The sequence below is a fragment of the Saccoglossus kowalevskii genome, chromosome 16 (genome assembly GCF_978046115.1).
Source record: "Saccoglossus kowalevskii chromosome 16, keSacKowa6.1, whole genome shotgun sequence".
In the NCBI taxonomy this organism is placed as follows: Eukaryota; Metazoa; Hemichordata; class Enteropneusta; family Harrimaniidae; genus Saccoglossus; species Saccoglossus kowalevskii.
Window position 1 is genome coordinate 1,281,077 of NC_140656.1, and position 144,179 is coordinate 1,425,255.

General features: G+C 38.0%; 3 protein-coding genes across 6 annotated transcripts; 2 read left to right on the forward strand and 1 right to left on the reverse strand.

The window, feature by feature from the left end:
- The first annotated feature begins 2,202 nt into the window (after positions 1-2,202).
- Positions 2,203-17,670, forward strand: LOC100379056 (large neutral amino acids transporter small subunit 4-like). The gene is made up of 12 exons (XM_002734399.4): positions 2,203-2,408; positions 5,733-5,902; positions 10,174-10,438; positions 11,079-11,205; positions 12,159-12,251; positions 12,500-12,633; positions 12,978-13,106; positions 13,467-13,645; positions 13,926-14,305; positions 14,516-14,589; positions 14,730-14,853; positions 15,723-17,670. The coding sequence occupies exons 2-12, from the start codon at positions 5,743-5,745 to the stop codon at positions 15,918-15,920; spliced, it is 1,863 nt and encodes a 620-aa protein (XP_002734445.1). The 5' UTR covers positions 2,203-2,408; positions 5,733-5,742; the 3' UTR covers positions 15,921-17,670.
- Positions 17,671-22,398: 4,728 nt separating this feature from the next.
- LOC100378908 (metabotropic glutamate receptor 3-like) lies at positions 22,399-30,323 on the reverse strand. The gene is made up of 2 exons (XM_006816017.3): positions 28,145-30,323; positions 22,399-23,757 (listed from the first exon to the last, which is right to left on the reverse strand). Exons 1-2 carry the CDS (start codon positions 30,206-30,208, stop codon positions 23,305-23,307), a joined length of 2,517 nt encoding a protein of 838 aa, XP_006816080.2. The 5' UTR covers positions 30,209-30,323; the 3' UTR covers positions 22,399-23,304.
- Positions 30,324-54,920: 24,597 nt separating this feature from the next.
- LOC100378763 (uncharacterized) lies at positions 54,921-103,385 on the forward strand. 4 transcript variants are annotated; one of them, XM_085491573.1, is made up of 14 exons: positions 54,921-55,043; positions 56,312-56,469; positions 69,179-69,685; positions 81,751-81,891; positions 92,435-92,603; positions 92,898-93,079; positions 93,892-94,212; positions 94,300-95,223; positions 95,605-95,846; positions 95,976-96,202; positions 97,055-97,287; positions 97,564-97,744; positions 99,026-99,121; positions 101,661-103,385. In XM_085491573.1, exons 2-14 carry the CDS (start codon positions 56,347-56,349, stop codon positions 101,711-101,713), a joined length of 3,399 nt encoding a protein of 1,132 aa, XP_085347699.1. In that variant the 5' UTR covers positions 54,921-55,043; positions 56,312-56,346; the 3' UTR covers positions 101,714-103,385. The 4 variants fall into 4 exon arrangements, with proteins under 4 accessions (XP_085347699.1, XP_085347701.1, XP_077865046.2 ...); XM_085491575.1 differs by lacking the exon at positions 69,179-69,685; XM_078008920.2 differs by lacking the exons at positions 54,921-55,043; positions 56,312-56,469 and adding an exon at positions 62,240-62,380.
- The last annotated feature ends 40,794 nt before the right edge of the window (positions 103,386-144,179 follow it).

A 144,179-nucleotide genomic window follows, 5' to 3' on the forward strand; every position in this document is an offset into this window, starting at 1 on the left:
CTGCCACAGGTACCTAAAAGCGTTATAATACTGACAAAATGGCCACTACCTTTGGGAACTAAAATACAACCTTCATTTTTCAATTAGACTGGTAACCCCCAACTTGTCTTAAGTCTTATTGCCCGGGAAACAATTTGTATTTCTGAGTAGCCTTCTACATTAAATCAGATTGTGACTGTCCTGCAATGAAAATGTATTAGGCGGCCCATGGAGCTAAAAAAAAGACGAAAGGCGAAGACTGCTGAATAATCAGTGTGACGGCAGCCGGCAGAAGTCATCGACATGAAAGGCGCGTAAACACAAAGGAATAATCAGCTTAAAACAAAAGACTCGAGTAGGATTAAAACCAGTTCAGTCTCTTTTTTAGCTCCATGGGCGGCCCTACAGCTACTAGATCACGAGTCTAAGTTTATTAAGATCATGTCGTTGCCGTTGTCAATATCTTAACGCGGCTATGTACATGTGAACAGTACAATACTGGAGTGACATCTCCGTCATGTTGTGCAGTAATACTCATGCGACGTCTCAGATGTCTTACAAAAAGAATACCGTCCATTTTTTAGACCATGTTCGGTCTGTTATAACAGCAAGTGCTGTTTTAGATTTACTTCGCCCCGACGTTTTTTAAACTTCTCGCTGTTTAATCGATTATAAATGTTTTGGCTTCTTCAATTGATCGAAATATGTGGTAGTGCATGATGACTGTGGTACAAGATGGTTAAGTATACAATGTTAAGTACATTTCACATTCATGGTAATATTATTATAATTAGTAACAACGACATTAGCATTGAATGGGATTTCCTAATGTATCTCTTGAATATTAGCATAATGAGGACCGTGCTATGAAATCCGCGACGCAAACAACTGGCGATTCCATGTGACCTGACAACTCCCGCCCCTTTACGAGCATCCTAACCATCTCCCCCCCTTCCATGCCCACATTCAGCAGTGTCCACGTAACACATGTACACATTTCAGCGCTTATAAATACTATTAAAAAAACTCCTGATTTTATATTGAATGAAAACGTTGCTACTTTAACTTATTATTTTTGAAATTGACCTTCCCCTATATTCTATATTTGAGTATGCCTCGTATTGACCTACATCTGAGTAAAGCCTCGACTTTGAATGCAGTATGAAATATTTGATGACTAAGGCTTTTCGATTTTTTATTTCCTCATAAAGTATTCGCAACAACTTGGTCCCCAATATTCAGGCGAAACATTGCTGCACGAAACCTCGCCTGCCAGGTAAAACTGACGCTCATGACGTCACATCAGTCATTTGCATATAAGCATTGTGCACGTCGTCAGGGAGTTCCTTTCCAAGGGTCTGAATGTTATATTACGCCGCAGATCAAAGTAAAATTGGCCTTCTACAAGTGCGACCACAATGTGTCGCCTGAAAGTAACCTGGTTTTGAAATAACCGTTGTTACGTGGTTGTTTTCACGTGGGTGCGTTTTTTGTTCAGTTCACAACTCTATTGTAAGTTTGCATGGATATAACGTCAGACTATTCAATAACGCGACCACAATTTGCATCAACAACATATCATTAAACGTGACATGTAATAGTTACGTTTTATAATCGATTAAGTCCCATAAACTCGTTTATGATGGGGTAGTTTGTGTCTTCTTGAATTCGGGGTAGTAAAATAACATCAAACAAAATGCTGTTAAACTGAGCTAACTGAATTACTAGGAATAGTTTTTTTGGGTTTTTTTGTTTGTTTTTTTACAAGGACATCATGCCGAATTTCACAAAAAGTCAAAACTATATTGTATTACATAACAATTGATATGAAGAAAAATACACATTTTCTTTTTAAACAGTATTACACATTAATGATCTTTGTGGTTGTTGCGCTTAGAATGCTCATTGAAATACACAATTTAATTCTAGGCGACGTTCACCAAAACATGTCAATTTCGACACAAAGACAATTGCATTTTAGTGAGATCATCGTCAGAAAATAGCTTCTAACTGAGAAGACACAGTTACATTCTGCCGAAAAATAGTGGTAAACAAGTCGGACGATACCAATATATTGTCGGGGTGAGAGGGGATGGGCGTATCTCGGGGCTTGTGTGGCAGCTACGATGGAAGAAGAAACAAAGCACGTTTACAAAATCCGCCTATGATTGGCTGTTCCAACAACACTCAGTGGCGAACAATGGAGACACGCCCCAATCGTGTCGAATACATGAATAAATCATTACTCAGCTGGGGGATTTCGTCAGCTGATAGAGTCAGCTGTTCGCTCCGTAGTCTATCCACTCGCGGGCTGACGGAGAGCGAGAACGGAACGTTCTGTTGTGAACCATCAAGGACAAGATTCTGCGTTTAGCATAATATTTTAACAGTGATCGCTGATTTTTTCCACAAAAAAAACAACAAAATCGGTGAGTCTATTTTATATATTTTACTAACGGTCCTAGTATATTTTATCTTAAATTTTGGCACTCATTTTTACACGAGAAGGGATCCCAGTCTTTGTTTCATTTGTATCATTTTACTGTCAGGCCAATATGACAGTCGTGTAGAAGTTGGTCACTGGCTATTTTTTATTTAAATTATTTGCCAATCATGGTAATTAAATAATTTCCAGTGTAACTAATAATACATATATAGGAATATATATGAAATTGCCAATTAAGATACAACAAATTACATTCAAGGTAGATGCGGCATATGCAACGTGCTTGTCATATACAATTTAAAATATTATAATTTATTTGTTCTTTGTTTTAACGTATTTTGTCAAAACACGTGGATAGTGACACAAGGGGAATTCCTAATAGGTCTGTGGTCAAACGCGAGCGCTTGAACTGAAGCCAACATGAGTGAAGTTTCCCGATGCGTTAGACGGTCAGAGTGTGTGTATTACATTAATAGTAGTCTCTGTACAAAATGTTAGTCAGTCTGGGTGTGCAAAGGTCTTCGAGCCGACAATGATAAAATCATTGAATTTTACAGTGTGTTTTCATTATTAAGATAAGATAGGATTTAACAACACCATAGTATAACATTACGACTACAGTCTAAATGCAACAACATTGGAATACATCAACAGTAACGCTGAATCATATTGTTGGAAAAAATAAACTTTAAAAATTGCCTATGAGTCATGTTTTTTTGAACAATCAGCTGTTTTCCGCATTGTCTTGTGTGTAACTAGAGGAGCGGTTATTTGAAACGTAGTTGAACACAATCGCGACAAGACATAATACGCTGCATTACAATTATTTAAACCAGCCTTTTAGAATTTTAGAGGGAATTATTTACTAGATGAACGCTACCATGTTTCATTGCGATGATGCAATAAAAATATGCCGAGTTGCGAAATCCAAAAGCGGCCTGAGTATGAATGAATGCGTGGGTGATGTTTCAAGCGAATGAATCCAACTTCATAGTAAGAAATTAATTCTACGTTAATTGTATGTGTTCATTCCAAACCAATATACGGTATGCAGAATTCTGGATTGTTAGCATAACCCTTAAAATTATCATAACCTTGGCCCTTTTATGTCAATGTGAAAGTGGTGGGGTGAAAGTTACATGACGGAAAAGCCAACAGCTTTTCATTCGCTCAATCGTGAGAAACGTTGCATGTTGTTTACGATATATGGTCTGTGTTAAGTCCCAGGTTCAAAGAAAATTAATGCGCCCTTTTAAAATTGACGAATATGTAGATATCATAACACACTTAATCCAAATAGCGGGAAACACTGACAATTATGTCGAGCTATCAAGCTATATAGACCGCCAGTCCTGTCTTTGTTGCGAGCATGATAATTTTTTGATCAGCTGTTGATTAATAATTCACGAGGCTTATAACCGGTTCATGCCTGTTTGTGACACACCCCTCAATGTATCCGTTCCATGGCAACAGCAGCGGTTTCTATTTCATCTAGGGTTGGGAAAAACAACTGCCTGATCAGCCAATCGGCATCGAGTGAATGCGAAAAAAGTCGTACGATGTACTTATAATATCCCCTTCAACGTCATCCATTGTTCCATGAATATTCTTATATATATATATATATATATATATATATATATATATATATATATATATATATATATATATAATATTATTTCTAAAATAGAAAACCTTTTACTTTTATAAAATTGTGTTTTTGTTTTGTTTTTAATTTAATTTTCTATATATAACACATTTTACGGCGTCGACTAAATGGACAAATAACTTGAAAGGAGTGTTAGATTTAACAACCAAGTTTTTATTTCAACAACGATGTTTTCCCTCTGATTCCACAATACAGATTTTTTGCGCGAAAGCTCTTTGTAATAATTTTGTTTTAATTGGCGGAAGTAAATCGCGTCATTGGGAAAAAAATCGACAAACAACCTCTTGAAGCATAACAGTCCACCATGTGACATACGTCCGTGGGTGGAAGATGAGAATTAAGTTCAATGTTCTCTTTGTCATGTGGTCGCGTGAAACCCACCCACACATTCGTCCGGCTTCTGAATCCTAAGAAAGTAAATTTGACTCTTCAGTCGATGGAATAAAAAGACCGGACCGTAGGATTGAATAAACCTAGAAACACGAATACGACCACATCGTGTTTAGCTTTGCTGTCTCGGTTTATAATCCATATTTAGTATTTTAAGTTTAACACAACCATGGATATTGGGACACCATGGTGCTAATGTGAACAAAGATATAAACCTAGGTTTTCATGCCCCTATTTTAACCGAAAATTACCACTGTCCGAATAGAAATACCGTTTATAGGCTGAGCTATAATATGGAGTTATAAAACAACCTGAGTAAGCAAAAACGCCTCTATTAGGTAGTTCGCCGAGTGACCCGCGATTTACAACCCTGTTTGGAAACGAGGTATTTAACACATTCAAACTTATTTTGTATAAATTAAGAGAGAATTTAGGTTGTAACAACGTGATTTCGTTCACCAATTTCGTAATTAACTTTGAGAGGATAAATTAACGTCAATGTCAAGGACACAGGACAAAGCGCTCCAAAAAGGCAAAACAGAAATAAAGATGAGCTTTCCGAAGATTTGTGAGTGCGTAATGTAAGAATAGTTTAACTTTGAATGTGGTATCCGAATCAACCAATTGAATATAAGTAATCTTTGTCCATGTTCAACGACCTTCTGATAAATTCAGTAGTTCCCGTCTGTGACATCATAAAACGTATGTTTTTATCTACTTTAACATTCAAAATAACAGTTGTGATTTACGCGTACAGTGTCCTGTATGGATGCGATTTGTAAATCTGGTCTCTGTAAATGTTTTACTTACTACATATATTATTACTTGAAAACGGAGCTTTTTGGTTTGACTTTCAGGTCGCGTGAATATCGCATGAATATTTAGTTTTGAATTATGTTTTTTTGGTATGCGTTTGTTTGATTTCGAACCTAAGTGGTCCCCATGGAGTAATTCAAACTTCGTAGATTGTGTTAAAGAAGACGCAAATAACACCATTTATACTGACTGGTCGCTGGGCTAAACCATATTTGGGGGATGGCCGTTTCGGAATGTACGTTCTGACACGCAGCCTGTAGACCTAAAGCCTCCCGGAAAGCGAAAAATAATCGTGACTTCAGACAACTCCCTGAAAAAAATCATTCAACTCTTTTACTTCCTGATAAAAACAAAACAATGCAAGTTTAAAGTATAGATGGAAACTACTGTAATAATCAACGGCAACACTGACAATATTATTTTCCATTTCAGTGAATATAAAATGGCACCAACATTGTTTATAGCACAGCAGAGAAGATATTGGTTGCTAATAACTAATGTTATTATAGAGAATCTTTTTTTCTCCGCTGTTCTTCTTGGGTGGAGTTCCCTGCTTCTGATATTGAGAGCTGAAAGATTCTATGCCTATTTGTGTGATGAAGGTAAGACTTATATATTATGTCGGCCCTGTAATAATGAATACTTTGCCAAATTGACTCATCTTGTACAGGACGTCTTGTTGGCCCTGTACTCTGTATTCCATGCAAGCTAATGTATGCTTGCCCCATGATCTGAATACAATGCAAGTTTCATTCATTCAGTGTACATTTTGTAGGTCATAGGCGACAAACTGCCTTCACATTAGTCAATGTCTTACCTGCCAAGCTCTCATTTAATGAAGAGAGACAATAATTGTCATGGTACATGCCTTGTGACTGTAGTGTTGCATTATGGGAAGCATATGTCTGACATTTGACCTTGCAAAATGACTTTGACTCTTTTTCTGATACTAAATAGTGCTGACATTGCAAACTTGACATTGTGGTCAATTATTAGGGTGTGTATGCATAATAAAAAGAATATACAATCTGTAACATCATGTCTGAGCACTTCATCTGTGTTAATGTTAAACAGATCCATTTAGATTAGAAAAGTTACCTATATCTGTATTTTTACAATTGATGTCTCATTGGTGTCGTGTGAATTTTCCGATATGCCGTGTGTACGGGTGCTATCTCCAGGCACTGTCTACATCAATGTATTTACTTAAAACTCTACCAAAAGAACTTTATTATTTGTTCTGACAGTGATAAAGTGATGAAGACTGAGATAACTGAGGATGTGTTGAAATGCACACATTTATCAGAATGCTATTATTTGTACAAATTAAATGATTCATGCAAAAAAACAAAAAAAAAACAGATAAGACTGAGCTGTCACTTTAAACTGACAGTACAATAGGAGAAAACTGACATCAGTGTCACAATGGTTACGAGGTTCTGGATCACTATTTTGAAGTAAATTGTCAAAAGATTTTATGCAGCGTCTAAAAAATGTATTATTATAATCTGAGATGAAGAAATACTATTGTAGTTTACATGCACATTATTGGCATCTTTGAGACAGTGATTATTACAAAATAAATAATTGTAATTATGTAATTTGTGGGAGTAATTGTGTAAATTATATTTCTGAGACAGTGATTATTACAAAATAAATAATTGTAATTATGTAATTTGTGGGAGTAATTGTGTAAATTATATTTCTGAGACAGTGATTATTACAAAATAAATAATTGTAATTATGTAATTTTTGGGAGTAATTGTGTAAATTATATTTCTACACAAATATATATTTGGTGGAACCATTGCCAGACTGCCACTGTAAGCCCCAACCGTTCTTCATTGGCACTATTTAAGAAGATAGTGTACTCCAGAGTCTTCCACTATGTGACCACAGGTGACACAGTTAATTGACCTCATCAATCTGTATGACATCACTCAACCTTATGAGATTACACTGTGGTTTTGTAGACATTGCTCATCCTTCATCCAAGCTACGTGCAACATACATTGATAACATATGTCATGTACTACCATTGATTCAACTTTTGACACTTTACCTGCACACCGATTAGAAGACAATCTTACATTAAAATAAATAATTCATAATTTTAAAAATATATCAATTTTACTTCTCCCTGAATTTCAATGCACATTTCACAAATTTAATAAAACCACATAAGAATTGACAACAGCTTATTTGTCCAGCTTGTTACCAGTCTGCTGATCACAGTAATGTTTTAATAGGTACCATATTAAAATCAGGATTCTAATTTGTCTACAGGGCTATTAGTGGGTGTCTGAGTCTTGTCATCTTGTTTCTTTGGAACAAATATTGCTTGAAATGTCAAAATTCAGTGAAATAAACCCAAACATTTTTTTTTAGATTTATCTGTTCCTTGTTAAAATCAAAGTTAACTTGGTCACTTTTTACAAAATGAAGTTATTTTTCCAAATTTAATTTTTAATATTATGATTGAAACTTGTAGGCAATGGAAAATTATTTGGTTTATATTAACAAAGAAATTATAGAAAAATACATAAGCATAGTGGTATTTGTTAAGAGGATTTGTACTGCAGCAGATGTTCCCTTTCAATTTTTGCTTATTAGGCAATTTTTCAATTTTTTCAACGTTTTAATAGCACATATTATTTCAAACAGAAAATACATATATAAATAAATATGATTTGGTAAAATGATTTTACTTGTAAATGTCAGTTATACCAATGTCATCCACAGAAATGTTGTTACAAAATATTAAATGTTTTGTAAGGTGTAATATGTGTGACCTTTGTTTGACATTGTGTGAGTGTAGTACATACTTCACTCAAGGCTAAAATAAAGGTGATAAAACTAGTGAGTTGCAATAGTACATCTGATGACTCGTGGTTGGTAGACGCACACAAAGTAAGGTCATTGAAAAAATAATATTGCACATCAAACAATTGCAAAAGTTGCAGGGAATTAAATTAGTAAAAAAATAGTAAAATATCATTGGTATGTTTTCTGAACTGTGACCTGTGTTCACACTGTCCATTGTAAAATAGCCATCATAAACTTATCTTATCACTTGTTACTTTATCAAAAGAGTCACCGCCGAGCCTTTATTATATAGGCTGATCATGGGTTGAAAAGTTGAAGACAAAATGTAGCTAATAAAACCTGCAATATGAGTAGAAACGCAAAATAGTGTATGAATTATGTCGGCCGCTACCAGGTACTGTATTTGCATATGCATGAGATCACGCCACATTCTTCATATATAAGCAAGATAAGCAAATGACATTGACAGCTGTGTTTAGTAGATTGCAGTGTTAGTAGGTTTACAAGTTACAGTTGTAATAATTGAAAATAAGTCAAAAAAACTCTTGCATGAAGTAACAAGGTAAACTAAAAACAACTTGTTTCCTTATTCATATAATTAAAGGATTTATGTAAACATAACATGAATGAGGAAAAGTTCAATGGAGGATGTGTTTTACGCTGATGGCAACCAAAAACTATACTTCCCATACTTTGTACTTGAAACAACAAATTTACAGAGAAACGTTAATAAAATATAGCTATACCTTATAAGATTACTATAATCCTAAGATAATATGTCTTGCCAATGTTATCAAACTTGTATAATACAATTGATTACTTTGAGTAGTATGTCCATACAACTTTGGAATGTGAGGCAGTGTTATCAGCATGGATGGGACGGCGGTACAATGAATGTGGTTTATTATCAACAGGTGTTCACTGGAACTAAGATACATATCGATTTACATACATCATCATCTGATGCATTCTCCTTCCCAGAGTTCCTTGCGGTTAGATCACCGAAAGTATCTCTGCCACCACACACCGCCATTTTGTGGTGAAACACCACAAGACTTTTACTACGCGTATCATTTGCGTATTTTTGTTATTAGAGGGCTCTCGTGTTGATTTCTTCATCCTAGTAAACAAGTTTTAAAATATGTTATCGATTGCTGATAATGATTTTTTCGTAAACATACTGAAAACGGTGAATTAGTTATATAATTTACAAAAGAAAATAATTTCATCGCGGAATAACGGTTACTAAGGTGTTACTCGGTTCATCAAAGTGACCGCCTTGTCGATTGCCAGACGAAGAAATATAAAGAAACGATTGCACGTAGGGGTATTAACGAGTAAATCGTCCTACTGTCACACCGTTTGTGTTACGGAAAGTAAAAAAATGAGACTCTCACTTTAAAAACAGCCAGAATCTACAAACAACGCGTACGCTTTCGTTTGGTTCGAAAATCGAACACTTGCGTGGCAATGTTTTGTTGGGCGTCTTTGAAAGTAGTGCCACTGTGACGCATCGATAAATCAACGACAAGCATAAGATCGCGTGGTGGCAGAGATATATTCGTGGAATAGAACTCTGCCTGGGAGATTGCATCTGATGTACACAATCATTTTAAATATCAGGATCTTATTTCACTTTAAACAAAAACAAGATTAAAGGCAAAAGAATATTTGTGTCAGTGAACTTGGTAGATATCTGATTTCTTTAAAACAGAAAAACCTTGACATATATAAAGATTTTTTTTCTCATGATTGGAGTGATTTAATCAGCTCAAAAAGTTATCTATATGTATATACATTTATAGCAAATATCATTTTTTGGGGGGCTTTGTGACATTCTTGGATGAGTATCTTTGTCATTACTAAATATTCAGTTTAAACTAATACATCATACTGTGAACTCTAATGAGACCACCTAGCAATCTGTACCATTGTAAACTTTGAAGACCCCTATCTTAATGATAATACAGCAGACAACCAAATGCACGACAAATACTGGTACTTTAAGTCATATTGCATTTTTTTATTTGTTTGTTTTCTCAAACAGAACTGAACACACAGAATGGTACTTGGTCGGAATTCACATACAACCCCAACGAAACAGACTTTGACAATGTGACCTACAGACTTTATCCCACATCCAATGAAACAGTCCTTAATAGTAATTTGAATGAGATGGGAACATGTTCAGCGCAGGAAACGCAACTCAATCTGGCCTTCACAGTTGGTTCCTTCCTTCTTAGTGGAATGACATTTCCTATAGGAATGGCCATGGACAAGTTTGGTTCTAGAATTCTCCGTATGATTGGCTGGTAGGTGCAGTTTTCAAAATTGTTGGTAACTTTAATTTTTTTCTAAATGAGAACAATATTACAGTATCAGTGTACAGATGCATATAGGCAGAATATCAACAAAAGAAGTCATCATAGCAATAACGTGATATTGAACTAAATGGCATGATTTTTTTTTATTCAGTCCTGCATGTTAATTGTTTGCACTCTTACCTGTCTATATCGTCTTTTCCACTTGCAGTCTGTTGTATGGCTCAGGATGTCTTATCCTAGCTTTCTCCAGTTCATCCACCTCTTGGCTCCTTTTCCCAGCCGTCTCACTACTCGGTATTGGCGGCATTTGCACAATTTTCACCTCTTTCCAGGTATGGGTCTCCAGCATGCACCCATGCACTTATAATGCACTCACATTAATGCACTCACATAATGCACTCACATAATGCACATGCATATAGTGCACTCCCATAAACTTGCCTGACAACGTCTTGCAAAATTTGCATTTATCTTGTGTCTGTAACCTTGACAACCATATGTGGTTTGTAATGCACAACGCATGTTCCATTCCTGAATTCTCCTCTTCATTAACCTTCTCATTTTCATTTCACATCCCCATGGTTACAACTGGTTACATTAAGCATATTCATATTTTTTGTATTTTCAGTTTCTTTTTTTGTGCATCAGCTTTGATATTAGCATTTGCAAATCCTGACACTACATCGGTGCTGCTATTTCCAGCTGTGGCATTGAATGGCATTGGTGGCATAACTTTAGTATTTACATCGTTACAGGTATAATAATGCTGATCATCTTTTTAAATTTTCTTATTAAAACAATGAGATGGAAAATAAATGCATATTAAAGGGACACTCTACATTATCTGTGTGTTTGAGGCTCACCAATGTTCACCTAGTTGAGTGCATTTATAGACAAGCTAGTAAATACCAACAGTTCAATGTGATAATGATGACTACATTGCATATTCAGCACAAATTGATTGCTGTCTAACTCAACCAAGAAAAGACTATATTCCTTTAAAGTGCTTCTTCATACTTCTCCATCATGTCATGCTTGTTTGGTTGCTATGTAACCTTGGTATTTCTTCTTGTGACTTTATCAATATCTGCAAAACAATACAATACAGAGCAGATTATTGTGATAAATATAACTTTCTCAAGCAAATGGTATTTTTTTCATTATTATACACATTATTTTGAAGAAAACCTGTCAAGACCAACATTAAAATTAGGAATAATAGTAAAAATACTGAAAAATTAATTGACAAATGTTTTTTGCTAAATTTGATAAGATGACACAATTGACGGTTTCTAATCACCAAAATGGTGGCATGTCTTCTGTCTTGTGATTGGCTCAGTGAAAATGTGAATGCTGAAACTAATGTTTACTCAATATATGCACTGTAAGATAGAACACCTCAATTTTTTCAGCCAAATTGTTGGTGTAACATTTTGTATATATCGTTTAACTTTGTATGAAATGGAAATAATCTTCCATTGTCTATGAAGCTGTGTTAACAATATATCCCTGGCAAACATTCCAAATTAGATTTACAGCGTCTCTGTCAGTTTGAACACATTTACCCAAGTAACAAAGTCTTGAAGGATAAACGGTTTCAAAACATTTCACATGATAACAATATCTTCAGAAGTAGTTATGATTTTAGCTATGTTGTACTGTTACCACTTGTCATGCGCTAACACACTACTTGATTCCGTATTCTTAGGTTTCCAATTTATTTGGACACAAGAGATCAACTGTCATCAGTCTATGTATTGGCTCATATGCATCATCTGCCATTCTCTTCCCTATCTTGAAGGTATGTATATTGAAAGTATTACAGGGAGAAATGTAGCCAGTTCCCTATAACAAATGCTTTGTTAACACATTGTATTTCTTCACAAAATGTCAGTGAAGACTGCCCTCACTGGTGACAATTTGTTTATGTTGTCGAGTATGGTTATTATTTAGTCAGCATAAAACCAAATAAACAAAGTTTATAATTTTTATTTTTATTATTTAATTTTTCATGACAAGAAGTTTAATTTATTTTTTCTCATTTTTCAGGCTCTTTATGATCTGGGTGTCTCCAGGCAGAATATGTTCGTTGGGCTTGCAATAGGATGCTGTATTGTTTGGTTGAACTGTTTCTTAAATGTACCCAGTGAAGCTATTCCTGATCCTGATGATGAAAGTTTTGGGTAAGAGTCCTAGCCCACAAGCTTTCTGATGTCTCCCAGATTTCTACAATCAACACATTTTCATTGGCATGATTTGATTGGTTAATTGAAACAGTCATTGTAAAAATATGATTGTATGATTATGATATGATTTGAAGTGTATTAATAAAGTGAGCATTTGAGGAGACCAAGGCAATTGATTCTTGGGTATACAAGAATCTACTATGCAGCCATAAGTTAAATTTCAATCCATATCAAAATACATTATTCAAAAAATAATTTTCTTGGATAATCTGTATAATTGAGTGTTAGGTTATAGTGTTGACGATCAAATCTCTTATAATCAATGAATCATTCTCTTTCAGAATTCATTGGAACATCTTAAAGCTGGACAATAAAGTCTCTGGTCAGCATTTCTACCGACGAGTCTCTAACGTTGGTCGTAGGTTAAGTACAGGCGAGGTACTTAAGCAAGGAGACATGTATGGATCAAAGTAAGTTATCATCATGCCACTTGTACTTGCTTGGATAGTAATAAAAAACAGGAAAAAAACTTTGTTCAGAAATCAACATCAAAAATCAAGATATTCATTTGTCTTTGACCATTAGAAAAATTATTGGAGATGGCAGAAACATTATGCAAATTCTTGTTCCCTTCATTTTGAGCTAGACTTATTTTTCAGGGTGATGTTGAACTAAATTTTAGTTTGCAAGTTTCTCTGAAGATTTTGTTTTCTCAAATTTGATGCAGATTCTTTTTTTCTTCAAAATACCAGACCCCTTGGATTTGTAATTGTCTAGAGTGAGAATCTGACAAGAAGATAACATCATGTTATGTTTTTTTTTATTTACAGAATGAACCTTGAACTAAAAATGAAGCGAGGCTCTGACCCAACCTTCTGCCAGTCCATCTTTAGTCCTATATTCCTATGGAGCTTAGTTGTTATGTGTATCACTCAGCTACGTCTTCTCTTTTTTATCGGCTCTTTCAGTCAAATGGTGGAGGGAATGACTGATGATGATCCAAATAGTGGTAGGTCTGCCGAACATTCACATCAACACAATTCCCAAATATTTACATAATCAGTTGGGCAAACCCTCTGCACTTAAGTAAGCAAATTTGGCTTAGTGACCAAAATTTTAGTATATTATTAAACCATCAAACAAAAGTGTGTGATGAGAAGCATAAGCTATTTGTTGCCTTAAAAGAAATAAATTAAGTGAATGGTGGGAAATTATTGGTTGGTCGAAGATTGTGTTCAGAAAAAATGTCTTTGTCAAGTAAAGTGATTGATGTTATTTTCAATTCACAGTTGAACTATATGCGGCCATCTTTGGTTTTCTTCAACTGTTGTGTCTCTGTACTTGCCCACTAATTGGGCTCATTATGGACTGGAAAACAAAGGCAAAACCACAAACTGAAGACGTTGAAGAAGCTAAACCAGCCGAAGAAGATGCCAACTCGGAAAACATCTCATTGTCAGAACGATCTGAAGATTCTGATAAAACTGCACGGTCTTCAAAATCACTGAAGTCTAAAAGTTCTGGCAGCTCCACTGATAGCATTGGAAAGAAGAAACGCACCGATGTGAAGATACAAAAACTACGCAATGGTGTTGTTGCATTTACCATTACTAATACTGCCTGTGTCTTCTTTGGAATCCTGGTGCTTATTCCAATATTAGAACTTCAGGTAAGCATGCACCTACCCACCCCAGTCTATATAATGGTATAGCCCATGAGATGCAGTAAAAAAGTTTTGGCTGTTATTTGCCATTCAGTGAATGTAGAATCTCCCCTGTGAACATAATGGTATAACCAATGAGACACAGAAAAAAGGCTTTGGCTTGGTATAGCCCATGCATCGAAGAGAAATTATTAAAATTTCTATGTTTTCTTTCAGATTTTTACATTTGTGCTGCATACAATTATTAGAGGTTTCATCCATTCAGCCGTCTGTTCATTATATGCCCTGCAGTAAGTACATATTACACAACACATTGTAAGAAACATTTCTTGTAGTTATTGATATCAATTTTGAAAAAATTAAAATTAAATAGAGAAATTAATTGTCTTTGAGCGGAGTTTGATTTTCTCATATTTTTGGTTTGTTCCAGGTACCCAGCTAATCAACAAGGAGGTCTGATTGGTTTGCAGTCATTGATTTCTGCTATGTTTGCACTTTTACAATACCCAGTTTTCGTAGCAATAGAAGGGCCACTCAACCAAGATCCATTTTATGTAAGTTATTTTTCTATAATACTATTATATGTATATGTCATAGGACTACCACTTGAGGGCAGTATACTACACAGTTTCAGCATTCTTACCAAATTTTTAGCTCCACTGTCAACTTTGTCAAGCGGAGCTTATCATATGAGTGATTGTCCGTCGTCGTCCATCATCCGTGTCAACGTTACTTATTCAACTTCTTCTTGAAAACTACAATTCTTAATACTTTGATACTATATGTACCTTGGCAAACCTCTCTAAGATTTGTTCATTTCTAGATGATATCTTTCAATCTCTAATTTTGGTAAATAATTTTTTCATTTTTGGTAAAAAGTGATATTTTCGACTTCTTGTTAAACACTGCAAGTCTGATTGATTTGATATTATACATACAGGTACTGCAAGTGGACCCCTCTCAGATTTGTTCATTTTGTGATGATATCTTCAGTTCTTTAATTGAAATGTGCATTGCTAACAGCAGAGCTATCTCAGTCGAGAGGCTGCTTGTTAACAAATATTTTTGTTAGAGGAATTTAAATTCATATACTGTAACCAGGGTTGATGTATCCACTAGTTTATCATGTTAAGACAGTTGATAGAATTGTAAATAAAGCCGTGGTTATTTGTGTATTTGCGTAAAAACATCAAGCAATACTTAAGTTGGATTGAAAGGTTCCTGAGAATTAGTGAAGAATATAAAATGAAAATTTCTGTTGAAACCATTAAAAACTTGACATCATTAGCACACACCATTTACAGTACAGTAACTATGCATGCACTTAGTATTGCAAAACTGTGCTCTGCTGAAGCAGTGGGCTTATTTTGCCAGGTTGCTTTTTATTATTTTCTTTCAATCAATTTATCTGTTACACTTTCAGGTGAACATTGTGATGTTGGGAGTGTCATTTATCAGCTTTGGTTTACCAATCTACCTATACTGGTACAGTAAAAAAGTGGAAAAAGAATTGAAAGCAAAGCGTGCTCTTCATACAGTTGACTCAGAACCACTTTTTCTTACTAGTCGACCGAGCAGAGTGGCGCTGCTGACCGAGAAAAACCAACCAGTTGCCATATAAAAGACAAAAACAAATCTAACTGTTTAGAGCTGATAAGAACAGTTGACTTGATAGCTGAACAGTCTCTGATGCATGCTGGGTAACAGACAGAGGGTCAAGTAAGGAAGTAAAGAACAATCTGTGAACACGGCGAGCAAAAAGGATAATTAGCTGATAATGGAGCAAAATGCATTTACATGGGGAGGGGGTTATATAAAAGGGGGAGGGGCATGGATTTACAGACATACTGCTAAATATACTATATATATTTATTATTTACAATATTCTAATGTGGAATGTATTGCTGTATTGTTGAAAAGTCTGTTACTGAAACGCTAACGTGCTGATGAAAATGTTAAACTTAAGTATTCAAATACATTATTTATATGCATCAGTATTTGATATAGGGAATGGTACTATCACTGTGTTTCACAGCTGCACTCAGAGATATCAATTTAAACATGCTTTATAAGTAAGATTTCTGCTTGTTGTGATTTAACTTAAAAGTTGAAATATGTTTTAACATTCATAGAGAAGTTGATTGAAATAGAAAATATTTATGAAAGTCAAAATGTCATTGTTTCTAGTTTATTATTACAGCTAGATCTTTGAGAGTCTGATTGTCACTTTTAATAGCATAAATACTGTCCTGAAAGAGATACTTTTGTTTCCGCCACCCCAAATCCTGACACTAACCCTACCTCTACTGTCCAGCACTTCCCAATTTAATTGTATATTCCCTTTCGAAGGACACCTATATTTATCTAGAGGGGCATATAAAATTGAATTGGGGGGGGGTGAGGATTAGAGTTAGGATTAGGGGTGGAGTGGGGTACAAAAAAAATGCTTTCCTATAGTCTTTTGTATTTATTGAACTTGTGATAAAAGACAAATTGGCACAAAATGGTTAACAATCTGCCAGTTGAGAATACCGGCTAGTTGCTGATGTGAAACATTAGAATGTACTCTCCCAATATGACTTGTACAAGAGAGTTATGCATTTAAAGAGACAGGCACTGAAATATATCGACCCGTGAAGTGGTTGCAATATGATTAGTTAAATATTATATTATGTTATGAAATATGTTAATACCATATTATAATGTGTAATACTATGATGTAGCCAATGTATCTGAATGCAGATTCCAGGGACCATAAATGTAAATAAGGACAGTGTAATTAACAATTGTTTTTTTGGAAATGGGTAAATGCAATATATATGTGTATTATGTAGATTAATGAAGAAAACGTTGCCATATGGCATAGAACTGAGTCAGTAGTACGTCATTATCATGACCATGCCGATATAATATCGGGATATGTTACTTCCGCAGTCACTTACTTTGCTATACTTCAATTTAACCGCATTTGTTCTACCATGAATAATTCACACTCACCTTCACTAAAACAGCAGTAATGGCTCAGGGTTAAAGTTCAACATTAAATTTTTGACCTGCTTATTCCATAATTTGTTGTTGTTAGCTATATTAAGCTCATTATGTTTTAAAACTAAGTTTAATATGCTTTGTAGGATTTATGTTTTTAGATTGTTATTTTCAGTCCAGTGACAATTTCTGAAAGATCGCTCTCTCTTAGTAAAAAGGGAATTATTAAAGAGCATCCTCAACACTGATACCTCACTGAAAGCTTAGTTGCCATAGTGACAGTGTTGTTTAATATGTTTCTCTAGCATATATTTTCTTTTTGTCTTTTGTAAAAACAGGCATTTCTATTTTAGTGAACTAAAAAATATTTTGAAAGATACACCTAATGAAGGCTGTCTCGTAGTAGTTTATATATTCACATGTGAGTGTGAGAGTGAGAAGATGAATCTACAAACTATTCACATGTGAGTGTGAGAGTGAGAAGATGAATCTACAAACTATTCACATGTGAGTGTGAGAGTGAGAAGATGAATCTACAAACTATTCACATGTGAGTGTGAGAGTGAGAAGATGAATCTACAAACTATTCACATGTGAGTGTGAGAGTGAGAAGGTGAATCTACAAACTATTCACATGTGAGTGTGAGAGTGAGAAGGTGAATCTACAAACTATTCACATGTGAGTGTGAGAGTGAGAAGATGAATCTACAAACTATTCACGTGTGAGAGTGAGAAGATGAATCTACAAATTATTCACATGTGAGTGTGAGAGTGAGAAGATGAATCTACAAACTATTCACATGTGAGTGTGAGAGTGAGAAGGTGAATCTACAAACTATTCACAGTTGAAAAACACAGACACAAATCAAACAATAATTACATACACTTTTTCAAGTCTTGGCCTTCAAATTTGCATTTCCACTTTATATGTTCTGCAAAAAAGCTTTCGCTGACCCCGACATCCTAAGCACTTTGGGGTTTGAATGATTCATGATAAATTTTATCCAACACAATCCTGAAATCTGATTTAGGAGTGCACCCTAAAATTGGGTGAAGTGGTCTTAAGTGGTTAAAAAAATTAATTAAAAATTAATTCAATGATTGGATAACATGACCTTCATTACTGATATTTTACCCTGTCATTCTGTCTGTGAACTTGATATTCTGAGATAATTTGCATATTAATTAGTCTTCACTTGTCAATGATGTAAACTTGTAAATGGATGCTCTCGGACAATTCACAGACCTGCTCAGTCTTGGTTTGAAATCTACTCTTATTAATTTGCATAATAATTGATAAATAGATAAACTTTATACATAGATTGTAATAATAATAATAATGTTTATTTCCAAAGTACCAAAGGCCGCTGGCCCTAAGTACACTCAAAGATACATCACTAGTATATGTGGTCACAGGTTACACATGGTAAAGATTAAACAAAGATTAAATACAATAGTTAGATATCATTAAGAATTGCTTCCTCTAACAACGTTTCTCTATTAAGAAAAGAATAAAATAAATATTTAGCACAATATCTAACAGTTTGTGGATTTTTGTTGGTCATTAGGTTAATGAACTGGTGTTGTAGGCGGGGCTGCTTAGTGTATATGTTTGGAATATAGCGCTGCCTCAGCTCGTCGTAGGCGGGACAGAGAAGTAAAAAATGAAACTCATCTTCAACCCCACTACGACAAAAGTGGACAGATCCTGTTTGGTCTCAGTATGTTTAGGTGGCGTCCTTTTTCAATCATTAGACTATGTGATGATGTTCTGAATTTTAACATAGCAAGTCGAAAAGCTGTTTTCATTTCAATTACAAGATACGATTCTAGTTCCAGGTTACGTTTATATAGTTTATATGAAGATAATCTACAACACCACACCATTTTTGGAGATCTATGTCAAAACACCGCTGACGAAACAAGCCAAGAAACGCATTTTCATCGCCCGCACCCTGGTTGTACCATGCACAGCTCCCCAAATCCATAACTAAATAGTATTTCTTTTAATGACTTAACCCAGCATGTTTTGTTTGAGTCAGCCAGTGTGCATTGAAAATTGTAACATTGATAAACGTAACGGTTTGGGTTCATTTTAAGTATTTTCAGCCAGTATTTCACCATTCTACCTAAACGAAGAGAATACATTGTGGGACGACCAAGTTCCCCTCTTACTGTTGCGTGAATTAATGGTGTATTACGAATGTGAAGCAAAAATTTACCAAATTTGATGTGTACATTTTCAACAGCTGGAGACTCAAAATGACCCCAAATCTCGCTACCGTATTGCATTATTGGAACAATTTTTGTATCAAATATTTTAAAACATAGAGAAATAGGCACTGGTCCAATTTTACATATAATAACCATTAGTGCATGGAGCGCTTTTGTTGCCTGATCTGCTAGATGTTGTTGGCATAATGACCAAGAACCACGTAGTGAGAATTTTATACCCAAATAAACGTAACACGGCACTACTTCAATTATTTTCCCATCGTATCGCCACTGCTCGTATCTTCGTAACGGTCCTCCATTTCTAAAAACTATCACATTGGTTTTGGTTAAATTAACTCTCAAATGATAATTATCACAATATGATTTCAACTTATTAAGTAATCTTTGCAATCCAATTGCATTATAAGACATCAAAACTAAATCATCCGCAAAAAGAAGATAAATAACTTAATTAAACCCACAGAACAACCAACACTATCACGTAAAAGCTTGTCTGCCTGAAGTCCTACGTGAAGGTCATTTATAATAAAAAGAGAACAGAAAGGGTGACAAAATACAACCTTGACGCACTCCAACCGGACAGTTAAAGAAGCCTGTCAGACCATCACTTGTCAAGACACATGATTTTACTTGCAAATACATAGAGTTAAGAATGGAATACATTTTACTTCTAATACCTGCTTTACCAAGTTTGAAAAATAAAGCTACCCGATTTACTCGGTCGAATGCTTTTTCGAAGTCAATAAAAGCACAATAGAAACGTCCCCGTTTAGTTGCAAGATATTTTTTGTACCAATGTGTGAATAATAAATACGTTATCTATGGTGCTATAGCCTGCCCTGAAACCCGCTTGTTCTTCTCTAGTAAATTCCTAGAACCATTTTTATGTATTGGGAATATAATACCCTCACACCATTTCTTAGGGAAAATGCTTGTATCGAAAATACTGTTAAAGATGCCATGTAATAATTGAATTAATTGAGGAGAGCATAATTTGTAAAATTTAGGCGGTATGCCATCGCTGCCTGGTGATTTACCAAATTTCAACTGTTTGATACTAACCTCAATTTCAAGTTGGGAAATTGGACAATTCATAAAATCAGTAATTTGGTCCTTCTGTGAGTAGTTGAAATTACCATCCTGGACAGCAGATTCAATACTGCTCCACAAATTGTCGTGCTCAGTGTTTCTTTCCACATTAATAACTGGATTAAATAAAGAGTTGAAATAATCAAACCATTCAGTTGGCCTAATTGAGGGTGGTGTGGGCTGGTCTGCATTTCGGAAGAATCCCCACAACTTTTTGCTATCATTGTCACGAGCGGCTTTTTCTAACTCGGATATTTGATTATTTTGATAGACCTTTTTCTTTTTTATAAGCATATCACTGTATTCTTTTTTGCTAGTACGATAATCAGTTAAAGAATCATGTGTTCTTGTACGACGAAATTGTCGTAGTTTTCTTTGTAAATCTAACTTAGCGTTATTACATTCAGTATCAAACAACCTAGCACAGTGAATGTTTACACCCTTGTTATTCTGACGCATGCGTGGTCGAGTATTCATGAATAAATCTGATACATAGATTGTATGTGACATTACACAGACCTGATTAGTTTACATTCAAATCGGCAATATTACTTAATTAATTTGCATAATAATTTTCAGCTTTTTCATTGATACCTCATATAGTAATTGTCTTATTACAATAAATCTTGGTGCTCTATACAGTGTAACAACCTAGTTAGTTTTGAGTATAAATTATTAATAATTATTACCTAATTTGCATAATTTAATTTTCGGCTTTTCCATCGTCTTTTTAAAGGATTAATCATCACATTATAATAAAACTTAATACATAGGTGTCCCAGAACAATGCACAGATATGATTAGTTTTTGAATGAAATCCAAGCATATAACTAGCTCATTTGCATAATAATTAACCAATGTTTCTACCTATATCTCAAAAAACAATTATTACATTACAATGAGACTTCGCATAAAATTGACTGAGGAAGATGCTAAGGACCTGATTAGCCTTGAGTTGAAATATGATTATAATGATTACCTTAGATCAAACAAACCAGGTCAAACGTCATACTTGGATTGTGGGAAAATCAATGTTTGTCAGCACAAATCTCGCAGCATGACAACCACCACCCTTTACTTTTGAAAACCATGCATATGGATTTCTAAAAGCTAATTTCTGATATCTCAAAACATCAGATTTAAATAAACTTGTGGTAGAGATGCCCTGAAATAAATCGGGCCGCCGCTGCAAACAACATGTGTCCAATCTACTTCACTTTCTCTCACTATTATAAACATCAATACTGTGGATTACATTACAGATGTATGTATTAATGTCTTCATTAAATATTTTCTAGTCAATTTATCCAGAGTGTTATTTTTATTATTAATTTCATGCCTTCAAACCTTGTTCTCACAGCCCGCAATATGCTTTTCTCTGATTACTGTTGCGGAATACAGCGCCCTCAACGGAGCCAAAAATTACGATTGGCAGTCGAGCGTGACCATTTTGATTGGACCAAAAGCTCTTTAATCTACACTGAGCACTGTGACCAGAGTTTAAAGGGCGGTGGCCGTCACACCGCGTTCTGTTCGATATGGGACTCATAGCGACGTACACAACGCGTGTAAAACACATAATTTGTTTACATGAAATTAGAACATGTGCTGCGCGACGACTACCGCCCTTTAATATCTATGTGTAAAATATAAATGAAATTAATCTTTCATCGACTGGAACAATTCTAGTTCTGTGCATGTGCTCAATCACTCAGTATTCATGACACAACCAGGATAGATACACAAATACAACAATGCGACACGAAACCAAACTGTAACAAACAAACAAACAAAATAAATTGAATTGTATTTCAAATCTCGTACACTGAGAGATAAAATTATCAGATAGACACACATCAATCAAGAAACTCCAAATAAGCAATGGCAAATGACATTTAAATAAATAAGTTTTTAAATAATTACATAAAGGATGGAATTTTTTTATGAACATTTATAAATATTTATAAAACATTAAGTTTGAAATATTCTCGTGCTTCATTCAAATTTTTCATTTGGTAATGCCCATCACCCACGAGTTTTTGCCCAAATCCACCAAATTTGTTTAAAACGCAGGAAATTACAAAGAGTCACTGAAATACAGAATGCAAGTACAAGTTTGGCCAAGAACTCACGATGCGAAAGTGAGTCAGTGTCAAAGAAAAAATAACCGACTGCAGTGGATTTCAATACGTCGGGAAAGAACCATTCACCGAGGCTTGTGATTGGTCAAGTTATTTTCAATCGTCATTTGAAATAAAACAAAAACAAAAAAACATTTATAAATATTTGATATAAAACAAATTCACGCCTTCGTGAAACCCGGTGTATACTCCACTGAACTCTATGTAAAATACACACTGCACTAATAACATTAACACTATTCAAATACAATTGAAACAGTTGAAAGTAAGGATTTTTGTTGCTTTCTGAGTTAAATATAAGAAAATTGTAAAGTAAAAAGTGATTCGTGACAAACTGAATGAAGTCGGTACTATCATGATGCAAAGTGTATAAAAGATCATAATTGAGCGGTGATATGCGTGTAAATTTTGATGGGTATTGATGTCTACTTGTTTTATTATCATAAAATATGTACATACGTGGAAAACATTTACCAACATTTCAAGGTTTTAATCAGTTCTAATATTTCAAAAAATGATTGTAAAAGCGTTCCTTGGATCAGTAATATATCCTCATCAGCCGCTTCCCGAGACCATGGCTGACGTTGGTGGCGCTGTCGCGTTGGATGGAGCTGCTGTAGTCGTCCGTGTTACGGTAAGAATTTTCGGTAAGAACATAAACAGTAGGTTGTCCCAAGCGTTGATAATAATAGCCATGGACAATATAACCACTTTTAAAATGGCATCCTTAATGGCAAAATATGTGGGAATAAACGCCAACCAAATTACCAAAACTGTGTAGACAGTCCACCCTATGTGACGGGTCTCGTTGTAATTGTCAGGAACATTACGAGTTTTAAAAGCATAAAAACAACACATAATGAGAAGAAGAAGATTATAACAAACAGATGAAATCATTTCACCCTCTGTTATATTACAGCTTAGTTCCACTCTCTTCTGTGTCCTCACTGGCACCATTTCAACTGGTCCTGGGGGCCTCAACATTACCCAGATCAAGGTAATCACTAACTGAAAAACAGAAATAAAATGGAGAATTAGTGTTATTTTCCAGCAGCTTTATTTATTTTCATTTTTTACACTGCTGACGACAATTGTAAAATACCCGAGTAGCCAGAGAAGTCAATCAATCGAAATTATACATGCAATTTTTAATAACACATATTTGTATTTTCTAAACAGCGTGTCCAATATATTTGCACAATGAGTGGCAAATGTCTAGCCTGACATGTATGCGTGAGTAGGCTCTCGTCGGCCAAATGGCATCAGACCCTAAAGCACCATTGGATTAATCAAACGGTTGAGTTATTTCTCTAGAATTCAATGGCACTAGGAGGTGATATATCTATCATCTTGGGTGTTCCTTCAATATATAACTGTTCAAACAGCCACAATAATTAAAGGACAGTGGCCGTCGCACAGCGTGTGTTCGAATTTCATGTAAATAAACAATGTATGAGTCCCATATCGAACAGGGCGCGCCGTTACGACCACCGCCTTTTAAGGTGACTAGTTATTTAATTCGACCGCGAAAAACAATAACTTGTAACCGGATATAGAACAAAAATTATGAATTGCATTGACTAAACTGAGCCTCGTATGTCACGTGACGCCTCGCTACTCACATCCACAGGTGTCACGTGACGCTTTGCTACTCACATCCACAAGTGTCACGTGACGCCTTACAACTCACCCCCACATGTGTCACGTGACGCCTTGCTTCTCACATCCACATGTGTCACGTGACGCCTTGCTACTCACATCAACAGGTGTCACGTGACGCCTTGCCACACACCTACATGTGTCATGTGACGCCTTGCAACTCACATCCGCATGTGTCACGTGGCGCCTTGCTACTCACACCCAGAGGTGTCACGTGACGCCTTGCCACTCACGTCCACATGTGTCACGTGACGCCTTGCTACTCACATCCACATGTGTCACGTGATGCCTTGCTTCTCCCATCCACAGGTGTCACGTGACGCCTTGCTACTCACATCCACATGTGTCACGACATGCAAATAGAATTAGGGAAACATACTTGTACAGTGTTACAAAGCAGGATGTTGAACCAGACAACCATTCACCCACAGTTCATTTACACACAAATGATAAAGAAATTGAATGGAAGGATTTATTTAAGTATGAATGTAATCCAGTGTTCACGGGTAATTTATGTATGTTCATTTAAAACCAATATATAGGTAGATTAACCATAATGAAGTATTTAATTAAGGACACTAACATGTTTTGAATATTATCATAGTATAGCTTGTGTGTTTATGGCTGTAAACGCTACAGCTGTTGTCAGCATTTGTAGACGCCGGCATGATAGCGTCCTGCGATTATCGGCTTATATCACGACAAAAACGATAAAATATACAGATTCAGTTAGTAATTGCATTGTTCAATACATAGGTATGGAGGTAATTTACAAAAAAAAAATAATATACAATGGGTATTTACGAATTTGCCAAAAATCTCCAACTGTGTCTACATTGGCCCGGGTGTTATGTTTTAAAGATCCTTTAATATAGTGAAGCAGTTTACTAATTTGCATATACAACATACCGCTAGTGGGAAACATATTTTCATAGGCTGATATACCAATGACGCAAATAGCATTGGTTGAAATTTACTAAATATGATTGGTTAATACATAGCATTGTCATATTCACAAAATCCTGGCAAACCGTTAGCAACATTAAACAGACAAGCGTGGATTTAAAGAAATTATTGAATAGCTTGAGCACTGATGTACAGCATGTGTATGGTGTGCTAAAAAATAAAATAGATTTCACACAAAAATGTATTTAAAAAGTTAATTTACAGCTTTGTGTGATTATTTTACCAACTAATCGGTTGGAGCACAATATGTGTGTATTATTCACCGGAGTCGACTGGTTGTTGCATATTAGCATATCAGTCCGGTATAATAGAGGTCGTTGGTTCAAATCCCGCAATCGACGACTTGCAATTTTTCACTTGTCATTTATTTAATTACCACTGCTTTTACACCAATACCAGTTTCATTTCCAATATAGTAATAACCAAAGATGTAATAGGTAAGCACATATCTGAATGTAATTAGTCCAGGTCTAAAAAAAATACACAACTTGTGTACACAAAAGACGGATATAATTAGAAAGCGACAATGATGGAATATGATGGAGAACCGATGTTTTTTACGACGAATGGATTATGCTTTAGTGTAATGTAACGACATGGCGTTCTTTATGAAATGTAACCACCCAAATAAAGCGCTGTTTTTATGAAATGAATTAATCGCAATTTATAACTATGGAAACAAACAAAAGCAACACTATATAAATAGAGATATTATGCAAACATTTATATTGGTATTACATAAATCATTGTATTACAAATAGTTTTATAGCACATGCATGCAAAAACTATATGCTATGCCACAAAATAGAACTATCATTAATATAATTACATGTTATATCTCAGAAGCCCAACAAGAATGATTGAAATTACGATATTTCAAGCTTTCGGAATGCATTTAGAGTATAATTCGTATATGGTAGTATGAATCGTTTTACTATGATGTAAAATAATAGTTTAACTCATTTTTGCGGCAGTGTTTGATAATGTCGAATGAAATCAGTACTGCACCTCAGTTCTCTCTCTATTGCATTATGGGTAAAACATTACAGTAAACAGGCATTATTGTGAGGTACTATGATGATTCCACGTGTTTAACATTCAAGAAATGAGGACAACAAATATTCAGGCTGTAACAAGCAAATTTGGTATTTTAAATGCACTGATTTCAAACAACAACTAATCAAGTGGGATATACAAAACGAGAACTATCTTCTTAAATGTTATTTTGGGGGGTGGGGTCTGTTATACGGTGACAGAAATAATACCATTTTTGATACACAATGTAGCTGTATTTTAGTGATATTAATATCAGGAAACTCTAGATACATTATAATAAAAGGAATATAATTTGATTGTGTATATCAGCCAAAACTGAAAATTGGCTATTTACGCTAAAAACTGAAAATTAGCTATTTATGCCAAAAACTATAATTAGGTAAATATGAATTGATTCAACTCAAAGCACGTATGTACAATTTTTATTGAAATACAATGATTCTTGAGATACAACAGCTAAAATTTGCATAATTAATGAACAAAATAGATAATTAACATACAAATAAGGTCGGATGAGGCTAACCATAGATATAGATCATCTATGTATCAATTTTCATGATATTTGTTGAGTGGTTCTTGAGGTTCAGAGATAACAGTTGAAAATTCAACAAGGTAAGGGCTTTTATATGCACGGATTTCAACTAAACACTAACCAGGTCCACGATTAGCGTAGATCGTCGGTGCCAAGTGTCATTGAAAGCACTGAGACAAACACATACATACACACATGGTAACCACATTGTCTCCTATAAGTCAATATCAGTCAAATAACACAAGAAAGTGAATGTATAATAAATGGGATATGAAATATAAAAATTAACAAAAACGAAACACAACAGTATCATCTTGTCTTATCACTGGTGCATGACGGGAAAATTCACTGGGTATGCACGACATCATGTCAATATCTGGCTATTGCATAATTCGTCTATTCCTTACATCCCCAAAATGCAAACTCTTCTATTCCTTAAACAACATTCATCCTAACCAAATCTATTCCTCAAACAACGTTCTTATTTTTTTGAACAAATGTTTCTATTTTTTGAAAGCAACATTCACCATTTCTTTAACTATATCATTCAGCAAGAATATTCACCCATTCCTTCAACACAGTGTTTTTTTTCCTTAAACAACACTCGCACATTTTATAGCAACAAACAATTACGCTAATGCACACACCACAACTATAAAGATGAAAATGACAAAAAAAAAACAAAAAACAACGAGTCGCGGTCGTCTAGTCTACTGCTTTAGGAACGTCCTTTGCAATTCACAGGTCAAGTGTTGAAAACAGTGTATCAAAACTCGTATTCATAATAGTAAAAACACACAGGTAATCCCTTAGACAAACATTGTTACTCACACCGCCTATATCACTGTCATTTTCTTATCTTATACAACATCCAACTATTCAAGGCATTTGGCTATTAAATTAAACATTCACTTATTTCATTGAAAACCATATGTATTTCCCCGAACACATTCGTATATTCCTAAAACAACATGGAGCAATAAAAAACGTCTACGTGTTATTCGATAACAAACTAGCTGTTTAGAATATGGTCAGCCATTTTACCCATGATTACACAATGCAACTATCTGCACTTAGATACAAATACTGTGAAGAAATCAATGAGAAACAGATATGTGCATCGCAGGCATACAACCAAGATTACCTTCGTCATTTTTAAATGAAAAGGAAGCGGGTACTCACCTGTCCAAGTATCAGTAATAGAGTTAACACAACTTGTGAACAGGGACTAATCATCACTGGTGGTTTTGCTGAATTACTTGCTGCAGAGAAAATGCGATATATCCTGTTTGCCCTAGACAAAATTGGTGCATATATTATAGTGAAGCAAAGCATAAACCCCAAACGGTTCACAAAACACGAACTAACACTAGGTTTAGCAATAAAGCTGAATATTATTCCAAAAGACACTGATATGCCACATAATAAAATGGCAGAGAGCTCTCGACTGGATGCCTTGATTACCAAATGTCGTCGATATTTTATATAGTATACAATAATGAAGACAACAACACATTCTCCGAAGGTGGCAAAAGTCAAAAGACATATAGCCACACCACTCGTCCATTGTAGATGAGTTGGTAATATTTTTTCACAGGTAGTGATATCTTTATTCGGCCAGAAACCTTCATCACACTCGATACACTTTGAACTATTTTCATTTACAATTTCGTTCGCATAACATGTCCAACAGTCCCAGCAACATCCATCTTTCCGAAATGTAGCTACCTCACCTGGTTGGCAAGGTTCTCCGCAACGAGACTCTGGTGGAGAATGTCCTGTATTCCAATTAATGCTTCCATTAATATTTACTACGTGATTGACGGTATCAACATTTCCGACATTCACTAGTTCATACTTGTCATTTACAAATTGTAGGACAAAGAGAGGATGTTGTGCTACAATATCACCTCTACTGTTAAATCGTGTTTTTCCATTGACTCCATCAAATGTGTTGTTCAGGAGATATCGCAGTAATTTGTCACCATTCATAGCGTCCTCCATGAATTTATCGCAATTGTTGTCTTGACAAGACTCATTCTGCATTCTATGTAAAGCCCCAGCATAGGCATACACCGCATCAACTACGCTAGCAGCATATGTCCGACTCTCCCGAATATGGAAACTATCATTGCAATTTGAAGTTCTGTCACTACAATTGAAGTAGTGGCTGTAATATTCTAGGAACCAAGGATTTTCTATGTGGTCTTTAGGACTAAAAGAATTAAAATGTTCTTCAAGTCCATCCACTGCCTTCTTAATTGTTCCTACAAATAAACCTCCAGATGCAGCAGATGCATGGCCATCTTGTCCGAGATCAAGTGCTTCGCGATCAGTAGTGATGAAAGTGAACATTTTATCAGCATTTGCTCTCTTCAACGCTGCAAACAGCATATCTGCTTCTCTGGTCAATGAAAACATGACGACCACACGAGCATGGGGATTACTAATCATACCTGAAACCAACTTATCAACATCGTCGTCAGTGTTGACGCTCGAAGAGATCTCCAATCTTGCAGCAATACAAATATGATGATTTATTGCATCCGTGGTGAAGTTACTGATTGCGTTTCTGCCATAGTTTTCTGCAGAATTCAAGGTAAAAATATAAGTCCAGTTGAACTGAAGAAGTAATTCAACTATAGCCAGTGTCCGCTGACTCTCTGGTGGTACTGTTCTTAGGAAGTAAGTATGTATGTCTTTGTTACTTAGTTCATCACTCGTGGCTGCGTGGCTAATTTGAGGCTTGTGGAACAAATGTAATAATTTGCTAGTAGGGATTGCATTTGTACTGAGAGGCGGTCCTATAATGCCAATTATTTTTGTTTTATCTTCAAGACCAGGGCACTCACACTCGTCCAATTTGGGATCCTTATGGATGTCTCCAGGCACGAAGTGAAGTACAGCTGCTAGGGATGATGCTTCAGTTCCACAGTCATCTAGTATCTGAAAACCCATCGTATACCCTGGTAACACATCATTGCGTTTATTGATTTGATCAATTGCATATGCCATGGCCTCCACACGGAACATCTCTCTCAGTGGGCGTATTTGCGTGCAAGAATTATCTTCTTTGTCATACCAATGTATCGTAAAGATTCCTCCAAGCATCAAGTCTCCTTGCTTCAAATAACTAACTGTATTATGCCTTTCCATAAGATGATAACATGAAATGTAGCTTTGATTAAATAATAGGAACACGATCCAAAATAAGGGTGTGCAATGCATTATATTTGCAAAATCCATTGCTGTTTAGTCACAATGTTCGCTGTGCGTGGTGTTTATGATGTTCGTTAACTTCAATGCATTATGAGTGACACCTGTGTGTCTGAGACTTGATATTCGCACTGGGAATGGACTGCTTAGCGTACATATGAATACTCATGGGCAGATATTCTTGTCATACATTGTACCTCTTCATCGGATAGGGTGTCGTCACTCACAGTTGTCCCATAATAGTATCACTGCTCTGGATATAGGAATCCAATATTAGCGGAGACGGTTCAGCTATTTGCAGCCTCTGAAAGGAGATGCATATATTATAATAAATATTGTATTCGTTTTATATTAACCCATGTAAATGTGAAATTATAGGTGACTGTATATATTTGAATATATCTCGCCTATTCTATTTTAGGGCCAAATATTATATATATTGCACAATGATATAAATGCGTTGATCCATTGGTTAAAATGATGAGGTACATATATTCACGATACACAGTTAGGAAAGTAACGCGCTGACGTCATTGTTACTGAATAATCTGTGTTAAACCAACCATAAAGAAGTGGAAATGTGTTCGATGTGATATATTAACGGTTCGCTCCAGTTCTAAGGTTCGACATAATCACTAACGTGTTTCTGTGGTTTGTCAAGAGGTATACCTTTGGCCTTGGCTTAAACATACTATAATAATAGAAGGTTCAATTTAAAACGGTTTAAGCAACATTGCATTTTACTTTTTTATTTACTTATATGATTGCACTCATGGTCGCTTTGATGTCCACATTGTATTTTTGGTGTGAATTTTGAATATAGTTGAAATGTCTCTAGGGGTATATTAATGTGATTGTTACCCTCTAACTGCCCTCAGTAGACATAGTTATATTTAACAAAACCGTAACGTTACTTTTATATCTGAATTCTGGAAATGATTTCCATTATTCTTTGACGGAAACAAGAAATTTCTTTTCTGTGTAAACGTTTTTTCTTTACACCATTCTACTATCACGCAAAGTCATTAGGACACATATGTATTTACAAAACTGACATTTATGACGTCAGACAATATTGATTTTATGATAACTCTTCCAGGGTTGTGGTTACAATGACTGAAATTCACAAATCACTCCCATTATTATGAATTCGCGTCACGACCGATTTAGAGCCTAAAGCGTTGGGAAAATGATCGTTTTGAAATCCTAGTACACCCCTAGGGGAGCAACGAATGAATAAAAATAGATAATATCTATTTTTCATATTATGATTTACTGTGCTCACAAATCACACACATTTCAAGCACATTCAGTATTTCCAGTCGACAATCAATTTCAGGCCCCGTCATGTGACTTTTGGAAAGATTTTAATTTCAAAAAAATACAGTTTATCACTTTGAACTGTGCGTTTTACGACTATTTCAATTGAAATTTGTCTTTAACAAAGTGAATTAGTTCTGCCAGCTATGAAACGCCACGAAGGCAACTAAAACTTTGATGTAAGGTATGTGATACTGATTTGTGTATTCAAGTATATGTAAATTAATATAACAAATGATATTTGATGTAGATATTATATTCATAATTAAATTGGCACACCTCATCTCATGATAATTTAATTTAGGTATACATACTTGTTCAAAGCCAACGTTAGTATTAATTAAAAGAAATTCAGCAGCAGCATTCCTAAATTTGACGAAACACCGTGAACTATACGCCACAGCTACTCCACTGTATTGAATTTATTTGTTATTTCCTTTTACTTGTTTCTTTTTATATAGGTTATATTTTTTATTTATTTTATATCATGCAGTGAAGATGTAATAATAATAATTAATTCATTGTTGTATTGATCAACATACCTTCTCCCGTTTGTCTCATGTTTCTTTGAGTTGTAAATTAGAATATTGATTGTATGTGATTTTATTTCTTCTTTATGTTCGGATTCATGTATATACCCAGTGTTGTCACTCTATATGTAAATGAACATATCAAGCCATATATCGGGATATACTGCAGCTGTGTTGTGTATGTATTTTTTTTTTCAAAATTACAATGTTAATTAATAGCCGCACACCAAAGGTTATTGTTTTTTGAGACGTTTATATTACCTTTGTAATACAGAATTAATGTGGGCGGGCGATAATTACAAAACTAGAACGAATGACATCAAATACTTATATACTTACCGATACTTATATTTTATATTGATATTTTAGAGTTTGAAATGCCACATTCACAAAATTACAAAAATCCACAGGGTGTGATGATTTGATATCTAAATTGTAAATTATTAGAATTTTTTTAATAGTCAGCCATAATTTCAAAAATTCAATCTGTTTGCACGAACCAATCAGATTGCCCCGATTTTTATTTCACAGTATGAATGTTTACAAAATATTACACTGCTTTATTACACTGAACTGCCATGACATTCTCTTTCTTCTCGCGTGGAGCATTGCCACGTAGTTTACATATTTTACTGTGGGGTAGAAAATACAATGTTTAGAAGACCAGTGGTGATGTGTATTCAGAATGCGTTTACACCCAAGGCAATTCCATATCCTATGACGAGACAAAGAATAGCTTTTCCTAATGCATTCGACACATTATGTGTAATAAGACAACGATTTCATCAAATATCTTGTAGTAAAAGGCACAACGCGTCAATCATTTTAGAATAAATTAATATCGAATATATAAAAACAAACATTTCTTAACTATAATTATCGACGAAATGGATGGCCTATTGAATTTCTAATAACTGATATCCGTTTACCCATGATGCAATGTGAAGATTCCGACATGTTATTTTCATTTATGCGCATATATTGTTCTTACTTAACAACACAGCTACTACATGGGCTGCACTCAAATTCAATGGTTATACTTTGATTGATTGACTTAAGTAAGTGAACAGCATGAATCCAAGTAATGATATAGAACAACTTCCGTTGAAATTGAAAACGCAAATAGTCATTACGAAGTATTACCATGCCTTGAAGACAGAATATACTCAGACAGTACGCCGTCGCATCGTCTCCGCAGCGCGTCGGTCGATACTCCCGCTGTACTGTCGTCGTGCATACTTTTCGGTATCCTCGTAATAACCTTATTATTTCCGTCTTTTCCTCTTAGGGAAACATCATGGGAATGCCGAAATCCAAAACGTTTAGAACAGATTTAGCGAACTTCTTTGTGTTGGCTCCGGTCAACTCCCGGGGGATTACTTGATGCAAATCACATTATAGGGCGGCACACCTTTGGGGTCTGTTTTTACCCGAGTTTTAGAACTGTTACTCATTAGTCCGGGTGATGAGTAGATTCAACCTATAACTGAATAAATTTAGCAACAATTTGGTCTCTGATGGGATATACAAAAACACTATTCGGTCTATAATGGGGTATGGTTTGTGAGGTGAAAATGGTGTATGATGGGGTTTGGGGTTTTACTTCCCAGCCGCACACCACTACCAAACTGAAAGGCCAGTTATACTCCGGGGTCAAACCCCTGGGGCAGCTATATGTTTGTTTTTATTATTAGAGGACGTTTACGCGCGTAATCGTTCCGTATATGGAATTCGCGTTTCCTAATAGAATAAAATACCCAGTGCAATACCGCTAATTATGGCACTCTGTAACTTGTGCCGTTACCGTGAGAGATGTATACATTATATTGTGAATAATATATTCCTAATTGTTGCAAATATTCTGGAGAGTGGAGCTGGTATAGAACATTTACTTCCAGTACAGAAATGTAAGCAACTGATAATGTTCAAATATAATGTACCGGGTCTCTGTGACCCACTAAATTATGCAGCCGTATTTGTTTAGAACTGTAATTGCATATAACATGACATGGTGGGAGTGTGTACAAATCTTTTTCTGAGCATGCAGTCGCGGGGCTGGTGTGGTATGTTAGCTATTGTATATATCTAGTAGCATCGCTTATGTGTGGGCTTCGAATACAACGTTCAGCACCACCAATGAGGCTTGCTTGACAAACCTCAGTGACGGTGCTGAACTTCACTGACATAAAACGTAAATTGCAATTGACCTCACTGTGATGATGCATTGGTTGAGGAATGTGGAAAAAGGGACCGAAGCATGTGCACTGTGTACACAATATGCTAATGACCTTTAACGAGGTTATCACGTAGATATTACTCGTGAATATTATTTTAATAATATTTGAAAGTGCAATTACCAATAAAAAGCATTTATTACGAATGCCGGAATCATGTATATTCTGTCATGACCTCCCACTCTGTCTATTGTGTCAATTTGAAGACTGTACATGCTTTCTATCATACTAAACTGTCACAAAACTTAACAACTGTTTCTGACCTTTACAATCAAGTCTGAATGAGTGTAAGCAAGCCACAATAGTTTCGATTGTATACAGCGACACCAGTGGCTTTTCCCGGATCCATGCATCTAGGATGATTTACAAAAATTTATTTATTTGTTTCTCGTCATTTATTTTAACAACGAATCATTTACAGACATAAACATCTCATTCATTTTCTATTTTAAAATTACGTTTTTCATTTGTTATTTTTGAACGTCCTAACGAGTAACACAAATACGAACCGCGGATAAATTTTAAAGTAGGATTCGTTGCATTTTGGGAATGTTAGTTTCGTTGCATCTTGGGAATGTTAGTTAAACTAGAAGCGTTCTTGTACTAAATATCTTTGCGACGAATTGTATACCTGCACTGGCTCTGAATGAAAAGGAATGATTGACATTGATGTGTCCAGATCGCAATTAACGGACTTCATCAACCTGTCAAAAAATGACGTCTTTATCACTCACTTGGTAATTATTTACCACTCGAGTCTGATGCATGAGAACAATAATGGTGATTGTGTGCGTGGTTCTACGTGCACGCAAAATGTATGCCTAAGGTGAATTTATTCCTGTTACGTGCACAAAGAGAGGTTTCACAGGGGAAATTAGTTATGTCAAACATTATCTTAGTAGGGGTGTCCAATAACACGATCTACTTAATTAAAATCATATTAATTTATGATGCATTAATTGTAGTAGATATCGAGAAAAAGATGAACTCACACAGTTTACATTGCGATATAACCATTAACAGATTAACATATGAAATCAGACTGTAGTCAAAACAATAAAAGTTGGAACATGAGGTGAATATTAGCAAATATTTAGTCTTATATTGCAAGTTCATTCATACTATATTTATATTAACGTTTATGGTATGATTTGGACAAGAATATTGTTTGCATTGTTTAAACTTTAGTAATAAAGTTGACACCACCAACAAATAACACAATAAAGCTGCTGGTTCTAACACCAACACGATAGAGTCTGCACAATGAGCACTAATGGGATGTTTTGCCGCGAGTAATAACATATATTTGAGTTGTTAATAAACAGTTCAGCGTGGACAACAAAGACGATGACTTCTGTACACACATACACACTAAACATGTCAGCACATATGTATATTAATGAATGTAATAACATAAATGTATGTACGAGTTAATGTAATTTGGTGAGAATGTACTTCCCATTTCTGCTTTTCCAAATCATTGAAGGCGTCAATTAAACAAGGAAGTCACTTAAGTTAAGGAAACGTACTTTTTTTTATTAAATTTAATTTCCTGTGCGTATGTCTGCCGTAAATATAAAAGAGACCTACTTGTACGCAAAATAAAGGCTCATACAAATTGTGCTGAAAATTTTTGTACCAACAAACTATCGATTGTAATCTTTCGACAACATATGAGCCATTATGACGTCACCAGAGAGTAGCATTGCTAGAATTGAATTTGTAATTAAAAACTGTCGTTATCATTACTGTCAAATAATTATATTGTATTAACGAGTTGTCAAAATTTAACACGATGTCGGGGTTATCTTTTGTCGTGCAATAAGTAAGCATTAGTGTTTGATGTCAAACCATATATACACATCACGTCATCCATGCTTTTAATAATATAACACACTCATGGTTATCCTAACACATTGCAGTATAGAACAGCACATGATGTTTCCCAAGTGACTGTATTGGAATGTCAGTCAACACATTGCAATCACCGTGATGCTATGGAATATTCATGATTTTATATCTCTAAGACCTATGTTATATAGTGGCGTTGAGGGGATGCAAAATATTCAAAAGTTTGTCAAGTCTACGTGAGTGAGTACAATAATTATCAGTGTCATTAAGCATGTCAATAGTCGTATTGATGTCTCTAAACAATTATTTTACTGTAGATAAAAGTAAAATTTACATACACCAATCACAGTATACATGCTCAGCTACAAAGTTCTTGAATTTGAGATGGAAGCCAACAACGACGAGACAGGAATGTTTCACGTGGCGATCTCATAGAACACCAGGCGATATGCAAGTCTTATAGAAAGGTTCAATAAGGAGATAGCGTTGACAGGATAATAAGCAATCGAGTATCAATTTCAAGTTATCTCATGAAATGTTGCACGTGCCAAGTGAAAACGTACCGATATAGTGAATAGGACACGACGGGGATTCACAATAGAATTCCGTGTCAAATACCCCATACGTATGCTATACCATTAACTAATTCACTAAGTTCAGTTATGTCGCTGAGACATTGATTACATCCAGTTGACATTGACTGCTAAGTGTATTTTTGGATGGTGCTTGACACGGAATTAATCGGACGCTGTTAATAATTTCATATTTTATTTCAGACAATTTTATTTATGGTTTCATATGCAGTTGAGTTCGTAAACGAATGATACGTATGATGAATTCAATCCATATTCCAAATATTGTTTTAGAAACATTGATACAACCACAACCCTAAGTTGTTGACGTCTCTAGGCTGCAATTTCGCCACAGGGTATGTCATATATGTGACTATGAAAAACATCTCAAGTAGAGATTACCACTCCTGGCGACTCACCTTGAAACAGTTATTCTAATGGATGACATACAATATGTGAATATCTTATAATAATAAAAATTGAAAATAATGACAACCAGATCTGTAGATATTAAATATAATCTGAGGTTACAGAAAATCATGGCCATTATATTGGAAATCGTGAAATGGGCGTTGTGTTAGTTTTAATGTTAGCGCACCAGATACTACAACGTGTGATGTGACATGAGATTGCTAACACTGTGCAGTCAAGACATATAGCAAAGCCACGCCACCATGTTTGCAATATAGAATGATACGAAATATTAAGATGAAGAGTAGTGATTTGCCAGATATTTTCCTTAAGACGCGATAATTTATTGTGAAAGTAATTCCAATCGAGAATGATTTATACGTCACGAAACAAGGTACAACGCATCACAACATCTTGGGAATTTGCACACTCATTCCACCACGGAAAGCAATGAATTCTATTCACTGGGTCACATGTAACTGAATATAAAATACTAGAAGATAACGTCGTTAAGGTTGGTCGCTATATTTTCACATGAATACTGGAAATAATATATCATCGAAAATAATAAATAAATAAATAATGGTCAAGTATGTGTCTAATATTAATAAGTATAATGAATATATTTTCACACGCTAGCACATCAACTGTCCACACTCACGTTCACTACAAGTATGTGTTTCATAAACGGACTCTACTCATAAACGGACTGATATATATATATATATACACTTAAACGTGATGGTATAGTAGTAAAGGAGTATGTAATGTTATAGGACATGCAGAAATATATGATTAAAGGGTTAAGAAGCAGAAAGAACGTCGTCAAAGATATTTGTGTTACACTGATGACATACAAAATGCAGCGTGTTCCACAAACATGTTTTAAAGATAGTGCATGAAACGAATATAAAAATAAATATTAGCGATCAATTATAGAACTAACGAATATCAAAATATTATTTAAATAATTGTGTACTAGCTCCATGACAATAAAGTTGTTTTAAAACTGAAATGATCAATGTCTGGATGATTTATACGCGATATGTGAGTGCACAGTCCTTTTATCGATAGAGGGACTGTGGTGAATGGTATAAAATTGTTGTTTTACTGTCATGTTCATCTGAATCATTTCAAGTTTATAACAAATATGACGGGTGTATAATGTATTTGTAAATACGGCCCAGACCTGCACAATCTAGTGTGTGAACGCTTATAAACACTGCGAAAAGCGGCGTCACGTACAGTTTGCTTTAACACTGTCAATATAATTATACTTATGAAAAACCATTAACATCTTGTGTTAGCAATAGTTGATGTGTGATCGTCTACAGCTGTACGCTCACTGTAATACATGTGAATGCTATTACATAAATCAGTGGGCATATGAATCAGATAGCAATTGTTTATAGCATAATATAAACATGGCCCGTGTCATATTTCAGCACTGTGATTGGTGGTTGCAATTCATGTATATTTAACATAGATGTCCTCAATGCACCATCAGCCTCATTAGAGATCTGCGACCCGCCCCCAAGTATATTATAATATAGCAATGACTGCAATTAATGTATTATTATTTTCGTACAAAATTTAAAGCTATATAATCAAGTATACACACCGTTTTGACATCAATATATTGTATTACACAAGTTGGTACATTATTCTACACAACAGTAAGTATGTAAAGCTACCACTGCGCTGATGTGAGCGGATGATCACGTGACAACGAAACACATCGATATCTTTGTGTTTACCAATTTTCATACATTGAGCTGAAACGTTGCAAATGTCGAAACAATATTTAAGGCTTGTGTTCATATTTACACACGTATGGGTGTTTATATTGGTTCAAACATTAACATGAACAAGTAATTGTTATGCCTTCGATAACAGAAAATGGTTTGCCTTCATGCAGTTTTTGTAACATTACCATCAGTATTAGTATCATGCTCCATGTTATAGCGATCTAATTTCACAGATTCTTCAGGGGGCGATTGAGAGGCTTATTAAGAACATTTGTTTTAACTCATCGTACTCAGATAACATTTCCACTGAGCATGGGGTACTACGACGTGGCAATCACAGTTTACAGTGTAACCATAGTTACGCATATAGACATTTTTCAGGCATCATAACTGTATATTGACGTCACATATTTCAGCACTGTGATTGGCGATTGGTGGTGAGAAATAAAACAAAAATTGACGCTGCAACATGAGACGTGTGTATATCCAACTGACTGGGTGATGAACGTGAATGATCGACTATACGAGGTTAACATTCTATGTCACACCGGATAAGGTAACTTTACACGTGCACGACACATGAATATTGCTCTACGTTGAATCATCACGAAAACTATACGGTCCATTAGCCTGCCTGCATTACGTATTCCGTTACTAAATAAATTTAGCTTAATCATGCAAGTTACTGGACCAAAGGGATATATGACGTATCAGTATAATTGTGTCCAATGGTTTATGTTCAGTATTTGTTGCTGGTGCTTATCTTAAATAGAAATGGGACTATGTGTAAATTGAACACAGTTGTCTCGTTAACCACCTGAAAGAAATACGCAATTAAGTCGCTCTACAATAAAATATTGCTTATATATTATCTAAAATGGTAATCCTAATTTGGATTAATTCAATTATTTCTATAAGAATCATGTGACTTACTTTCAGAAATGCATCTTTTCAATTTCAGCAGCTACAGCGTAGACTAGTTGTTGATATGACGGAGCGCTATGATTGCTGCATCACATACAGACCACTGTAATCGAAACGTGCGATTGTCAGAGTTGTAACATTATGACAAGCTCCTTAAGTTGTTGTTTTTAAAATCGAGCCCCTTAACGTAGAGTCGTTAGGTTAACCACGATAAGCAACGATCATTGATTTGTTATTATACGCCATGCCGAGTCTATATATTCTATTTACAGATATGGTATTACAGTCAATTAAATCACTCACAAAATGAAACACACTATTATATACACAGGAGACCAGACATGTAACTTAAGCTGAAATTCAATTTCACGGTCAAACGACTAGGGCTGTTAACTGTGATATTTGATAAGCTTTAGAGGCAGTGAATTTGAGATGTTGTGATTTGAGATTTGCTGCTTCCACATTTCCAAACAACTTTTATCGAATACATTTTACATTTTAATATTTATTACATTACCTTTATTACTTGTCTACAAATTCATTGCTATTAGTGGCATAATATTAAAATCACCATATTCAAGTAAATCACACAAGTACACAAATCAAAGTTCATTACACTCATTTTAAAATACGGTGCCTACGGCAGCAATTGGGTTAATGTTAATTGTTATTGGAAACTATTTTTGACATCATAGCATGCTATTTGAAATAATGAGTGGGGTCAACAAACCTCATTATTTAGATGACGTTTTACATAAAACGTTACATACGATAAATTACCCCACGTCTGAAAATACCAAGATCTGACCAGATAAGTAAACTTATTTGACTGATTAATACGGTGTTACGGTGCACACTAATATGTATAACCATTAATTCAATGAAAATTATGGCGAGGTTGGACAGATAGCGAACGTTTGCGAGATTATAAAAATAAAAAAGAAATGAATGATGAATGCGACAACTACACTGTTAACGGTTAGGTGACATCCAAAAAATCTCAAAACCTTCTATATATGCAGGTTCGTATATATACTAACAACAAAATCTCACAAATAAAAGCCCTAGGTAATTTACACAGAATTCTGAAAGCTTTTCTATACCCTGTACAAATGCGATTACAGTTAACCAGGTTAAAAGATGACTTCCAGTAGCTTAATTTTACATATCATATATAGACATTTCTAAATTTAACACTAATGGAGTATTTACTAAATTTGCAAATCATATAATATTGTAGTAAACTCCATACTAATTGTGTATTTAGGTCATCATTCATATAAACGTGTTAGATTTATATATTTCTGGGTACGTGTGTCAGTCTCTGTACACATCATTGACTAAAATGGGTTTGGATGCCGAAAATTGTGTCCTTTCCCGAAATAACAATGTGAATAATATACGTTTAATATGTGCCAGTCTGACATTTAACGGATTATTTACATTGTGTTCTTTATTTTAGACTACATTATGTGAAACATTGGCGGATTTAAAGGGGGCCGAGGGGGCCGTGGCCCCCCTATTTTTAACAACCAACAGGGCTTCGCGCAATCGGCACTCGCGAACTTGGCCTTCGACCAATTTATCGCCCCCCCTATTCCAGAATCCTAGATCCGCCCCTGTGAAATGTTACTAATATTTTTCAACAGGAAATAACATTTGTGTTATGGTTGTCGATTGAATAAGTAAACAATTCTTGATACAAATGAGCTAAGTTATCACAAGACATGCGATATTTACACTACAACACAGGAAAGGTTTATGATCTGTGACTATTTTTATTGTAAATCGTGTCGCTTTCAAAGCAGTTATGTAAACAATTATGTAGGAACGTTGGGAGAAGGACATGACAGTCGGGCATGTCAACAATAGATTCAGTATCAACCCACAATAAACAATACACCCTGGAGCAGTGAATGCTTACTGGGAAAATCCAACTTGTGAATATATTAGGTAACCGTGAACATGTTTTATCCATTAATTGATCAATCAATCGAGAGAGCTATGAATCGCATGGCAACAATGGCGATGAACAATATTAACTGATTACGTCAAATGTAATCCATTAACCTGGATTTGAGACGACGATACACACCAATTAACTTGTTATCATCCATCATTTTTGTTGTATTCAGAAATCACAAAATGGTCACCATGTCCACCGGGTATCGGGGAGATTGAAGGTTCGATTAGCGCCATCCCTACAAAAGCGAGGTCATGACTGATATGATGAGTACAATTTACTTCCGGGGTATTGTGTTCACTTAGTGAAATATAAGATGTGAAATAGGACTTTCTCCCGTTAGTTCTCAAATATAAATACAAAATACAAATATAGCTTCGTCAAAATTCACAAGGCTTAATTACCAGTGTTTAAATTGCTTAACAAACCAAATCATATCAGTGAATTGGAAGTTCAGTTATTGTGATTGAATTTGTAAACTAATCCGAAATAGATTATTTTTCAAAATGTCATCGAACTTTTGACCCCGCTCATGACAAGCTTGTCAGATGGCTGGCCTTTGGTCATCGCATACTGACCTGCAAAACGTCAAGACAAAAAACGATCACAGAAGATGTATAGCATTGCGCACAGCTGTACTTCAAAATGAAACACGCACGTAGGTGGATTCAACTAACTAAAATTAAAAACACATTCAATACAGCATGTACCTATGAAAATAAAATCTGTTTTGAGTAAACTTAACGGGTTTGGACATTTTGTCATTGATTCCGCCAAGCAAGTTCTCGCTCACTATAGTAGTTTCTTCGTTACCTCCCAAACATACTTAGACAAAATACACCGAGGGCCTGTATTTGATAACATTGATTTCAATATTCGTGTATAAACGTCATGAAAACAAATGACGAATCTTTGTTTGTTTTGGAACAAGGGAAATGACGTCTTCCACGTGTACATTGAAGAAAGGAAAACTGATTGGTGCGTTTGAGAACTGTTACTACGATGTATGCATATGTTACCGCGGCTTTCGAACAACTATGAAGTCATCCTGATATGCCAATAATTTACATGATTGTTGCCTCAATGGGTTGTATCCTACTTATGACATATGTATGTTTATTACGTGACTAAGTAGTTATTTGCGATACGTACCAGCGTAAAAAAAAAACCAGGGTTGGAAACTTATTGCAATTATTGATATACATCCATAGTATCTGTAATATGTAATTGTGATGGTTTTCAATAAACATTCCGTTAAGTTATGCATTCACTGTATTTAAGTCGATTTTATTTAGTAATTTAATAAAAGCAGATCTCACCGTAGTCAACAGCATTGTTTATTATTACCGGTTATGGTAGATACCTATTATATGCAAATGAAACAGTATGAATTCTGAATGACTGAATTGTAACGATGTCTGAACACGTCTCCTTAACTACAGGCTGACACAATCCATTGAGGTAATAACCAGCATTAACAAAATATTAAAGTTATTCGCCACAACCCCCGAAACAAAGTACTGAACCAACTAAAACATGTTCGAACACATGCAGTACTGTGGGTATATGTTCACCAAATAAACACAATGTTGTAATAGAGGAAACGTTTAAATGAATTAGAGCAAACGTACGTAAGCTCGCAAACTCGAGCGCTTCTGCCGCAAGACCTAGGGCCGCAAAAGCCGTATCCAGTCCATAAAGAATAATAAAGTATGCATATCATTTACCCTTCACCGTAAACTTCTACAATTTATAACACATATAATGCGAAGTACATACCTTCAATCAAAATTCTGATTAGCTATTTCAATATAAAGTGCTATTGTTATTTGAAGACTGAGTTTTAGGGTCCCGTGTTACTAAATTGAGATTAACTTCATCGTCAAAACAATCAGAGATACAAACACTTTATTTGCGACATTAATCACATACCTATGAACAAATTACCTTGTCCATACGTGATGTGTTGTTTGGTGGAAATTCAGTGGGGGTGGGGTGGGGGTGGATGATGTGCACTAATCGGAAGGCTACGTAGTAAATTACTTGTTTGATTGCAAATGATAATGAAAAGCTCGATATTACCCTAAATATTTTGTGAATTAACTAATCCTCTAATGGTATTGATTTAATAGACGGCCAGCGGCCAAATCATTTAAGTGTTTACGGACAAAGAATGGAAATGTTTACTTTAAACTTGAATACAAAAACATGTTGACGTAGAGCTGTCTAACCACGGTCCCATCTGTTCCAACTCGTTTTATATTGATTGAAATGTATACAAGGAATGGGTTGTCTGCAAACTCTGACCTCGCATTCAGATGTTGACATTGAGGTCTCGGAATATTCGCACTGCCTCAAAATGTATTTAATGTTAACGCGGTCTAAATATTTTAATTCATTTTTAATAAAAGATTGCAATTTTTGAAATAACCACAACTGTATTAATCCAATTAAAATCTCGAATCGTGGATATTTTCTCGAAATATGATATTTTTTTCCGCTCATTTACGAGGCATATTTGTCCAATGTCTAACACATCAGAACCGATCGATACCATATTTACGAAGCAATAACGTTAGTGTTAGACGGGAAATTATTCAAACAAATGCCACGATAACCTAAATATTAAATAACAATTTAAACTTGATTTGAATACGGATAGCCGACGTCCATTTTTTTTACAACTGTCAGTAGTTATCTGAAATAATTATTAAATAATTAATTTTGTGAATTATCTTTTTTAATCATCATTGTCAGTCCATACTTAGAAGCAGGTTAGTTGTTTCATATCAGTTGTAATTACACATGTGTCTACCACCTGCTATTCGCATAGACTACACACGCCCTCTTCACCCGTGAAATTAGAAACCGTGAAAACGACTTTCAGGATCCAAGACACGAAAAATGTCAAAACATCGATCAGCACAAACTAGTCACTTACCGGATTAGTTGTCCACGAATTGATTGAACATATAAATGTGTTCCAACAAAAGCCATGTTTATGGCTGGGCCTTAATTGTGGTCAGTCTAGATCCTAAACGAACACACTCTGCAGAGAAAACAAATGAGAGAAAAAATTGCGAACGGGCAAATATTCAAATCTATCACTCTGTCCCTGAGCACAATTAATGCTCTAATTTGTATGCAATATTTGGATAAATACGTGACAACACTTGTCTCTAAAACCTTATATTGCACCGTGACATATCAATTGTCCATATACATTTAACAACGACGGCAAAATAAGGTTATGCAGCTTATTTCTAATAATGAACAATACATTTGTCAATGAAAAAACACGGATATACGGAGAATGTTTTTGAAAATCTTCTCCAAGTCTAGCTCTATTCTAAATCTATTCATCATTGTATATGTGCATTTAAAGCTTTATAAATCTAGCAGATCTTGTAATACTTGAATGGTACAGGTGTCGTGATTATGTCTACTCATCTGTGCAATGGGACACGGATGAGACAATGTTTATTCACGCATGAAACTGGAAATGCGTTTACAGATGTCACGTCATATTTCACCATATGTGTGTATACATTACACTGACGTGATTGACATAATAACGGACCAAATAAGAATATTTAATCGTAAAGACGATATATTATATAGGAAGCTTTGATGAAGTCTTGTTGAATATTGAAACGCGATTCATTTTCCTAAAACCGCAAGGCCTTCAATTTCGCCGTGATTCATGTGCTACATGCAATCCCTTTACAGATTTCATCACCCACAAGTGGCTCTAAAGATGAAAATAATGTGATGCAGTCTTCCGGGAGAAGGGGTGTGCTACCTAAGACTGTGAGGATGATATGAATTCCGGTTTAAGGATTGTAGGTACAGGTATAGGTTCTAGGAATGTAAACCTAGGTTCTAGGTATGTACAGTATGTAAAATTATTTTGTTTTGATTTCTTACAACCTTCTTTCTCAAAGCGCATTATGTTATATGCATCATGATGTTACTGACATCAATTAAAGACCAGAACCGTGAAATATTCCATTATATTAAGCAAGGGAATACATTCGTGGGTTGGGTATCTACCGGGCTATGCCTATGTTTTTTGAATGCCTTCAAATTCAGTAAAAAGATTCAGTAAAAATGCACTAGAGTTACCAACACAGCATTGTGATATCTCCGACAATAAAGATAGTATTTTTCATCCCGATGTCGATGTGCGAACTCACTTTATAACAACCCAAATTAAGACAGTCACGTATTCAAGATGGCTGCCCCATCTACATTAAAAATCGATAAATTAATCGTATATATTTGATTACACTTGAACCCAGCTGACTGGGTACCAAGAGTTGTGTTACAAGAAATCATAACCCAGTGGTTGTCACTATACAATAATATTTAAATGATCAGTCGGTGAATGAAAATGTGTCTTTTGCCAAACTTCACACATATAAGCTTTTTAATAATTTATTCACTTATATTGCGCTTTTTAAAATACAAATTGATCAAGAGTGCACGACAATAAAATATTCAGCAATGTATTAAAACACTTGACATTTATCTTTTCCAGTACTGTTTTGAAAATGACTACAATGACCGGGGCTGTTTTTATGTGAATTACGACAGACGCTATATCGCTATAGTTGCCAAACTTGATATGAGGTACCTCAAGCGAAAACATAGAAGAGAACCTAAGACTAGCTATAGAAGGAAGATAAGGTTTCAACATTGCTGCAATATAATCTTATGATTGGTTGCACAGTGACTTAATAACAAGCTGGTATAGTTATGATAGGTAGGAACTTTTTAATTTGAGATATTATGGGTAGTTGACTGAAAGCCGATTTATACACATGACCACACGCAGCATGTTGTAATAAGCATATATGCATGTGTGTATAAACTGTCAAATCAACGATGACACGAAGCATTTGTTGTAATGTTGTTATTGTCAGTTGGTAAGATGGATAACTGAGCAGTTTTCATATTTTTTGTATTCATGAAAATGTAGTCAAAGAAAATAATATTACATACGTCACTAGTCCGTGAATTGATGCTGAAACGGTACTATGAGATTTATCCATTGTGTCACAATTTTTGCCGCTCTGGAATTTATCTGTGATTGCACTGGTGCAGTTTACAATAATTGTCACACACGTCATGTTTTTATTCGTGCTGGCAAGCATAGCAGGTTTTATTGTGATACACGCATTCACAATGCTAAGATGAACCCGTATTGTTTCCAATATGATTTCAATTCACTTACCGTCTAGGAGTTGTTGAGCTTTTCAAATTCTACAGGTCAATTATTAGTTAATTATTCAAATCAATAATCCAAAAATATTGAATAATTTCAAAAACCGCAGTGACGTCACTGAAACTCATTTTGGGTTCTGACTATTGCATACGACATACAATTTGTCGGCTGAGTAAATTTGTGTCAATGGAACAATGGATGAGCTTTTCGGTTGCTAGGTTACCGTGTCAATTGAGCTAACATTCGACAGACACCGTGAAATAAAGAGCTGAAAGTACCTATCTGTTTTCCTTATTTCAATACTTGTTTGTCGACTTATCCTAAGTTATGATCTCTAAGTTGTAAAATGATATATGATGATTTAGGTCATGGAGTGTGTTTCACATACTCTCGAGCTCAGACCACGTTTAGTACAACTGTCTTCACTGTCACCAAATGTTCAATAACCAACTGATATGTCACCCAATGATTATGAACCTTGACCGTAATGCAGGCGTATCCCTGTTCAATAAAAAACAGAGCTGTACATATAACTCAGTATATATATATTTATTTATCCTACAACGCGATGTCAAAACAAATACATTTTGTGACTGATCAGTCAAGGTTACGACAAATGAAATATAAAACAGCGCGTTACCTTCAGTCTTAAATATGTACACACACAACCAAATAATCAATAACACACACCTGTCGTATGTTACCACGACATTAATATACTTTTCGTGAAACCTAATATAAACCGATGTTGCAATTCAGCTTAAATTACAGATGCCCATGCCTAAGATAATTATTTCCCACCAACTCATTCACGCACCAGGTCAGTTGCCGATCGTATAAAACCCATATTAATGCCACAATCATGCATAACAATGAAGCAACTTATTACCGTGCCTGTCATTTGACATTGACATTGAATTACGCTATTATAATTATTATGAATAGATTCATTTCACTAGAATCACAATAAATCACATGACTAGTTTGAAATATTATATTAGACGACACATTTTTCACCGGGGGTTAATACGTCTTTGTTCAAATTGTGTCATGCTAATCCAGTGAAGGACGTGGTAATTTACATAAATACATAAGTATATAAAACACTTAGTGTATTAACAACAGTCCCGAGAAAACACTTTGAGCTGTATAACCTACCATGGTGACTGGCATGTATTCGAAATAATGCGCATTTCTCGATGGTATACGTTGAATACCACACTCAACACCTAAACACATATCGAACTAAAATCCACTCCAGTTTAACACTATGACATGAAACACGACATTGTAGTCAGAGTGAAGAAAGACATTTTGCAGACAAGCTCGGCAAAGTAGACAACGTATCTAATTGGTAGGTTGATTATATTATATTTTGGCATCAAAAGTGCCAACAAAATGATATAACACATATATTATAAGTTGTGGTAAGATGTCTGAGGTTGGAATATACCAACATGGGAACATGCAGATGTGACCACTTAACCCATGTCTAGCATGCTGTTCATCTCTTTCCATTCGTCATGGAATCACATAACGCGAAACGTAAAATGTAAAAAACGGTTGTTTTGAAGTAGACTGAAGAGCGAAAAACGCGACAGGGTGTATTTCATGCGTGATGTATTTATAAATATTTCATGCTGATTTTAGAGAACATCGGTCACTATCATCAATGTATTCGAAATAACATGTTTTTATGTTTGTATGCATAGAAATAAGCACAGAGGATACATGCTGTTACTATGGATACGTAAATACTAGTGATTCAAATTTCAAATACCTGAGTGTACCCAATCTTCTCAATGTCAGCGACAGTCTATCACAGAAGTCCCAACACTTGGCGCGTTCTTATCAGCAACATTTAGAATCACATCAACTTGAAGCCACGCGAGATAACACGAGACAACAGCACCGATGAACTTGTTGATACGATCGTTCCATCTGATGTTTGATTCCCTTAAATATGTTGACACACTGTAGCTAATGATTTACCCTTCAGAGTATCAATCCGTTAGCACATTATTGTGATTGCGTAAATTCGTGTTAACTTTATGAATTGAGCTGAAAATAAAACAATTAGTCAAATTGTCAATTGTCGCAATGATTTATCCCGATGATTTTAATTTCTATGGTAGTCTGGAAATAACTTTATTGATTTGACCTCGGTAAAATGAAATAACAAATAATCGTGACAGTAATAAATGTTGATAAATATTGTACTCTACTCACGGTAGTTGTTTGTACATTATAAGTGCACAATGCAAATTCAGAAAAAAACATGCTTTCATGAGAGAAAATAACATGTACGTCATCAAAATAGAATAATTACGAAATGCACTCCTAACAAAGGAATAATTTGTCTATTTTCTGAAAATGTAACATGACTGTGAATTACTTCAATTAGGAACTTAATATTCGTTCTAATGGCCTATTTTACAGGTCACAGACGATCTAAAAACGTAGAAAATCAGGTATACACGTTTTTAGACGGCTCTTTTCCCAACTCGTCAAATATCCCGCAATGCACTGCGCGCAATAATTTCATTTAACATCCAAACTACACCCATACAGTGTTGGGCCGGGGTTCACTTTCCTGAAAAAATGGTAGACACGTGCCGTCAAACAGAAAAATCTAAAACAAAGTTTACCTCAAACTGACCCCATCTTAGACCTATACTGGATTCAGGGCACACAACAAAGGAATTGATGTTAATATTATTTTGAAAAAACAGCCATAGTCTACTCTTCCATATTTTTTTTGAACTACGATTTGAATACATGTCTGAGCAAAACTATTTCATCATAAATAATTTTAACAGTAATTTTGTATCCCATTATAAACCAAATCCTAGCAAATATGAGGATCCTCATTTTAGCTGAAAAAAGTAAACCCCAAATTCACATAATTTAAAAAGCACTAAGTAACCTAGCCGGGGTCGAGACTGCGTATGCCGATTAATCCTACACGAGGTGTGTGTAATTCTTCAATTCTATAAATTGTGTAGACAGGGAACCGCAGTTATCTACGATCCTTATATGTTATTTTTTACATTGTATGTGAAAGTAGTATTTTAAAATTGAAAAAAAGAACAATTCCTTGGTTGACAGAAGACGTGATTTGTTGGTGTATTGTCGACAGTTCAGGAAGTGTACCGTGGTGACACATACGATACATCTGACGGATACACGTATGTTCGATGGTAGATGAGAATCTGTACATGATATGAACATTAATATTGCTTTGTAATTAACAATTTATTTTATGTACTCGCAACTGCAAAACGCCGTTCTAAATCCCGATCTGGGAAAGAATACTGTAAAAGTAAAGCAAACAACAAACAAATTATTGTGATTGATTTGGTCGCCTTATTGGATTTCTTCTAAACAGGGAGTAGATTTTTGACTGATGTCTCAGTTATTCTATATTTTGTCAATTTTCATGTTATGTCTCTCAACTGAACAGACACAGTTAAACACAATTTAACGACAAAACCAATCTTCGAAAAAAAATACCAAAAATTTTGAAATGTATGTTTATAATAGCTTCTTAAGGGGAACATAAAATAATTTCGATCAGTTACGTGGTTTGGTCGAGGTTTTAATTTTTTATGAGAAACAAATATAATCCTTCATATAATTCTCGCAAGCAGCTCTGAAATTTAACATATCTCAACATTTCCATGCAAACTTCTGGTAGAAAAAAGATGACTAAAAATTCAGAAACAGCACATGTTGGACCAAAAAGGTATGACATATATTTAATTCTGTCTCATTTATTTCAGCATGTGGTTCAATCATCTTTTTAGATGCTTGCAAACAAATCCAAGATTTATGATTTTTGTGTAATTTAAAAGATAAAATTCAAGTCGCAATAATATTCTTTTGCAATTAGAACGAATAGCTTCTTTGACATACTTATTGTTTTTTTTTTATAATTCAAGAACATTCTTCGAAGGTAACACATTTGTACTTTGTACATTAATCTATTAATGAAAATGAACTCGCAGAAGGTGAGAAAAACGTTGTGGAATAATATAAAATAAATATATATATAACTCAATCAAAACTATGAAATAAAGGATCAATTGCGTAGGACATATTCACATAAATCAAAAATCTTTGTTCGTATTTCATGGTATAATGAATTATATGCAATTACATCGTTATTAATATTCTATTCCGTGTTTCATGAATATTCCGTAAGCTTCGTTCGCAGTTCATTTCTACATTCAATGAAAGTTGTGGTATAATATGACTCGACTTAACGATAGTGGACTAGTTCTTGTGATGTATTTTTGATAGGGAGCGATATTATAGTAAATCTGTTTTCTAACTGCATAATAGTTATTTTGTTTACTACAGCAATGAAAGTTTTAATGCTGTCTGCAATGTACATAACAATATATTTTTTGTGAAGCCTTCATTTTAAAGAAGATGTTTTTGTCTACATTGTTTACACGAATAGCACATACGAACATTATTTAAACGATTTTACCTACTAGATTTTTTGTTAATGAAATATGGAGGTCGTAGAATGAAAGATATTCATTTTTTCATCACCAAGACAGGATAATGTACTGTAGACTCATTTGGCTCGTCCATGAAATACTGAATAAGATCTATCGATATGATGGGTTTTGTTTTGAATGGTAAATATTTCGTAGTACAATGTAGTAAATTTAGCACGTAATGTTTTCGACACATGTTTGACCACATTTAACGTTTCCACAAACAAAATACACTGTATTGTTTAGTGGGTTATTAATTTGTTCACACTTCTATTGTTTGACAATGAATTTCACAAAACTCATTGTGAATTTAATCTAAATAACATGTTATATAACATGTGCATACCTATGGGTCAGCTAGGGCAAGTTTTGTCATATAATATTTTTGAAAACCAAATTCAGTGTTCAGGATTATTAGAGGCGACTGCACGAAATGTTGCACGGGGCGAGATCTGCTCATCATTCTTTTGAAAGCACAATTCGTCGCACATTCTTCGGGGCACCCCCGGTGCCTTCATCACTGATATTTGATTATTTATGTACGCATGGTGGAATAATGTGTCTGTATCACATACACTGTAGTTTACCTTGTACATTATATACCTGATATTGTGTATATGTTGTTACAGAAATTACACTACCGTAAGGGACTGGACAGAAAGTACAAGGGGTAGGATGGTGTTTTTGAAAGTCGCGTACATAAAAATATATGACCCTTCACAAACATTTGCATGAAATTAGCTCAACCCCCTTGAATGGTGCATGAATGAAATTGTGATTCCCTTCTGTGTAAGGATAGCATATGTATTAAAACTATATATACATACTAACTGATGTTCTACTACACAGCTTAGAACTTTTCTACTTCAATCAGTTAGCCCAGCTTTCATTGAGAAGAGAACAATGTATGATACTGTTATGTACCACATTAGGGTGATACACAATTTTATTGGCACCATTATGAGTGTTGTGTGTTGAATCGTGTGCATTCTTTAAAATACGAGATGCACATGTTCAATACAACCATTCTATATTCTTTTTACATACTCTAGATATACACTTGTTTTATAACAACACTGAGCCAAATATTACTGGTCTAACGAATTCTAGTAATAATTGCAAAAGCATCGAGTAGCCTTTTATCCAAAGCTTGTTAGAAGACTTGCCTACCACACAGTATAATATGTTAATGAGAAAAAGAATCGTATTCACTAAATCATCTTCAATGTTTTTTCTCACTTGAATCAGTGCGATGTTGAATGAAATACGATATATGATTCAATACTACTCATAATTTTTGACAAAATTGGTCATAAATCGCATGACAATGTTGATTAGTTTATTATGTACAATCATGAAGCTAATGTCCCATGGTACAATGAAATAGCATTATTTTGTGTGTTACAGTTAAGCTTTTGAGAAACGTGTCCTAACATTTCTTGTAAATCGCTATTTTAAAAACAATCCCTAGAACAACAAAGAACACAATATTAACAAAAATGCATTTTTGACACTTAAAACCCAGATTTGTCAATAATTCAGAACAACAAAAAGTACTCCATTATTATCAATATACGATTTTTTCAGCCTATGACACTAGGTTAGATTTTGAGATATTGCATAATATATCTGCCATAGAACCTGTGGTAAAAGTGTTATAATAGTGTCAAAATGGCGACTTTCCACTAAAATAGAACCATCAATTTCTTGAAAATAAGGCTGGTGACCCCATCTTTTTTTAAAGTCATTATCATTTATTGCCTTGGAGTACAGTTTATTACAATATGATTAAATTATTGGTATTTTAATTTATGAGTAGGCTTCTACCTAAAACAATAAACCTATAAAATGCACACAATACCAAAATATACGTTTGGGCAAACTGGGACTGCCAGCTTTATTAGTTCCCGTTCGAACAAAGTTTGAAACGAGGACTTATAATTCAATGTCCGTCCTTCAGTCCAGGGTCATATTTCAGTACTTATCCTGGGACATATGCACATACAGTGGTTTGCTGATTCAATGCAATATGTTTGACTTGCAGCCAATTTGGTTTTTGAAAATGTGGTATCTTGTGCATACTTTGTAAGTTTTTGTTCAAAATTGGCACATACTTTATACATATACATATAATATCTTAGTATAAATGTTTATTATGATTTGTTTTGTGATCGGATCAATGATGGCCGACTGTGGTATCTTGTGCATACTTTTGTCAGTTTTTGTTCAAATTTGGTACATGCATTGTGCGTTTTATATTACATGTCTACGAAGACTGGTGACTGGTTGCCATACAACTATATCACCAAGGCTTTTAGACCATTTTCATTCATATTTGGCACATACATCATAAATATAATAATACATGTTTTTATCAGTGTGTTTGTTTGCCGACTTGCATACATCTTGTTTTCTGAAAAATGTGGTTTCTTTGACAGGATATGTCGTTGTTTGTTCAAATTTGATACAAACATTGTTTATGTTGAGATACATGTTCTTGATGATTTGTTTCGTGTTCGAATTCAAAACGACCAACTTGACATATTTTTTTCTCTTCAAATTATACATGTCCATGACAATTAATTTCACAATCGGGACAAAAAAAGATTGTTGACTGCCTGCAATCTTGCTTTTTGACCACATTACTATATCTCTGTACATGTACTGAATTTCATTTGTCTGGACAAATGAAATTCAGTTTTGATACAAAAAATGCATGAATAGCTTATCCTGTTTAATTTCTGACCAAATATTTCCATTTTGGAAGAGTAATTTAATACTCCCAATTTCTGTAGATACTAGACCAGTCATTTATTTACTCTAAATTACTAACTATGCTCTTGGTCCTCAATATTATTATTAAAGCGCGGTGGTCGTCGCACAGCGCCTGTTCGAATTTCATGTAAATAAACAATGTATTTTACACGCGTTGTATACGTCGCTATGAGTCCCATATCGAACAGGACGCGGCACGACGACCACCGCCCTTTAACTATAAGTACTGGCAGCCAGACTGTGCATACAAACTCGACTGTGGTGTCATGAGGCTTGCATTGCATGAAAAATTCCTATCCTCCGCCTTAAGCCTGCACAGATCACTGTAACCCTCCCCTTAACACTTGCACGAAAATTAGTGACCCACCCCCAAAACACTGACCTACCACCTCTGTCTAGTCCCTAATAGAATTGCTGTCCCTCTTGGTGAAGTTGACAAGTTTAGTGTCCGTTCATACCCAGCTCGTTGATACGGAAGAGCTATTTCTTGATACACATTAAGTTTCAGGAGACAATATTTTAATAAACTTGAATAAACTTATAAAATTTTAATATATAATAAAATTTTTAGCTGTGTTATATGTGTTCACGCTCATGGGTCGTCTGCATCTCAGCTGTTTGGGTCTGGGTGGTCGGTGTTATAAAACGCCACCTAGTGGCAAAAGGTGTCATACACAAAAGTCAATATCACGTGACACCAACAGTTTTCTCAAAATGGCTGCCACTGACCGCTACGGTAGTCGGAACAAGTAAATATTGGAAGCTCCTGGTTTTTAGAAGCTCTTGTACTCACCCGTCCATGGTAGGTTACGTTTCACATTATTTGATTAACTCTTTGAGTTAATATCACCGCGTGATTCTGCATGAATAACAATTAATTAAAAAAACACACAGATCGCTCCAAAACAAGGGTCAACTGTGTGTGCGTGGTGTGGGCGACACCCAACGATTCGACCGTTGCTGTCACTTTTACATGTTCTATTATAATCTTCTGCCAGTCAGCTATGCCAGGAAACTACAAAACAGTGAGGCTGTTGTCTGCACCATAATCGGCCTTTAAAACTTTGTTTATACTTATAACAATGCGCTAATCGGGGGATAATCGCTGGCCCGGTTGTTGTGCTGGTTGGTTAACAGGTTTCGCTCGTGAGCAGCATTCACAAACAGTGATGTTCTTTGTTTTTCTGTTCTCTTTTGTCCGATTTTCATAGGTGGCTAGATATGAACTCTCGTGTGAATCAATGAAATGATGTATTATTTGATGCGATAAACGTCAATTTCTGTACGTTATATCACGTTCTATGATCGATCAAGTGGGCGGATTCAACTTATCAACGGATATGGCTCGTTCGCACATTCAGTTTTCGTAATTGTTCTCGCGTCGAGAATAGAAGTTATATATTCACTGTTTTATCAGGGTGTGACTGATTGTCTTGTTATTAGCAAACAAATGGTAACACACGCCTATTTGAATCACCAATCGGGTGCTCAAATGGTTACAACGTACGTGTACGTAATGTAATTGTTAATAAAGAAAACTAAATTAAACAGATACTACGTCTTACATTAGTTTTCAAAAAGACCTGAACCATAAGGAAAGTAAACATAAACTTTAAATGATTGGTCATTCACAATGTAGGTCAGTGTGACCTTACAGGTAAATTGATTCTACTTGTAATAATTTTCTGAATAATGTAAACCAGTCATGATTTAGAGAAAAGACACAGACTCAATAGATTATCAGCAAAGGAAATATTTTATCATAAGAATCATTAGATTCTTTCTGCCCATATATAAGTTTATCTGTCATGCCTGGTTTGGTGATGGGGTGAAAACTAGTGAGTAAATCAATTAGGTATTTTGGTAAAGACCTACATGTGTTTACTTCATCCATGTGTCATAGCTAGAAGAGATCAGTTCAATATGAACTACATTCCGGAATGTAATCCTGCTATGTATCCTGAAAGTATTTTATATTCATGCTTGATTTTAAGTAGAGATTATTTATATATAAACCATGATCCAGTTTATAAAGTAGTAACCTTCCCTAACTCAACTATTTGTTTACAGAATGACACACCACTAACAAATACAACAATACAATAATGGCAGATGATTCTGAGACATTAGATGAGGTATTTTCCAAATATGGACATTCCTCCAAGAAAAGTAAAGAAGAGAAAGAGAAACCCAGCGAATTTGTCAGTCAACTGCAGGAACGAGCCAAGGTAGGAAATCTCCATCTTTCATTTATTTCTGACTTGCTTAATAGCAATCACTATTAGTTTACATACCGGTAGAACAGATATCATCCTTTACTCGTCTAGTAGCCAATGGTTTAGTATCTATCATGTGATAGTTTTTGTTTTGTTGGTTATTCAGTGTTGGAAATTACTGCCCACCCGTACACCCAGGACAGTTAGTTTTTCTGATACCAATTTTCACTAAATAATAATATTACCAGTAAATAAAGTTGGATTAAAATAAATGCCATTCTTCTGTGATTGTAAAAAAATAATACCGTGCTATTCTTTTTTTAAGGAGTTCAGTTTGTATTGTGTGTTATGTGAGGTAGACACAGTGTTGTCAGCTCCTACATAAATATTTCAAAAAACTTACACAGCAAAATCAGCGCAAAAAATGTCATTTTCACCAAAGATACAAACACTTTTATTTGCTTGAATGCATTCCTTGGTGTACTTGTGATCTTTGTAATGTAATATATACTCAGCATGTTCTCTTCAGATGTGACCGGATTTCTCTATCCTGGTTTGCAATTAATTTTCAATGTGTTATGACAGTATTGTGCAGTATGAAACGATCATTACACATACTTTCTATGTTTTGGCATGTTTGTAAGTGTGTTATTTACTCCAACATAATTACAATACAGATACATTTTGTATTGATTTTAACATGGTTGTAATTAAATAAGATTAAATTGAGAAATGATATTTATTATATAATGATACTCCGAACAAACCACCTGTTGCATTGTGACTGTAATGCACTGCAAACAAAATCTCCTTCCAATTCCTTTCACCCCTAAACAAAAGCGTGCAAGTGCAAAAAAATGGGAAGAAAGATTAAAACAAACCTTTGCTTTGTACATGTTTTTATTATCCTTTATGTATGTTGTTATGTTGCACTGCAAAAATGTGATTTTATCTAAGAAAAATATAAAATGCATGTAATTACCACATTGCCTGATAAAACCTCCAAGTGATGTGTTAGAAGGAATATTTCTCAGAAACTAGTATTCCACACTATGAAAATTTCTTCAAAATGTGTCTCATAATAAAGAGAACACTGAAAGCCACACTTTATAAATGTTTATTTGATTGAATATCAATATTTCTGTTATGCATGATATGTGGTAGGTGGCAATTAAGTTGCCAGGTTTGGTTATATTTTGTCTGAAGCATTCATCTGAACCAAACAGTGTTTTACGTCCACACCCTTCCCACTGGGCATATAACTATTAAGACAGTGACACAGATCAACTCACAGAGCTCAGATGCTTCTTCTAATTATCTTTGTCTCTGTGAAATTTAGAGGTTTAGATCTATAAATCAGAATGTCAAAGGTCAAACCTTGAGATTTTGTGATGATTTTTACAAAGATAATAAATAGAGAATTCTTTTTGTTGAGCTATTAGGGAACAGATGGTTATCATCTTGAAATATAAAAAGATTAAACCTCTAGTACATTATAAACATTTAACAAATGGTAAAATATACAACCATAAATATTAAATTAAAGATCAAATTTTATAGAACATTTGTAGTCACAGAGATTGATTACATGTAATATCAGTATTTATGATACAATATTGTATTGAACATTGTTACCTTCAACCTTGCAAGGTTATAAATGAATACTGTGCATTTGATTTGGTGCACTTTGTGCAGTACATGTACAATTACTGTAGGGATAGGTGGGTAAATAAAGTCGATAAGTTATCAACTGCACAGGTGTTGGCATTTTAATAGTTTAATGCATTGAGTTACACATTTCAGGTCTTGGAGATTAAAGTATTCAATAATTTATTCACTGGCTATTGTTAATATTTGTATATTGTTAATTTGTTAAAGTAATTTCTGTAGTAGATTCTATGTCATATAAGATTATCTCAACAATTCCATATCATGAACTTTGAACTTCTTGTAGCCAAATGACCTATTTTTATATTGCTACTGGTCATGGTAATTACAGTGTATTTAATAACAGAATCTACATTGTAATTAATTAATTGACACAACACCATATTAAAATTATTCATTAGTATGGTCACTAAATACAACTATCAACAACATTAAAAATGAAATATACATAGTTTGCAAAATCTATAATAATGTTAGTGTCTGAAGTATTTAATAAGTATATAAATTTGCATTCTTGACTATGTTTATCAAACTCTGGAAAAATAATTTTGTGAAAGAAATGTTGTCTATATGCTAAAAACTTTGCATTTTAGCATTTCATTATGTAATGGTTTTCATTGGCAATTTTATTTTTGTCACAACCCAATTCACTTGTGCTTTTTTGGTGAATCGCAAATAAATTAATTATGAAGTTTTTCTTATTCTAGGTTGTCATTGATTTTATTTTTCTTTGCTGATCTAGTTGTTGTTGTCATATAAAAAAAATGTTCATAACCATGGTGTTGAATAAATAACATAGTTTTAATTTAGATACTAGTATAAATATTAAACTGCCGTCTTATTAGATAATAGCTTTTTGGAGCTTTTAAAATTAGAGATTTAATGCAGGATTTTAATATGCCATTTGCATTGAAGGTAATTCCTAAATATGGTAATTTTTTTTTCAATTTGTAATTTTGAATTACCAATGTAAAAGTTATTTGTATTTACTACTTTTTTATTCAAAATCATAATTTTAGTTCTTTTCATACTAATAGTTAATTTTCACAATAATTCTGCAAATTCAAAAAAGCAATTTGTAATCCTTATAGTTTTTGATAAGAGTACAATTATATCATACGCATACAATAAACATGGAATCTGTTTGTTTCCCAACATTGGATATTCAGTTGAAATAGTCATTAGTCCTTGACGAGTTCCTTTCTTGTTATCAAAATAATTTGTATTATTATTTTGCACATATAAGAATGGCTTCGTGTTAACATATTTGTAATAGTGACTACTATTTTAACACTTTATTGTAAGACTTTATCTGCTCTTCTATTGGAGATACAAATAATTGTTTGTGTAATAGTGTCTAACTGTGTCTCATTAGTTTGGCAATAAATTACATAAAGGTCTTTTTCTTGTCATGTTGGTATGTATGTATGCTTTTATGTAACTTCACAAGTAACACAGCAAGCTATGAATAATAAATACTGATTTTAAAATTTTCCTATTCCAGCCCCCCTCCCCGTACTGAAATCTGTACCACAACTCAAATTGAAATCAGCACCACAACCCAAACTGAAATCAGTACCACAACTCAAATTTAAATCAGTACCACAACCCAAACTGAAATCAGCACCACAACCCAAACTGAAATCAGTACCACAACTCAAATTTAAATCAGTACCACAACCCAAACTGAAATCAGTACCACAACTCAAATTTAAATCAGCACCACAACCCAAACTGAAATCAGCACCACAACCCAAACTGAAATCAGTACCACAACTCAAATTTAAATCAGTACCACAACCCAAACTGAAATCAGTACCACAACTCAAATTTAAATCAGTACCACAACCCAAACTGAAATCAGTACCACAACTCAAATTTAAATCAGCACCACAACCCAAACTGAAATCAGTACCACAACTCAAATTAAAATCAGCACCACAACCCAAACTGAAATCAGTACCACAACTCAAATTTAAATCAGTACCACAACCCAAACTGAAATCAGTACCACAACTCAAATTTAAATCAGCACCACAACCCAAACTGAAATCAGTACCACAACTCAAATTTAAATCAGTACCACAACCCAAACTGAAATCAGTACCACAACTCAAATTTAAATCAGCACCACAACCCAAACTGAAATCAGTACCACAACTCAAATTTAAATCAGCACCACAACTCAAATTGAAATCAGTAGCACAACCCAAACTGAAATCAGTACCACAAACCCAAACTGAAATCAGTACCACAACTCAAATTTAAATCAGCACCACAACCCAAACTGAAATCAGTACTACAACCCAAACTAAAATCTGTACCACAAACCCAAACTGAAATCAGTACCTCAACCAAAATTGAAATCAGTACCACTACCCAAACTGAAATCAGTACCACAAACCAGAATCAGTACCACAAACCCAAATTAAAATCAGAACCACAATCAAAACTGGAATCAATACCACAACCAAACTGAAATCAGCACCACAACCAAAATTGAAATCAGTACCACAAGCTAAACCAAAATCAATACTACAACCAAACTGAAATCAGTACCACAACCCAAACTGAAATCAGCATCACAATCCAAACTGAAATTAATATCACAACTCAAATTGAAATCAGCACCACAACCAAAATTGAAATCAGTACCACAACCCAAACCAAAGTCAATACCACAACCCAAAGTGAAATCAGTACCACTACCCAAACTGAAATCAGTACCACAAACCAGAATCAGTACCACAAACCCAAATTAAAATCAGAACCACAATCAAAACTGGAATCAATACCACAACCAAACTGAAATCAGCACCACAACCAAAATTGAAATCAGTACCACAAGCTAAACCAAAATCAATACTACAACCAAACTGAAATCAGTACCACAACCCAAACTGAAATCAGCATCACAATCCAAACTGAAATTAATATCACAACTCAAATTGAAATCAGCACCACAACCAAAATTGAAATCAGTACCACAACCCAAACCAAAGTCAATACCACAACCCAAAGTGAAATCAGTACCACAACCTAAACTGAAATCAGCATCACAACCCAAACTGAAATCAATACCACAACTCAAATTGAAATCAGCACCACAACCAAAATTGAAATCAGTACCACAACCCAAACCAAAATCAATACCACAACCAAACTGAAATTGGTACCACAACCAAACTTAAATCAGCACCACAACCAAAATTGAAATCAGTACCACAAGCTAAACCAAAATCAATGCTACAACCAAACTGAAATCAGTACCACAACCCAAACTGAAATCAGCATCACAATCCAAACTGAAATTAATATCACAACTCAAATTGAAATCAGCACCACAACCCAAACCAAAGTCAATACCACAACCCAAACTGAAATCAGTATCACAACCCAAACTGAAATCAGCACACAACCAAACTTAAATCAGCACCACAACCAAAATTGAAATCAGTACCACAAGCTAAACCAAAATCAATGCTACAACCAAACTGAAATCAGTACCACAACCCAAACTGAAATCAGCATCACAATCCAAACTGAAATCAATACCACAACCAAACTGAAATCAGCACCACAACTAAAATTGAAATCAGCACCACAACTAAAATTGAAATCAGCACCACAACTAAAATTGAAATCAGCACCACAACTAAAATTGAAATCAGTACCACAACCCAAACCAAAATCAATACCACAACCCAAACTGAAATTAGTACCACAACCAAAATTGAAATCAGTATCACAACCCAAACTGAAATCAGTGTCACAAATCCTCTCTGTGATGGGCTTAATTCTTTGACAGCGGTTATGAGAACTATTTGCATACAAAATGTAGTCTGTTAGAAAGATGGCTTGGGACTTTTGTTCTTATTACAATAACAGTCTTGTTTGGTTAATGGCACACTGTGTATAATTCTTTATTTCATTTTTTGTTTATTTACACTGTATAGAAAGATCTAAACCGCCCTTGTGTCAATGGAACAGTGACGTCATGACTAGTTTGGACAAAAAACCAAATTGAAAAGTTACAAGCTATCTTCCTAATTGATTATCTTAATAATTTCCAGAACTGCTGTAATGCTTATTTTTGTGTCTGTTTTTTTTGTTAATAATTCTCTAATTAATGTTAACTATTTTTTTTCTTTGTTATCTTCAGTACATAAGTCGAATGGCACGGCCGACCTCTAATAAACTTTTGCACGATGTTGTTAATGCTAATAATTTAGCCAGCTCTGGTGACCCGGAAATGGTACTTATCTATCTCATCTTTTTGTTGCTTTCTTTACATTGTTTGCTGCGGTCTTATCAAATTTATATTTTGTGAAAAATATAATTCATTCATGGAGCGCTGTTCACAGTTTAACATATTAAATTCCTTCCATATTTAAAAAAAAAAAAAAAATTACCTTAGTGGCTACTAAGAAATGATGTGCATTTTGTCCAAAATTATAATTATGGTATCGTAAGTACGTAAAGTTGTAAAATGTTGTTTTACATTTTTTGTAAGTCTTGTCTTTCCCATATACGTGTACATGTGTTATATACAATTGGAATAACAAACTAGTCTAAGACTGTATTGATCAGTGTGTGCATGTGTTCTATCTTAGTAATACTTAATGTGATTGTTATCCTTGTACTTATCAAAGTATGTCAGTATGGTAAATTCTTTTGTGCTGTATGGGTATTTATTTATGATGGACTAAAGGTAAATCCACAGTGCCATATTTGATGAAGAGTTGATTTCTTTATACGAAATACATTTCTATGAGAATTTTATCAAAGACTCTAGTTATTTCTTTTTTTGGTCATACTACGGTATTTGTTTCACTTATGTACATGTTGATTTTGTGATTTTTTTTGTTTAAATATAACCATTTGGAGATGACTAAATCTCACCTAAATATTGTTTTAGACACAAGTGCATGGACAAAACAGACCCTACACAAGACTACAACAATGTATATCGCAAAAAATGCAATCTGAAAACTAATGGTCGAGTAGTTGCAATCAGGTCATGTGATGGGAGTATGGAAAATTATGTTGCATGATGCACTCTATTTTGAGAAGTGACACATGAAATCAGTGAGAGGCCGTCAGAGAAAAGGTTTAGCCTCTCAAGATGGCCATTTATTTGACATGATTTTGTTCCTGGCCCTGAGGTTCACTTGACAAAACTGGATTTCAAGAGATAGCACGCTCTGGAGACCTGAACGCAAACCAGCAACCATCTTTTTTACCTTGCAAGTTGCAAGTGATTTAATGTACAACGTTGATATACAGCATATATGCAATGGCCATTACAATTTGATACTCATGACACAGGATATGTTTATTAAAATTAATTTAAAAATTGGATCAAAGATGGTAAATTGAGGCACTTTTACCATTAAATGAGAATGAAGCATAAACATGAACGTGTACCAAGTGATGAACATACAATGTATGTTTGAGAATAAAAAATCTGAAGTGTCATTCCCATGAATTCATTTGTAACCAGACTCACTAAATGATCTATGTAGTTTTTTTTTACTCCCGTGTGCGAATCACAAAAAGGGAGTCTTTGCAGTTAGTGTGTCTGTATGTGTGTATGTGTGTATGTGTGTATGTGTGTCCGTCTGTTCCACTGATATCTCAAGAACCATACATCAGTTTTTGATGAAACTTGGTGCATAGATGCTCTGGGCCAATGCGCAGATTTGATTAGGTTTTGGTAAAAATCCATGCATATTAATTACCTAATTTGCATGATAATTAGCTGATTTTTGGCTGTTTCATGACTGTTCCACTGATATCTAAAGAACCACTCATTGGATTTTGATGAAACTTGGCACACAGATGCTCCAAACTAATGCGCAGATTTGATTAGTTTTGGGTAAAAATCTGTGCAATATTAATTACCCAATTTGCATAATGATTAATCAATTTTCGGCTTTTCCACTGATATCTCAAGTACTGATCATCACATTTCAATAAAACTTGGTACATAGATGTCATAGGACACTGCACAAACCTGAAAGTTTTTAGGGTAATATCAGTAGATATTAATTACCTAATTAGCATAATTAATTAATTTTCAGCTCTTGATATTTCAAGTAGTAATTGTCACATTTCAATGAAACTTTGTACATAGATGTCATAGGACACTGCACAGACCTGATAGTTTTTAGGGTAATATGAGTACATATTAATTACCTAATTTGCATAATTAATTAATTTTCAGCTTTTGATATTTCAAGTACTAATCATCACATTTCAATGACACTTGGTACATAGATGTCATAGGACACTGCACAGACCTGATAGTTTCTAGGGTAATACGAGTACATATTAATTACCTAATTAGCATAATTAATTATATTTCAGCTTTTGATATTTCAAGTAGTAATCATCACATTTCAATGAAATTTGGTACATAGATGTCATAGGACACTGCACAGACCTGATAGTTTTTTGGGTAATATCAGTAGATATTAATTACCTAATTAGCATAATTAATTAATTTTCAGCTTTTGATATTTCAAGTAGTAATTGTCACATTTCAATGAAACTTGGTACATAGATGTCATAGGACACTGCACAGACCTGATAGTTTTTAGGGTAATATGAGTACATATTAATTACCTAATTTGCATAATTAATTAATTTTCAGCTTTTGATATTTCAAGTACTAATCATCACATTTCAATGACACTTGGTACATAGATGTCATAGGACACTGCACAAACCTGATAGTTTTTAGGGTAATATGAGTACATATTAATTATCTAATTTGCATAATTAATTAATTTTCAGCTTTTGATATTTCAAGTAGTAATCATCACATTTCAATGACACTTGGTACATAGATGTCATAGGACACTGCACAGACCTGATAGTTTTTAAGGTAATACGAGTACATATTAATTACCTAATTTGCATAATTAATTAATTTTCAGCTTCTGATATTTCAAGTAGTAATCATCACATTTCAATGAAATTTGGTACATAGACATCATAGGACACTGCACAGACCTGATAGTTTTAGGCTAATATCAGTATATATTAATTAGCTAATTTGCATAATTAATTAATTTTCAGCTCTTGATATTTCAAGTAGTAATCATCACATTTCAATGACACTTGGTACATAGATGTCATAGGACACTGCACAAACCCGATAGTTTCTAGGGTAATATGAGTACATATTAATTATCTAATTTGCATAATTAATTAATTTTCAGCTTTTGATATATCAAGTAGTAATCATCATATTTCAATGAGACTTGCTACATAGATCTTCTAGGATTATGCAGAGACCTAATTAGTTTTAATTGGATATTAATTACCTAATTTGCATAATGTTCCACTGATATATAAAGAACCACAAATTGGATTTTAATGAAACTTTTAAAGAGAACTATGCAGAAACCCAATTAGTTTTTGGTAAATATTTATGCTTATTAATCTCCTAATTAACATAATTAATTAACACTGATATCTCAATTACTGATCATCACATTTGAATAAAATTTGGTACATAAATGCTCTAGGACAATAGACAGGCCTGATTAATTTGGGGTTAAAATTTGTTCATATTAATTCTCTAATTAGCATAATAATTCATAATTTTTTTGTTCTGTTCTGTTCATATTAGTTACCTGATGTACATAATTAGTTTTCAGCTTTTCTATCAATATCTCATGTACAAGTAATTTTGAATTAATTTTTAATGTGTCTTCAATACTCTCAGCACACGGGAGTTCTTTCTAAGCTTTCTTTGATTTATTATTTATAGTTGCATGTTTTTTGTTGCGCAGACACAGGGGTGGGAGTTCAATAGACTAATACTGCATCATGTATGGCAATTACGTAATGTAATGTTAAAATGCATGTATGGCCTATGGTATGTTGTAATATGGAATAGTAGGGCTGGAACTTCACAGAGTCATCAAGGCAATTGATGCCCAATTAGTTTACCTTGATACCCAGTGAGTTTACCTTGATACCCAATCAGTTTATCTTGATGCCCAATGCATTTACCTTGATGTCCAATGAGTTTACCTTGATACCCAGTGAGTTTGCCTTGATGCCCAATGAGTTTGCCTTGATGCCCAATGCATTTACCTTGATGCCTAATGAGTTTACCTTGATACCTAGTGAGTTTGTCTTGATATCCAGTGAGTTTGCCTTGATACCCAGTGAGTTTGCCTTGATGCCCAATGAGTTTGCCTTGATACCCAGTGAGTTTGCCTTGATGCCAAATGAGTTTGCCTTGATACCCAGTGAGTTTACCTTGATGCCCAATGAGTTTGCATTGATACCCAATCAGTTTACCTTGATGCCCAATGCATTTAACTTGATGCCCAATGAGTTTACCTTGATACCCAGTGAGTTTGCCTTGATGCCCAATGAGTTTGCCTTGATGCCCAATGTATTTACCTTGATGCCCAATGAGTTTACCTTGATACCCAATGAGTTTACCTTGATACCCAGTGAGTATACCTTGATACCCAGTGAGTATACCTTGATACCCAGTGAGTTTGCCTTGATACCCAGTGAGTTTGCCTTGATACCCAGTGAGTTTGCCTTGATACCCAATGAGTTTGCCTTGATGCCCAATGAGTTTGCCTTGATGCCCAATGAGTTTGCCTTGATGCCCAATGAGTTTGCCTTGATGCCCAATGAGTTTGCCTTGATATCCAGTGAGTTTGCCTTGATGCCAAATGAGTTTGCCTTGATACCCAGTGAGTTTACCTTGATGCCCAACGAGTTTGTATTGATGCCCAACGAGTTTACATTGATGCCCCATGAGTTTACCTTGATTCCCAGTGAGTTTACCTTGATTCCCAGTGAGTTTGCCTTGATACCCAGTGAGTTTGCCTTGATACCCAGTGAGTTTGCCTTGATACCTAGTGAGTTTGCATTGATACCTAGTGAGTTTGCATTGATACCCAATGAGTTCGTCTTGATACCAAAGGAGTTTGCCTTGAAACCCAGTGAGTTTGCCTTGATACCTAGTGAGTTTGCCTTGATACCCAGTGAGTTTGCCTTGATACCTAGTGAGTTTGCATTGATGCCCAATGAGTTTACATTGATGACCCACGAGTTTGCCCTCATACCCAGTGAGTTTGCCTTGATACCTAGTGAGTTTGCCTTGATACCCAGTGAGTTTGCCTTGATACCCAGTGAGTTTGCCTTGATACCTAGTGAGTTTGCATTGATGCCTAATGAGTTTACATTGATGACCCACGAGTTTGCCTTCATACCCAGTGAGTTTGCCTTGATACCTAGTGAGTTTGCATTGATACCCAGTGAGTTTGCCTTGATACCCAATGAGTTTGCCTTGATACCCAATGAGTTTGCATTGATGCCCAATGAGTTTGCCTTGATACCCAGTGAGTTTGCCTTGACACCTAGTGAGTTTGCATTGATGCCCAATGAGTTTACATTGATGACCCACGAGTTTGCCTTCATACCCAGTGAGTTTGCCTTGATACCTAGTGAGTTTGCATTGATACCCAGTGAGTTTGCCTTGATACCCAATGTTTGCCTTGATACCCAATGAGTTTGCATTGATGCCCAATGAGTTTGCCTTGACACCCAGTGAGTTTGCCTTGATACCCAGTGAGTTTGCCTTGATACCTAGTGAGTTTGCATTGATACCCAGTGAGTTTGCCTTGATACCTAGTGAGTTTGCATTGATACCCAATGAGTTCGTCTTGATACCAAGGGAGTTTGCCTTGAAACCCAGTGAGTTTGCCTTGATACCCAGTGAGTTTGCCTTGATACCTAGTGAGTTTGCCTTGATACCTAGTGAGTTTGCATTGATGCCCAATGAGTTTACATTGATGACCCACGAGTTTGCCTTCATACCCAGTGAGTTTGCCTTGATACCTAGTGAGTTTGCATTGATACCAGTGAGTTTGCCTTGATACCCAATGAGTTTGCCTTGATACCCAATGAGTTTGCATTGATGCCCAATGAGTTTACATTGATGCCCCATGAGTTTGCCTTGACACCCAGTGAGTTTGCCTTGATACCCAGTGAGTTTGCCTTGATACCTAGTGAGTTTGCATTGATACCCAGTGAGTTTGCATTGATACCCAGTGAGTTTGCCTCGATACCCAGTGAGTTTGCCTCGATACCTAGTGAGTTTGCATTGATACCCAGTGAGTTTGCCTTAATACCTAGTGAGTTTGCATTGATACCCAGTGAGTTTGCCTCGATACCCAATGAGTTTACGTCGATACCTAGTGAGTTTGCCTTGAGACCCAGTGAGTTTGCATTGATGCCTTGTCAGTTATACTCAATTAATAGTTCTTGCCGTACAGTAAAAATATTTTCTGTATTTGATGAATCATTGATATTTTGCTGTTGGATGAAAGAGACTTCAGGTTCCATGTATGATGTGCACTTTTACTATATCTGTTATTGTGTACTTTGATAGTATCAATCCTGTGCTTGTAACAACCTCTATATAAGGGATATCTTTCTAAGTGAGCACTTTTAGACATTCTCACCTTTTAACAATATTTGTGCAGATTTGCCTTTGTGTAGATATTAAAATAATAATTGGCATTCTGTTTAAAAAAAACAATTTTTAATTTCTACAAGTCAAACTTCTTTGATTTTAATTTTAATAAACTTATTAGTAAATGTCTTTGTGGTTGCAACAGTACTATCTCATATTTGTCTGGACAAATATTTTGTCTACCCATAAAAAAAATTGCAACCTCCATCTGAAGTCCATATACATGTTTGTCTATATTTGTGAATATGTAATTTGAAACATCAATTTACTAATTATTTGTTTTTTTCTCTCCCCTGCACACTGCTTATTATGGTTACATTTATATTCATTACATGGTTGTCACCATCATACACATATTTAACAATGGTTTCAATTGGGTATCTTTGTTGCTAACATCATAATGCGCTTTTAACAATGGATGTACTAAACTCATTGTACTAAAACACCATGTGCACATTATCTATTATCACTCACTGCGTAATAATTCTGTGTCGTTAATCGTATAATCATCGCTTCACCACAAAAACATCACCTTAGGATGAGTATATGGCAGTAATTCGAGGCACAAGAATCTCCTCCGATCTCTCTCCTGTAGTGAAGTCTAAGCCTGAATCAACAGATTTTCAAGTGGACTTTGGGAATGATAGTACTACAACGAGGACTGTAAACTCAACTGCACAACCTGATCCCCTGGTGAATTTTGGTGTTTCGGACTCGCAGGTACCTGTAGCTGACGATCCGTTCTCTGATGACACCGACTGGATGGGGGAGATTTTGAAAATTGAGAAGAAATGGCAGGGTCACATTGACCCATTTGATCCATTTCAGTACACGCCGACTACTGAACTGAAATCAACATCCGATGTTGCCAGCAATAAGCCAAATGATTCTCCGCAACCATCCACAAACCAAGCCAGTAATAAGCCTAGTGTTTCACCACAGCTCTCCACAAACCAAGGGGATAATTTGTTTGATGATATGGATTGGTTGAGAGAAATTGAAAAAATAGAGCAAAAATGGCAAGGTGCACCAATAGATAAACAGGTAAAATGACAGATATCTGTAAATAAAATTTATCCAGCATAATTATTTGTATTATTTTTGTAATATAAATCGAAAATCATTTAGTTCAAACTTTAGTAGATATAAAAATACAACTTGTCCTATGACTTGTGAGTCATGTGATGTGTTGAACTTTCAAGCAAGGTTAATTGCATGTTTGATTAGTAATAATAATAATATGTTTATTATACTACTTTGTGAATGCTCAAGTTGTGTTTGATTTTTGCTAGAGTTATGACTCTCAGGTACAAAACACATGATGGGAGTCTTTGAAGTTATTCTAATAAACTGGTATGTAGATGATACAGAGCAAAACACAGCCCTGATTAGTTTTGGGTTAATTAATATCTGTGCATTAATCACATAATTTGCATAATAATTATTAGTAATTAGTATCTCATGAATCAGTCTTTTAAAAAGTTTTAAGACAATGTGCAGAAATAATTAGTTTTTGGTTAAAAACTGTGCAGATATTTACCTTGTTTGCATAATAATTTTCATTTTTTCTACGAATATCTCAAGAATCAACCATTGTATTTCAATTAAACTTGGTATTTAGATACTCAGTGACACACATGGATGTTTAGCTTAGCATTAATATTCATGTATATTAATTGCCTAATTTTGGTGACTTTTTCATATCTCTACCATTCAAATTCAATTTGGTGCATAGGTGCTCTGGAATAAATAACTGACTACAAACCATGCACAGATGTACAATGAATACCATGGCTCAGATTTTTTTTTCCACATTGTTCTTCTCAAAGATCATTAGCCATAGTAGTCACCAAACATCTTGTTACATATGTAATTTTAAATTAATTTCATAAACATTCATTACCCTCAGGCACACAGGGGTTCATTCTAAAGTTTTTTTGGTTTTAGTCACATCCAGAAACTTGCCAGATTTTTTTTCAAACTTGTTGAGAACATCACATATGGTGGGTTGATCTAGCACATTGTTTTGTATCGCGATAACATTCAATATTCTATTTTTCATGTGATTTTTAGTAAAGTCAATCATACAAGTGGTCAGCTCATTGTAAACATCACAAGGCTGTTACTAGAGTGATGCTTACAATATCCTGACTAGTCAATCATACAAGTGGTCAGCTCCTTGTAAACATCACAAGGCTGTAACTAGAGTGATGCCTACAATATCCTGACTAGTCAATCATACAAGTGGTCAGCTCATTGTAAACATCACAAGGCTGTAACTAGAGTGATGCCTACAATATCCTGACTAGTCAATCATACAAGTGGTCAGCTCCTTGTAAACATCTCAAAGCTGTAACTAGAGTGATGCTTACAATATCTTGACTAGTCAATCATACAAGTGGTCAGCTCCTTGTAAACATCACAAGGCTGTAACTAGAGTGATGCTTACAATATCCTGACTAGTCAATCATACAAGTGGTCAGCTCCTTGTAAACATCTCAAAGCTGTAACTAGAGTGATGCTTACAATATCCTGACTAGTCAATCATACAAGTGGTCAGCTCCTTGTAAAATCTCAAAGCTGTAACTAGAGTGATGCTTACATTATCCTGACTAGTCAATCATACAAGTGGTCAGCTCCTTGTAAACATCACAAGGCTGTAACTAGAGTGATGCCTACAATATCCTGACTAGTCAATCATACAAGTGGTCAGCTCCTTGTAAACATCTCAAAGCTGTAACTAGAGTGATGCTTACAATATCTTGACTAGTCAATCATACAAGTGGTCAGCTCCTTGTAAACATCACAAGGCTGTAACTAGAGTGATGCTTACAATATCCTGACTAGTCAATCATACAAGTGGTCAGCTCCTTGTAAACATCACAAGGCTGTAACTAGAGTGATGCTTACATTATCCTGACTAGTCAATCATACAAGTGGTCAGCTCATTGTAAACATCACAAGGCTGTAACTAGAGTGATGCTTACAATATCTTGACTAGTCAATCATACAAGTGGTTAGCTCCTTGTAAACATCACATGGCTGTAACTAGAGTGATGCTTACAATATCCTGACTAGTCAATCATAAAAGTGGTCAGCTCATTGTAAACATCACAAGGCTGTAACTAGAGTGATGCTTACATTATCCTGACTAGTCAATCATACAAGTGGTCAGCTCCTTGTAAACATCACAAGGCTGTAACTAGAGTGATGCTTACAATATCCTGACTAGTCAATCATACAAGTGGTCAGCTCCTTGTAAACATCTCAAAGCTGTAACTAGAGTGATGCTTACAATATCCTGACTAGTCAATCATACAAGTGGTCAGCTCCTTGTAAAATCTCAAAGCTGTAACTAGAGTGATGCTTACATTATCCTGACTAGTCAATCATACAAGTGGTCAGCTCCTTGTAAACATCACAAGGCTGTAACTAGAGTGATGCCTACAATATCCTGACTAGTCAATCATACAAGTGGTCAGCTCCTTGTAAACATCTCAAAGCTGTAACTAGAGTGATGCTTACAATATCTTGACTAGTCAATCATACAAGTGGTCAGCTCCTTGTAAACATCACAAGGCTGTAACTAGAGTGATGCTTACAATATCCTGACTAGTCAATCATACAAGTGGTCAGCTCCTTGTAAACATCACAAGGCTGTAACTAGAGTGATGCTTACATTATCCTGACTAGTCAATCATACAAGTGGTCAGCTCATTGTAAACATCACAAGGCTGTAACTAGAGTGATGCTTACAATATCTTGACTAGTCAATCATACAAGTGGTTAGCTCCTTGTAAACATCACATGGCTGTAACTAGAGTGATGCTTACAATATCCTGACTAGTCAATCATAAAAGTGGTCAGCTCATTGTAAACATCACAAGGCTGTAACTAGAGTGATGCTTACATTATCCTGACTAGTCAATCATACAAGTGGTCAGCTCCTTGTAAACATCACAAGGCTGTAACTAGTGATGCTTTTTTTTTTTTTTTTTTTTTTTTTTTCTTTTAAATTTTTTTTTATTCACATATTTTCCCAAAAAAGTACATTACTTCAAAATAATCCTACATGTCAAAAAGATATACATAAAGGTAATTAACAACATAAAATGAAGCAATATTAGAAAAAGAAAAAGAGAAGGGGGAAAAGTGGGGAAAAAAAATGGTTGGGGGAGGGGCTGTTGTTGTTAGTGTGTGTATGAGGGAGGGGTTCATTTGTTTTCTTTTATTAACTGTTGAATTTCATTAATTTACAATGACTACATGTTAAATAAACTTATAAAATTAACTTACAAATATCCTTCAATCACTTGCAGCACTTTGCTCCATTTCGTTTCAAACTTTTTTTCAGTTAAAACACATTTTTCAATGTTAATTTGGTTTCTAATTTTACTTATAAAATAGGCTATTGTTGGGCTATAACCAGTAAACCTGCTACAATACAAGACATATTTACCAATTAGTAACAACAAATTTAAAAGGGATCTGTTTTCCAGTACTCCGAAGATAATACTTGAACATGTGATTAATTTTGTGTTATCATCAGAAATCTTTTTCCAGAACTCGTCAAACGAATTCCAAAATCTTTGTGCAGTTGAACAATACCAGAACAAATGTTCTAAATTTTCCTCATTTTGACAATATTTACACATACTATCTGTTCTTAAGTTATTTTTGTATAAGAATAAATTTGTTGTTACAATTCTATGCAAAATTTTGAACTGAAAAATTCTCATTTTTTCTTCACCTGTTACCTTATAAGGTAACTCCCAAATTGCCTTCCATTTTCCTGCTATGTTCCGCCCATAAATCATTGACCCATATTTAGTTTCTGAGCTTGGGGGTTCAAATTTACTTTTTATCAGTATTTTATAGAAATCTTTTGTTTTACCCTTTCCATAATCAATTGTATTTTGAACATTTTGTCCAGTTACATGCACATGGTCATTAGATTTCAAAAGCTTTTTCCATTTTGATGGAATTGCCGAAATAATACCTGTATATGTTATAAAATTCACAGCAATATTATATTTTTCAGTAAACTGATGGCACTTTAGAAATTTACCGTTATTATCTAACAAATTACCGATGTACCTTACTCCACTGATGTGCCATTTACTGTAATATACAGAGCTCCCATTTATCAAAATATATTTATTATTCCAAATTGTTTGCGTTATAACTTCCTGTACACAACTTGGTTCCTTCTGTTTATTTATCTCACTCCAATATCTTATAATATCCATGTAAAAGGGAGGTATTCTACCATTTATTTGGCCCCAATCATAATTGCACTGGAGTAAAAATCGCAAACCCCCATAATTTCTAAAATAATAATGACTGAATACAGCTATAGTTGATTCTGTATCTATAATTTTAACAGCCCAGGAAAGTTTTATTGCTTTGTTCAAAATTTCAATATCCACCATACGAAGGCCTCCTTGATCATAGTTACCAATTAGGGTATTACGCTTTATATGATGTTTTTTACCCCTCCACAAGAAATTGAATAGCAAGGACCTAGCCTCATTAATAACATTACTTGGGGTTGAAATCGCAGTCATTGAATACACCAGATTTGATGCACCAAATACCTTAACTAAAATAACCTTTCCTTTGAGAGTTAAATTACGTGATTTCCAGACTGACAGAATATTTGAAATTTTAGTTATCTTATCATCAAAATTTAATTTCTTATTACACCTTTTATTGTGGCCCAGGTAAATGCCTAAATATCTAATTGGCTTATCAGTGGGTGAAATCTCATCTATTTCCCTCCATTGCCTTTTCATAGTACCTACTAGTAAAAGCTGTGTTTTTTGCAAGTTAATTCTAAGTCCAGAACACTTATGAAAGTACTTTAACAAAATAAGAATGTGCTTAACTGACACCTGATCCCCCAAAAAGAGCGTGGTATCATCTGCATACCCTAAAAATCGAATTTCATTGTCATAAGGCAAATGTACTCCTTCAATTTCTTTACTGGCACGTATAGAAATGGCAAGGAGTTCGATAGCAATTACAAACAGTGCAGTCGATAAAGGACAGCCCTGTCTTATACCCCGTGATAGTCCAAACCAACCTGTGGAAAACCCATTGTTTACAACACAACTCTTAATATCATTATAAAATACATTTACCCAATGTATAAATGAATCACCAAAATTAAACAATTTCAAAGCCTTATTTATAAAGTTCCATTCCAAAGTATCGTAAGCTTTAGAGAAGTCCACAAACATCACTGCCCCTGGGTGCTCATACTCCTCACAATAATCGATAACATCAGAGATAAGCCTTATATTATCCATAATTTTCCTCCCCGAAATAAAAGCTGATTGATCTTCGTTGATAATCTTAGGCAAAATATTCTCAAGACGTTTTACAATACACCTACTTGCTAGCTTATAATCACTATTTAATAAAGAAACTGGTCTCCAATTTCCTAGATGAAGTTGGTCTTTATCTGGCTTTGGTAATAAGGTAATGACTGCCTGTTTTTGTGTGTTTGACATCATGCCTTCTCTATAACCATGATTGAGTGAAGCAACTAGTGCATCTCCAATATATTCCCAAAAAAATAAATAAAACTCGGGGGGTAGACCATCGCTACCTGGAGTCTTATTCTGAGGGGCTTTTTTAAGCACATCAAAAACTTCCTCCTTAGTAAGTGGGCCCTCACACTGTAGTGCAATCTCATTTGGTAAAATAGGAATATTTTCTTTTACGAAAAATAAATTATCATTCTCACTAAATTCCAAATTGTTTTTTTCTGATGTATAGAGCTCCTTATAATACCTATTAATTTCCTTTAAAATGTCCCTTTCACTCGTCAAATATTCATTCCCTTTTTTCAACTCAACAATGGTCTTTTTTGAATAATTACGTTTCTCTAAATTCAAAAAGAATTTTGTACTTTTCTCACCATTTTCAAACCATTGAACCCTTGACCTTACAATTGAACCTCTAATATTATTATCAATAATATCATCTAATTCTTGTTTTTTAATTTCGTATTGGGCTAATACCATCTCATCTAAATTTTCATCTATTTGTTCTTCCAATTTCTGTAGTTCAAGCATTAGTTCCTTTTCTTTACTTCGTCTCTCTTGTGCTTTCTTTTTTGAAAATTCAACTGTCGCCTCTCGAATTTTATATTTTAAAAACTCAAACAAAGCTTGATCATCCATATGTTTGTTTTCACCCACGACACTAGAGATCTGTATTTTAATCATTTTAGAATATGAATCATCATTTAATAAATCACAATTAAATTTCCAAAAACCTGGTCCTCTAACCTGCTTTTTACCAATTTCATAAGTTATTGAAATTGCATCATGGTCTGATTTAGTACAAGGCATGATGTCAAACTTCCTAATATTTCTAAATACAGATGGCGATGTCAAAAAATAATCTAGACGAGACGCAGCATTAGCTCTTCGCCAAGTAAACCTATACTGTGCTGGGTTTAGTTTACGGTAAACATCAATAAGTGATAAGGAATTAATAAATGTATACATGTCGCGCCTGAAAGTATTCCTCAGCTCTGGCCTATCACCTCTTTTATCCATTACTGGATCAAGAGGGATGTTTAGATCACCTCCAATTATTAAATTACAATTTGGAAAGTTATAATCAATTAAACCTCTTACAGTGGCTAAGAATTCAATTTGTTCGTTTTCCTTATTGGGTACATATAGATTTGCTATGACTAAAACCAGATCATTAATTTCCACTTCAACAAAAATATACCTCCCATCATTATCAATCATCTTGTTTCTAATATTAACATTTAAATTCTTATTAAAAAATATTGCTACCCCACAACTATTTTGTGTGCCATGCGAATAAATGACACTGCCACCCCACTCCCTCTTCCACACACTCTCCGAATTAGAACAACTATGAGTTTCTTGAACCAAAATAATGTCACCCCTTTGCTGTCTAAAAAATCTAAAAACAGCTTTTCGTTTACTATACGAATGTCTCATTCCCCTAACATTCAAACTTAAAATTTTAAATGAAGTCATTAAAAATTATACCCAAAAAAAAAAAAAAAAAAAAAAAAAAAAAAAGGAAAAAGAAATATTATTGGCACTTAAATATTGCTGACAAAATATGTAATAATGCAATAGTGCTGCAGCTCCGTGAATCATAATTCACATCCCAATAACACACTCAGTGCCATATTATTGTATCAACAACCCCAACTAAAATTATGATACCAGTTTAAAAATTTTTACACTTAATCAGATGATACATTCAACACGAGAAAGAAACTGTAAATTAATTACCACTGACTTAGTCATTAAGCAAAAAGTTATGTTGCCAGTCTGGCACAACCCTAAAAAAAAGACCATAAACAGTTTGCTAAATAAACCATATATAAATGCATAATTAAATAAAACTCAACAGTGTTTTTTTTCTTACCTCATGTCGGATATATAGCTATAACTAGTTTGTCTGGAGTCACTTACACTTAATATTACATCCCACATGGGAAAGAAACTGTAAGTAATTACCACTTATTTCGTCATAATTGATAATTAAATCATATATAAAGACATACCTCAATAAAATTCAAAAGCTTTTTTTTTTTATAACTTTATAACTTTACACCACATCATCTTTATTAGGCGAATACTTCTTTCCATCAATGTACAGCACGCCTCTTCGAAAAATAGGTCGTTTCCCCTCATCGTAAGCACGTTTAATAACAGCGTTCAATGTTTTCTTCAATTGAAAGTCTTCAATAATCATATCCCGTTTTACATATATTCCTGTATCCTTTAACGCAATTCGTTGTTTTCGTATGATTTCTTCTTTCTTTAGACGACTGAAGAACTTCACCAATACTTGTCTTGGGTAGGGCCGGTTCTCTGTTTTGGCTACTTCACCAATATTTACCCGGTGGGCATTTTCCACTAAACCTGCTTGCATACCAAATTTATCCACTAGTATTTTCTCGATAACTAGAGTGATGCTTACAATATCCTGACTAGTCAATCATACAAGTGGTTAGCTCCTTGTAAACATCACAAGGCTGTAACTAGAGTGATGCTTACATTATCCTGACTAGTCAATCATACAAGTGGTCAGCTCCTTGTAAACATCACAAGGCTGTAACTAGTGATGCTTACAATATCCTGACTAGTCATGCTTACAATATCCTGACTAGTCAATCATACAAGTGGTCAGCTCCTTGTAAACATCACAAGGCTGTAACTAGAGTGATGCTTACAATATCCTGACTAGTCAATCATACAAGTGGTCAGCTCCTTGTAAACATCACAAGGCTGTAACTAGAGTGATGCTTACATTACCCTGACTAGTCAATCATACAAGTGGTCAGCTCCTTGTAAACATCTCAAAGCTGTAACTAGAGTGATGCTTATTTTATCTTGACTAGTCAATCATACAAGTGGTCAGCTCCTTGTAAACATCACAAGGCTGTAACTAGAGTGATGCTTACAATATCCTGACTAGTCAATCATACAAGTGGTCAGCTCCTTGTAAACATCACAAGGCTGTAACTAGAGTGATGCTTACATTACCCTGACTAGTCAATCATACAAGTGGTCAGCTCCTTGTAAACATCTCAAAGCTGTAACTAGAGTGATGCTTATTTTATCTTGACTAGTCAATCATACAAGTGGTCAGCTCCTTGTAAACATCACAAGGCTGTAACTAGAGTGATGCTTACAATATCCTGACTAGTCAATCATACAAGTGGTCAGCTCCTTGTAAACATCACAAGGCTGTAACTAGAGTGATGCTTACAATATCCTGACTAGTCAATCATACAAGTGGTCAGCTCCTTGTAAACATCACAAGGCTGTAACTAGAGTGATGCTTACAATATCCTGACTAGTCAATCATACAAGTGGTCAGCTCCTTGTAAACATCACAAGGCTGTAACTAGAGTGATGCTTACAATATCCTGACTAGTCAATCATACAAGTGGTCAGCTCCTTGTAAACATCACAAGGCTGTAACTAGAGTGATGCTTACAATATCCTGACTAGTCAATCATACAATGTACAAGTGGTCAGCTCCTTGTAAACATCACAAGGCTGTAACTAGAGTGATGCTTACAATATCCTGACTAGTCAATCATACAAGTGGTCAGCTCCTTGTAAACATCACAAGGCTGTAACTAGAGTGATGCTTACAATATCCTGACTAGTCAATCATACAAGTGGTCAGCTCCTTGTAAACATCACAAGGCTGTAACTAGAGTGATGCTTACATTATCCTGACTAGTCAATCATACAAGTGGTCAGCTCCTTGTAAACATCACAAGGCTGTAACTAGAGTGATGCTTACATTATCCTGACTAGTCAATCTTACAAGTGGTCAGCTCCTTGTAAACATCACAAGGCTGTAACTCGAGCGATGCTTACATTATCTTGACTAGTCAATCATACAAGTGGTCAGCTCCTTGTAAACATCCCAAGGCTGTAACTAGTGATGCTTACAATATCCTGACTAGTCAATCATACAAGTGGTCAGCTCCTTGTAAACATCACAAGGCTGTAACTAGAGTGATGCTTACAATATCCTGACTAGTCAATCATACAAGTGGTCAGCTCTTTGTAAACATCACAAGGCTGTAACTAGAGTGATGCTTACATTATCCTGACTAGTCAATCATACAAGTGGTCAGCTCCTTGTAAACATCACAAGGCTGTAACTGGAGTGATGCTTACAATATCCTGACTAGTCAATCATACAAGTGGTCAGCTCCTTGTGAACATCACAAGGCTGTAACTAGAGTGATGCTTACATTATCCTGACTAGTCAATCATACAAGTGGTCAGCTCCTTGTAAACATCACAAGGCTGTAACTGGAGTGATGCTTACATTATCCTGACTAGTCAATCATACAAGTGGTCAGCTCCTTGTAAACATCACAAGGCTGTAACTAGAGTGATGCTTACATTATCCTGACTAGTCAATCATACAAGTGGTCAGCTCCTAGTAAACATCACAAGGCTGTAACTAGAGTGATGCTTACATTATCCTGACTATAAGTATATCAGTGTATACGTGAAACAGCATGGCTACCAAGTGTGGTTAACAATGTCATTATACAATGACTGTCTGACAAAAACATAAAATAAATGCATACACTGTGGAAGAGTACATTACATATGACTCTATTTAGTGGATTGTCATGCATATCACATGACCACAAATATATTCTTCAAACATTTATAGCCATTCCAACCAGCTCCTTATAGAATAGGGGTTATAGGTACTGACCATCAATTCAAAAGTCATGGTTCAAGCCCAGGCTGGTCATCTTTATCAACACTCTGTACATTCTAGTTGAATAGGAATTCTCATTCACCTCCAAAATTCCAAGCCTTGCCAGCTTGCCGTCAGAAATGCCTTATACTATAAAGTGTGTGAATTGTTCTACATATACATGAATCAAAATGGTAGTTATCAGTAATATGTCCCGGTATATGAAACAAACTTTCTAATCTGCATGAGAAAACAACTGTAGTGATTACAATTTGAAGGCCATTCCTTAAATAATTGCATTTTTTTACATCTTTTAAAAACGGCTAGACGAGTCACATTTTGTAAACTATCTGCTGTTCATGCATTTCATAACCCCTTACATTGTAGTCGCACCTTCTCTCCATATATACAGTGTGGTGTGGGCATGTCTTGACACCACAGCCCTCTCTGTATATACAGTGTGGTGTGGGCATGTCTTGACACCACAGCCCTCTCTGTATATACAGTGTGGTGTGGGCATGTCTTGATACCACAGCCCTCTCCGTATATACAGTGTGGTGTGGGCATGTCTTGATACCACAGCCTTCTCCGTATATACAGTGTGGTGTGGGCATGTCTTGATACCACAGCCCTCTCTGTATATACAGTGTGGTGTGGGCATGTCTTGACACCACAGCCCTCTCTGTATATACAGTGTGGTGTGGGCATGTCTTGATACCACAGCCCTCTCCGTATATACAGTGTGGTGTGGGCATGTCTTGATACCACAGCCATCTCCATATACAGTGTGGTGTGGGCATGTCTTGATACCACAGCCCTCTCTGTATATACAGTGTGGTGTGGGCATGTCTTGATACCACAGCCCTCTCCGTATATACAGTGTGGTGTGGGCATGTCTTGATACCACAGCCCTCTCCGTATATACAGTGTGGTGTGGGCATGTCTTGATACCACAGCCCTCTCCGTATATACAGTGTGGTGTGGGCATGTCTTGACACCACAGCCCTCTCCGTATATACAGTGTGGTGTGGGCATGTCTTGACACCACAGCCCTCTCCGTATATACATTTTGTACAGTGTGGTGTGGGCATGTCTTGACACCACAGCCCTCTCTGTATATAGTGTGGTGTGGCCATGTCTTGATACCACAGCCATCTTCATATATACAGTGTGGTGTGGGCATGTCTTGATACCACAGCCGTATATACAGTGTGGTGTGGGCATTTCTTGATACCACAGCCCTCTCTGTATATACAGTGTGGTGTGGGCATGTCTTGATACCACAGCCCTCTCCGTATATACAGTGTGGTGTGGGCATGTCTTGATACCACAGCCCTCTCTGTATATACAGTATGGTGTGGGCATGTCTTGATACCACAGCCCTCTCTGTATATACAGTGTGGTGTGGGCATGTCTTGATACCACAGCCCTCTCCGTATATACAGTGTGGTGTGGGCATGTCTTGATACCACAGCCCTCTTCGTATATACAGTGTGGTGTGGGCATGTTTTGATACCACAGACAGTATATATATATATATGTTAATACAAGGTTTCACTAAAGTGAAGTTATGCTATTTACCCACCATTGTTTTGTGTTGTAACTTCTCACTAAATGTAGGAGTCGTACAACAGGAATAAATGCATCATGCCAACAAAACATACTCGTATGCCACCAGTGTATAACAACAAACAGTTAGGATAAAGAAATGTTCATTTACTCACTTGGAATAGATAATACAATATAATGAAATACAACACACACAAAAAAAAGGCATGGGTAAGCTAATAAAAATACAAAGTGTCTTGCTTGGTATAACATTGATAGTTGTAAAGTACATGTATATGTTTGTGTTTTAGGGAAAGAAAGCAGAAAGAAGTTCTGAGGGTGATGTTTCACCACAAAAAAGGGCACGACATACTGATGAGAAAGAGGAAGTTATCACTGTGGAAATGAAACAAAAAGAGGAAGATGAAGTTGTTGACTTCTCTCTAATTAAGGTTTGTACATGTACCAACTAAATACTATTGATGAACTTTTGTTCATTGCAACATTGTTGGTGGTGTTTGTTTTGATTGGTACATTACTAGGAGTACTGGCCAGCACCATCAACAATTTGTTTACAGTATGATTTCTTTCAAACTTGGTATGAAGTACATACATATTCACATCAATCTTATTAGTCCTCACCAGGCACTGATGTGTCAGAACAGAATTATTTTCTATGTTCAACTTTTATATATTAATGATACATCATGTCATAGATATGAGTGCCCATATTGTTTTAATTAATGCTGTTTTTACTATAACTTAGATTTGATAACTAATGGTGACTGTGCCATGCATGGATTGTTTTTTGAGATCTGATTCAGGATGGCCGACTGGTAGCCTATTTGTTCTTTGTCAATATCCATTCTACTGAATCAATTCACTACGTTCAATTACCCACCATAGACTCCAGTCAGTCAAAATGACTATTTTGTACTGTAGGCATTAATCAGCGATTCTGCCGGTGGCAGAGAGATAGAATCTAGGTCAGGGGAAGCCCCATGACCTCATAGATTTTCTTCCATGTCACATAACACATGACCTAGCCTTGTTCATTGCTTAGTGTAGTTAAAATGGATTAGAAGGAAGGAAAGCACTTCCATAAGAGCTCCTCTCCTCCTGGGTCATTGCCCAAACAATCAACTTGGTCTTGCGGGAATTGCCACATAGCAAATGTCACCTTTGTTTAGAATGTGTTTGGCGTTCAGGGTTTTTGCCACAAGTGGATTTACTTTAATTTCAAAGCCACGTTCATGTTATTGAGACTGATCGCGTTATTAGGGCGGCCCTATGGGCGTGAGTGAGTGAGAGAAGTGTTAGTATGGGTGGGAAGTCCTTCTGTTCGACTACCGGTACCTCGGGTGCTGCGGCGTCAAGTGGGAGGCGTGGCAGTGGTGGAACTGAGGTTTCTCAGACACCTGACGGGGGTGGGCTGGCAGTCAGACCTTTGATATGGAGGGGGACCAAGCGGGACAGGACGTTGATTTCGTTTCTCCCCCGCCTCCTCTCTCCCGATCCTTGAATGTCAGTTGGAGCCAGTACCGGAGATTTTTCCCTGAGCACTGCCTCTGCTACGGGTCACCCTCGTTTGATTTCCCGAAGGGACCGACCCGGTTACCATGCATTTGATTGGACACTTTCTGGCAAAGTGAACGGTACGACGATGTCTGTTCCTACTGGTTCAGGCAGTCCCTCTGAGTTCGCTCTCCGGAACGACTCCGTGAACCCGTAGGGGTGATGTGGGAAGTCATCAGTCATAGTGACCCGATGTTCATACCCTCACCCACAATCCTGAAGCAGTCGCTTTCGGTAGGATCATGGCTTGTAGGATCCGTGACGACAGAATGTAAGGCAACACCGACTGCACGGCTCCCCTGGTCCTGCTGATTAATGAATGTGGTGCACAATTTTCAGCTTTTGATATTTCAAGTAGTAATCATCACATTTCAATAAAACTTGGTACATAGATGTCATAGGACACTGCACAGACCTGATAGTTTTTAGTGTAATATCAGTACATATTAATTACCTAATTTGCATAATTAATTAATTATTATTTTTGGGGTAAATATTTGTGCATGTTTATCACCTTATTAGCATAATTAGTTAATTTTCAGCTTTTCGCCTGATAACTCAAGTACTGATCATCATATTTCAATGAGACTTGCTACATAGATCCTCTAGGATTATACAGAGACCTGATTAGTTTAGGGTAAATAATTGTGGATATTAATTACCTAATTCACATAAATAGTTCATTTTTTCCCATGAATGTTGCACTAATATATAAAGAACCACTAATTGGATTTTAATGAAACTTTTATAGAGTATTCATCATTACATTTCAATGAACCTAGGACTATGCAGAGACCCAATTAGTTTTTGGTAAATATTTATGCTTATTAATCACCTAATTAAAATAATTAACACTGATATCTCAATTACTGATCATCACATTTGAATAAAATTTGGTACATAAATGCTCTACAACAATAGACAGGCTCGATTAATTTTGGGTTGAAATTTGTTCATATAAATAATTCATAATTCACTACGTTCAATTACCCACCATAGACTCCGATCAGTCAAAATGACTATTTTGAACTGTAGGCATTAATCAGCGATTCTGCCGGTGACGGAGAGATAGAATCCAGGTCAGGGGAAGCCCCATGACCTCAAGATTCTTTTACCCCTTACGTCACGAACCCACGTGACCGAGGCCACCTGGCAGCGCCACAGGTAGCCGTCCATCACTCTTATTTTCTCTCCGCCTCGAGTGGAGATGAAATCTAGCGAGCTCTGCTGGACCGCCTGCTTTTTTTTTTCCTGTCCGGATTTATAGCTTGGGTTGTTGCCGCTGCACGGCATCCGACATTGTAGCTGGTAGGATAAGTTTTCCTTTTCATTTTTACCCTTGTGTCGTTTTCCCCTTTGTGTGTAGTATTTTTCACAACAAAGTAATTAAAATCCGGCGCCACTACGTAACCGCTTGTTGATTTCGCGGCGGCACCTTTTACAACTGTAATTCATTTCCCTCATGCATGTCATCTTTTATTTTCAATGTATTTAGCAATGTATAGATGTAATGACAGCACCAAGGCTCGCTGCCGTTTTCTTTCCGGTCTCCTCGTGTTTCGAGCTGACCGTGCAGTGGTTATATTCAGAATTTACCAGCATAGAACCCGCATCTGACATACTTTGTCGTAGCTACGTGCGGGTTTCGTGTTTTTGCGTGAAAGCATGTTTTTTTTACTGGAATTCTGAGGCCTGAGATTTTCCTTCAGAGCCATCAAAATCGCTGAGACTGACCGCGCCACAGCAAGGTCGCGCGTCCAGTAAACAAATCGATTAAAGTGAGTTGCGTGTTTTGCATGAGTGGAAAGTCCTCACGCTCGACTACCGGTACTTCATGTACCGGGATGTCGAGTAAGATGCCTGATAGCGGAGGTACCGATATTTTTCTCGGTCTCCCCCGCTGATCGGAGGGCATCTTCACAGTCTGTTTTTTTCAGGCGGTGTTTTACCAGATTTTACCGGCTGCAGCGAGGCTGTGCCCCTGGAGGCTTTCCTCCTATGGGGCCCGTTGCGGGTCTCTTTGTGGACCCTTCCTCGCACGGCGCCGGGTTTGCCTCCGAGTTGAGGGTTTTGGTCGAAGGACTGTCGGGCAATTGCGTCCCTGGCAGGCCGGGTAGATCAGACGCAGTCAGAGCGAGCTGTCTCCACTGTGTCCCCTCGGTGGGCAAGCAGGAAGAGACACAAAAGCATGTTTGCATTCAAACACGTCTCTTCCAGGGAATCCCCGTTCCCAGACACGGCTCTCCCACTATTTTGGGGGGTGGCCGAGGCTCAGGCTAATTGCACCAGTCCTTCTCTGGATCCTCGGGCACTGAATGCCAACAGGGTGCTAGCAGCCAAGTCTCCGATCTCGGGGCAGGGCTTTCAGGGCAGGGCACACGTTGACCCCCCCTACTTTCAGCCAGCTAGGGTTCATCATGCGGTAACGGTACGATGGTAACGAATTTTTCCTTGAGTCCGGTCCCCGCTGTGGGTTTTGACTCCTTTTTTACCGACCCACGGGTGTCCCCAGAGGGAACCGACCCTGTCATGAGACGCACAGTCGAACATGCTCCCTCTCACATATTTAAAGTGAAAGGAGATGCAGTTCGCTCGCGTCAGATACAGCCGGTACTCCGGGCGGTCCCTCAGAGTCTTCCATCTGTATGACTCGGTGAGCCACGTATTTGGGGTGAGGCGGAGTATCATCGATCCCAGTGATACGATGTATATACCCCCACCCTTGATCCTAAAGCGACCACCTAAGGTTGCTTCAACGCTTATGGGATCATGGGCATCGGGATCCAAAGCAACCCCGTCGGCAAGTCTCTCCCTGTCCGCCTGAGTGCGGAGTGGGGCACAGAGCACGCAAACGGTGTTGATGGGCGGCGTTGGTCAGCCGCGGAGGATGTAATGCTTAAGGCCCCCGGGTGTGGATAACATTAGGCAACACTTCCCACTGGACCAAACGCTACCCGGTTGGTGTGGTTTCGGGATCAGACCCGATCAGACGTGTTGGCAGGCACATGTGCACTTAGTGACTACTTCAGGCCTTGGGGAACTCACCTCATGGGGGAAGGGAGCACCCCCCTCGCAACTGCCGAACACATAGCCACATATCCCTGTTGTACACAGATTGCGCCGGTGTAGTCCGGTTTGGAGACGGCAGGTGACCGATCCCTGGACCTTTCCAGGTGGTGACATCCGTTTATGGGATACCGCTGAAATCTCCATCCCCACCCCCCGTCATTGTCTCCCCTGGCACTGCCAGGGGACTCCTGCAAGGCGGAAGCAATCAGACAGGAAGTAGCAGTTTGCTGGGGAAAGACGCCATACACAGGGTACATCAGCCGGAACTAAGGCCAGGCTTCTACCCAAATGTGTTCGTAGTACCAAATCTACAAGTGGCAGGCGTCCAGTTTTGGACCTAGGCAGACTGAATCAGTACATGCTCCTCGATCGGTTCCACATGGAGACACCATTCATGGTTCTTCTCTCCATCCACCGTTTTGACTGGCTATCCCCGCTAGACTTAGACCCCGATGCACCCAGCGAGTTGCCATCTCCTTCGAATCGCCCAGCTGGGCCAAGTATTCGAATTTCGGGTGCCCCCCGTTCGGGTTAGGCACAGTGCCCTACGTGTTCACCAGAGTGATGAAACAGGTAGTGCTGCTGCTTCACCAGATGTCGGTACACCTCAATCCATACCCAGACTTTCGGTTACCAACAACCCGGGCAAGGGGTAATAGCCAAACGCGTCAGGCTAACACAGGATTTACTTCACCAGTTGGGCTTGTTAGTAAATTGACAAGTCCCACCTCGACCCAACGCGCAGTTGGTGTCCCTGGGCATGGAGTTTTGACACAGAGGTAAGCTTGGCTTAGCTATTTAAAGCGTATTGCTTAGCGCTAAGCAGTCTAGCCGAATGCCTAGTCAGCGTTCGCTCGGTGTCCCTCCGTGAACTAATGCGGATCATCAAAATGATGACCTCGGTTCGAAGGATCGTTCCCCAGGCTGCACTACGCAGCCGCCTGGTATAATGCTTGTTATAACGCCGAGCTCTCCTATGGGAACTAGATAGGCGGGTTTCGATCTCGGACCAAGTGAAGGAAGCCCTGCCCTGGTGGTCGTCACTGGCCAACCTCGGACAGGGGAGCCCCTTGGGCCCGCTCGCCGCAGGTATGACTCTGGTAACAGATACCTCCCCCCAGGGTTGGGGAGCGCATCTATTGGGCCAACAAGCCCAAGGATATGGCCCCGCATTAGTTTTAGGACTACCATATCAACCGGCTCGAACTGAGAGCAGTGTACTTAGCACTACCACGCTTTCTACCCGTAGTTCGAGACCACAGAGTCCTGCTCCGCACAGGCAACGCAGCGGTGGTCTCCTTCAAGTAGGTGGGGAGGGGGACACATTCCCCATCGTTGTTAGTCCCAGCGGAGCAAAATCCTCCTTTGGTGCCTGGAATAAAATGTGGAGCTAACCGCACACCACCTTCCAGGGGTGAGGAACAGTCTGGCGACGCCCTTTCAGGGCGGCTCCGTCTCCAGAACACTGAGTAGCTGATACCCCAGTGGGTAGCCTACAGGATGTTTCGGCCGTGGGAGGGTTTAAGGTTGGACCGTTTTGCTGCACCCTGGAACGCCAAGCTCCCGACGTTGCTTTGCTAGCCCCGTGGACCCACTTAGTTGTGTACGCCTTTCCTCCCTTTCCGCTAGTTCACTGGGCACCGGAGATAACTTCGGCAGGTGCGCACCCACATATTATCATGGGTTGCACCCAATTGGCCAAGCAAGGCCCAGTTTCCACTTATGTTGGAAATGCTAGTCGAAGCGCCAGCAGTGTTTCTGGACTTACCAGACCTGCCGTCCCAACCAGACGGCGCACTACCAACGAGCCCAGCAGGTATCACTTACACGCATAGAGGCTCTCAGTAGACCCGCACATAGGAAAGCCTTATCTGAGCGGGCTGCCAACGTACTGGCCAGGGCGAACAGGGATTCCACCTACGCGGCCTACATTTCTAGGCTGCAAGCATACACTGATTGGTGTAGCGGAAGGGAGATTGATCCATACCATCCCTCTATTGGCCAGGTAGCAGGCTCCTTCGTCCACCTGTTTGACGAAGTGGGTTTGTCCTAAGCAGCGAGCGTTGGCTACAGGTCGGTCTTGTCCCCCACCACTCAGAACGTACGGGAACAAGACTAGCCGATTGTCCTATTATTAGGAGACTATTTACTGCTTTCCAGATGCCAAGACCCCATACAAGGGAGCCGCCCAACTGGGACTCGTCGGCTGTGTTGTCCGCTCTAAGCAGACCGCCTTTTGAGCCTCTCCAATCAGCACCACTTAATTTTTTGATGTGGAAAATAGTCTTCCTACTGGCCCTCGCCTCAGGTAGGCGCTGGTCAGAGCTAGGTGCACTGTCCTTCGAGGATGGTTGTGTCGCTTTTATGGACGATCAAGTTGTAATAAAGACATGAATCAGGTTTCTTGCCAAGAACCAAATCCCAGGACACGTTCCTCAACCGATCGTCATCCCCCGGCTGGCAAATATTATCGGTCCGGAGGATCAGGAGGAATTGCTTCTCTGCCCGGTCCGAGCGCTGAGTTGCTACGTGAACCGTACCAGGTTTTCCAGACGGGGAACCAAACACATGTTTTTTTGTTACGGCCCTGGCAAACAGGATAAGCCGGCTACCCCGACTTCCATCTCCAGGTGGATTACTGCGACTATACTGGAGGTCTATAATACACTATCCTCCTCAACACAGACCTTGCAGAGACACTAAGTACGAGAACATGAGGTCCGTGCGATTGCTAACTCACTAGCGCTAGCGTCAGGTGCCCCCCTCAAACACATTCTGAGGGCAGGCTTCTAGAGAACGCAGAACGTCTTCATCAACTACTACCTAAGAGACACCCAATCTATTGAGCAGGGTCTCTTCAGGTTAGGCCCTGTCGTAGCGGGTCAGGCCTTGTTTGCTGACCCAGCCCGAATGACCGCAGGGGCCTCTGCGCATAGGCGATAAGACAGTCTCGGCATTTTTGCGGGCAGATTGTCTGTTCCACTAGCACTTCCTGGAAGCTCCCAGGTTTCGCTTCTGTCGACCTAGGCCCTCATGCGAACTGTTTCGGTCCTACTTCAAGCTTATCACCCCCAAATTCGGCTTGGGTCTAGCTTTCTCGGGCACACCAAACCCTGTCACCACAGCAGCATTGGCTTCTTGCTTCGGGGACAGCACAGGCAAGGTAAGACACCACCCTTTCTTGGGTCTTAACTTAGGTTTTTGGGTTTGTTTTCATCCTGGACTGGGGAAAAGTCTTTCCACATTCTCCTTTTATTTTTTTTCTGTTTGCTCGGAAAAACCCGCCACCGATCGGTGTCTGAATCTGCCTACAGTTCAAAATAGCCATTTTGACTGACCGGAGTCTATGGTGGGTAATTGAACGTAGTGAATTTAGGCGAGGGTTCTCCGAACCCGCCTATTCACATAGTTCATACCCACCATAGACTCCGGGTCCCCCCCAACCTCCCCACTCTTTCCGTCGAGACGGAGAGAAAGGAACCAGAGTGATGGACGGCTACCTGTGGCGCTGCCAGGTGGCCTCGGTCACGTGGGTTCGTGACGTATGGGGTATATAAAAGAATCTTGAGGTCATGGGGCTTCCCCTGACCTGGATTCTATCTCTCCGTCACCGGCAGAATCGCTGATTAATGCCTACAGTTCAAAATAGTCATTTTGACTGACCGGAGTCTATGGTGGGTATGAACTATGTGAATAGGCGGGTTTGGAGAACCCTCGCCTAAGTTTGTTCTAATCACATTTCAATGAAACTTGGTACATAGATATTACATTACGCAGGCCTTATTAGTTTGACACTCAAATCTGTTCATATCAGTTACCTGATTTACATAATTAGTTTTCAGCTATTCCATCAATATCTCAAGTACAAGTAATTTTGAATTAATTTTCAATGTGTCTTCAATACTCTCAGCACACAGGAGTTCTTTCTAAGCTTTCTTTAATTATTTTCTGTTTTGCTCGGAAACCCACCACCTCTCTGCGTCTGACTCTGCCTACAGTTCAAAATAGTCATTTTGACTGACCGAAGTCTATGATGGGTAATTGAACGTAGTAAATTTAGGGAGAGTGTTTTCAACCCGCCTATTCACTAAGTTCATACCCACCATAGACTCCAGGTCCTTCCAACCACCCCACTTTCCGTGGCAATTGGCTTTAGTCCTGGTATACAGGGAAAACAAGGGAGTGAACCCAGGGCAAGATGGCCGTTGTCCTCTTGACCTCGGTCACATTTTACATTATGTGAAAGAAAATCTGTGAGGACATGGGCCTTACCTTGATTCCTTCCGTCATTGGCTGAATCACCTACAGTTTAAAATAGTCATTTTGACTGACCGGAGTCTATGTTGGGTATGAACTATGAATAGGCGGGTTCAAAACACTGCCTAAGTTTTATTGTTTTTAACTTGTAAGCATCTGATTTAAAACTATTTTATTTAGAATTTGTGTATCTTTTCTTGTCCATTGTTTCTGTCAGTGTCTGCTTATATCTGACCATCTTTAATACTATTTTGTTGACTCCCGTGTGCGAAGCACAAAAAGGGAGTCTTTGCAGTTAGTGTGTCTGTCTGTATGTGTGTATGTGTGTGTGTGTGTGTGTATGTGTGTCCGTCTGTTCCACTGATATCTCAAGAACCATACATCAGTTTTTGATGAAACTTGGTGCATAGATGCTCTGGGCCAATGCGCAGATTTGATTAGGTTTTGGTAAAAATCCATGCATATTAATTACCTAATTTGCATGATAATTAGCTGATTTTTGGCTGTTTCATGACTGTTTCACTGATATCTAAAGAACCACTCATTGGATTTTGATGAAACTTGGCACACAGATGCTCCAAACTAATGCGCAGATTTGATTAGTTTTGGGTAAAAATCTGTGCAATATTAATTACCTAATTTGCATAATGATTAATCAATTTTCGGCTTTTCCACTGATACATGTATCTCAAGTACTAATCATCACATTTCAATAAAACTTGGTACATAGATGTCATAGGACACTGCACAAACCTGAAAGTTTTTAGGGTAATATCAGTAGATATTAATTACCTAATTAGCATAATTAATTAATTTTCAGCTTTTGATATTTCAAGTAGTAATTGTCACATTTCAATGAAACTTGGTACATAGATGTCATAGGACACTGCACAGACCTGATAGTTTTTAGGGTAATATGAGTACATATTAATTACCTAATTTGCATAATTAATTAATTTTCAGCTTTTGATATTTCAAGTACTAATCATCACATTTCAATGACACTTGGTACATAGATGTCATAGGACACTGCACAGACCTGATAGTTTTTAGGGTAATACGAGTACATATTAATTACCTAATTAGCATAATTAATTATATTTCAGCTTTTGATATTTCAAGTAGTAATCATCACATTTCAATGACACTTGGTACATAGATGTCATAGGACACTGCACAGACCTGATAGTTTTTAAGGTAATACGAGTACATAATAATTACCTAATTTGCATAATTAATTAATTTTCAGCTTCTGATATTTCAAGTAGTAATCATCACATTTCAATGAAATTTGGTACATAGACATCATAGGACACTGCACAGACCTGATAGTTTTAGGCTAATATCAGTATATATTAATTAGCTAATTTGTATAATTAATTAATTTTCAGCTTTTGATATTTCAAGTAGTAATCATCACATTTCAATGACACTTGGTACATAGATGTCATAGGACACTGCACAAACCTGATAGTTTTTAGGGTAATATGAGTACATATTAATTATCTAATTTGCATAATTAATTAATTTTCAGCTTTTGATATATTAAGTAGTAATCATCATATTTCAATGAGACTTGCTACATAGATCTTCTAGGATTATGCAGAGACCTAATTAGTTTTAATTGGATATTAATTACCTAATTTGCATAATGTTCCACTGATATATAAAGAACCACAAATTGGATTTTAATGAAACTTTTAAAGAGAACTATGCAGAAACCCAATTAGTTTTTGGTAAATATTTATGCTTATTAATCTCCTAATTAACATAATTAATTAACACTGATATCTCAATTACTGATCATCACATTTGAATAAAATTTGGTACATAAATGCTCTAGGACAATAGACAGGCCTGATTAATTTTGGGTTAAAATTTGTTCATATTAATTCTCTAATTAGCATAATAATTCATAATTTTTTTGTTCTGTTCTGTTCATATTAGTTACCTGATGTACATAATTAGTTTTCAGCTTTTCTATCAATATCTCATGTACAAGTAATTTTGAATTAATTTTTAATGTGTCTTCAATACTCTCAGCACACGGGAGTTCTTTCTAAGCTTTCTTTGATTTGCTAATTGCTCTTACAGAGATCCAATACCCTTGATATTGACATGCTCAAGTCAAGAGCTGATCTGAGGAAAAAAGGCACCCTAAAAGACCGAAGAAAACCAAGTAGACCCTCCAGTTTGTATGTTCCAAAAGATTATGAAATGAATGTACAGTTGCTATCTGATGCCATCTTTAGAGACTCAACACGTAAGCTTTTTATCCAGTTAAATCAAGATAAAAAAATTATTATAAATATTTTTAAGTAACATGTACATTTGTATAGATACAAATTTACTACATATGACACATTTGATGCAATTCAAAAATTCAGTTGTATTACACTACACATACAAAATAAGATCCTTATATTTATGTTATGCAATCACAATCAAGTTAAGTCTTGTCTTTAATGTAGACACATAGCTGACTACTAATGATTATAAAGTGTGCTTGGTGGTGTTCTCTCGTAATATATAATTTATTCTTTCTTCTTCCTCTTAGAGCCTAAACCACTAAAAGTTGATGATGATGATGATGATGATAATGATGAGAAAGAGAAAAAGGATGAAGAGAAGACATTATTAGACCTTCAAGAACCGGGAAAACTAAAGAAACCACCTCCAGGAGCTATACCAAGTCCTTTCCTACTGCCTGGCCTTGGTGCAGGCTTTCCACCACTCAAGGTAATTATTACAACATGTTTTTTTTCACTCCATACGTTTTCCTGGTACAGTAGTGCAAAATAGTCTCCCAATTGATGTAGTCAGAAACTAGAACTTGTATTTGTCTCCCTTCCATCCATATTGTCTATACATGCACCAGACATTATTTTTTCAGATACACTTTGACCAAATTTAATACAAAGATGGGTCATAATAGTATATATATGCATGTTGATTTGTTTTTTTGTTATGATTGCTTTTTGGTCGACTTAAAAACCATCTTTGTCCACAAAAGCAACATCAACTGTTTCTCGGGCATGCCTGGACCAATTTCATTTAAATTGGTATACACATAAGTTTGTTTTTATTCAGAATGACTGATTATTTTATTTTGTTTGAACAATTTCCTGGGTATACTTTAGGCATATTTTATGATAAAATTTAATTGGCTCGTTTACAGTTTTGAACTAAAATTACAAAATGTTAACATGTCAATTATTTCCCAAGAATCAAATGGGATTTCTTGTTCTATAAATAATAAGTAATTATTAGCAAAATGCTGATATTAGGTTCAAGAATGCTCAAGACAAACTAGGAAAAATATTTATCTGAAACTTTTATCTGAAAGATTTTTAAAAGTTGCTTTGCATTATCTCAAGGGGTCAAATCATTGTGTCACTTGTCTTGACATTTCAGGAGTCACTTTTACATATCTACTTGATATTGTCATTGACTCATTTGTCTGCTAGATATCAAATCATGGAGTCATGACTTGTCTTCAATTGTCGAGTCTCATGGCATTTTGTATATTGTTTTATGTTTTGTTTATATAGAAGACACAGCCTAAAGTGCCTGTAGCCAAGTCACCCACAGAGAAAGCAGGCAGTGAACCAAAAGTACTTGATGAGAAAACAAAAAAACCTGTTGTGCCTGAAAGACATAAAGGATCAACAAAAGAGACAAAAACAATAAAGAAACCGTCTGTGAAAAAACAGAATGAAAAAAAAATGTTTGAAGTGGAGAAAACCAATGAGAAGACATCTAAAGAACATGATAAACCAAATCAGCTGAGTCCACTGTGTTCACCAACAGGATCATCTAATGTGCTGTTGTCATCTATACATTCACCACATCCTGCTATGAATACATCTAAGGTAAGCACTTTACTGTCTTTTTACATCAAGATAACATTCTAATTTAGGCACTTCTATTTTATTATTGTTTCTTTTTTTTTTCATCAGAAACGTGATCCACCCCCCAAACCACTGAAGCCATTGAAAAAACCACCCATGCCAGAAAAAAAGAAAGAAACAGATGTTAACTCAACTGAGGTTGATAGTTCAATACATTCCCTCAAAATTGTATTACCACCAGTTGACAGCCAAGAAACCATTGAAAAGAAAGAAGAGAAAGGAAATGAACAGAAGGAGCAACATTCACCACCAAAAGAAAAAGCTCAAATTGAACATAATTCAACACCTGAAGAAATTTGCAATAAAGAAAAAAAAACTTTAACAATAGAAGAAAAAAGGATTTTTAAAAATTCATCAACTAAAGAAGAGACTAGAGAAATTCAGTCACCAGTGGAAGTAAACATCATTAAAACTATGGAATTAGAGAAGGATGTACTACCCAAGAAAGAATTTAACATTTTAAAAATAGTTGATACAGAAGATGAAAAGGAGAGAGAAAACAAAGCTGAAACAGAAAAATACGCGAATGAAAAAGAAATAGATGAGCCAAAGGAAAATGAAGTATTTTTGGCAGATCTTGAGGATGAGGAAAATATTAGTCAGAAAATTGAAGATGATAAAGAAGATAAATTAATTATCGAAAAACAGAATAAATTTTCAGAAAAGAAAACAACTGATGATGTTAAGAAAATAGTGAAAATTGAACATAATGGAGAAATCGAAAAGGAGGAGAAAGAAAAAGAAAATATAGCTACAACAAAATTGAGAACTCTTGATGATGAAGAGCATAAAGAAAAATTTACAAAAGAGGAGAAAACGAAAGAAGTTTTAGTTATTGAGAAAAGTGTGAAGTTTCCAAAAAGTTTGAAAACAGAGACGATTAGCAATGAAGAGAAGGGACCAGGAAAAGAGGTTACTGTGAAGAAGAACTCAGAGGAACTCAAATCTCCATCATGGATGACAGAAACTAAGGTGATGCAACTTCACTATTTTTAAAATACTATTATAAAATAATTTTATTTTTATATTTAACATATAAAGGACCTTGTCTTTTATAAAACATGCATAGATATACAGAATCATAATTCTATATATATTAAAGTAAATATAATAAGTTTAAATTGAAAACACTTTAACTGAGCCATCATATTCTCTCTATAGCCTATTATGTCTTGATACGAGACAAGTGTATGTAGCTATTGTTTTCTGTTTCACATATTTTGCTTGACATTGAAACCTTGTTTGATTAACAAATCTGCTGATGTCTTAACAGTATTCTGTACTGACAAACCATCCATGGTAGTAATCCATTGTAAGCAATTATTGACATCATTTTTTTATTACAACTATCAGTTGATATCCCCACGGGCATCGCTAAAACCTTTAGAGAAAAGTACAACCCCATCAATACAGGACAATTCAGCTGGTCCCTCATGGTTGCAAGAAGCCAGGGCCAAACAGAGAGCCAACCGGGCAAAGTTAGATGAGAAGACAGATGATGGTAAAGACAATTCAAAGAGTGTGCACAGTGATATTGAAGTAAATGGATTTTCTTCAACAGACACAAAGTTAACAAGAAAACTACCACCAATTATGTAGGTATTTCAATACTCGGAATGTAAAATGAATATTTATATGTTACGTCAAACTCAGTATATAAGATATTCTCTGACTGGTTACACTCTTATATTGTAAAATGAATATGCATAATGCCTTTGTTTTAGACCAAAACCACTGTCACCAAGGATACTGTCACCATCAGAACCCAAAATAGCATCGCCTTCAAATTCGGAAATGTCGTCTCCCACTGAATCCCAAGTGATGTCTTCCAGAGAAAAACAAGTTTTGTCACCCAAATATACTGAAGACAACAAAGAGCTGAGTACACCAAAAGGTATACCTCAGTGGAAACAGGAACTAGCTAAACGTAGACAAGAATCTTTAAGTACTGGTAAGTACTTTATCATTTTCCCATTCATGCAATCATACATTGCATTTTGACCATCTTATTGGTTGTTCTCTTTTATTCATATACCGTACTGGACCATGTTAGCACCCAGGGTCCTCTTACCTGAGCACCCCCTCGGAAAAGAGTGTAAATGACAATTTGGATTCGCCATGTGACAAATTGAGGGAGGCCTTGCATCTTTGAGGGAAAATAACTTTGACTTTTACAATGAAGAAACAGAAATGGTCACAACAAATATGCACATTTTATTACAATATTAATTAGGTACCACCAGAATTTACGAGATTAAAAAATAATAGTCTGTTGGAACACAGTCAAAGTCAAAATCTTCATCATTATCTCCAACGATGAATGTGTTGGATCGAATGCAAATGCTTGATGGAAAACACTTTCTGCCTTGATGTATTTGCATGATTTGACCAGCCACATCGTCCTTTGACCAAATGGGTCAAGTCTGTTATTAAACAATCAGAATGCTGTGTTGTACTGACGCAATTCTTTGGAAATTCACGAAGACTTTCTGGTAGCGCAATGCTGAAGTGAATTATTGATATTGAAGTACGATCTGTTGGAATTGACTTTGGCGAATAAACGACATGTTTTTTTCAAAAAACTGGTGACTAGCAACTGATTATGGCATTTTACTTTCATTAACATTAACATTTCATTCATTAACATTGTCAAACTGTAGTTTACGCATGGTTACCATGGTTACCATGGTCTACACATGCACAACGGTGACTGAGCATGGGCACTAACGTGGTTCAGTACGGTAGATTTGTTAATTACCACTAGCTGTGCTTGTGTGTTTCTAATATTACCTTGTATTTATAGGTAAAAAGACTACTCCTGTGATTATTCCAGCCAAAAAAGACCCATCAACACCAATGAAGACGACACTGCCGCAGTGGCAGCTGGACCTTGCAGCCAAGAAAAAGACAAATAAAACCAGCACTTTGGACAAGTACTTAGTGGAAGATAAGGAAGACAATGAACCTGCCTGGAAGAAAGAAGCTGCTAAACGGAGAAAGCAAAGACAGAGTATGAGTAGTTTGGAGACAAGTAGTGTAAGTTTGCATGGAAATGAGCAAATATCGCAGTGATAATTTCATCAAAATAATATAATAATAAATAATAGTTTGAAAATGAGGACTTATGTTTTGACCTCTATATGTGTATCAGAGCGAATGTGCATGCACTCGTTTAAACTTTATACATGCTTCATGCATCTTGGAATATGATTCAAAATGGATGAATGGCAGCCATTTTAATGTTGAAAATTCATTAAAATCAAGCATATCTGCCATTCTGGAACAAGGTAACAATTAGCTATTTTTTCACAGCCTGTTATAGTTGACAAAGAAGCAGACATCCCGGTGTGGAAGAAAGAACTGATGCAAAGAAGAAGAAAATCAGACATCATTATAAAAAGCTCTTCAAAAGATAGTAATCCAACAACTCCTGATAAGCCAGCATGGATGAAAAACTTGTGTATGACAGCAAATAAGGATTCTCCTAGCAAAGGTAAGTGTAGTGATAACTGCAAAGCCACATCACTAAGCAGTATGTAATGAGATTTAATTTGAATAACAAGACAAATTATCTCATCAACTTCTTTCATAAATGAACCTGTTGTCTGATTGATAGTTTTGTTTAAGTTGATATATATTTAAAAAACCTTAATTTAATACCTTTCTAATAGAGCAGATACTGTATGCATATGCTACAAAAGTTCTTTTTGCAAAAAATGTCACCCAGGGCTTGGTTATTGAAAGATTGACTTTACAAATAAAGCAATATGTTACCTTGAGTTAGTTTGGTTTGGTTTGTTGTGTTGTGTTGTGTGTATTGTTGTTATTTGATGTGTTTCTGGTATTGTAAATTGCCAAGTTGTATTGTAACATGTGTACTGAAACTGCTATAACAGTATTTGCAAATAGTCAAACATCACCAAGTAGTTCCATGGTTTCAGTTGTAACTGAATTTTCAGAATCTTAGGGTGTCACACATCATAGAACCGCTCGCTGGATTCTCTGTTTGATGAACTATAATACAAAATCAGTATTCAATGTGAAACATTTCCCACCAAGATGCACACACGTTATTTCCATTATAACCCTTATTTTGATTTGATAGAACAACTATTTTACTGTGGAATGTATGAGAGCATTTATTGTAGTAAAGTAATAACAATAAACAACACAAAATAAAATAAAATCAGCTTTGAATCAGTATATTTTGAGAATGCAGTATGATTTTAGATTTCAGTTTTGGCCAAGTTACTCAAGATTGGAAGGGCTTTCAGCTTGCCTACAACACAGCTTTAATATATGCAGTAATATTGCTATACAGAGTGGTGTGTACAGTTAAATATTGCTATACAGAGTGGTGTGTACAGTTAAATATGTTCATTGAACATCAGCCAATCATTTTAAGGTTGTTAGGTTTGTTGATGCAAAGTGTTATAAATTTGGTTTCATAATGTGCATGTTTGTTTGCTGGCTGGTACTGATACATTACATGGCTGAATTTTAAAAATCAAAAATATGAATGTTTTCTCTCTCTCCTGTAATCCTAGCTTTCTCCCATCCCTCTCCTTCCCTGTACCTTCTCCCATTCCATTGTGATGCTAATTCTCATGTTTCATTCATTTTGCTCTGTGCTCGTTGTATGCTTATACTAATGTTATTAACTGTTATTGTATCTTTATCATCTTTGATCTGTTGTGTTGATATTTCACTATTTTAAAATTCTATCTCTGTCTTTTGTCTTCATTCTCTCTGGGTTTATTTTATGAATTGATAGGTTCTTTAGATCCAGAAGTCATGTCACCTGGGCTTAGTACTAACCTACCGACATGGAAAAAAGATATTCAACTAAAACGAAAAAAACGACTTGCAGGTATTTTGCCAGGGCAATGATGCCTTGCACTTGTGTGTTTTTATGTATTCATCATTCATTTGGTACAAATGTTAACTTATATGTTGTCACTTATTAGTCCCCGTTCGGACGCAGTCCGAAAACGGGGACTTATGTTTTGCCCTGTGTGCGTCCGTCCGTCCGTGCGTCCGTGCGTCCGTGCGTCCGTGATCACCTGTATCTCGAACATGCATGGACCGATTAAGTTCAAACTTCACTCATACATCACACCTTATATGGGACATATGCACATGCATTTTTTTCATGATCCGATTAACGATAGCCGAATAGCGGCCATTTTAAGGCCGAAAATGCATCAAAATCGCACATTTTCACCATTCCGGACCCGGATCTCAGTTATGCATGGACGGATTTTGTTCAAATTTGGTACATACATTAAACATAATAGGACCTTGATGCACGTCATTTTTTTTTTTTTGGATCGGGTTCGAAATGGCCGACTGGCGGCCATTTTGTTTTAAAGAATTCAGTTCTGGATCCGTATCTGAGACATGCTTGGATTGATCGAGTTCAAACTTCACACACACAAGGTACATCATGTCACAAATATGTATGTGCATTTGTTTCATGATCTCATTAACGATAGCCAAATGGCGGCCGCTTTAAGGCCGAAAATGCATTGAAATCGCACATTTTCACCATTCCGGACCTGGATCTCAGTTATACATGGACGGATTTCATTCAAATTTGGTACATACATTAAACATAATAGGACCTTGATGCACGTCATTTTTTTTTTCGGATCAAGTTCGAAATAGCCGACTGGCGGCCATTTTGTTTTAAAGAATTCAGTTCTGGATCCGTATCTGAGACATGCTTGGATTGATCGAGTTCAAACTTCACACACACAAGGTACATCATGTCACAAATATGTATGTGCATTTGTTTCATGATCTCATTAACGATAGCCAAATGGCGGCCGCTTTAAGGCCGAAAATGCATTGAAATCGCACATTTTCACCATTCCGGACCCGGATCTCAGTTATGCATGAACGGATTTCATTCAAATTTGGTACATACATTAAACATAATAGGACCTTGATGCACGTCATTTTTTTTTCGGATCAAGTTCGAAATAGCCGACTGGCGGCCATTTTGTTAAAGAATTCAGTTCTGGATCCGTATCCAAGACATGTCTGGATTGATCAAGTTCAAACTTCACACACACATGGTACATCATGTCACAAATAGATATGTGCATTTGTTTCATGATCTGCTTAACAATAGCGGAATGATGGCCATTTTAAGGCCGAAAATGCATCAAAATCACATATTTTCACAATTCCAGAACCGGATCTCAGTCATGCATGGATGGATTTTGTTCAGATTTAGCACAATGTGTTGTACATATGCAGGTGCATTTCGGTCATGATCTGCTTTGAATGTATATGTCACTCAAATATGAACGGAACGGGGACGTGTCATTGACAATGACTTGTATTCCTTCATAGGTTCCCCTATCCTCACACACCCATTTCACTCTGCAATGGTATATTGCATTTATTGTGAATGGATTGTCATGTCTTAACAACAGCTAACTTTACTGTATTATATGAAACTTAAATCTCCTATTTAATTTATATTGAACTTGTTTCAAGTGGTAAATATATAAATGAATGAATCTTTATATTGGTGTGATGTGTGTGAACTTTATTGGAGGAGTTGTGTGGACTATGTGAAATGATTGTGAACTTTATATGGAAATTTGTGTGTACTCTGAGATGAATGTAAATTTGATAAGGAGATTTGTGTGGAGTATATGAGATGAATGTAACCTTTATATGGAGATTTGTGTGGATTCTGTGACATGAATGTGAGCTTTAGTGGAAGAGTTGTGTGGATTATGTGAGATGAATGTAACCTTTATATGGAGATTTGTGTGGATTATGTGAAATGAATGTGAACTTTATATGGAGATTTGTGTGGATTCTGTGACATGAATGTAACCTTTATATGAAGATTTGTGTGGCTTCTGTGACATGAATGTGAACTTTATATGGATTCTGTAACATGAATGTGGACTTTATGTGGAGATTTGTGTGGATTATGTGAAATGAATGTGAACTTTATATGGAGATTTGTGTGCATTCTGTGACATGAATGTAACCTTTATATGGAGATTTGTGTGGCTTATGTGAAATGAATGTGAACTTTATATGGAGATTTGTGTGCATTCTGTGACATGAATGTAACCTTTATATGGAGATTTGTGTGGCTTCTGTGACATGAATGTGAACTTTGTATGGATTCTGTAACATGAATGTGAACTTTATGTGGAGATTTGTGTGGATTCTGTGAAATGAATGTGAAGTGAAATGTATGGAGATTTGTTTAGTCTGAAATATATACTACATGTTTTTGGAGATTTGTGTATGATGTGTGAAGCATTTCTTCTCATTTCTCCAGTATGAGGAAAATATTTGTGTTCAAGATTAGTTAAAACCACTATTGATGCAATTAGTGATTTCAATGTTAACCCTTCATTTTTTTCTCTCACCAGAATTTGAAAACCAGCTTTGTGGGAAATCTGATGATGAAGGTGAAACTGCTTAATAATAAGACACAATAAGTATTACATGTATATTTGGTGCTCTTTAAGAAGATACAAGTTGTGAAACATTATACCTATATGCGCTTTATGTTGGTGGGGTTACTGCTGACCTCATTATGCCGGTGGGGGTTTGTTGGTTGGTTTGTACTGCTATGTTTATGCTTTTAGTAACCGGAACTTTCTTTTGCCATTATGGGTTTTTCATCAGTGAAGATTAACATAATTAGACCACAATTATATACAACAATATTAGTTTGGTGACCTCTTCAGTGAGCAATAATTTCAAATGTTATTTTGACTTTTTCATGAGACTGTAATTTTTCAGGAGACATTAAAAAAATGAAGTCGGACTACTTTAAGTTGTTGGAACTTGGAAATCACTAAGTTTTCAGCCATTGAGGGTGCTGTTACATGAAAGGTGTTGTACTGTATATCCAGTAGTGAAGTAGTAGTAAGCGAAGATTTACACCAATTTGTTTTTTCAAATTACATAATTATGGTCTACCATACCATGGTTGGAGACTCTTTCATTTTCAACAAAACTTTACTTAAACAAAGAGTGAATTCAAAATATTCAGCTGCCATATGAAACCACATTATGCAAATTTTAGTCACTAGCAAGACTTACTTTCATTGTATTTTTAAATAACTGGTTAAAGTAATTTTTTTGAAATATTTTTTTTCAAAAATGTACATTAATTTTAAGTACTTAAGTCTGTAGTTGTAATACGACAGTTGGAAGCAAAGTACAACTGTGACTGTGTTTATTGCAAATGACTTACAGGACAGCTGGGAATGCCCTGGACAGTATTCCATCATACGTCTTATTTGCATACAGTTGATTGCTTCATCAATATTCAAAGATTGTTTGTTTTTGAACTGTGACCTAAAGTAGTTGACATTTGAGTGTTTTCATTAAGTTATTCATACTGATGACACCCATATTGTTTGTCCTTGATGTTACAAAATAATAATAGCTCATGTATATATGTATACATGTTTTTATATATACTTGTGTAAAACACTGTTCAGTTTTACATTTGTGTTATCCCTGTTTACTTAGTATGCAATTTCACCTTTGAAAACTCTATTTAGATTCATATTAACACAACCATGTACTTATAAGCTGAGACCACCATGTATGTAAATAATTATATGTTTATATCAGATTCTGTAATTTTTAAATTTTCTCTTAATTTACTTATCAATCTGTAATGTGTATATACATCTGCTAAATTTCTCTCTACTGATATATATATATATATATATATACTGACATACATTGGATATTTCATTTTCTGTTCTGTTCATGTATATTTTGAAATGTTCTACTTTTGACTGATTCTTTAGTTTACTATTTCTTACTCACTGCGAGGTTCTGTGTTATGCTGCGTTATGTGAAATCCAAAAGTTGTTTTTACGCGTATTTCCTTGCCTAATATTGTGCTATACAAATTTGATGAACTAAGGCTATCTGTATGCCACAATCCCCTCTGAAAGCCAGCATTTTAACATTATGAAAATAAAATTCAAGTTAACAATGTTATCATTGGGTCTGTGCCTTTCACGCAATATGCAAAATTTCGCAGTGAACTGAAAACCACCTAATTGTTTTAATTTGTAAATCTTGAATTATTCTGAAAAAGTGTTCCTGACTTTATTCTTGAAATGCCATTCATTCCTTGTCTTTATTAGCTATAAGTATGTGTGCTGTGAGAGAAGGGTGTGTTTGCTGCTTTCAGCTGTAGACTGATCAAAAGACTGTTAGTATAGATCTCATTTCTACTGTCATTTTAAAGTTGTATTGTCAACAAAATTGATTTTGAAGCTATTTGACATATTTTGAGACTATTACGAGGATACCGAAAAGTGTGCACAAAGATAGAACAGCAGGAGTATCGACTGGCGCGTACTGTCTGAGTGCATACTTTGAGGTATCCTTTTAATAACCTTATTATTATACATCTTTTTCTTCCAAGGATACATCTTGGGAATGCCGAAATCCATAAAGTTTAGAACAGAATCAGTAAACTTTTTTGTGTGAAGTCCGGTCAAACCCTGGTGGCAGCCATGTTTGTTTTTATTATTCGATATTTGGAATTTGCATTTCTTAATATGATAGGATGAATATACCCCGTAAAATACTGCAAAATTACAACACCCTGTAATTTATGGCGTTACGGTGACAGATGTTTAATAATAAGTAGTACGTGTATTGCAATAAATACAACAATTATGGTATCAGTAAGATACCAACCTTTGCCAATATCATCGCAGAGCAGTTCTGAAGCTTCAGAGCTTTGAGTATCTTGAGGGTGTCATCGTACCATCAAATCACATGCAGGATTCTCTTTTTGATGATCGAATATATCGGTATATAACAAAATCTATATTAGATTGATGTGAAGCATTTTTCCCCCTAGTCACACCTCACTGTCAGAATAGTTAAAAAAACGCACAGCAAAATTGACCATATTGTAGTAGCCTATTAATTATTACATTTTGGAAGAATGTTTAACACGTTTTACTATCTTAATTGGTCTGCTGATGAAATGTGTTATACTCCTGTGCCTAATGTCATAATCCAACATCGTGTCGCATATTATAAATGCGTGTGCTAGAAAAACACTTATTCAGGAACAAACATAATTTAAGTGATCAGGTTGGGTGCGGAAAATTGGAAATGCGTACAACAAGTATCGGTGCGATATATGTTGATAACAAAAATTCTGAAACTGTGGACAAATTAACATGTTTCAAGCTTGTCTTACGACCTTTTTGTCTTCTGTCATTTTACATGGCTGGAAGACAAGTTGCTTAAACAACCGACTCAAATCACCATGGTGACATGTGACGACGATAATTTCTTGTTCAATGACTGCATCTAATTATAGTGTTTACAATTGTGTCACACACCAAGTCTATTCGCTACATAATACATATTCAAATAAATGAAATGTTTATCTGTTGCTGAATTGTACATTTTTCTTCACTCCCAAAGAAATAATTTTTCTAATCACGCATGCAATTATCATTGTAAACCTAAAACCTAGAACTGTGGAGTTACTCTTATTGACAAATTGTAAAACATATATGCTATTGTATTTTGACATTTTGATTAGAATGCAATTGTTTTGAATTATTTAAGGAAGATAACTATACTAGTAATCTTTTGATCATCATTCACACAGTCTTGACGTAAATTGGTGGCCTTGTTTGCGCATGACGCATGTTTTGTGGTGGTAACTTAAAGGGTGGTGCTCGTCGCGCTACCCAAGTGCAACATTTCTGTTTCCCACAATGCAATGCGACCTTCTAATGGAAGTATGAGGTTTGACCTGGGCACGACTTGCACTAATTACCGCCCGTGACTCCTTCGGTACCTTCCAATCACCTAAGAAAATACCTAGTTAAAGCTTGGTAAAACCCCAGTTTGTATCCGTTGATCTGTCAAAGTCACCATCTTTGTTTATATGAGACCCATATGTCTCGTGCATATGTGGCGCGCCGACTGCCGCCCTTTAATTAGCACGGGTGGTGATCGCATTTGCACACGACACATGTTTTGTGGTAATTATCTTGTTTTCACATGAACGGTGGTGATAATCTCGTGTTGTGTACCCACAATGCTTTATTTTCGTTCACCATCACGACATTCCAAATGACTGTCCAACAAGACACAATTCAAAGAGAACAAATCAAAATGTTGACAAAGATAACATAAATCGTACTAAAACTATTGTTTCACAAACAAAATAATCCAAAGCCTAATTATGCTGGTGCGTACAAATCTGAAATGAACATCAAATTTGTATAATCCTATCACGCACATATCTACAATATAAATGATATTTTTTGGTCATCTACAACTTGCAATGATTCATAGAATCATGTGTTTTGTTGACGTATGACAAATGCCCAACTACAGACACTGTGAAGATGGATAGACATCACATGGATAGACTACACTGGCAAACTACTGAGAAATGTATGTTTGCCGTACTCGTGTCATTCCCATAGTCTTAGGTTACAACATTCCTATACACACAGTATACTTGTCTTAAACTTAATCTGACTAGCGGTGCATGACCTTTGACTGCTATGATATACTAGTAACCAGGATGTCCTGTGGGTTAATACTAGAAAATCCAACTGTAGTGAACAATTATTTGACAATATCCGTGTGTATTGGGAGTGTTTCCATCCTTAAATCCACCGACTATCGAAGTTTTAGATCGATAATTATCGGAGAATTATTTTACCTTTTTTATGAAAGTTGTACTTCGATATTCACCAGTCGCGGAATTGCAAGGTTGCCGTTTACATCCGGTAGCACCTTTCCAAATGTATCTATATATTAATTAAAATCATTTATTTACGTATTTATTATGCAAGAGATAAATAGGCACTGAATTTAGCATTCAGTAGTGTTTGCATAAGTTTTTTGAGATTGCCAAAAAATACAAAGGTCTCACACTATCTCTTTACATTCCCTTATTGTATGTTTTCGGCCAACATTCCTTGATTACCTCCATACATTATACGTTTTCCTATCAATCTAAGACATTGATAGTTCTCAAAGAATTATCAGAGAATTCCATGTTTAAAAAAAATTAACCCACCACCCAGCTGTAGACCCTGACTAATATCAATCGAAAACATCGAGAATTGTCAGATATTTACCCGATAATTCAAATGTACAATAGGCCGGCTTTCTCTAATGCGAGGATCCAGGATATTGCACAAGTTTATACTACCTGCAAATTTGATGCATAATTTCTTAAGAATTTCCTAAGGAAGTCAGAAAGCACTATTCTATTCTATTCTATTCGATTCGATTTGATATTCAACTCATGTTTCCTTATGATGTCTTCGCATTTTACTTTACCGTTTCATTACATTGTCCTGATATTCCTCTTTGTTCTGAAAATATTCCCATATGTTACACTCATAAATTACAGTTGGTAAACGTGTATATGCCAAAACATGTATATCTTGTATTCTTCATATTATTTCTTTGTCAATATCCTTCATGTTCTGCAGATGTATTTAAAACTGCATATTCGCTCCATTGTACAGTCGTCGATTTTGTATTTTACGTTTGTGCAAATTACCTTAACTTCTTTGCTACATATGTTTAATCTACTTATGTGAATCTTAGGCCAGGCAACGCCTCGCCATCTATTTGAATTTCATTTTCTTCTACATGTAATTTCTTGGCAGTGTAATCACGTTCTCTCAAATAAATAAGTAAATAAAATATTGAGAAAACATAAAAAGACTTATTTTCAAATGCATGAATATGTCATAACTAATTCATTTTATCATAGACAGAATTTGCCCAGAAAATGCCGTTTGATGATTTTGAATAATGTATAATAAAGTTAATGAATTCATAATGTCAATAAGTAATGGATAACACGATGTAATAACCAACGTAATACTTGTACGCTACACCAATATAGCTTTATATGTGATATATAACATGATGGTGTTTGTCTGAGGTATTCCTGTTTAATATGTGACAGGCTTATACGTAATTATGCAAATATCTTGAAAAAAGGCGTCGGTCACTTAAATAACTTCCAAATCTAGATTCTAAGTATGAGGTTGATCCCATAAAATTCACTTTTATTTGACGCTGTGTTTAATTTTTTAAAACTAATAATTATACCCTTTATATCTACAGCCAAAATTGATCAAATTAATTCCCATGTTTCTGTCTATTTTATGGTATGTAAATTGGACAGCTTTGTCTTAAATTGTAATTGTACAACCAGTATTCTGTAACTAGACTGATCGCGTTGAACAGAGAAAAAACATGTTGATTTGTTCTACCATGGGGAGGGGTATTTGTGCACATTTTGCTTCCAACCACTAGCGTACATATTTTCATTGAAAATATGGCACATTCTGGCCGGCTCGTGATTTAGTGGGTGATCGTCGACAATAAAAGTACTGAACAATGTAATTTAGATGTTCTCGAGTACAAGTTGTCAGAGACCCACATGAAGACTGTCAGGTACATAGTTTATTGTTGATCTGAATGTTTGGCAATAATTAAAAAAAAAATTTGCGTCTGGAGCTTGTTAGGATACTTCACATCTGAGAATATTGCTGAAGATGATCACAAAAACACCTCCATGAAAGCCCATGGCCAGAAGAGTGGCAAGTATTATAATCCGGCATAGTTATTTTTTTAAATGTAAAGAAATGTAACATTGTGTTACAAAAGGTGGACGTAGAATAATATTTGGAGAAGAATAATGATATTTTTTCTTATAGCAAAGAGACAAAAATGCAGTGAAATGTCAAAAGCGTTTCTAAAATTTCGTAGGTGTCAGAACCTATTAGCATCTGAACATAGGGCTGTCGGAACATAGGGATGTTGGAATATAGGTGTGTAAATAAACGTGTATGTGCCGCTGTTTTGACCTCAATTTTCACGATCGAGTCAATCAATTTGACCGCCACCCATTATAAGATTGTTTAGAAGATAATTAGGAAGATTAGAGGATAATTTTAGCAAAAAATACCAATTATTCAGTCAAAAATAATCAATCGCAATTTTCAAATGACTAGCTGCATTGCAATCACATCTAAAATTCAGGTGAGTGATGTGGTGGATGGACTGTACCATTTAGGCAGTGATCTTTATATATATTTGTGTAACCTAAAATCAATGAAACATTTAACACACTAATATAACACATCATGTGAGGTTTACTACATCTATTATATTATCAGCCTATTATAAACAATATTACCTCTTATCTTTGAGTATTTTTATTAATTAAAATCATGCTTGGTCACAACACGTCGTATATACAATTTATACATTTGAAATTAAATATTAAAAATTAAATATTGAAAAAATATTGATATAATAGGCACAGGAGGTTAATCCGTTGTTTGTGTTTTTAAATTTGGAGAACTACCAACGACGACGATTTATCACGTAAATCTCGCCAGGTATGTCAACTATTTAAACAACAAATTAGGAATATAATTTAACTTAACTTAGACTAGACTTGTAAACTACTAGCATATGGTTTGCAGGATTATAGATAGAAGCATGTAGAGTCGTAAATTTCACAGTTACACATGAAAAGTATTGTTTTGTAATTAGTAAACTGTCATACAGATTCAGAAAAATACGCAATACATGAAACATCATTTTAATGAATGCTGCTTGTTGTTTGTCCCCCACCACATACACACATTTACATATACTAAAATTATCATCTCCCAAAATACTGCCAGAACAATCACCCAAGTATGTGCTATTATTGATAATGGAAAGTTATCCAGATTCTAAAAGTTATATGGACATTCCAGACTTCCTACTTATTAAAAAAACATGAACAGAGCTGTGCTTCAGTCCATATAGTACTTGTCGAAAAGTACACCGTTATTATCAGATGATAGACACACTAATCTACAGGATAGGTTCAAGGGCAGAGTTGCCCCACTAGAGATATCGGAGTTATCCCCAGTAGAGATATCAGAGTTGTCCCCAGTAGAGATATCGGAGTTGTCTTCAGTAGAGATATCGGAGTTATCCCCACTAGAGATATCGGAGTTATCCCCAGTAGAGATATCAGAGTTGTCCCCAGTAGAGATATCGGAGTTGTCTTCAGTAGAGATATCGGAGTTATCCCCACTAGAGATATTGGAGTTATCCCCAGTAGAGATGTAGGAGTTATCCCCTCTAGAGATATCGAAGTTATCCCCAGTAGAGATATCGGAGTTATCCCCACTAGAGATATCGGAGTTATCCCCAGTAGAGATGTCTGAGTTATTCCCCACTAGAGATATCGGAGTTATCCCCAGTAGAGATATCGGAGTTATCCCCAGTAGAGATGTCGGAGTTATCCCCACTAGAGACATCGGAGTTATCCCCAGTAGAGATATCGGAGTTATCCCCACTAGAGATATCGGAGTTGTCCCCACTAGAGATATCAGAGTTATCCCCAGTAGAGATGTCGGAGTTATCCCCAGTAAAGATATCGGAGTTTATTCCCACTAGAGATATCGGAGTTATTCCCACTAGAGATGTCGGAGTTATCCCCAGTAGAGATATCGGAGTTATCCCTAGTAGAGATATCAGAGTTATCCCCACTAGAGATATTGGAGTTATCCCCAGTAGAGATATCGGAGTTATCCCCACTAGAGATATCGGAGTTTATTCCCACTAGAGATATCGGAGTTATCCCCAGTAGAGATGTCGGAGTTATCCCCACTAGAGATATCGGAGTTATCCCCACTAGAGATGTCGGAGTTATCCCCACTAGAGATATCGGAGTTATCCCCAGTAGAGATATCGGAGTTATCCCCACTAGAGATATCGGAGTTGTCCCCACTAGAGATATCGGAGTTGTCCCCACTAGAGATATCGGAGTTATCCCCAGTAGAGATATCGGAGTTATCCCCACTAGAGATATCGGAGTTATCCCCAGTAGAGATATCAGAGTTTATTCCCACTAGAGATATCGGAGTTATCCCCAGTAGAGATATCGGAGTTATCCCCACTAGAGATGTCTGAGTTATCCCCACTAGAGATATCGGAGTTATCCCCAGTAGAGATATCTGAGTTTATTCCCACTAGAGATATCCGAGATTATTCCCACTAGAGATATCGGAGTTATCCCCACTAGAGATATCGGAGTTATCCCCAGTAGAGATATCGGAGTTATCCCCACTAGAGATATCGGAGTTGTCCCCACTAGAGATATCAGAGTTGTCCCCACTAGAGATATCGGAGTTATCCCCAGTAGAGATATCGGAGTTATCCCCAGTAGAGATATCGGAGTTATCCCCAGTAGAGATATCGGAGTTATCCCCACTAGAGATGTCAGAGTTATCCCCACTAGAGATATCAGAGTTTATTCCCACTCGAGATATCAGAGTTATCCCCAGTAGAGATATCGGAGTTTATTCCCACTAGAGATATCCGAGTTTATCCCCACTAGAGATGTCGGAGTTATCCCCACTAGAGATATCGGAGTTATTCCCAGTAGAGATATCGGAGTTTATTCCCACTAGAGATATCCGAGTTTATTCCCACTAGAGATATCGGAGTTATCCCCACTAGAGATATCGGAGTTATCCCCAGTAGAGATATCGGAGTTATCCCCACTAGAGATATCGGAGTTGTCCCCACTAGAGATATCAGAGTTGTCCCCACTAGAGATATCGGAGTTATCCCCAGTAGAGATGTCGGAGTTATCCCCAGTAGAGATATCGGAGTTTATTCCCACTAGAGATATCGGAGTTATCCCCACTAGAGATGTCAGAGTTATCCCCAGTAGAGATATCGGAGTTATCCCCACTAGAAATATCGGAGTTTATTCCCACTAGAGATATCGGAGTTATCCCCACTAGAGATATCAGAGTTTATTCCCAGTAGAGATATCGGAGTTATCCCCACTAGAGATATCGGAGTTATCCCCACTAGAGATATCGGAGTTATCCCCACTAGAGATATCGGAGTTATCCCCACTAGAGATATCGGAGTTATCCCCATTAGAGATATCGGAGTCATACCCACTAGAGATATCGGAGTTATCCCCACTAGAGATATCAGAGTTATCCCCACTAGAGATGTCGGAGTTATCCCCACTAGAGATATCGGAGTTATCCCCACTAGAGATATCGGAGTTATCCCCAGTAGAGATATCGGAGTTATCCCCAGTAGAGACATCGGAGTTATCCCCACTAGAGATATCAGAGTTATCCCCAGTAGAGACATCGGAGTTATTCCCACTAGAGATATCGGAGTTATCCCCACTAGAGATATCGGAGTTATCCCCACTAGAGATATCGGAGTTATCCCCACTAGAGATATCGGAGTTATCCCCACTAGAGATATCGGAGTTATCCCCACTAGAGATATCGGAGTTTTCCCCACTAGAGATATCGGAGTTATCCCCACTAGAGATATCGGAGTTATCCCCACTAGAGATATCGGAGTTATCCCCACTAGAGATATCAGAATTATCCCCACTAGAGATGTCGGAGTTATCCCCACTAGAGATATCAGAGATATCCCCACTAGAGATATCGGAGTTATCCCCACTAGAGATATCGGAGTTATACCCACTAGAGATATCGGAGTTATTCCCACTAGAGATATCGGAGTTATCCCCAGTAGAGATATCGGAGTTATCCCCACTAGAGATGTCTGAGTTATCCCCACTAGAGATATCGGAGTTATCCCCAGTAGAGATATCTGAGTTTATTCCCACTGGAGATATCCGAGATTATTCCCACTAGAGATATCGGAGTTATCCCCAGTAGAGATATCGGAGTTTATTCCCACTAGAGATATCGGAGTTATCCCCACTAGAGATATCAGAGTTATCCCCACTAGAGATGTCGGAGTTGTCCCCACTAGAGATATCGGAGTTATCCCCAGTAGAGATGTCGGAGTTATCCCCAGTAGAGATATCGGAGTTTATTCCCACTAGAGATATCGGAGTTATCACCACTAGAGATGTCAGAGTTATCCCCAGTAGAGATATCGGAGTTATCCCCACTAGAGATGTCAGAGTTATCCCCACTAGAGATATCGGAGTTATCCCCAGTAGAGATATCAGAGTTTATTCCCACTAGAGATATCGGAGTTATCCCCAGTAGAGATATCGGAGTTATCCCCACTAGAGATGTCTGAGTTATCCCCACTAGAGATATCGGAGTTATCCCCAGTAGAGATATCTGAGTTTATTCCCACTAGAGATATCCGAGATTATTCCCACTAGAGATATCGGAGTTATCCCCACTAGAGATATCGGAGTTATCCCCAGTAGAGATATCGGAGTTATCCCCACTAGAGATATCGGAGTTGTCCCCACTAGAGATATCAGAGTTGTCCCCACTAGAGATATCGGAGTTATCCCCAGTAGAGATATCGGAGTTATCCCCAGTAGAGATATCGGAGTTATCCCCAGTAGAGATATCGGAGTTATCCCCACTAGAGATGTCAGAGTTATCCCCACTAGAGATATCAGAGTTTATTCCCACTCGAGATATCAGAGTTATCCCCAGTAGAGATATCGGAGTTTATTCCCACTAGAGATATCCGAGTTTATCCCCACTAGAGATGTCGGAGTTATCCCCACTAGAGATATCGGAGTTATCCCCAGTAGAGATATCGGAGTTTATTCCCACTAGAGATATCCGAGTTTATTCCCACTAGAGATATCGGAGTTATCCCCACTAGAGATATCGGAGTTATCCCCAGTAGAGATATCGGAGTTATCCCCACTAGAGATATCGGAGTTGTCCCCACTAGAGATATCAGAGTTGTCCCCACTAGAGATATCGGAGTTATCCCCAGTAGAGATGTCGGAGTTATCCCCAGTAGAGATATCGGAGTTTATTCCCACTAGAGATATCGGAGTTATCCCCACTAGAGATGTCAGAGTTATCCCCAGTAGAGATATCGGAGTTATCCCCACTAGAAATATCGGAGTTTATTCCCACTAGAGATATCGGAGTTATCCCCACTAGAGATATCGGAGTTTATTCCCAGTAGAGATATCGGAGTTATCCCCACTAGAGATATCGGAGTTATCCCCACTAGAGATATCGGAGTTATCCCCACTAGAGATATCGGAGTTATCCCCACTAGAGATATCGGAGTTATCCCCATTAGAGATATCGGAGTCATACCCACTAGAGATATCGGAGTTATCCCCACTAGAGATATCAGAGTTATCCCCACTAGAGATGTCGGAGTTATCCCCACTAGAGATATCGGAGTTATCCCCACTAGAGATATCGGAGTTATCCCCAGTAGAGATATCGGAGTTATCCCCAGTAGAGACATCGGAGTTATCCCCACTAGAGATATCAGAGTTATCCCCAGTAGAGACATCGGAGTTATTCCCACTAGAGATATCGGAGTTATCCCCACTAGAGATATCGGAGTTATCCCCACTAGAGATATCGGAGTTATCCCCACTAGAGATATCGGAGTTATCCCCACTAGAGATATCGGAGTTATCCCCACTAGAGATATCGGAGTTTTCCCCACTAGAGATATCGGAGTTATCCCCACTAGAGATATCGGAGTTATCCCCACTAGAGATATCGGAGTTATCCCCACTAGAGATATCAGAATTATCCCCACTAGAGATGTCGGAGTTATCCCCACTAGAGATATCAGAGATATCCCCACTAGAGATATCGGAGTTATCCCCACTAGAGATATCGGAGTTATACCCACTAGAGATATCGGAGTTATTCCCACTAGAGATATCGGAGTTATCCCCAGTAGAGATATCGGAGTTATCCCCACTAGAGATGTCTGAGTTATCCCCACTAGAGATATCGGAGTTATCCCCAGTAGAGATATCTGAGTTTATTCCCACTGGAGATATCCGAGATTATTCCCACTAGAGATATCGGAGTTATCCCCAGTAGAGATATCGGAGTTATCCCCAGTAGAGATATCGGAGTTATCCCCACTAGAGATGTCAGAGTTATCCCCACTAGAGATATCGGAGTTATCCCCAGTAGAGATATCAGAGTTTATTCCCACTAGAGATATCAGAGTTATCCCCAGTAGAGATATCGGAGTTTATTCCCACTAGAGATATCCGAGTTTATCCCCACTAGAGATGTCGGAGTTATCCCCACTAGAGATATCGGAGTTATCCCCAGTAGAGATATCGGAGTTTATTCCCACTAGAGATATCCGAGTTTATTCCCACTAGAGATATCGGAGTTATCCCCACTAGAGATATCGGAGTTATCCCCAGTAGAGATATCGGAGTTATCCCCACTAGAGATATCGGAGTTATCCCCACTAGAGATATCGGAGTTATCCCCAGTAGAGATATCTGAGTTTATTCCCACTAGAGATATCCGAGATTATTCCCACTAGAGATATCGGAGTTATCCCCACTAGAGATATCGGAGTTATCCCCAGTAGAGATATCGGAGTTATCCCCACTAGAGATATCGGAGTTGTCCCCACTAGAGATATCAGAGTTGTCCCCACTAGAGATATCGGAGTTATCCCCAGTAGAGATATCGGAGTTATCCCCAGTAGAGATATCGGAGTTATCCCCAGTAGAGATATCGGAGTTATCCCCACTAGAGATGTCAGAGTTATCCCCACTAGAGATATCAGAGTTTATTCCCACTCGAGATATCAGAGTTATCCCCAGTAGAGATATCGGAGTTTATTCCCACTAGAGATATCCGAGTTTATCCCCACTAGAGATGTCGGAGTTATCCCCACTAGAGATATCGGAGTTATCCCCAGTAGAGATATCGGAGTTTATTCCCACTAGAGATATCCGAGTTTATTCCCACTAGAGATATCGGAGTTATCCCCACTAGAGATATCGGAGTTATCCCCAGTAGAGATATCGGAGTTATCCCCACTAGAGATATCGGAGTTGTCCCCACTAGAGATATCAGAGTTGTCCCCACTAGAGATATCGGAGTTATCCCCAGTAGAGATGTCGGAGTTATCCCCAGTAGAGATATCGGAGTTTATTCCCACTAGAGATATCGGAGTTATCCCCACTAGAGATGTCAGAGTTATCCCCAGTAGAGATATCGGAGTTATCCCCACTAGAAATATCGGAGTTTATTCCCACTAGAGATATCGGAGTTATCCCCACTAGAGATATCGGAGTTTATTCCCAGTAGAGATATCGGAGTTATCCCCACTAGAGATATCGGAGTTATCCCCACTAGAGATATCGGAGTTATCCCCACTAGAGATATCGGAGTTATCCCCACTAGAGATATCGGAGTTATCCCCATTAGAGATATCGGAGTCATACGCACTAGAGATATCGGAGTTATCCCCACTAGAGATATCAGAGTTATCCCCACTAGAGATGTCGGAGTTATCCCCACTAGAGATATCGGAGTTATCCCCACTAGAGATATCGGAGTTATCCCCAGTAGAGACATCGGAGTTATCCCCAGTAGAGACATCGGAGTTATCCCCACTAGAGATATCAGAGTTATCCCCAGTAGAGACATCGGAGTTATTCCCACTAGAGATATCGGAGTTATCCCCACTAGAGATATCGGAGTTATCCCCACTAGAGATATCGGAGTTATCCCCACTAGAGATATCGGAGTTATCCCCACTAGAGATATCGGAGTTATCCCCACTAGAGATATCGGAGTTTTCCCCACTAGAGATATCGGAGTTATCCCCACTAGAGATATCGGAGTTATCCCCACTAGAGATATCGGAGTTATCCCCACTAGAGATATCAGAATTATCCCCACTAGAGATGTCGGAGTTATCCCCACTAGAGATATCAGAGATATCCCCACTAGAGATATCGGAGTTATCCCCACTAGAGATATCGGAGTTATACCCACTAGAGATATCGGAGTTATTCCCACTAGAGATATCGGAGTTATCCCCAGTAGAGATATCGGAGTTATCCCCACTAGAGATGTCTGAGTTATCCCCACTAGAGATATCGGAGTTATCCCCACTAGAGATATCTGAGTTTATTCCCACTAGAGATATCCGAGATTATTCCCACTAGAGATATCGGAGTTATCCCCAGTAGAGATATCGGAGTTATCCCCAGTAGAGATATCGGAGTTATCCCCACTAGAGATGTCAGAGTTATCCCCACTAGAGATATCGGAGTTATCCCCAGTAGAGATATCAGAGTTTATTCCCACTAGAGATATCAGAGTTATCCCCAGTAGAGATATCGGAGTTTATTCCCACTAGAGATATCCGAGTTTATCCCCACTAGAGATGTCGGAGTTATCCCCACTAGAGATATCGGAGTTATCCCCAGTAGAGATATCGGAGTTTATTCCCACTAGAGATATCCGAGTTTATTCCCACTAGAGATATCGGAGTTATCCCCACTAGAGATATCGGAGTTATCCCCAGTAGAGATATCGGAGTTATCCCCACTAGAGATATCGGAGTTGTCCCCACTAGAGATATCGGAGTTATCCCCAGTAGAGATGTCGGAGTTATCCCCAGTAGAGATATCGGAGTTTATTCCCACTAGAGATATAGGAGTTATCCCCACTAGAGATGTCAGAGTTATCCCCAGTAGAGATATCGGAGTTATCCCCACTAGAAATATCGGAGTTTATTCCCACTAGAGATATCGGAGTTATCCCCACTAGAGATATCGGAGTTTATTCCCAGTAGAGATATCGGAGTTATCCCCACTAGAGATATCGGAGTTATCCCCACTAGAGATATCGGAGTTATCCCCACTAGAGATATCGGAGTTAACCCCACTAGAGATATCGGAGTTATCCCCACTAGAGATATCGGAGTCATACCCACTAGAGATATCGGAGTTATCCCCACTAGAGATATCAGAGTTATCCCCACTAGAGATGTCGGAGTTATCCCCACTAGAGATATCGGAGTTATCCCCACTAGAGATATCGGAGTTATCCCCACTAGAGATATCGGAGTTGTCCCCACTAGAGATATCGGAGTTATCCCCAGTAGAGATGTCGGAGTTATCCCCAGTAGAGATATCGGAGTTTATTCCCACTAGAGATATCCGAGTTTATTCCCACTAGAGATATCGGAGTTATCCCCACTAGAGATATCGGAGTTATCCCCAGTAGAGATATCGGAGTTATCCCCACTAGAGATATCGGAGTTGTCCCCACTAGAGATATCGGAGTTATCCCCAGTAGAGATGTCGGAGTTATCCCCAGTAGAGATATCGGAGTTTATTCCCACTAGAGATATCGGAGTTATCCCCACTAGAGATGTCAGAGTTATCCCCAGTAGAGATATCGGAGTTATCCCCACTAGAAATATCGGAGTTTATTCCCACTAGAGATATCGGAGTTATCCCCACTAGAGATATCGGAGTTTATTCCCAGTAGAGATATCGGAGTTATCCCCACTAGAGATATCGGAGTTATCCCCACTAGAGATATCGGAGTTATCCCCACTAGAGATATCGGAGTTAACCCCACTAGAGATATCGGAGTTATCCCCACTAGAGATATCGGAGTCATACCCACTAGAGATATCGGAGTTATCCCCACTAGAGATATCAGAGTTATCCCCACTAGAGATGTCGGAGTTATCCCCACTAGAGATATCGGAGTTATCCCCACTAGAGATATCGGAGTTATCCCCACTAGAGATATCGGAGTTATCCCCAGTAGAGACATCGGAGTTATCCCCACTAGAGATATCAGAGTTATCCCCAGTAGAGACATCGGAGTTATTCCCACTAGAGATATCGGAGTTATCCCCACTAGAGATATCGGAGTAATCCCCACTAGAGATATCGGAGTTATCCCCACTAGAGATATCGGAGTTATCCCCACTAGAGATATCGGAGTTATCCCCACTAGAGATATCGGAGTTATCCCCACTAGAGATATCGGAGTTATCCCCACTAGAGATATCGGAGTTATCCCCACTAGAGATATCGGAGTTATCCCCACTAGAGATATCAGAATTATCCCCACTAGAGATGTCGGAGTTATCCCCACTAGAGATATCAGAGATATCCCCAGTAGAGATATCAGAGTTATCCCCACTAGAGATATCGGAGTTATCCCCACTAGAGATATCGGAGTTATCCCCACTAGAGATATCAGAGTTATCCCCACTAGAAATGTCGGAGTTATCCCCACTAGAGATATCCGAGTTATTCCTACTAGAGATATCAGAGTTATCCCCACTAGAGATGTCGGAGTTATCCCCACTAGAGATATCAGAGTTATCCCCAGTAGAGATATCGGAGTTTATTCCCACTAGAGATATCGCAGTTATCCCCACTAGAGATATCAGAGTTATCCCCACTAGAGATGTCGGAGTTGTCCCCACTAGAGATATCAGAGTTGTCCCCACTAGAGATATCGGAGTTATCCCCAGTAGAGATGTCGGAGTTATCCCCAGTAGAGATATCGGAGTTTATTCCCACTAGAGATATCGGAGTTATCCCCACTAGAGATGTCAGAGTTATCCCCAGTAGAGATATCGGAGTTATCCCCACTAGAAATATCGGAGTTTATTCCCACTAGAGATATCGGAGTTATCCCCACTAGAGATATCGGAGTTTATTCCCAGTAGAGATATCGGAGTTATCCCCACTAGAGATATCGGAGTTATCCCCACTAGAGATATCGGAGTTATCCCCACTAGAGATATCGGAGTTATCCCCACTAGAGATATCGGAGTTATCCCCACTAGAGATATCGGAGTTATACCCACTAGAGATATCGGAGTTATCCCCACTAGAGATATCAGAGTTATCCCCACTAGAGATGTCGGAGTTATCCCCACTAGAGATATCGGAGTTATCCCCACTAGAGATATCGGAGTTATCCCCAGTAGAGATATCGGAGTTATCCCCAGTAGAGACATCGGAGTTATCCCCACTAGAGATATCAGAGTTATCCCCAGTAGAGACATCGGAGTTATTCCCACTAGAGATATCGGAGTTATCCCCACTAGAGATATCGGAGTTATCCCCACTAGAGATATCGGAGTTATCCCCACTAGAGATATCGGAGTTATCCCCACTAGAGATATCGGAGTTATCCCCACTAGAGATATCGGAGTTATCCCCACTAGAGATATCGGAGTTATCCCCACTAGAGATATCGGAGTTATCCCCACTAGAGATATCAGAATTATCCCCACTAGAGATGTCGGAGTTATCCCCACTAGAGATATCAGAGATATCCCCAGTAGAGATATCAGAGTTATCCCCACTAGAGATATCGGAGTTATCCCCACTAGAGATATCGGAGTTATCCCCACTAGAGATATCAGAGTTATCCCCACTAGAGATGTCGGAGTTATCCCCACTAGAGATATCCGAGTTATTCCTACTAGAGATATCAGAGTTATCCCCACTAGAGATGTCGGAGTTATCCCCACTAGAGATATCAGAGTTATCCCCAGTAGAGACATCGGAGTTTATTCCCACTAGAGATATCGGAGTTATCCCCACTAGAGATATCAGAGTTATCCCCACTAGAGATGTCGGAGTTGTCCCCACTAGAGATATCGGAGTTATCCCCAGTAGAGATGTCGGAGTTATCCCCAGTAGAGATATCGGAGTTTATTCCCACTAGAGCTATCGGAGTTATCCCCACTAGAGATGTCAGAGTTATCCCCAGTAGAGATATCGGAGTTATCCCCAGTAGAGATATCGGAGTTATCCCCACTAGAGATATCGGAGTTTATTCCCACTAGAGATATCGGAGTTATCCCCACTAGAGATATCAGAGTTATCCCCACTAGAGATGTCGGAGTTGTCCCCACTAGAGATATCGGAGTTATTCCCAGTAGACATGTCGGAGTTATCCCCAGTAGAGATATCGGAGTTTATTCCCACTAGAGATATCGGAGTTATCCCCACTAGAGATATCAGAGTTATCCCCAGTAGAGATATCGGAGTTATCCCCAGTAGAGATATCAGAGTTATCCCCACTAGAGATATCGGAGTTTATTCCCAGTAGAGACATCGGAGTTATCCCCACTAGAGATATCGGAGTTATCCCCAGTAGAGACATCGGAGTTATTCCCACTAGAGATATCGGAGTTATCCCCAGTAGAGATATCGGAGTTTTCCCCACTAGAGATATCGGAGTTATCCCCACTAGAGATATCGGAGTTATCCCCACTAGAGATATCGGAGTTATCCCCACTAGAGATATCGGAGTTATCCCCACTAGAGATATCGGAGTTATCCCCACTAGAGATATCGGAGTTATCCCCACTAGAGATATCGGAGTTATCCCCACTAGTGATATCGGAATTATCCCCACTAGAGATGTCGGAGTTATCCCCACTAGAGATATCAGAGTTATCCCCACTAGAGATGTCGGAGTTATCCCCACTAGAGATATCAGAGTTATCCCCAGTAGAGATATCGGAGTTATCCCCACTAGAGATATCGAAGTTTATTCCCACTAGAGATATCAGAGTTATCCCTAGTAGAGATATCGGAGTTATCCCCACTAGAGATATCGGAGTTATCCCCACTAGAGATATCGGAGTTATCCCCACTAGAGATATCAGAGTTATCCCCACTAGAGATATCGGAGTTATCCCCACTAGAGATATCAGAGTTATCCCCACTAGAGATGTCGGAGTTATCCCCACTAGAGATATCAGAATTATCCCCAGTAGAGATATCGGAGTTTATTCCCACTAGAGATATCGGAGTTATCCCCACTAGAGATATCAGAGTTATCCCCACTAGAGATGTCGGAGTTATCCCCACTAGAGATATCGGAGTTATCCCCACTAGAGATATCAGAGTTATCCCCAGTAGAGATGTCGGAGTTATCCCCAGTAGAGATATCGGAGTTTATTCCCACTAGAGATATCGGAGTTATCCCCACTAGAGATGTCAGAGTTATCCCCAGTAGAGATATCGGAGTTATCCCAAGTAGAGATATCGGAGTTATCCCCACTAGAGATATCGGAGTTTATTCCCACTAGAGATATCAGAGTTATCCCCAGTAGAGATATCGGAGTTTATTCCCACTAGAGATATCGGAGTTATCCCCACTAGAGATATCAGAGTTATCCCCACTAGAGATGTCGGAGTTGTCCCCACTAGAGATATCGGAGTTATCCCCAGTAGACATGTCGGAGTTATCCCCTGTAGAGATATCGGAGTTTATTCCCACTAGAGATATCGGAGTTATCCCCACTAGAGATATCAGAGTTATCCCCAGTAGAGATATCGGAGTTATCCCCCGTAGAGACATCGGAGTTATCCCCACTAGAGATATCGGAGTTATCCCCAGTAGAGACATCGGAGTTATTCCCACTAGAGATATCGGAGTTATCCGCACTAGAGATATCGGAGTTATCCCCACTAGAGATATCGAAGTTATCCCCACTAGAGATATCGGAGTTATCCCCACTAGAGATATCGGAGTTATCCCCACTAGAGATATCGGAGTTATCCCCATTAGAGATATCGGAGTTATCCCCACTAGAGATATCGGAGTTATCCCCACTAGAGATATCGGAGTTATCCCCACTAGAGATATCGGAGTTATCCCCACTAGAGATATCAGAGTTATCCCCACTAGAGATGTCGGAGTTATCCCCACTAGAGATATCGGAGTTATCCCCACTAGAGATATCAGAGTTATCCCCAGTAGAGATATCGGAGTTATCCCCACTAGAGATATCGAAGTTTATTCCCACTAGAGATATCAGAGTTATCCCCAGTAGAGATATCGGAGTTATCCCCACTAGAGATATCGGAGTTATCCCCACTAGAGATATCGGAGTTATCCCCACTAGAGATATCAGAGTTATCCCCACTAGAGATATCGGAGTTATCCCCACTAGAGATATCAGAGTTATCCCCACTAGAGATATCAGAATTATCCCCAGTAGAGATATCGGAGTTTATTCCCACTAGAGATATCGGAGTTATCCCCACTAGAGATATCAGAGTTATCCCCACTAGAGATGTCGGAGTTATCCCCACTAGAGATATCGGAGTTATCCCCACTAGAGATATCAGAGTTATCCCCAGTAGAGATATCGGAGTTATCCCCAGTAGAGATATCGGAGTTATCCCCACTAGAGATATCGGAGTTTATTCCCACTAGAGATATCGGAGTTATCCCCACTAGAGATATCGGAGTTATCCCCACTAGAGATATCGGAGTTATCCCCACTAGAGATATCGGAGTTATCCCCACTAGAGATATCGGAGTTATCCCCACTAGAGATGTCGGAGTTATCCCCACTAGAAATATCGGAGTTATCCCCATTAGAGATATCGGAGTTATCCCCACTAGATATATCAGAGTTATCCCCACTAGAGATGTCAGAGTTATCCCCACTAGAGATATCGGAGTTATCCCCACTAGAGATATCGGAGTTATCCCCAGTAGAGATATCGGAGTTATCCCCAGTAGAGACATCGGAGTTATCCCCACTAGAGATATCGGAGTTATCCCCAGTAGAGACATCGGAGTTATTCCCACTAGAGATATCGGAGTTATCCCCACTAGAGATATCGGAGTTATCCCCACTAGAGATATCGAAGTTATCCCCACTAGAGATATCGGAGTTATCCCCACTAGATATCGGAGTTATCCCCACTAGATATATCGGAGTTATCCCCACTAGAGATATCGGAGTTATCCCCAGTAGAGATATCGGAGTTATCCCCAGTAGAGACATCGGAGTTATCCCCACTAGAGATATCGGAGTTATCCCCACTAGAGATATCAGAGTTATCCCCACTAGAGATGTCGGAGTTATCCCAACTAGAGATATCGGAGTTATCCCCACTAGAGATATCAGAGTTATCCACACTAGAGATGTCGGAGTTATCCCCACTAGAGATATCAGAGTTATCCCCAATAGAGATATCGGAGTTTATTCCCACTAGAGATATCGGAGTTATCCCCACTAGAGATATCAGAGTTATCCCCACTAGAGATGTCGGAGTTGTCCCCACTAGAGATATCGGAGTTATCCCCAGTAGAGATGTCGGAGTTATCCCCAGTAGAGATATCGGAGTTTATTCCCACTAGAGATATCGGAGTTTATTCCCACTAGAGATATCGGAGTTATCCCCACTAGAGATATCAGAGTTATCCCCAGTAGAGATATCGGAGTTATCCCCAGTAGAGATATCGGAGTTATCCCCACTAGAGATATCGGAGTTTATTCCCACTAGAGATATCGGAGTTATCCCCACTAGAGATATAGGAGTTATCCCCACTAGAGATATCGGAGTTATCCCCACTAGAGATATCGGAGTTATCCCCACTAGAGATATCGGAGTTATCCCCACTAGAGATGTCGGAGTTATCCCCACTAGAGATATCGGAGTTATCCCCACTAGAGATATCGGAGTTATCCCCACTAGAGATATCGGAGTTATCCCCACTAGAGATATCGGAGTTATCCCCACTAGAGATATCGGAGTTATCCCCACTAGAGATGTCGGAGTTATCCCCACTAGAGATATCGGAGTTATCCCCACTAGAGATATCAGAGTTATCCCCACTAGAGATGTCAGAGTTATCCCCACTAGAGATATCGGAGTTATCCCCACTAGAGATATCGGAGTTATCCCCAGTAGAGATATCGGAGTTATCCCCCGTAGAGACATCGGAGTTATCCCCACTAGAGATATCGGAGTTATCCCCAGTAGAGACATCGGAGTTATCCCCACTAGAGATATCAGAGTTATCCCCACTAGAGATGTCGGAGTTATCCCCACTAGAGATATCAGATTTATCCCCAGTAGAGATATCGGAGTTTATTCCCACTAGAGATATCGGAGTTATCCCCACTAGAGATATCAGAGTTATCCCCACTAGAGATGTCGGAGTTGTCCCCACTAGAGATATCGGAGTTATCCCCAGTAGAGATGTCGGAGTTATCCCCAGTAGAGATATCGGAGTTTATTCCCACTAGAGATATCGGAGTTATCACCACTAGAGATGTCAGAGTTATCCCCAGTAGAGATATCGGAGTTATCCCCAGTAGAGATATCGGAGTTATCCCCACTAGAGTTATCGAAGTTTATTCCCATTAGAGATATCAGAGTTATCCCCAGTAGAGATATCGGAGTTTATTCCCACTAGAGATATCGGAGTTATCCCCACTAGAGATATCAGAGTTATCCCCACTAGAGATGTCGGAGTTGTCCCCACTAGAGATATCGGAGTTATCCCCAGTAGACATGTCGGAGTTATCCCCACTAGAGATATCGAAGTTTATTCCCACTAGAGATATCGGAGTTATCCCCACTAGATTTATCAGAGTTATCCCCAGTAGAGATATCGCAGTTATCCCCAGTAGAGATATCGGAGTTATCCCCACTAGAGATATCGAAGTTTATTCCCACTAGAGATATCGGAGTTATCCCCACTAGAGATATCGGAGTTATCCCCACTAGAGATATCGGAGTTATCCCTAGTAGAGATATCAGAGTTATCCCCACTAGAGATATTGGAGTTATCCCCAGTAGAGATATCGGAGTTATCCCCACTAGAGATATCGGAGTTTATTCCCACTAGAGATATCGGAGTTATCCCCAGTAGAGATGTCGGAGTTATCCCCAGTAAAGATATCGGAGTTTATTCCCACTAGAGATATCGGAGTTATTCCCACTAGAGATGTCGGAGTTATCCCCAGTAGAGATATCGGAGTTATCCCTAGTAGAGATATCAGAGTTATCCCCACTAGAGATATTGGAGTTATCCCCAGTAGAGATATCGGAGTTATCCCCACTAGAGATATCGGAGTTTATTCCCACTAGAGATATCGGAGTTATCCCCAGTAGAGATGTCGGAGTTATCCCCACTAGAGATATCGGAGTTATCCCCACTAGAGATGTCGGAGTTATCCCCACTAGAGATATCGGAGTTATCCCCAGTAGAGATATCGGAGTTATCCCCACTAGAGATATCGGAGTCGTCCCCACTAGAGATATCGGAGTTGTCCCCACTAGAGATATCGGAGTTATCCCCAGTAGAGATGTCGGAGTTATCCCCAGTAGAGATATCGGAGTTATCCCCACTAGAGATGTCAGAGTTATCCCCACTAGAGATATCGGAGTTATCCCCAGTAGAGATATCAGAGTTTATTCCCACTAGAGATATCGGAGTTATCCCCAGTAGAGATATCGGAGTTATCCCCACTAGAGATGTCTGAGTTATCCCCACTAGAGATATCGGAGTTATCCCCAGTAGAGATATCTGAGTTTATTCCCACTAGAGATATCCGAGTTTATTCCCACTAGAGATATCGGAGTTATCCCCACTAGAGATATCGGAGTTATCCCCAGTAGAGATATCGGAGTTATCCCCACTAGAGATATCGGAGTTGTCCCCACTAGAGATATCAGAGTTGTCCCCACTAGAGATATCGGAGTTATCCCCAGTAGAGATATCGGAGTTATCCCTAGTAGAGATATCGGAGTTATCCCCACTAGAGATGTCAGAGTTATCCCCACTGAGATATCGGAGTTATCCCCAGTAGAGATATCAGAGTTTATTCCCACTAGAGATATCGGAGTTATCCCCAGTAGAGATATCGGAGTTTATTCCCACTAGAGATATCCGAGTTTATCCCCACTAGAGATGTCGGAGTTATCCCCACTAGAGATATCGGAGTTATCCCCAGTAGAGATATCGGAGTTTATTCCCACTAGAGATATCCGAGTTTATTCCCACTAGAGATATCGGAGTTATCCCCACTAGAGATATCGGAGTTATCCCCAGTAGAGATATCGGAGTTATCCCCACTAGAGATATCGGAGTTGTCCCCACTAGAGATATCAGAGTTGTCCCCACTAGAGATATCGGAGTTATCCCCAGTAGAGATGTCGGAGTTATCCCCAGTAGAGATATCGGAGTTTATTCCCACTAGAGATATCGGAGTTATCCCCACTAGAGATGTCAGAGTTATCCCCAGTAGAGATATCGGAGTTATCCCCACTAGAAATATCGGAGTTTATTCCCACTAGAGATATCGGAGTTATCCCCACTAGAGATATCGAAGTTTATTCCCAGTAGAGATATCGGAGTTATCCCCACTAGAGATATCGGAGTTATCCCCACTAGAGATATCGGAGTTATCCCCACTAGAGATATCGGAGTTATCCCCACTAGAGATATCGGAGTTATCCCCACTAGAGATATCGGAGTTATCCCCACTAGAGATATCAGAGTTATCCCCACTAGAGATGACGGAGTTATCCCCACTAGAGATATCGGAGTTATCCCCACTAGAGATATCGAAGTTATCCCCAGTAGAGATATCGGAGTTATCCCCAGTAGAGACATCGGAGTTATCCCCACTAGAGATATCAGAGTTATCCCCAGTAGAGACATCGGAGTTATTCCCACTAGAGATATCGGAGTTATCCCCACTAGAGATATCGGAGTTATCCCCACTAGAGATATCGGAGTTATCCCCACTAGAGATATCGGAGTTATCCCCACTAGAGATATCGGAGTTATCCCCACTAGAGATATCGGAGTTATCCCCACTAGAGATATCGGAGTTATCCCCACTAGAGATATCGGAGTTATCCCCACTAGAGATATCGGAGTTATCCCCACTAGAGATATCAGAATTATCCCCACTAGAGATATCGGAGTTTATTCCCACTAGAGATATCGGAGTTATCCCCAGTAGAGATGTCGGAGTTATCCCCAGTAAAGATATCGGAGTTTATTCCCACTAGAGATATCGGAGTTATTCCCACTAGAGATGTCGGAGTTATCCCCAGTAGAGATATCGGAGTTATCCCTAGTAGAGATATCAGAGTTATCCCCACTAGAGATATTGGAGTTATCCCCAGTAGAGATATCGGAGTTATCCCCACTAGAGATATCGGAGTTTATTCCCACTAGAGATATCGGAGTTATCCCCAGTAGAGATGTCGGAGTTATCCCCACTAGAGATATCGGAGTTATCCCCACTAGAGATGTCGGAGTTATCCCCACTAGAGATATCGGAGTTATCCCCAGTAGAGATATCGGAGTTATCCCCACTAGAGATATCGGAGTTGTCCCCACTAGAGATATCGGAGTTGTCCCCACTAGAGATATCGGAGTTATCCCCAGTAGAGATGTCGGAGTTATCCCCAGTAGAGATATCGGAGTTATCCCCACTAGAGATGTCAGAGTTATCCCCACTAGAGATATCGGAGTTATCCCCAGTAGAGATATCAGAGTTTATTCCCACTAGAGATATCGGAGTTATCCCCAGTAGAGATATCGGAGTTATCCCCACTAGAGATGTCTGAGTTATCCCCACTAGAGATATCGGAGTTATCCCCAGTAGAGATATCTGAGTTTATTCCCACTAGAGATATCCGAGTTTATTCCCACTAGAGATATCGGAGTTATCCCCACTAGAGATATCGTAGTTATCCCCAGTAGAGATATCGGAGTTATCCCCACTAGAGATATCGGAGTTGTCCCCACTAGAGATATCAGAGTTGTCCCCACTAGAGATATCGGAGTTATCCCCAGTAGAGATATCGGAGTTATCCCCAGTAGAGATATCGGAGTTATCCCCACTAGAGATGTCAGAGTTATCCCCACTAGAGATATCGGAGTTATCCCCAGTAGAGATATCAGAGTTTATTCCCACTAGAGATATCGGAGTTATCCCCAGTAGAGATATCGGAGTTTATTCCCACTAGAGATATCCGAGTTTATCCCCACTAGAGATGTCGGAGTTATCCCCACTAGAGATATCGGAGTTATCCCCAGTAGAGATATCGGAGTTTATTCCCACTAGAGATATCCGAGTTTATTCCCACTAGAGATATCGGAGTTATCCCCACTAGAGATATCGGAGTTATCCCCAGTAGAGATATCGGAGTTATCCCCACTAGAGATATCGGAGTTGTCCCCACTAGAGATATCAGAGTTGTCCCCACTAGAGATATCGGAGTTATCCCCAGTAGAGATATCGGAGTTATCCCCACTAGAGATATCGGAGTTATCCCCACTAGAGATATCGGATTTATCCCCACTAGAGATATCGGAGTTATACCCACTAGAGATGTCGGAGTTTATTCCCACTAGAGATATAGGAGTTATCCCCACTAGAGATATCGGAGTTTATTCCCACTAGAGATATCGGAGTTATCCCCACTAGAGATATCGGAGTTATCCCCACTAGAGATATCGGAGTTATCCCCACTAGAGATATCGGAGTTATCCCCACTAGAGATATCGGAGTTATCCCCACTAGAGATATCGGAGTTATCCCCACTAGAGATATCGGAGTTATCCCCACTAGAGATATCAGAGTTATCCCCACTAGAGATGTCGGAGTTATCCCCACTAGAGATATCGGAGTTATCCCCACTAGAGATATCGGAGTTATCCCCAGTAGAGATATCGGAGTTATCCCCAGTAGAGACATCGGAGTTATCCCCACTAGAGATATCAGAGTTATCCCCAGTAGAGACATCGGAGTTATTCCCACTAGAGATATCGGAGTTATCCCCACTAGAGATATCGGAGTTATCCCCACTAGAGATATCGGAGTTATCCCCACTAGAGATATCGGAGTTATCCCCACTAGAGATATCGGAGTTATCCCCACTAGAGTTATCCCCACTAGAGATATCGGAGTTATCCCCACTAGAGATATCGGAGTTATCCCCAGTAGAGATGTCGGAGTTATCCCCAGTAGAGATATCAGAGTTATCCCCACTAGAGATGTCGGAGTTATCCCCAGTAGAGATATCGGAGTTATCCCCACTAGAGATGTCAGAGTTATCCCCACTAGAGATATCGGAGTTATCCCCAGTAGAGATATCAGAGTTTATTCCCACTAGAGATATCGGAGTTATCCCCAGTAGAGATATCGGAGTTATCCCCACTAGAGATGTCTGAGTTATCCCCACTAGAAATATCGGAGTTATCCCCAGTAGAGATATCTGAGTTTATTCCCACTAGAGATATCCGAGTTTATTCCCACTAGAGATATCGGAGTTATGCCCACTAGAGATATCGGAGTTATCCCCAGTAGAGATATCGGAGTTATCCCCACTAGAGATATCGGAGTTGTCCCCACTAGAGATATCAGAGTTGTCCCCACTAGAGATATCGGAGTTATCCCCAGTAGAGATATCGGAGTTATCCCCAGTAGAGATATCGGAGTTATCCCCACTAGAGATGTCAGAGTTATCCCCACTAGAGATATCGGAGTTATCCCCAGTAGAGATATCAGAGTTTATTCCCACTAGAGATATCGGAGTTATCCCCAGTAGAGATATCGGAGTTTATTCCCACTAGAGCTATCCGAGTTTATCCCCACTAGAGATGTCGGAGTTATCCCCACTAGAGATATCGGAGTTATCCCCAGTAGAGATATCGGAGTTTATTCCCACTAGAGATATCCGAGTTTATTCCCACTAGAGATATCGGAGTTATCCCCACTAGAGATATCGGAGTTATCCCCAGTAGAGATATCGGAGTTATCCCCACTAGAGATATCGGAGTTGTCCCCACTAGAGATATCAGAGTTGTCCCCACTAGAGATATCGGAGTTATCCCCAGTAGAGATGTCGGAGTTATCCCCAGTAGAGATATCGGAGTTTATTCCCACTAGAGATATCGGAGTTATCCCCACTAGAGATGTCAGAGTTATCCCCAGTAGAGATATCGGAGTTATCCCCACTAGAAATATTGGAGTTTATTCCCACTAGAGATATCGGAGTTATCCCCACTAGAGATATCGGAGTTTATTCCCAGTAGAGATATCGGAGTTATCCCCACTAGAGATATCGGAGTTATCCCCACTAGAGATATCGGAGTTATCCCCACTAGAGATATCGGAGTTATCCCCACTAGAGATATCGGAGTTATACCCACTAGAGATGTCGGAGTTTATTCCCACTAGAGATATAGGAGTTATCCCCACTAGAGATATCGGAGTTTATTCCCACTAGAGATATCGGAGTTATCCCCACTAGAGATATCGGAGTTATCCCCACTAGAGATATCGGAGTTATCCCCACTAGAGATATCGGAGTTATCCCCACTAGAGATATCGGAGTTATCCCCACTAGAGATATCGGAGTTATCCCCACTAGAGATATCGGAGTTATCCCCAGTAGAGATATCGGAGTTATCCCCAGTAGAGACATCGGAGTTATCCCCACTAGAGATATCAGAGTTATCCCCAGTAGAGACATCGGAGTTATTCCCACTAGAGATATCGGAGTTATCCCCACTAGAGATATCGGAGTTATCCCCACTAGAGATATCGGAGTTATCCCCACTAGAGATATCGGAGTTATCCCCACTAGAGATATCGGAGTTATCCCCACTAGAGATATCGGAGTTATCCCCACTAGAGATATCGGAGTTATCCTCACTAGAGATATCAGAATTATCCCCACTAGAGATGTCGGAGTTATCCCCACTAGAGATATCAGAGATATCCCCAATAGAGATATCAGAGTTATCCCCACTAGAGATATCGGAGTTATCCCCACTAGAGATATCGGAGTTATCCCCACTAGAGATATCAGAGTTATCCCCACTAGAGATGTCGGAGTTATCCCCACTAGAGATATCCGAGTTATTCCTACTAGAGATATCAGAATTATCCCCACTAGAGATGTCGGAGTTATCCCCACTAGAGATATCAGAGTTATCCCCAGTAGAGATATCGGAGTTTATTCCCACTAGAGATATCGGAGTTATCCCCACTAGAGATATCAGAGTTATCCCCACTAGAGATATCGGAGTTATCCCCACTAGAGATATCGGAGTTATCCCCACTAGAGATATCGGAGTTATCCCCACTAGAGATATCGGAGTTATCCCCACTAGAGATATCGGAGTTATCCCCACTAGAGATATCGGAGTTATCCCCACTAGAGATATCGGAGTTATCCCCACTAGTGATATCGGAATTATCCCCACTAGAGATGTCGGAGTTATCCCCACTAGAGATATCAGAGTTATCCCCAGTAGAGATATCAGAGTTATCCCCACTAGAGATATCGGAGTTATCCCCACTAGAGATATCGGAGTTATCCCCACTAGAGATATCAGAGTTATCCCCACTAGAGATGTCGGAGTTATCCCAACTAGAGATATCGGAGTTATCCCCACTAGAGATATCAGAGTTATCCCCACTAGAGATGTCGGAGTTATCCCCACTAGAGATATCAGAGTTATCCCCAGTAGAGATATCGGAGTTTATTCCCACTAGAGATATCGGAGTTATCCCCACTAGAGATATCAGAGTTATCCCCACTAGAGATGTCGGAGTTGTCCCCACTGGAGATATCGGAGTTATCCCCAGTAGAGATGTCGGAGTTATCCCCAGTAGAGATATCGGAGTTTATTCCCACTAGAGATATCGGAGTTATCCCCACTAGAGATGTCAGAGTTATCCCCAGTAGAGATATCGGAGTTATCCCAAGTAGAGATATCGGAGTTATCCCCACTAGAGATATCGGAGTTTATTCCCACTAGAGATATCAGAGTTATCCCCAGTAGAGATATCGGAGTTTATTCCCACTAGAGATATCGGAGTTATCCCCACTAGAGATATCAGAGTTATCCCCACTAGAGATGTCGGAGTTGTCCCCACTAGAGATATCGGAGTTATCCCCAGTAGACATGTCGGAGTTATCCCCTGTAGAGATATCGGAGTTTATTCCCACTAGAGATATCGGAGTTATCCCCACTAGAGATATCAGAGTTATCCCCTGTAGAGATATCGGAGTTATCCCCAGTAGAGATATCGGAGTTATCCCCACTAGAGATATCGGAGTTTATTCCCACTAGAGATATCGGAGTTATCCCCACTAGAGATATCGGAGTTATCCCCACTAGAGATATCGGAGTTATCCCCACTAGAGATATCAGAGTTATCCCCACTAGAGATATCGGAGTTATCCCCACTAGAGATGTCGGAGTTATCCCCACTAGAGATATCGGAGTTATCCCCACTAGAGATATCGGAGTTATCCCCACTAGAGATATCAGAGTTATCCCCACTAGAGATGTCAGAGTTATCCCCACTAGAGATATCGGAGTTATCCCCACTAGAGATATCGGAGATATCCCCACTAGAGATATCGGAGTTATCCCACTAGAGATATCGGAGTTATCCCCACTAGAGATATCAGAGTTATCCCCACTAGAGATGTCGGAGTTATCCCCACTAGAGATGTCGGAGTTATCCCCACTAGAGATATCAGAGTTATCCCCAGTAGAGATATCGGAGTTATCCCCACTAGAGATATCGAAGTTTATTCCCACTAGAGATATCAGAGTTATCCCCACTAGAGATATCGGAGTTATCCCCACTAGAGATATCGGAGTTATCCCCACTAGAGATATCGGAGTTATCCCCACTAGAGATATCAGAGTTATCCCCACTAGAGATATCGGAGTTATCCCCACTAGAGATATCAGAGTTATCCCCACTAGAGATGTCGGAGTTATCCCCACTAGAGATATCAGAATTATCCCCAGTAGAGATATCGGAGTTTATTCCCACTAGAGATATCGGAGTTAACCCCACTAGAGATATCAGAGTTATCCCCACTAGAGATGTCGGAGTTATCCCCACTAGAGATATCGGAGTTATCCCCACTAGAGATATCAGAGTTATCCCCAGTAGAGATATCGGAGTTATCCCCAGTAGAGATATCGGAGTTATCCCCACTAGAGATATCGGAGTTTATTCCCACTAGAGATATCGGAGTTATCCCCACTAGAGATATCGGAGTTATCCCCACTAGAGATATCGGAGTTATCCCCACTAGAGATATCGGAGTTATCCCCACTAGAGATATCGGAGATATCCCCACTAGAGATATCGGAGTTATCCCCAGTAGAGATGTCGGAGTTATCCCCAGTAGAGATATCGGAGTTTATTCCCACTAGAGATATCGGAGTTAGCCCCACTAGAGATGTCAGAGTTATCCCCAGTAGAGATATCGGAGTTATCCCCAGTAGAGATATCGGAGTTATCCCCACTAGAGATATCGGAGTTTATTCCCACTAGAGATATCAGAGTTATCCCCAGTAGAGATATCGGAGTTTATTCCCACTAGAGATATCGGAGTTATCCCCACTAGAGATATCAGAGTTATCCCCACTAGAGATGTCGGAGTTGTCCCCACTAGAGATATCGGAGTTATCCCCAGTAGACATGTCGGAGTTATCCCCAGTAGAGATATCGGAGTTTATTCCCACTAGAGATATCGGAGTTTATTCCCACTAGAGATATCGGAGTTATCCCCACTAGAGATATCAGAGTTATCCCCAGTAGAGATATCGGAGTTATCCCCAGTAGAGATATCGGAGTTATCCCCACTAGAGATATCGGAGTTTATTCCCACTAGAGATATCGGAGTTATCCCCACTAGAGATATAGGAGTTATCCCCACTAGAGATATCGGAGTTATCCCCACTAGAGATATCGGAGTTATCCCCACTAGAGATATCGGAGTTATCCCCACTAGAGATGTCGGAGTTATCCCCACTAGAGATATCGGAGTTATCCCCACTAGAGATATCGGAGTTATCCCCACTAGAGATATCGGAGTTATCCCCACTAGAGATATCGGAGTTATTCCCACTAGAGATATCGGAGTTATCCCCACTAGAGATGTCGGAGTTATCCCCACTAGAGATATCGGAGTTATACCCACTAGAGATATCGGAGTTATCCCCACTAGAGATATCAGAGTTATCCCCACTAGAGATGTCAGAGTTATCCCCACTAGAGATATCGGAGTTATCCCCACTAGAGATATCGGAGTTATCCCCAGTAGAGATATCGGAGTTATCCCCCGTAGAGACATCGGAGTTATCCCCAGTAGAGACATCGGAGTTATCCCCACTAGAGATATCAGAGTTATCCCCACTAGAGATGTCGGAGTTATCCCCACTAGAGATATCAGATTTATCCCCAGTAGAGATATCGGAGTTTATTCCCACTAGAGATATCGGAGTTATCCCCACTAGAGATATCAGAGTTATCCCCACTAGAGATGTCGGAGTTGTCCCCACTAGAGATATCGGAGTTATCCCCAGTAGAGATGTCGGAGTTATCCCCAGTAGAGATATCGGAGTTTATTCCCACTAGATATATCGGAGTTATCACCACTAGAGATGTCAGAGTTATCCCCAGTAGAGATATCGGTGTTATCCCCAGTAGAGATATCGGAGTTATCCCCACTAGAGTTATCGAAGTTTATTCCCACTAGAGATATCAGAGTTATCCCCAGTAGAGATATCGGAGTTTATTCCCACTAGAGATATCGGAGTTATCCCCACTAGAGATATCAGAGTTATCCCCACTAGAGATGTCGGAGTTGTCCCCACTAGAGATATCGGAGTTATCCCCAGTAGACATGTCGGAGTTATCCCCACTTGAGATATCGAAGTTTATTCCCACTAGAGGTATCGGAGTTATCCCCACTAGAGATATCAGAGTTATCCCCAGTAGAGATATCGGAGTTATCCCCAGTAGAGATATCGGAGTTATCCCCACTAGAGATATCGAAGTTTATTCCCACTAGAGATATCGGAGTTATCCCCACTAGAGATATCGGAGTTATCCCCACTAGAGATATCGGAGTTATCCCCACTAGAGATATCAGAGTTATCCCCACTAGAGATATCGGAGTTATCCCCACTAGAGATGTCGGAGTTATCCCCACTAGAGATATCGGAGTTATCCCCACTAGAGATATCGGAGTTATCCCCACTAGAGATATCGGAGTTATCCCCACTAGAGATATCGGAGTTATCCCCACTAGAGATATCAGAGTTATCCCCACTAGAGATATCGGAGTTATCCCCACTAGAGATGTCGGAGTTATCCCCACTAGAGATATCGGAGTTATCCCCACTAGAGATATCGGAGTTATCCCCACTAGAGATATCAGAGTTATCCCCACTAGAGATGTCAGAGTTATCCCCACTAGAGATATCGGAGTTATCCCCAGTAGAGATATCGGAGTTATCCCCCGTAGAGACATCGGAGTTATCCCCACTAGAGATATCGGAGTTATCCCCAGTAGAGACATCGGAGTTATTCCCACTAGAGATATCGGAGTTATCCCCACTAGAGATATCGGAGTTATCCCCACTAGAGATATCGAAGTTATCCCCACTAGAGATATCGGAGTTATCCCCACTAGAGATATCGGAGTTATCCCCACTAGAGATATCGGAGTTATCCCCATTAGAGATATCGGAGTTATCCCCACTAGAGATATCGGAGTTATCCCCACTAGAGATATCGGAGTTATCCCCACTAGAGATATCGGAGTTATCCCCACTAGAGATATCAGAGTTATCCCCACTAGAGATGTCGGAGTTATCCCCACTAGAGATGTCGGAGTTATCCCCACTAGAGATATCAGAGTTATCCCCAGTAGAGATATCGGAGTTATCCGCACTAGAGATATCGAAGTTTATTCCCACTAGAGATATCAGAGTTATCCCCAGTAGAGATATCAGAGTTATCCCCACTAGAGATATCGGAGTTATCCCCACTAGAGATATCGGAGTTATCCCCACTAGAGATATCAGAGTTATCCCCACTAGAGATATCGGAGTTATCCCCACTAGAGATATCAGAGTTATCCCCACTAGAGATGTCGGAGTTATCCCCACTAGAGATATCAGAATTATCCCCAGTAGAGATATCGGAGTTTATTCCCACTAGAGATATCGGAGTTATCCCCACTAGAGATATCAGAGTTATCCCCACTAGAGATGTCGGAGTTATCCCCACTAGAGATATCGGAGTTATCCCCAGTAGAGATATCGGAGTTATCCCCACTAGAGATATCGGAGTTATCCCCACTAGATATATCGGAGTTATCCCCACTAGAGATATCAGAGTTATCCCCACTAGAGATATCGAAGTTATCCCCACTAGAGATATCGGAGTTATCCCCACTAGAGATATCAGAGTTATCCCCACTAGGAATGTCGGAGTTATCCCCACTAGAGATATCAGAGTTATCCCCAGTAGAGATATCGGAGTTATCCCCACTAGAGATATCGGAGTTATCCCCAGTAGAGATGTCGGAGTTATCCCCAGTAGAGATATCGAAGTTTATTCCCACTAGAGATATCTGAGTTATCCCCACTAGAGATATCAGAGTTATCCCCAGTAGAGATATCGGAGTTATCCCCAGTAGAGATATCGGAGTTATCCCCACTAGAGATATCGGAGTTTATTCCCACTAGAGATATCGGAGTTATCCCCACTAGAAATATCGGAGTTATCCCCACTAGAGATATCGGAGTTATCCCCACTAGAGATATCGGAGTTATCCCCACTAGAGATATCGGAGTTATCCCCACTAGAGATGTCGGAGTTATCCCCACTAGAGATATCGGAGTTATCCCCATTAGAGATATCGGAGTTATCCCCACTAGATATATCAGAGTTATCCCCACTAGAGATGTCAGAGTTATCCCCACTAGAGATATCGGAGTTATCCCCACTAGAGATATCGGAGTTATCCCCAGTAGAGATATCGGAGTTATCCCCAGTAGAGACATCGGAGTTATCCCCACTAGAGATATCGGAGTTATCCCCAGTAGAGACATCGGAGTTATTCCCACTAGAGATATCGGAGTTATCCCCACTAGAGATATCGGAGTTATCCCCACTAGAGATATCGGAGTTATCCCCACTAGAGATATCGGAGTTATCCCCACTAGAGATATCGGAGTTATGCCCACTAGAGATATCGGAGTTATCCCCAGTAGAGATATCGGAGTTATCCCCAGTAGAGACATCGGAGTTATCCCCACTAGAGATATCGGAGTTATCCCCACTAGAGATATCAGAGTTATCCCCACTAGAGATGTCGGAGTTATCCCAACTAGAGATATCGGAGTTATCCCCACTAGAGATATCAGAGTTATCCCCACTAGAGATGTCGGAGTTATCCCCACTAGAGATATCAGAGTTATCCCCAATAGAGATATCGGAGTTTATTCCCACTAGAGATATCGGAGTTATCCCCACTAGAGATATCAGAGTTATCCCCACTAGAGATGTCGGAGTTGTCCCCACTAGAGATATCGGAGTTATCCCCAGTAGAGATGTCGGAGTTATCCCCAGTAGAGATATTGGAGTTTATTCCCACTTGAGATATCGGAGTTATCCCCACTAGAGATGTCAGAGTTATCCCCAGTAGAGATATCGGAGTTATCCCCAGTAGAGATATCGGAGTTATCCCCACTAGAGATTTCGGAGTTTATTCCCACTAGAGATATCAGAGTTATCCCCAGTAGAGATATCGGAGTTTATTCCCACTAGAGATATCGGAGTTATCCCCACTAGAGATATCAGAGTTATCCCCACTAGAGATGTCGGAGTTGTCCCCACTAGAGATATCGGAGTTATCCCCAGTAGACATGTCGGAGTTATCCCCAGTAGAGATATCGGAGTTTATTCCCACTAGAGATATCGGAGTTTATTCCCACTAGAGATATCGGAGTTATCCCCACTAGAGATATCAGAGTTATCCCCAGTAGAGATATCGGAGTTATCCCCAGTAGAGATATCGGAGTTATCCCCACTAGAGATATCGGAGTTTATTCCCACTAGAGATATCGGAGTTATCCCCACTAGAGATATCGGAGTTATCCCCACTAGAGATATCGGAGTTATCCCCACTAGAGATATCGGAGTTATCCCCACTAGAGATATCGGAGTTATCCTCACTAGAGATGTCGGAGTTATCCCCACTAGAGATATCGGAGTTATCCCCACTAGAGATATCGGAGTTATCCCCACTAGAGATATCGGAGTTATCCCCACTAGAGATATCGGAGTTATCCCCACTAGAGATGTCGGAGTTATCCCCACTAGAGATATCGGAGTTATCCCCACTAGAGATATCGGAGTTATCCCCACTAGAGATATCAGAGTTATCCCCACTAGAGATGTCAGAGTTATCCCCACTAGAGATATCGGAGTTATCCCAACTAGAGATATCGGAGTTATCCCCAGTAGAGATATCGGAGTTATCCCCCGTAGAGACATCGGAGTTATCCCCACTAGAGATATCGGAGTTATCCCCAGTAGAGACATCGGAGTTATCCCCACTAGAGATATCAGAGTTATCCCCACTAGAGATGTCGGAGTTATCCCCACTAGAGATATCAGATTTATCCCCAGTAGAGATATCGGAGTTTATTCCCACTAGAGATATCGGAGTTATCCCCACTAGAGATATCAGAGTTATCCCCACTAGAGATGTCGGAGTTGTCCCCACTAGAGATATCGGAGTTATCCCCAGTAGAGATGTCGGAGTTATCCCCAGTAGAGATATCGGAGTTTATTCCCACTAGAGATATCGGAGTTATCACCACTAGAGATGTCAGAGTTATCCCCAGTAGAGATATCGGAGTTATCCCCAGTAGAGATATCGGAGTTATCCCCACTAGAGTTATCGAAGTTTATTCCCACTAGAGATATCAGAGTTATCCCCAGTAGAGATATCGGAGTTTATTCCCACTAGAGATATCGGAGTTATCCCCACTAGAGATATCAGAGTTATCCCCACTAGAGATGTCGGAGTTGTCCCCACTTGAGATATCGGAGTTATCCCCAGTAGACATGTCGGAGTTATCCCCAGTAGAGATATCGGAGTTTATTCCCACTAGAGATATCGGAGTTATCCCCACTAGAGATATCAGAGTTATCCCCAGTAGAGATGTCGGAGTTATCCCCAGTAGAGATATCGGAGTTATCCCCACTAGAGATATCGGAGTTTATTCCCACTAGAGATATCGGAGTTATCCCCACTAGAGATATCGGAGTTATCCCCACTAGAGATATCGGAGTTATCCCCATTAGAGATATCGGAGTTATCCCCACTAGAGATATCGGAGTTATCCCCACTAGAGATGTCGGAGTTATCCCCACTAGAGATATCGGAGATATCCCCACTAGAAATATCGGAGTTATCCCCACTAGAGATATCAGAGTTATCCCCACTAGAGATGTCAGAGTTATCCCCACTAGAGATATCGGAGTTATCCCCACTAGAGATATCGGAGTTATCCCCAGTAGAGATATCGGAGTTATCCCCCGTAGAGACATCGGAGTTATCCCCACTAGAGATATCGGAGTTATCCCCAGTAAAGACATCGGAGTTATTCCCAATAGAGATATCGGAGGTATCCCCACTAGAGATATCGGAGTTATCCCCACTAGAGATATCGGAGTTATCCCCACTAGAGATATCGGAGTTATCCCCACTAGAGATATCGGAGTTATCCCCACTAGAGATATCGGAGTTAACCCCATTAGAGATATCGGAGTTATCCCCACTAGTGATATCGGAGTTATCCCCACTAGAGATATCGGAGTTATCCCCACTAGAGATATCGGAGTTATCCCCACTAGAGATATCGGAGTTATCCCCACTAGAGATGTCGGAGTTATCCCCACTAGAGATGTCGGAGTTATCCCCACTAGAGATATCAGAGTTATCCCCAGTAGAGATATCGGAGTTATCCCCACTAGAGATATCGGAGTTATCCCCACTAGAGATATCGGAGTTATCCCCACTAGAGATATCGGATTTATCCCCACTAGAGATATCGGAGTTATCCCCACTAGAGATGTCGGAGTTATCCCCACTAGAGATATCGGCGTTATCCCCACTAGAGATATCGGAGTTATCCCCACTAGAGATATCGGAGTTATCCCCACTAGAGATATCGGAGTTATCCCCACTAGATATATCGGAGTTATCCCCACTAGAGATGTCGGAGTTAACCCCACTAGAGATATCGGAGTTATCCCCACTAGAGATATCGGAGTTATCCCCACTAGAGATATCAGAGTTATCCCCACTAGAGATATCGGAGTTATCCCCAGTAGAGATATCGGAGTTATCCCCCGTAGAGACATCGGAGTTATCCCCACTAGAGATATCGGAGTTATCCCCAGTAGAGACATCGGAGTTATTCCCACTAGAGATATCGGAGTTATCCCCACTAGAAATATCGGAGTTATCCCCACTAGAGATATCAGAGTTATCCCCACTAGAGATGTCAGAGTTATCCCCACTAGAGATATCGGAGTTATCCCAACTAGAGATATCGGAGTTATCCCCAGTAGAGATATCGGAGTTATCCCCCGTAGAGACATCGGAGTTATCCCCACTAGAGATATCGGAGTTATCCCCAGTAGAGACATCGGAGTTATCCCCACTAGAGATATCAGAGTTATCCCCACTAGAGATGTCGGAGTTATCCCCACTAGAGATATCAGATTTATCCCCAGTAGAGATATCGGAGTTTATTCCCACTAGAGATATCGGAGTTATCCCCACTAGAGATATCAGAGTTATCCCCAGTAGAGATATCGGAGTTATCCCTAGTAGAGATATCGGAGTTATCCCCACTAGAGATATCGAAGTTTATTCCCACTAGAGATATCGGAGTTATCCCCACTAGAGATATCGGAGTTATCCCCACTAGAGATATCGGAGTTATCCCCACTAGAGATATCAGAGTTATCCCCACTAGAGATATCGGAGTTATCCCCACTAGAGATGTCGGAGTTATCCCCACTAGAGATATCGGAGTTATCCCCACTAGAGATATCGGAGTTATCCCCACTAGAGATATCAGAGTTATCCCCACTAGAGATGTCAGAGTTATCCCCACTAGAGATATCGGAGTTATCCCCACTAGAGATATCGGAGTTATCCCCAGTAGAGATATCGGAGTTATCCCCCGTAAAGACATCGGAGTTATCCCCACTAGAGATATCGGAGTTATCCCCAGTAGAGACATCGGAGTTATTCCCACTAGAGATATCGGAGTTATCCCCACTAGAGATATCGGAGTTATCCCCACTAGAGATATCGAAGTTATCCCCACTAGAGATATCGGAGTTATCCCCACTAGAGATATCGGAGTTATCCCCACTAGAGATATCGGAGTTATCCCCATTAGAGATATCGGAGTTATCCCCACTAGAGATATCGGAGTTATCCCCACTAGAGATATCGGAGTTATCCCCACTAGAGATATCGGAGTTATCCCCACTAGAGATATCAGAGTTATCCCCACTAGAGATGTCGGAGTTATCCCCACTAGAGATGTCGGAGTTATCCCCACTAGAGATATCAGAGTTATCCCCAGTAGAGATATCGGAGTTATCCGCACTAGAGATATCGAAGTTTATTCCCACTAGAGATATCAGAGTTATCCCCAGTAGAGATATCAGAGTTATCCCCACTAGAGATATCGGAGTTATCCCCACTAGAGATATCGGAGTTATCCCCACTAGAGATATCAGAGTTATCCCCACTAGAGATATCGGAGTTATCCCCACTAGAGATATCAGAGTTATCCCGACTAGAGATGTCGGAGTTATCCCCACTAGAGATATCAGAATTATCCCCAGTAGAGATATCGGAGTTTATTCCCACTAGAGATATCGGAGTTATCCCCACTAGAGATATCAGAGTTATCCCCACTAGAGATGTCGGAGTTATCCCCACTAGAGATATCGGAGTTATCCCCAGTAGAGATATCGGAGTTATCCCCACTAGAGATATCGGAGTTATCCCCACTAGAGATATCGGAGTTATCCCCACTAGAGATATCAGAGTTATCCCCACTAGAGATATCGAAGTTATCCCCACTAGAGATATCGGAGTTATCCCCACTAGAGATATCAGAGTTATCCCCACTAGGAATGTCGGAGTTATCCCCACTAGAGATATCAGAGTTATCCCCAGTAGAGATATCGGAGTTATCCCCACTAGAGATATCGGAGTTATCCCCAGTAGAGATGTCGGAGTTATCCCCAGTAGAGATATCGAAGTTTTTTCCCACTAGAGATATCTGAGTTATCCCCACTAGAGATATCAGAGTTATCCCCAGTAGAGATATCGGAGTTATCCCCAGTAGAGATATCGGAGTTATCCCCACTAGAGATATCGGAGTTTATTCCCACTAGAGATATCGGAGTTATCCCCACTAGAAATATCGGAGTTATCCCCACTAGAGATATCGGAGTTATCCCCACTAGAGATATCGGAGTTATCCCCACTAGAGATATCGGAGTTATCCCCACTAGAGATGTCGGAGTTATCCCCACTAGAGATATCGGAGTTATCCCCATTAGAGATATCGGAGTTATCCCCACTAGATATATCAGAGTTATCCCCACTAGAGATGTCAGAGTTATCCCCACTAGAGATATCGGAGTTATCCCCACTAGAGATATCGGAGTTATCCCCAGTAGAGATATCGGAGTTATCCCCAGTAGAGACATCGGAGTTATCCCCACTAGAGATATCGGAGTTATCCCCAGTAGAGACATCGGAGTTATTCCCACTAGAGATATCGGAGTTATCCCCACTAGAGATATCGGAGTTATCCCCACTAGAGATATCGGAGTTATCCCCACTAGAGATATCGGAGTTATCCCCACTAGAGATATCGGAGTTATGCCCACTAGAGATATCGGAGTTATCCCCAGTAGAGATATCGGAGTTATCCCCAGTAGAGACATCGGAGTTATCCCCACTAGAGATATCGGAGTTATCCCCACTAGAGATATCAGAGTTATCCCCACTAGAGATGTCGGAGTTATCCCAACTAGAGATATCGGAGTTATCCCCACTAGAGATATCAGAGTTATCCCCACTAGAGATGTCGGAGTTATCCCCACTAGAGATATCAGAGTTATCCCCAATAGAGATATCGGAGTTTATTCCCACTAGAGATATCGGAGTTATCCCCACTAGAGATATCAGAGTTATCCCCACTAAATATGTCGGAGTTGTCCCCACTAGAGATATCGGAGTTATCCCCAGTAGAGATGTCGGAGTTATCCCCAGTAGAGATATTGGAGTTTATTCCCACTTGAGATATCGGAGTTATCCCCACTAGAGATGTCAGAGTTATCCCCAGTAGAGATATCGGAGTTATCCCCAGTAGAGATATCGGAGTTATCCCCACTAGAGATTTCGGAGTTTATTCCCACTAGAGATATCAGAGTTATCCCCAGTAGAGATATCGGAGTTTATTCCCACTAGAGATATCGGAGTTATCCCCACTAGAGATATCAGAGTTATCCCCACTAGAGATGTCGGAGTTGTCCCCACTAGAGATATCGGAGTTATCCCCAGTAGACATGTCGGAGTTATCCCCAGTAGAGATATCGGAGTTTATTCCCACAAGAGATATCGGAGTTTATTCCCACTAGAGATATCGGAGTTATCCCCACTAGAGATATCAGAGTTATCCCCAGTAGAGATATCGGAGTTATCCCCAGTAGAGATATCGGAGTTATCCCCACTAGAGATATCGGAGTTTATTCCCACTAGAGATATCGGAGTTATCCCCACTAGAGATATCGGAGTTATCCCCACTAGAGATATCGGAGTTATCCCCACTAGAGATATCGGAGTTATCCCCACTAGAGATATCGGAGTTATCCTCACTAGAGATGTCGGAGTTATCCCCACTAGAGATATCGGAGTTATCCCCACTAGAGATATCGGAGTTATCCCCACTAGAGATATCGGAGTTATCCCCACTAGAGATATCGGAGTTATCCCCACTAGAGATGTCGGAGTTATCCCCACTAGAGATATCGGAGTTATCCCCATTAGAGATATCGGAGTTATCCCCACTAGAGATATCAGAGTTATCCCCACTAGAGATGTCAAAGTTATCCCCACTAGAGATATCGGAGTTATCCCAACTAGAGATATCGGAGTTATCCCCAGTAGAGATATCGGAGTTATCCCCCGTAGTGACATCGGAGTTATCCCCACTAGAGATATCAGAGTTATCCCCACTAAATATGTCGGAGTTGTCCCCACTAGAGATATCGGAGTTATCCCCAGTAGAGATGTCGGAGTTATCCCCAGTAGAGATATTGGAGTTTATTCCCACTTGAGATATCGGAGTTATCCCCACTAGAGATGTCAGAGTTATCCCCAGTAG

Excerpts from the sequence above, each read along its gene's own strand:
- LOC100379056 (XM_002734399.4), top strand. The coding sequence starts at position 5,743 with ATGGCACCAACATTGTTTATAGCACAGCAGAGAAGATATTGGTTGCTA. Across the intron at positions 5,903-10,173 it reads TGCCTATTTGTGTGATGAAG|AACTGAACACACAGAATGGT; the intron begins GTAAGACTTATA and ends TTTCTCAAACAG. Across the intron at positions 10,439-11,078 it reads ATTCTCCGTATGATTGGCTG|TTTCTTTTTTTGTGCATCAG; the intron begins GTAGGTGCAGTT and ends TTGTATTTTCAG.
- LOC100378908 (XM_006816017.3), bottom strand. The coding sequence starts at position 30,208 with ATGGATTTTGCAAATATAATGCATTGCACACCCTTATTTTGGATCGTG. Across the intron at positions 23,758-28,144 it reads TATTACTGATACTTGGACAG|TTAGTGATTACCTTGATCTG; the intron begins GTGAGTACCCGC and ends TCTGTTTTTCAG.
- LOC100378763 (XM_078008920.2), top strand. The coding sequence starts at position 62,255 with ATGTTAACTATTTTTTTTCTTTGTTATCTTCAGTACATAAGTCGAATG. Across the intron at positions 95,224-95,604 it reads CATGGATGACAGAAACTAAG|TTGATATCCCCACGGGCATC; the intron begins GTGATGCAACTT and ends TACAACTATCAG. Across the intron at positions 97,288-97,563 it reads GTAGTTTGGAGACAAGTAGT|CCTGTTATAGTTGACAAAGA; the intron begins GTAAGTTTGCAT and ends ATTTTTTCACAG.